The 144,179-nt window shown below is 50.9% G+C and overlaps 1 protein-coding gene across 2 annotated transcripts; it reads right to left on the bottom strand.

Annotated features, from left to right (window-relative positions):
- Positions 1–23,843: 23,843 nt before the first annotated feature.
- Positions 23,844–143,768, bottom strand: LOC142303903 (disintegrin and metalloproteinase domain-containing protein 33-like). 2 transcript variants are annotated; one of them, XM_075345770.1, is made up of 23 exons: positions 143,606–143,768; positions 103,665–103,744; positions 75,622–75,695; positions 52,239–52,317; positions 50,509–50,585; positions 50,232–50,421; positions 49,650–49,715; positions 47,919–47,990; positions 47,437–47,603; positions 45,591–45,675; positions 45,321–45,463; positions 40,745–40,922; positions 39,991–40,080; positions 39,712–39,907; positions 34,291–34,399; positions 33,587–33,791; positions 28,817–28,894; positions 28,567–28,675; positions 28,330–28,468; positions 27,885–27,987; positions 27,416–27,661; positions 27,206–27,324; positions 23,844–27,051 (listed from the first exon to the last, which is right to left on the bottom strand). In XM_075345770.1, exons 1-23 carry the CDS (start codon positions 143,715–143,717, stop codon positions 26,994–26,996), a joined length of 2,775 nt encoding a protein of 924 aa, XP_075201885.1. In that variant the 5' UTR covers positions 143,718–143,768; the 3' UTR covers positions 23,844–26,993. The 2 variants fall into 2 exon arrangements, with proteins under 2 accessions (XP_075201885.1, XP_075201892.1); XM_075345777.1 differs by having other exon boundaries at positions 103,665–103,741.
- Positions 143,769–144,179: the final 411 nt, after the last annotated feature.

Genomic DNA, 144,179 nt, shown 5'->3' with positions numbered 1-144,179 from the left:
CACACAAGCCTTTGCGATGTGATTGTGGACTAGACCGATGGCATCAACAAGTGGCAACTGTTCAGAGAACTACCGACCCGCGTTGCATTGTTGGACCTCTTTCTTCACTTGGCAAAATCGTCAGGATCTAATTCTGCCAGAGGAAGATCCAAAACATGCGGGGAAGGCACATGCTACAAGGAAGACTGCGAGCGGTGCACGGGCGAAGATGGGGCCAAGCACAGGCAGCAAGATGGTAGATGATGGCACAGAAAACCCTGCCTGTCGTGTGCGGCAACGGAATAAAAGCGGACAAAGATCTGTCCAGACTCTGGTACGCTACACCTATCGGAGGGGAGCCACGCCTGGAACTGCTGTCCCATAGGGAAGAAAATCCGCCCCCATTGGCTGAAATGCAAGGAGAAGCCCCCTCATTGGTGAATGACAACCTGGAGGAATCGGGAGGGCCAGCCCAAGAAAGCCCCACCCTGAGGTGGAGCCGTACACCCCGCGCTATTTGAGGTGAAGCCATACACCCCACCCTATCTGAAGTGGAGCCATACACCCCACCCTATGTGAGGTGCAGCCGTACACCCCACCCTATCTGAGGTGGAGCAGTACACCCCACCCTATCTAAGGTGGAGCCGTGTATCCCACCCTATGTGAGGTGGAGCCGTACACCCCGCCCTATGTAAGGTGGAGCCGTACACCCCAGCCTACCTGAAGTGGAGCCATACACCCCACCCTATCTGAGGTGGAACTGTACACCCCACCCTATCTGAGGTGGAGCCGTACACCCCACCCTACCTGAAGTGCAGCCGTACACCCCACCCTATGTGAGGTGGAGCCATACACCCCGCCCTATCTAAGGTGGAGCCGTACACCCCGCCCTATCTGAGATGGAGCCGTGTACCCCACCCTATCTTAAGTGGAGCCGTACACCCCACCCTATCTAAGGTGGAGTCGTGCATCCCGCCCTATCTGAGGTGGAGCTGGGACTCCAGCGCAAGAGCCGCCATTACAACCTGGTGATCGCCTGCTGGTGGGGGCCAGACGGCCTAGAAACAAGCTGGACCATCAATGGGAGGCAATTCCCCACCGAGTGACGAAGAGCGTTCATCCTGACAACCGGTGTACAAAGTGCAACCCGAAGGAGAAGAGGAAGTCCATGGTCGAGTATTACATGGGGACATGCGTCATCTCTGCGTGCCTGAGACAGAAGGACCAAGGACTGGGAGCTCACCGCAACAGCCAACTTCTGTGGCACGGGGGACTACAGAGGATGAAAGGTGGGATATTGACCAAACAAGGCCCGAGGAGGTAGTCCCTCTGTCCCCAACAGCCAAGGAAAGGGGGCCTTCAAACATGCCAGCATACACCCATTACTTAAAAAACCATCCCTGGAGCAAAATGGTGTCGCTAACTACAGACCTGTCTCTAATCTCCCATTCATCTCCAAACTCCTGGAAAATCGCCAGAGTATATAAACCTGGAGATTACATGGTGGCATGAGCCCCCTATGGTAGTTTTTAATGCTTTATGTTGCTCAGGTTTGTTAAAATTGTAGTAGGTGGTTGGTTACTAATTTTAGCGGAACCCTGAAGGGTTAATTTTTGTAGTTACAGCTGGTAACGCGAACAGGCTGGAACTGGTTTTGTTCAGCCTGTTGAGCGCCCACATTTGAAATTTTTGATTGGTTAGTGGTGGTTTTGAGTGGGAGTATTTTTGTATAAATAACAGCTGTTCTGGTCAGCTGTGTCAGAGTCACCTGTGAAGCAAGAAGAATCAGATGGACTCCCTGTTCCAGCAGCTGCTCCGGAGGGTCGGCGAGGAAGGCGGAGAAGAGTGGCTTCGGTCCTGCCTGAGGTCTGGGGTGTCGGCCCGGGGACGGTTTCAGCGGCGGTGGCGGCAGCGGAGGCGATGGCGGCGGATGAAGTGTTCCAGGCGGAGAACGTCGGCGAGAATCGGCTGATCCTTAGGAAGAAGAGGAGAAGGGATGAAGCTGACTTACCGCCGGCGGCTTCAAGGATGTCGGATGGGAGATCAAGGAAGGCGTCTGCATCGCATGAAGGCCGGGTCCGGAGTCGGAAAGCAGCGGAAGTATCGCGAGAAGGCGGAGTCGCAAGAACGGAGACGGGGCCGGCGTGATCGAGCCGGCTCATCAGCACGCGACTCCCAGCATCCTCGGCCGCTTGCGTCATCAGGTGGCGCGGTGACAGCGTCATCGGCAGCGGCTGCTGCAATCCCCTCTGCGATGTTGGCGGAGGCGGGTCAGCGCGCTTTACCGCTCCCCTTGCAAAAGAGCTCAGTTGGGGAGGCGGTGGAGTTGCTGGCCTGGGGCGCTTCAGAGGGATCCGAAGATGAGAGGGAACCTGCCGGACAGTCGTTTGGAGAAGATACCGCTGGAAGAGGGTCGGTCTCGAGGTCTGATCGTTCTGGTGAGAATTTTAATTTGTTTAATTGTGATAGGGACACAGTGAAAGACGTTGTCATGCAGACAATGTCTGAGTTTTTTGCTCATAGTGGACGGCTACCTGGGGGTCCTGTGCCTGGGTTGTCTCGGGATGGGGTCCCTGGAGTGGCCGAGTCGCACTTAAAGGAGGCACTGGTGTGTGAGGTCTCGCCTTTGGGATTTCATCTCAGTGCGTCCGTTAAGGAAAAAATATGGAAATTAGAATATGTGGATGTCTTTACTCTCCTCCCTGTTGCTAGAGAGCCGCAGCATAAACTCGAGAAGGCTGATGCTAAACAGGAAGCAGAGAGTGAGAGGAGGAAAAACATTTTTAGATCCTTTCATTCCTGGCTTCAAGCCTTCGGTATTTATGCTGCGATTCTTGGCGAAAAATTTCCTCACATGTGTAGTGGGTTATTTCAGCACCAAGACAGTATATTGGAAGCATATCGTAATTTTGGCGGGCTCGTCTGGCTCAATTACGATAAATCCTTTAGACAAAAACTGTCTGTGCATTCTTCTTTGAAGTGGGGTATTAAAGATGTAGGCCTTTGGCTGAATTTAATGCTGCCTCAGAGGAGCACCTTTTCTAGACAGCCAGCAAATCAAACGGTTAAACGGGGGGTGTGCTTTGCTTTTAATGAGTCCTTGTGCAAATGGCAGAACAATTGCCGTTTTCGACACGAGGGTTCATTTTGTGGCGGGGTGCACCCCTTGTTTAAGTGCTTCAGAAAGCATGGTCAGCCCAGTCTACCGGCGTCTGGAGGCAGGGAGCATTTTCTCAAGGGCCCCGACGCCGGTGAACCTGGAAAGAATGCTTCCATGGCTAGGACGCTTCCCAGACCGACGGAAAGCGGAAATCATTTGTAATGGCTTTAAGGATGGTTTTTATGTTCCTTCATTTTCAGGTGTAGGTTGTACGGTCACTAGAAACCTTTATCTATCAATGTGCATCTGGACGCTGTTAGGTTGCACATTGATAAAGACAAAGGGTTAGGTAGGGTAGCAGGCCCATTTCAGTCCCCCCTTTTATTAATTTTAGAATTTCACCATTGGGGATTGTCCCTAAGAAGGAACCAAATTCTTTTAGGGTAATTCATCATTTATCCTATCCCAAGGGTGGTTCTTTGAATGATGACATTGATTCTAGTGCAGCCTCAGTCAGCTGCATAATTTGATTTAGCCGTGGATTTGTTAAGGAAGTTTGGAAATGGTGCTTTGCTGGCTAAAGCTGACATAAAATCTGCCTTCCGGTTACTTCCCATTTGTCCTTCTGCTTTTAATTCTTTGGGATTTTACTTTGATTCGGGTTTTTATTTTGACAAATGCTTACCTATGGGATTTTCACTTTCTTGTTTTTATTTTGAAGCTTTTTCCACTTTCTTACATTGGGTAGTTCAGGATTCAGTTGGGGAGGGGGGGCTTTTGCACTATCTAGACGATTTTTTGTTTGTTGGGGATCGGCTGTCTGAGAGTTGTTCCAAATTATTGTTTAATTTCATTCGCATTATGGAATTTTTTGGGGTGCCTTTGGCGGATGATAAAACGGTTTTTGCTTGTACCAGGTTAGAGTTTTTGGGCATTGTGTTAGATTCGGAAAAAATGGAGCTGAGTCTTGCACAAGAAAAAATTGTCAAATTAAAGGGATTGATTGTGGTCTTGTTGGGCAGGGAGAAGGCTACTTTACGAGAGTTTCAATCTCTGTTGGGTAGTTTGAATTTCGCCTTGAAGATCATGCCAATGGGTAGGGTTTTTTCTAGGAGGCTATATGATGCTACAAAAGGGGTGACGACGGCGCAGGCACATATCAGAGTTTCTAAGGAAGTGAAGGCGGACTTGCGAGTTTGGTTGGAGTTTTTGGATTCTTTGAACGGGTTTTATTGTGTTCAGAGTGAGTTTGTTTCTTCTAGGGATTTAGACTTGTTCTTTAGTGTAGTGAGTGGTTTTGGTTACGGTATTGTTTTTCGTTCTCACTGGTGTGGTGGGAGCTGGCCTGTAGAATGGAAGGCAAAAGGGATGTTAGGCAGGAAAGTGGTGCTGGACCTATTTTTGGTTCTTGTAGCGGTCTTTTTATGGGGTGAATTGCTAGCCAACAGGCGCATTTTGTTGCTTTCTGATAGTCAAGGTTTGGTTTTTACAATAAATTGCTTTTCTTCGAAGTGTCCAATGTTGTGTACTTTGTTAAGGAAACTGGTTTTCCTTTGTCTGAAGTATAACATTTTTCTTAAGGCGTCTTTTGCTTTGTCAAACTCTAACCTTGCTGTCGATCATCTGTCATTTCAGAGATTGGAGGAATTTCGGGTATGTCTACCAGGGGCAGATTTACAGGCCACGCTTTGCCCCTCCCAGCTATGGGGGGCAATTTGGAGTTAATTCCATTTTATATAAAAAATTCTTTAGCGGAATCTACGTGGAAATCTTATTCTGCTGCTTGGTTGAAGTGGGTGCAATTTTGTAGTGACAAGGGTTTTGAGACCTTTTCTCTTGATGTTCAGCGGCTCTTGGTTTTTATTAATTCATATGTTTCTTGTGGGTATGGATATTCTTCTATTCACAAAATTTTATCGGGTGTTTCTTTCTTTTTTAAGTTGAACGGAAGGGAATCTTTGTTAAAGAATTTTGCAGTGTGTCAATGTTTAAAGGGTTTGAGGAAGCTATCGTTTGCGCCGGATAAGAGGCGGCCTATTTCATTTGATTTGTTAAGAAGATTATGGGGAATACTTAGTGAGGTATGTTTTGATGGTTTTGAGTTTATTTTGTTTAGGGCTATTTTTATTGTTTCCTTTTTTGCGGCACTAAGAGTGGGTGAAGTGGTATCTAACAATAAAAATAGCACATCGGGTTTATTACGGGAGGATATAGTCATAAAAGGAGCGTTTGTTTTTCTTTTTATTAAAAAATCAAAAACAGATCAACTCGGAAAAGGTGTGTCTTTGAAGTTGAAAGCCATACCGGGTTGTTCTGTTTGTCCAGTCAAAAATTTATCTGATTGGATTGCCATTCGCCCGGACATTGCAGGGGTTTTATTTTTACATAGGGATAGTTCTTCAGTTTCCCGGTTTCAGTTTTCTTCAGTCTTAAAGAAATGTTTGGAGAAACTGAAATTGGATGGTAAAGGTTATTCGTCCCATTCATTTAGAATTGGGGCTGCAACTGAGGCTGCGGGCGCGGGGTTAGGGGTAAAAAAGATTCGCAGCATTGGAAGACGGACTTCCAATAGGTACAGACTCTATATTCGTCCTAACCTATTGTAATACATGTATTCTTTCTCCAACTATCTTAGGCCCTTTAGTCATCTGGCTGTTCGGGCATTCGTTCATCCATTGGGCCCAGATCAGAGCTTCGAGTAGAAATTATTCGGAGAACCTTTCATTTAATCTGGACTCTGTAAATGTTTTTTGGTTCGGTATTAGAGGTTTAAGAATTGAAAGTTCGGTTTCTAATGTAAAAAACTTCATAGGTCGTTATCCTAATCCTGATTTATTGGTTTTTCACATAGGGGGGAATGATCTGGGTAGAGTAAAAACGTTATAATTGTTAGGGCAATTGAAGAGGGATTTTTCACTAATACAATCGCTTTTTCCGGGTTCTTCGTTGATTTTTTCAGAAATTGTTCCTCGACTTATTTAGAACAGTAGCAAGTTAGTTTTTATGGAAAAAATACGTAAAAGGGTTAATCGGTCAATGAGCAGGTGTTTCCAGCAAATGGGTGGTTTTTCCTGTAGGCATATAGATTTGGAGGGCTATATTCAGGGTTTGTATAGGAAAGATGGGATACATTTGTCGGAGGTGGGTCTGGACATTTATAATGTGGGAATTCAGAATGCAATTGAGCAGTGGCTGTGTTGTTTTCGGGGGCCTGCGTATCTTTGATGCTCAGGCCAGTTGGGAAAAAATCACCCAATTTTTATTGGGTGGATTTTTGGTATGTTATGTATATGTGGATTTTGGAGTAATTTTGGTATTTGGTATATTTATTTATTTGATGGAAAATTATCTTATTTATTCTAAGTTATGTATTTTAACACAACCATTAATAAAACAACACGGCCATTTGCCAATCTATTCTGCAGTCATGCGTATTTATTTATTGTTGTGAATGTTCATGAATGTGGGCTTTGTGCTACCATGGAACGCCTGGTCCACGCCCGTCTAATCCGCTATCTGTCAGATAACTCTCTCCTCGACCCTCTACAATCCGGTTTCCACTCCTTACATCATTCTACTGAAAGTGCTCTTACTAAAGTCTCTAATGATCTACTTACAGCTAAATCTAATGGTCACTGCTCCCTGCTGATCCTCCTGGATCTCTCTGCTGCATTCGATACTGTGGATCACCAGCACCTCCTCACTATGCTCCACTCACCAGCTCCTCCTCACTATGCTCCGCTCACCAGCTCCTCCTCACTATGCTCCACTAACCAGCTCCTCCTCACTATGCTCCACTCACCAGCTCCTCCTCACTATGCTCCACTCACCAGCTCCTCCTCACTATGCTCCACTAACCAGCTCCTCCTCACTATGCTCCACTCACCAGCTCCTCCTCACTATGCTCCACTCACCAGCTCCTCCTCACTATGCTCCGCTCACCAGCTCCTCCTCACTATGCTCCACTCACCAGCTCCTCCTCACTATGCTCCACTCACCAGCTCCTCCTCACTATGCTCCACTCACCAGCTCCTCCTCACTATGCTCCACTAACCAGCTCCTCCTCACTATGCTAAACTCACCAGCTCCTCCTCACTATGCTCCACTCACCAGCTCCTCCTCACTATGCTCCACTCACCAGCTCCTCCTCACTATGCTCCACTCACCAGCTCCTCCTCACTATGCTCCACTAACCAGCTCCTCCTCACTATGCTCCACTAACCAGCTCCTCCTCACTATGCTAAACTCACCAGCTCCTCCTCACTATGCTCCACTCACCAGCTCCTCCTCACTATGCTCCACTGACCAGCTCCTCCTCACTATGCTCCACTCACCAGCTCCTCCTCACTATGCTCCACTCACCAGCTCCTCCTCACTATGCTCCACTAACCAGCTCCTCCTCACTATGCTAAACTCACCAGCTCCTCCTCACTATGCTCCACTCACCAGCTCCTCCTCACTATGCTCCACTCACCAGCTCCTCCTCACTATGCTCCACTCACCAGCTCCTCCTCACTATGCTCCACTAACCAGCTCCTCCTCACTATGCTCCACTCACCAGCTCCTCCTCACTATGCTCCACTCACCAGCTCCTCCTCACTATGCTCCACTCACTAGCTCCTCCTCACTATGCTCCACTCACCAGCTCCTCCTCACTATGCTCCACTCACCAGCTCCTCCTCACTATGCTCCACTCACCAGCTCCTCCTCACTATGGTCCACTCACCAGCTCCTCCTCACTATGCTCTGCTCTATCGGGCTCAAGGACACCGTTCTTTCCTGGTTCTCCTCTTACCTATCTGACCGCTCATTCACTGTATCCTTTGCTGGCTCCTCTTCCTCTCCTCTTCCCCTTACGGTCGGGGTTCCTCAGGGTTCAGTCCTCGGCCCCCTCCTTTTCTCTCTATACACAGCCCCTATTGGACAAACAATCAGCAAATTTGGTTTCCAGTACCATCTCTATGCTGATGACACCCAACTGTACACATCTTCTCCTGACATCACCCCTGCACTATTACACAATACTACCGATTGTCTGTCCGCTGTCTCCAGCATCATGTCCTCCCTCAATCTAAAACTGAACTTCTCCTGTTTCCTCCCTCTCCTAACCTTCCGAAACCCAATATTACCATTTTTGTGTGTGGCTCTACCATTACGCCCCAGCAGCCGCCCGCTGTCTTGGGGTTATATGTGACTCCGATCTTTCCTTCACTCCCCACATTCGTTCACTTGCTCGTTCTTGTCACTTCCACCTCAAAAACATTTCGAGAATTCGACCTTTTCTTACCGTTGACTCTGCAAAATCTCTTACTGTTGCTCACATTCATTCTCGCCTGGATTATTGTAACTCTTTACTAATTGGTCTCCCTGTTACTAAACTCTCCTCTCTCCAATCCATTCTGAATTCCGCAGCCAGGATCATTTTCCTCTGCAACCGCTTCACTGATGCCTCTGCTGTGTGCCAGTCATTGCACTGGTTGCCTATCCGTTACAGAATCCAACATAAACTTATCACTCTCACTCACAAAGCTCTCCACAGTTCTGCACCACCTACATCTCCTCCTCATCTCTATCTATCACCCCACCCGTCCTCTCCACAGTTCTGCACCACCCTACATCTCCTCCCTCATCTCTATCTATCACCACACCCGTCCTCTCCACAGTGCTGCACCCCCTACATCTCCTCTCTCATCTCTATCTATCACCCCACCCGTGCCCTCCGCTCTGCTAATGACTTAAGACTGACATCCTCAACAATTCGAACCTCCCACTCCCGTCTTCAAGATTTCTCACGAGCTGCGCCTATGCTCTGGAACACACTACCAAGAGAAATCCGATTAATTCCCAACACACCTTTAAGCGGGCCCTAAAAACGAATTTCTTTAGACTAGCCTATCACCTCACCGCCCTGATCTAATCTAGTCCCTTTCTTCCCTTCATAACAAGAAATTTACTTCCAGTTCTCGTCCCCTGTACCTGTATAAATTCTGGCTGGCGACCGGTTCATCCAGCTGGTTTTGAATCCCCTATTAAATCGATGGCTGGACCATATATGACAAGCTTTTCTCCCCCCCCCCCCATTCACCTTTTGTGTCTCCCCTATTTCCTCATAGACTGTAGCTTACGAGCAGGACCCCCACTCCTCCTGGTATCTTAATGTTGTTATTTTGTATTGTCTCATATCGTCTGTACATGTCTCCTCTGAATTGTAAAGCGCTGCGGAATATGTTGGCGCTATAGAAATAAAACGTATTATTATTATAAGGAAGAGACCGAGCAAAAATGTCTCTCATGGCCGAGCTCCAAGATGAAAACCCCTGCTGAGCAAAAACAACATAAGAGCTCATCTCAGTTTTGCCAGAAAACATCTTGACGATCCTCAAGACGTTTGGGAGAATACTCTGTGGACTGACGAGACAAAAGTTTTTCTTTTTGGAAGGTGAATGTCCCATTAAATCTGGTGTAGAAGTAACAGAATTTCAGAGAAGTAACATCATACCCACAGTAAGATATGGTGGTGGCAGTGTGATGGTCAGGGGCTGTTTTGCTTCCTCAGGATCTGGAAGAATTGCTGTGGTTAATGGAGCCATGAATTCTGCTGTCTACCAAAAAGGATAATGTCAGGCCGTCTGTCCGTGACCTCAAGCAAAGAGCACATGGGTTATGCAGCAGGACAATGATCCAAATCACACCAGAAAGTCCTCCTCCGAATGGCTTAAAAAACACAAAATGAAGACTTTGGAGCGACCTAGTCACAGTCCTGACCTCAATCCGATTGAGATGTTGTGGCCGGACCTTGAGAAGGTGGTTGTTCAAGCTCGGAAACCCTCCAATGTGAACGAATTACAACAATTTTGCAAAGATGAGCGGCCAAAATTCCTCCAGAGCTAAAAGCCTCATTGCCAGTTATCGCTAACACTTGATTGCAGTTGTTGATGCTAAGGATAACCCAACCAGTTTTTAGGTTTAGGGGCAATCACTTTTTCACACAGCGCCCCCTGTAGGTTTGGATTTCTTATTCCCTTAAGAATAGAGACCTTCATTTATAATCTGCACTTTGTTTTTCTTTCTCTAATATTTACATTTGGTGTCGGAAACATTTAAATGTGAGAAGCAAAAGAATAAGAAATCAGGAAGGGCGCAGATACTTTTACACACCACTGTAATTGTAAGTCACCACTGAGCTGCCTCCTCTGTGCCTTACATTGCGTGGCCTCTTTCTTCACCTCCTCAGAAGCGACTGAATCTCTGTGTTCTGTCCTGAATCAAAAATACACCCGAGAATTTGGGTCTTTCTGGATTTTTAACATTAGGACCGAGAACGGTGAGAACTTGTTGAGACTTGTTAGGACACGTCCTTGTTCCACAGAATCTTCTACATTTATCCACTGGCGACTCCTAGAGGACGGAGATGGTGCTGCATGTTACATGCACTGAAATCTACATGCATAACAGTGAGCAGGCTCCAGAGCAGCAATCACACTACAGCGCCCTCCACTGGTACATGGGCAGGAACAATATATGCAGCCCAGGAGATCATAAAATGCAAAAATCCACCTGCTTTGGAGGTAGATGTGGCCTCTAAGCTCTTGGGCTCCTGGTTGCACCAGTGATATGTCCGCTCGACTAAAGCCCCTTATCTGCAAATGGGGAAGATATAGTGGTGCATGAAAGTTTGTGAACCCTTCATCGTCTGCATTTAGCTTGGAGCTAAGTGATTTGCCTGAAGAACGTTTAGCTAAAATAAGCAGCAAAAGGTAAGGGAAGGGGACTCTGTCTCTAGGGAAGGGGGAGGTGGTGACCCCTGATCAAACCTACTGCTGGTCCCTGGGGTCCCTCACTACCCTATGCGCTGAGCCGGATACCTGACCCTAGGTATCCCTAGAGCTGGACCATAAAATAGGCAATGGATGGGATGAGCTCACTGTCAACTCCACGAAACAATATAGAAGATACAAGGAGGACACACGGGGGAAAATGCATGAACTACTTATCCACAGATGACTCAGGTAGACGTTCAGCAAAGCTTCAACAACAATACCACACAGGAGTACAAGCCACCTGCTTGCACCCAGAGCTAGAATGAACTGAATAATATCACCAGCACCAGTCCAGGGAAGAAGAAAGTATTTAAGCACCACGGGAATACTGATAATCAGCAGCTGGGTGGGAGGTGAGCTCCTGCTGGGTCCAAAAGGGAGATAAAAATCCATCAGGAAAGCAGCTACCTATACCAATGAATACTGGAAGCAGGAACAATGGAATGTCAGGGAGCATTCTGCACAGCCAGATTCTGGGACCCTCTATGGCCAGATACCACATGACTGTATCACACGTGACACACTCGTGACAGTACCCCCATTCTACGAGTGGTCTTAGGACACTCAGGACCAGACCTATCTGGATGAGCAGCATGAAAGGAGTGAACCAATTTTGTGGCACTCATAACCATTACCGGGCCCACATCCTCTCCTCTGGTCCAAAAATTATGAGTGAGGGCTGGCTGCTGCCTCTCCAAATATGAGTGACGGCCGGCTGCTGCCTCTCCAAATATGAGTGACGGCCAGCTGCTGCCTCTCCAAATATGAGTGACGGCCAGCTGCTGCATCTCCAAATATGAGTGACGGCCAGCTGCTGCATCTCCAAATATGAGTGACGTCCATCGGCTGCCTCTCCAAATATGAGTGAGGGTCGGCTGCTGCCTCTCCAAATATGAGGGCCGGCTCCTGCCTCTCCAAATATGAGTGACGGCCAGCTGCTGCCTCTCCAAATATGAGTGACGGCCAGCTGCTGCCTCTCCAAATATGAGTGACGGCCAGCTGCTGCATCTCCAAATATGAGTGACGGCCAGCTGCTGCATCTCCAAATATGAGTGACGTCCATCGGCTGCCTCTCCAAATATGAGTGAGGGTCGGCTGCTGCCTCTCCAAATATGAGGGCCGGCTCCTGCCTCTCCAAATATGAGTGACGGCCAGCTGCTGCCTCTCCAAATATGAGTGACGGCCAGCTGCTGCCTCTCCAAATATGAGTGACGGCCAGCTGCTGCATCTCCAAATATGAATGACGGCCAGCTGCTGCCTCTCCAAATATGAGTGACGGCCAGCTGCTGCCTCTCCAAATATGAGTGAGGGTTGGCTGCTGCCTCTCCAAATATGAGTGACGGCCAGCTGCTGCCTCTCCAAATATGAGTGACGGCCAGCTGCTGCCTCTCCAAATATGAGTGACGGCCGGCTGCTGCCTCTCCAAATATGAGTGATGGCCAGCTGCTGCCTCTCCAAATATGAGTGACGGCCAGCTGCTGCCTCTCCAAATATGAGTGACGGCCGGCTGCTGCCTCTCCAAATATGAGTGACGGCCAGCTGCTGCCTCTCCAAATATGAGTGACGGCCATCGGCTGCCTCTCCAAATATGAGTGAGGGTCGGCTACTGCCTCTCCAAATATGAGTGAGGGCCGGCTCCTGCCTCTCCAAATATGAGTGACGGCCGGCTGCTGCCTCTCCAAATATGAGTGAGGGCCAGCTCCTGCCTCTCCAAATATGAGTGAGGGCCAGCTGCTGCCTCTCCAAATATGAGTGACGGCCGGCTGCTGCCTCTCCAAATATGAGTGAGGGCTGGCTGCTGCCTCTCCAAATATGAGTGACGGCCGGCTGCTTCCTCTCCAAATATGAGTATGGGCCAGCTTCTGCCTCTCCAAATATGAGTATGGGCCGGCTGCTGCTTCTCCTAAAATTGAGTGAGGGCCAGCTGCTGCCTCTCCAAATATGAGTGACGGCTGGCTGTTGCCTCTCTAAATATGAGTGACGGCTGCTGCTTCTCCAAAAATTATGAGTGAGGGCTGGCTGAGGGCTGTCCATATATGAGTGAGGGCCAGCTGCTGCTTCTCCATATATGAGTGATGGCCAGCTGCTGCCTCTCCAAATATGAGTGACGGCCGGCTGCTGCCTCTCCAAATATGAGTGACGGCCGGCTGCTGCTTCTCCAAAAATTATGAGTGAGGGCTGGCTGGTGGCTGTCCATATATGAGTGAGGGGTTGCAATATGACCCTGTGGATATGGGGGAGTAGGAGGACAAGTAAACTAATAAACCATGAACCGTATACCTTTTTGAGGTGTGAAGGGGTATATGGAAAACAAAACAGAAAAAAATAAAACTTGAACTGGCTTTATGTTCCGCTGCTGTCTTCCGCTGGGGTTGAGAAGTCTGGGCCACATCTAGGCCTTGTACATTGTGAGAACAGTCATCCTGCCAGAGTTGTCAGCTGACAGGCAGATGCCCCCGGCGGCACTAAAAATCCACGAAACCATGTAAATAAATGGACAAAAAACTAGTGGAGTTCTTGAATTTTCATTGGGAAAAGTCTTCACTCTCCAATGAGATAACAAAAAATGTGGAAACCCCTGAAGCTTCGGGGCTGCTTGATGCCTGAGCCGGCACAGGAGGATTTGACACCCACCTAAGCTGGAGAAAAATGGGAATTGGATGCCTGAAGGTCCTTGTTGTGCCAGTTGTACCCTGAGTAATGGCCTAAAATCTGGGACTTCTTATTGTTGGCCACAGACATCCCACTCCTTCTAAATGTGTGTCATGGTTCTGATCTGTGGTGTTCTGGTTTGTATTTTGCTATGGTGGACGGGTGGTTTCCCATCCTCGGTTCCTGCGCTGGTGTTGGGAGAGGCCTCTCTCTGGGTGCCTAGTTCCGGGTGATTGCTCTGCTTCATTAGAAAGCAACCTCACCCAGAATGCCACCAGTCATAGTTCCTGCCTGCAGTAAGTGCTCTTGCTCCCATTCGTGCTTTGATCTTGTTCTCCTAGCCCGGACCTGTTGTTACCCCTCTCCTTCCATGTCCCTGACTCTGACGTTGTTCTCCAGCTCCTGACCTTCGGCTTGTACCCTGACCTCGGCTCTGCTTTTCCCCAGCGTACCATACGTGACTTCCTGGCTTCTGACCCCGGCTTGTACCCTGACCTCGGCTCTGCTCCCCCCAGTGTACCTTACATGACTTTCTGGCTTCTGACCTTTGCCTTGTGCTCTGACCCTCATCTTTGCTTCATCACTGTGTTCCATATGTGACCTCCTGGCTCCTGACCTCCGGTTTGTTTGACTTCCCCATCACTAGTTACATCTGGTGACACCTAGTGGTAGTTTGTCACATTTTGAATGTTTTTTGAGGCCTTGCTCTTTGTGTATTCCTGGGTGTATTGCAATCCCTCCTTTCCATTTTTGGTAGGCTTTGCTGCATATTGCAGAGGCTTCACTAGTCCTATTCCTTCCAAATGAGAAAAAATGGGAGAAATTTCCCGCACACAACTCCTTTTTTTTTTCCTAAAATGGAAAACTGCTACATTTTTTAAGAAGGCGCGTGTCAATGATTTCAGCATTTTTGCAGCATTTTTTCACCAATAAAAGCAATGATAGTGCAAAACCGCTGCAAAAACATTTCACATTGTGACTCTCAGTCCAGACCTGCTGACATTGTTCTGCACCCCAGTTCACATGTTTTCGTGCATAGTTGAGTAATTTCTCCTTATTTTCATGTGGAAGTTATGGATTTTGGCTTCAATTCTTCCAAGAAGATGACATCTGGCCGGACTTCTCTGAGCAGTAGATGGTGCAGCCGGTCCCACTGGTCTGAGCTGGTGGCGCTGCTGGACATCTTCTGCTTTTGAGGTAAGGAAGACGTGACCTTCATCTGCTGCACTAAGTTTTTATGCACCGTCCGTATCCGCGCACGTAGATTACTTCTACGGTGTCGGACTCTGTTCACATTGCAGAGTCCGACCGACAACCTGGTCTCTCTTAAGTGCTCAGCTCGGCTGGGCGTCGGCTCAGTTGTTTCACTGCTCCGGGCCATGCAGGAGTTAATCCTTATGGAGCAGCGTGCTGAGACCCAAGTTGCCAATTTCCTTCCACAGCTGGTCTCCTCCTATTTAAGGCCCAGGTGTGTAGTAGGTGAACGCCGAAGATAGTCTCTGCTTGCAATGGTGAAATCCCAGCGTCCGTGGCATACGTCTGTTTGGTGACCAGCTAATTGTTGTCTGCCCGGTTTGAGAGTTCCCTGGTGTGAATTGCTCCTCCTCCGGTGTCGTTTTGTCTCTCCTCTGTGGTCATTTGCGGTGTGAGTGTTTCAGTTCTATCCTCTTGTCTGTGCCTTTGGGAGGTTGTCACCTGGGGTCCTGCCCATCCCGTGGTTGGTGTTATAAGGACAGGGCTGGACTTAGGAGACAGGACTTAGGTGGTGACCGGGACCTCCCTACCACCAAGTTGCACGGCCGGCGTAGCACCCCGACATAGGTTTCCTTGCTGACCTCTAGGTCTACAGTCCTGACCTGGAGTTGTCTGCTGCATGGCGGTTGTTTGTTGTTTTTAAATGTGAGAATCTTTTTTGTCCTTAAAGGGGTGGTTCACCCATTTTTTTTATTTTCTGTATGAGCTCTACTTACCTTTCTAGGCGCCTTCTCCATTGGCTTCTGTTTCCATTTCTGGCACTGAGCGGCGCTATCCTGCACGCTCAGTGCCTGTCACATGACCCCCTGGAGCTGTGGCCGCCGGCATCCTCTGACGTCCCGGCATTTCCGGGCTCTCAAACAAGACGGGTACGTCACAGGATGCCGGCGCCACTCAGATTGAGTGACAGGGCTGTGGGCGGTGACTACCGCACGTCACAGCCCAGCATCGAGGGGAGGAGCCGGAGGACGTCAGTGTGGAGACGGCGTCCTGCAGAGAGGCTGAGACACGGGGCGCCAGGGTGCAGTACAGGGGGGGTCTTCAGCTGAATCCCCCCCTGCACGTAAGTATGTGCTCACACTGTCCACCCGCCCGCTCTGCTGCGATGTCAGGAGAGCGGCCGGTGTCGGGCAGTGTGATCATCTGCTCCTCCCAGCAGCAAAACACTGGCAGGCATGTCACCGCTGTGCTCTGCCATCTGTCCTGCTGCATGGGACCAACTGTCTGCACTCTGTCACCTGCACCACAAGTCACAGAGTGGAGACAGTTGGTGACAGAGCACCTCTGCCCCCCCCCTGTTCTTTCCCCACTCTCTTCTCTCCCCCCACTCTTCTCCCCCTCCCCTCTTCCCCCCCTCCCCTCTTCCCCCTCTTCTCTGCCCCCCTCTTATCCCTCTCTCCCCTCTTATCCCTCTCTCCCCTCCCCTCTCTTTTCCCTCGCTCTCTTCCCCCCTGCGCTCTCTTTTCCTCCCCCCTCGCTCTTTTTTCCTCACCCCTCGCTCTTTTCCTCCCCCCTGCGCTCTCTTTTCCTCCCCCCTGCGCTCTCTTTTCCTCCCCCCTGCGCTCTCTTTTCCTCCCCCCTGCGCTCTCTTTTTTTCCTCCCGCGCTCTCTTTTTTTCCTCCCGCGCTCTCTTTTTTTCCTCCCCCCTCGCTCTCTTTCCCCCCCCCCTCGCTCTCTTTTCCCCCCCTCGCTCTCTTTTCCTCCCCCCTCGCTCTCTTTTCCTCCCCCCTCGCTCTCTTTTCCTCCCCCCTCGCTCTCTTTTCCTCCCCCCTCGCTCTCTTTTCCTCCCCCCTCGCTCTCTTTTCCTCCCCCCTCGCTCTCTCTCTTTTCCCCCCTCGCTCTCTCTCTTTCCCCCCCCCCGCTCGCTCTCTTTCCCCCTCCCCCGCTCGCTCTCTTCCCCCCCCCGCTCGCTTTCTTTTCCTCCCTCCCCCCTCGCTCGCTCTCTTTCCCCCTCCCCCGCTCGCTCTCTTCCCCCCCCGCTCGCTTTCTTTCCCCCCCCCCCCCGCTCGCTCTCTTTCCCCCTCCCCCGCTCGCTCTCTTCCCCCCCCCGCTCGCTTTCTTTTCCTCCCCCCCCTCGCTCCCTCTCTTTTCCCTCGCTCTCTCCTGGCATGGTCAGTACAGAAATCTCTCCATCGTGGAGGGGTGAGAGGGAGTAATAAACATGGAGTCCCTACTGTGTCTGTGTATTTATTTCTAATAAAGTATTTTTCTCTGTGTGGTCTTTTTTTTTTTTAACCCTTTATTGGAGATTCTTAATGGCCAGGTCAACCTTGGCCTGACATTTAGAATCTCGGGCTTTATACCAGCGGGTAAAACATAGCTGGTATTAACCCCTTATTACCCAGCGTGCCACCTGCCACCAGGGCCACTGGAAGAGTTGGATACAGCGCCAGAAGATGGCGCTTCTATAAAAGCGCCATTTTCTGGGGCGGCTGTGGACTGCAATTCGCAGCGGGGGGCCCAGAAAGTTTGGGCACCCTTCACTGCGGATTCCAATCCCCAGCTGCCTAGTTGTACCTGGCTGGACTCAAAAATTCGGCGAAGCCCATGTCATTTTTTTTTTTAATTATTTCATGAAATTCATGAAATAAAAAAAAAAAAAAAGGGCTTCTCTATATTTTTGGTTCCCAGCCGGGTACAACTAGGCAGCTGGGGGTTGGGGGCAGCCCGTAGCTGCCTGCTGTACCTGGCTAGCATACAAAAATATGGCGAAGCCCACGTCATTTTCTTAAAAACGTTTTCAGGGAAAAACCTTTATAAAAAAAAAAAAAAATGCTTCCCTGCATTTCTATTGCCAGTGAAAGTAACACCAAGCAGCGGGGGCTAGCAGCCAGTAGCTGCTTTGGTTACCCTTAGCAACAGAAAATGCAGCGGGAGCCCACAAACAATGTGATTTTTTTTTTTTTTATTTTTAATTAATTTTTTTTTAAAAAAAAACGGCATGGGCTTCGCCCATCGAGCACCAGAGCATTTTACTGCTCAATTCATCCCAAGTAATCAGATGACTCCAGTGTTGGCCGATTACTTGTTCTGTGTCCCCCTGCATCCATCGCAGCGTGTACGGGCTGTGAGGTCAGCGGAGTGGAGACAGTGACATGCTCTGCTCTGACACATAGTGTGCTGCATGTCACTATCTTTCTCCACTCTGGCACTTGTAGTGCAGATGACCGGATGCTGCATGTCACGTTTTTCCCGCGATTTGGTGCCTTTTTTGCTGCGTTTTTGCTCACTGCGTTTTTAATCAGTGCACAATGCCATTAAAGATTGTTGATGAAAAAAATAAAAAAGGTCTGATGTCATTTCCTTATTCAAAATGTTAATTGTATGCAGGAGAGCAGACAGCAGCTGCAGAACTACAAGGCTCAGCATCCTCCATCCAGGACTGTATGCAGTTTTTTACCCAAAAAGAAAAAAAAAAATGACGTGAGCTTCGCCATATTTTTGTATGCTAGCCGGGTACAGCAGGCAGGTACGGGCTGCCCCCAACCCCCAGCTGCCTAGTTGTACTCGGCTGGGAACCAAAAATATAGAGAAGCCCTTTTTTTTTTTTAATTATTTCATGAATTTCATGAAATAATTTAAAAAAAAAATGACGTGAGCTTCGCCTAATTTTGGTGTCCAGCCGGGTACAACTAGGCAGCTGGGGATTGGAATCCACAGTGAAGGGTGCCCATGCTTTCTGGGCACCCCCACTGCGAATTGCAGTCCGCAGCCACCCCAGAAAATGGCGCTTTCATAGAAGCGCCATCTTCTGGCGCTGTATCCAACTCTTCCAGCTGCCCTGATGCCGGGTGGCTAGCCGGGTAATAATGGAGTTAGGACTAGCTGTATATTATCAGCTAGCCCTAAGCCCGAAATTCATGGTGTCACGCCAATATTAGACATGGCCACCATGAATTTCTAGTAATGATAAGAAAAAAAAAAAAACACAACACAGAAAAATATTTTTATTAGAAATAAAACACAACACAATTAGTGACTCCATCTTTATTGAAATAAACCCCCCTCCGCAGTAATCCTGGGTCAGGGTCCCGCGCCGTCCAATCCGGATCCAATATCATCTGATCGGTTTGCTGGAAGGAAGGCAAAGCGATCAGATGATGTGTCAGGATAAAGGATGTGAATCACATCACACATCAGCTGATTGTATAAAAGCCGATTATACAATCAGCTGATGCATCAGTGCAAAAAAAAAAATAAATAAATAAATACTCACGTCTGTGCTGATGACCGGCAGCTCCTGGAGCGGAGTCTGATCCTGGCCCATCACTGCAGGAGCGGCCGGTAATCAGCTGATGAAGTCCCCTGACGGCAGGATCAGCTGATAGCCGGCCGGGCGCGAAAAAGCCGGCGAGAATTGATCATCTGATGCGTCAGGTGACTGCATCAGGTGATCCACGGCCAGGTCCTGCAAGCTTCGTGCATGCACCGAGGAGACTGCACACAGCCGAAGCGGCGGGACCGAGACAGGGGCTGGAAGCAGGCATGGCACCCGGACCCTGCAGACAGGTGAGTATGACATACACACTCACATACACACTCACTCACACACTGTATATACACACACACACTGTATATACACACACACACACACACTGTATATACGCACACACACACTGTATATACGCGCACACATACACTGTATATACGCGCACACATACACTGTATATACGCACACACACACTGTATATACGCACACACACACTGTATATACGCACATGTGACGCCCCTGGACTAGTCCAGGGTGTCACAGGGAACTGCACTATTCTCTATCCTTGGTGCACGGCCCACCCTCCTTGGTTCCGGGGTCCGCAACAGTGATTCTGTACTAACAGCACAAATCCTAGTCACCCAAACACTACACTTGTCAGGCACACCAGGGGCGTGGTTCCAGCTGGGAAAGGAACCGCCCACCTATGAGTCAGACAGGCTGGTGGGAGGAGTCAGTTAGACAGTTGGTAGTAACTGAAAAAGAGAGAGGACCTGGGGATTAAGAGCTCCCTGAGGAGAGCCTGGCTGGGTCGCAGACAGTGGCCTGTACTTGACGGCTCAGAGATTAGCGGCGTCAGCACAGCGGAGGGATAGGACTTCCCACACAGAGCAGTCACAGAAAATCCCACGTGCCAGCTGCTAAGAGCAGGTCCCAATTAAAAAGAGGGACGGGACCTGAAGGTTTCAAGCCAACGGGGCCAGGGACACACACAGTATACAGTGTATGGAGGAAGGCTCCAGTCCACCACAGAATCACTGAAAGGGACCACCGCACGTGCAGTCACCGAGTGCAGCAGTACCAAGAGACTTTGTTTACCTCAGAGTCTGTGTCCACTGAATGCGTCATCACACCTGAGTGAGTACCCTGGCTCCCCAGCGCCCTGCCGGCCCTATATCAATATAGGCTGTTCCTACCTATTCCCTACCCTGAGTCCCGGGGCCCCTACCTGCGGAGGGAATCACCACCAGGCTGCCCCAACACCATCAGCCCCGGCACTCCCATAAGGCAGCGGCGGTATTCCTTATTACCGCACACCGCAGGTGGCGTCACAAATATTCTCCCCCGTAAAAAACCTTTTTGTTTTTCATCAAAGTGTCTGCCGAGCAGTCCGACTGCTGCTAGGGCGTCACACATTCACACACTGTATATACGCGCACACACACTTTCTTCCCCTCGCTGTGCAGAGCTGCTGTATCTGTGATTTCTCTGAGTGCACATCCACTGGGAAGAGGCAGAGAGGAGGGTTTGGGTGGGAGCAGAGTGGGTGTATTAGACACAGTGGGTGTGTTAGATAAGCCAGACACCGCCCTAGAGCCACAAAGAATTCTGGGACTTGTAGGAACTGAACACAGGAAGTCAGAGGAGAGATTAACCCCATCAGAGCTGGAGCCAGCAATGACCGTGTGCTGCTAGTGCACAATAAAAGGTAATTTTGCTGAAAAAACATAATAGATGTGTTGAGGGGCACATATTAGCAAGATTTATCAGAAAAAAAAAAATCAGTTTTGGTAACTGGACAACTTCTTTAATAAACGTTTTTATTTTTGGATTTGTAATTTATCCTTTTTGTGTCTTCTAAGGTCAACAATGTCGCCCATTTCTTGGTGCTTGATCTTGAATAAGGCATTTTGAAACTTCGATTTGCTGTGAAATCTTTGCACTGGAGAGACCTTGTTGAGGCAGTAGAACTACCCTGTGTCTTATTATCGGGCTCAGTCTTTCCATGGTGTATGACCTGACACATGAAACCATCTTCTATAACCTCAGCTTTATAGCAGAGTTTGACTCCAGCCTCCTCCACCTCCCTGCATCCCTTCTGTGTCCTCCTTCAGACTCCTCCGCCTCCCTGCATCCCTTCTGTGTCCTCCTTCAGAATCCTCCACCTCCCTGCATGCCTTCTGTGTCCTCCTTCAGACTCCTCCACCTCCCTGCATCCCTTCTGTGTCCTCCTTCAGACTCCTCTGCCTCCCTGCATGCCTTCTGTGTCCTCCTTCAGATTCCTCCGCCTCCCTGCATGCCTTCTGTGTCCTCCTTCAGATTCCTCCGCCTCCCTGCATGCCTTCTGTGTCCTCCTTCAGATTCCTCCGCCTCCCTGCATCCCTTCTGTGTCCTCCTTCAGATTCCTCCGCCTCCCTGCATGCCTTCTGTGTCCTCCTTCAGATTCCTCCGCCTCCCTGCATGCCTTCTGTGTCCTCCTTCAGACTCCTCCGCCTCCCTGCATCCCTTCTGTGTCCTCCTTCAGACTCCTCTGCCTCCCTGCATGCCTTCTGTGTCCTCCTTCAGATTCCTCCGCCTCCCTGCATGCCTTCTGTGTCCTCCTTCAGATTCCTCCGCCTCCCTGCATGCCTTCTGTGTCCTCCTTCAGATTCCTCCGCCTCCCTGCATGCCTTCTGTGTCCTCCTTCAGACTCCTCCACCTCCCTGCATCCCTTCTGTGTCCTCCTTCAGACTCCTCTGCCTCCCTGCATGCCTTCTGTGTCCTCCTTCAGATTCCTCCGCCTCCCTGCATGCCTTCTGTGTCCTCCTTCAGATTCCTCCGCCTCCCTGCATCCCTTCTGTGTCCTCCTTCAGACTCCTCCACCTCCCTGCATCCCTTCTGTGTCCTCCTTCAGACTCCTCTGCCTCCCTGCATGCCTTCTGTGTCCTCCTTCAGATTCCTCCGCCTCCCTGCATGCCTTCTGTGTCCTCCTTCAGATTCCTCCGCCTCCCTGCATGCCTTCTGTGTCCTCCTTCAGACTCCTCCACCTCCCTGCATGCCTTCTGTGTCCTCCTTCAGACTCCTCCACCTCCCTGCATCCCTTCTGTGTCCTCCTTCAGACTCCTCTGCCTCCCTGCATGCCTTCTGTGTCCTCCTTCAGATTCCTCCGCCTCCCTGCATGCCTTCTGTGTCCTCCTTCAGATTCCTCCGCCTCCCTGCATGCCTTCTGTGTCCTCCTTCAGATTCCTCCGCCTCCCTGCATGCCTTCTGTGTCCTCCTTCAGACTCCTGCGCCTCCCAGCATGCCTTCTGTGTCCTCCTTCAGACTCCTCCGCCTCCCTGCATGCCTTCTGTGTCCTCCTTCAGACTCCTCCGCCTCCCTGCATGCCTTCTGTGTCCTCCTTCAGACTCCTCCGTCTCCCTCCATGCCTTCTATGTCCTCTTTCAGGCTCCTCCATCTCCCTCCATGCCTTCTGTGTCCTCCTTCAGACTCCTCCGTCTCCCTCCATGCCTTCTATGTCCTCTTTCAGGCTCCTCCATCTCCCTCCATGCCTTCTGTGTCCTCCTTCAGATTCCTCCGCCTCCCTGCATGCCTTCTGTGTCCTCCTTCAGATTCCTCCGCCTCCCTGCATGCCTTCTGTGTCCTCCTTCAGACTCCTCCGCCTCCCTGCATGCCTTCTGTGTCCTCCTTCAGACTCCTCCGTCTCCCTCCATGCCCTCTATGTCCTCTTTCAGGCTCCTCCATCTCCCTCCATGCCTTCTTTGTCCTCCTTCAGACTCCTCCATCTTCCTCCATGCCTTCTGTGTCCTCTTTCAGGCTCCTCCATCTCCCTCCATGCCTTCTGTGTCCTCTTTCAGGCTCCTCCATCTCCCTCCGTGCCTTCTTTGTCCTCCTTCAGACTCCTCCGTCTCCCTCCATGCCTTCTATGTCCTCTTTCAGGCTCCTCCATCTCCCTCCATGCCTTCTTTGTCCTCCTTCAGACTCCTCCATCTTCCTCCATGCCTTCTGTGTCCTCTTTCAGGCTCCTCCATCTCCCTCCATGCCTTCTGTGTCCTCTTTCAGGCTCCTCCATCTCCCTCCGTGCCTTCTTTGTCCTCCTTCAGACTCCTCCGTCTCCCTCCATGCCTTCTATGTCCTCTTTCAGGCTCCTCCATCTCCCTCCATGCCTTCTTTGTCCTCCTTCAGACTCCTCCGCCTCCCTGCATGCCTTCTGTGTCCTCCTTCAGACTCCTCCGTCTCCCTCCATGCCTTCTATGTCCTCTTTCAGGCTCCTCCATCTCCCTCCATGCCTTCTTTGTCCTCCTTCAGACTCCTCCATCTTCCTCCATGCCTTCTGTGTCCTCTTTCAGGCTCCTCCATCTCCCTCCATGCCTTCTGTGTCCTCTTTCAGGCTCCTCCATCTCCCTCCGTGCCTTCTTTGTCCTCCTTCAGACTCCTCCATCTCCCTCCATGCCTTCTTTGTCCTCCTTCAGACTCCTCCATATTCCTTCATGCCTTCTTTGTCCTCCTTCAGACTCCTCTGTCTTAGCAACAACCTTGTGAAGATGGTCGCGCTGGGCGGGTTCCAGGAAATGTCCTATTGTACAATATAAAGGTGAGTAGAGATTATACGTGTTACTTCATCACATACGCCGAGCTGTGAAAACCACACGAAATGCAACATACTGATCGTAATCTTGTCCGATTCTCACAAAATGGATTTTCCAGTAACCGACTTTAGGTAGCAAGATTTGTCTAGCCAGTGTTCGATGGCCACATTGCCAGCCGAGGTCTGTATCTGCCGGTATATACAAAGATATCTGGTGGGTTTCTAAAGAGTTATATGTTCATTAATCACAACGAAGGCAACTTACATGTAAAAAAAGTATTTTATTAAAATCAACTATTTTCTGTACCACAGAATTAAATACAATGATCAGCACATCCTAATAAGAGTTGGCTCGGGGGCAGAGAGCCTTGTAAACATTCAGCAGTATAGGGGGGCACCTGTCAGGCTGTCCTGGTGTGGAAGCCTGGGGTCAAGAGTGGGAGATACAGACACAAAATGTAGAAAAAAGCTATATGGTCAAGAAGAGGAAAATTAATCATTGTATAATCTGGCATCAGTGCGGACCCCATGGCCGTACCCCATACTTTAAGTGGTCATTAATCAAATTAAATAACTACCATATGGTGAATTAAGCTATTATATACTTTGCTTTTTAAATGTCTTCCATAATCCTGGTATTAAGGATCTGTATAATATATACTTTTCTTTCTATATGTATTCCATCAGCCTGGTATTAAGACACCGTATACTATATACTTTGCATTCTATATGTCTTCTATCAGCCTGGTATTAAGGCACTGTATACTATATACTTTGCTTACTATCTGTCTCCCATCAGCCTGGTATTAAGACACTATACTATTGCTTTCATTGTATAATCTGGCATCAGTGTGGACCCCATGGCTGTACCCCATACTTTTAAGTGGTAATTATTCACATGAAATAACCACCATATGGTGAACTAAGCTAGGATGATATACTTTGCTTTCTATATGTCTTCCATCAGCCTGGTATTAAGGCACCATATACTATATACCTTGCTTTCTATATGTCTTCCATCAGCCTGGTATTAAGGCACCGTATACTATATACTTTGCTTTCTATATGTCTTCCATCAGCCTGGTATTAAGGCACCATATACTATATACCTTGCTTTCTATATGTCTTCCATCAGCCTGGTATTAAGACACTGTATACTATCTCTTTCATTGTATAATCTGGCATCAGTGTGGACCCCATGGCTGTACACCATACTTTTAAGTGGTCATTATTCATATGAAATAACCACCATATGGTGAATTAAGCTAGGACAATATACTTTGCTTTCTATACGTCTTCCATCAGCCTGGTATTAAGGCACCGTATACTATATACCTTGCTTTCTATATGTCTTCAATCAGCCTGGTATTAAGGCACCGTATACTATATACCTTGCTTTCTATATGTCTTCCATCAGCCTGGTATTAAGGCACTGTATACTATATACCTTGCTTTCTATATGTCTTCCATCAGCCTGGTATTAAGGCACCGTATACTATATACTTTGCATTCTATAGGTCTTCTATTAGCCTGGTATTAAGGCACTGTATACTATATACTTTGCTGTCTATATGTCTCCCATCAGCCCGGTATTAAGACACTGTATACTATCTCTTTCATTGTATAATCTGGCATCAGTGTGGACCCCATGGCTGTACACCATACTTTTAAGTGGTAATTATTCATATGAAATAACCACCATATGGTGAATTAAGCTAGGACAATATACTTTGCTTTCTTTATGTCTTCCATCAGCCTGGTATTAAGGCACCATATGCTAAATACCTTGCTTTCTATATGTCTTCCATCAGCCTGGTATTAAGGCACCGTATACTATATACTTTGCATTCTATATGTCTTCTATCAGCCTGGTATTAAGGCACTGCATACTATATACTTTGCTTTCTATATGTCTTCCATCAGCCTGGTATTAAGACACTGTATACTATCTCTTTCATTGTATAATCTGGCATCAGTGTGGACCCCATGGCTGTTCCCCATACTTTTAAGTGGTCATTATTCATATGAAATAACCACCATATGGTGAATTAAGCTAGGACAATATACCTTGCTTTCTATATGTCTTCAATCAGCCTGGTATTAAGGCACCGTATGCCATGGAAATGACTTCATTCGTCAGTCTGCCTATAGACTGACACTAGTGGTTCCGATAGCAAATAAATAGATTAAAGGGACACTTTAAATTGTAAAAATATAGGAGTAAAAATGTCTTGTATATCATATAATAGGGAAGATCCTCACTCTGGAGAAATAAAAATGCAGCGGCGATCGGACATAACAGTACCAGTCCATCTAAATTGTAACAAAATAATTTCTAGAAAATCCACTGGAGGACGTCTACAGCAGTGATCAGCAATCTGTGCAAAAACTACAACTTCCAGCATTCCCATATAGCTGCAGTCTCATCTACTACCAGGGAACGTTACCAATCACCACTAGGACCATGTGCGTTTCCAGAATATCAGCACCAGCTAATACGTGTATATAGTATACTGTCCATATTGCACTATTCATATCTCCTATGGGAGCAGAGGACGATGTAAACGCGTACAGTATATAATATACAGCATATAAGCGAGTCCCTTGACTACTGATCACTGGTGTGAGGTCTGATCTGCACAGAGTACTGATACAATATATGAATGAGCCTCCCTGGGTATAAGTATAGGTATGGCGTCGTCCGCACTATGACACACCACCCATGAATGTACAGTCCTCAGGAGAAGTCCTTCATCATCCATCAGTGGGACGTCCAGTCGCTCATGGGTGGATTTCCAATCCTTGGAGAAAATTATAACACGGGCCATATTGAAGGGAATTATTTTTCTTCTCTTCCTTCTTCTTCTCATGGAATCAACACTCAATCCATGGACAGAAAATCTGGCATGGACGTCATCAAAAGTCCACGTGAGAGGACATGGCAAGTATTCACCATAGGAAGCATCGGATCAGATGAAAGGTGTCACTTTTCTCTGGCTCAACGTGGGTGAAAGATGAGATATTGTTATTTTTGGCTTTCTCTTTACATCCAATACTCCTGCATATCTTACTCCTATAAGGCACTGAAAAAAGGCTTAATATTGGTCCACAAAAAGGATGAAAGTCTTCTTCACGCTCAGACCAGGTCCAGTAGAACATCACCGGAGCGTACGTCTCATATGGGAATCATTACAAATACATTGGAGAAGACCATGGACGTTCCTCCATGAAGTACCTCAGTGCATTGAAGGCTCGCTTGGTATCCAGTATGATCGGAGACCTTGACATGTCTACAGTCTCAATATGGAAACCTCAGCCGCTTAGGATCTTTTCATCCTCATGGTGCAAATATCAGGATGGCTTGTCTCCTTGTTCCTGGCTTCGTTTCCCACGCTTGGATTACTGACTGCATCATTGTTTTTGGAGAAAGGCTGCAGCTGTCGCTTGAACTCTACTTCCAGGCTTTGGCCTTCAATAAGAAAGAAATATAATTCAGGTTTTGGATATTTATATGTATCTGTAACTTTCAATGTTAAAAAGGTCAAAAAAGGAATATGGTGGAGGAAAATTAGAGTACGATTAGGAGATTCTGAAGGCCCTCAATAGTAACACGAGTCACCTACCAGTGGGAGGCTTTCTTCTGCAAGGCTGAGTTGGTCAGAGGAGGTTTCAATGGTGTCTTCACCAGGAGACTTTCCTTCTGGACAGGGTTCCCGGGAAGAGGCTTTCGGGGAGGATTAAGCTTCGAAACCAAAGAAAAAAAGCCACATTATTGTGTAATTCGTCCGGAATACAGCAGAATATCTGCACTAGAAAGTTTTGTGCAGCAGTACCTGTGGGGTCCGGAGAGGACATGAAGGGAGGGGCTTCTTAGGCGGCAGGAGTTTTATGTGCTGGCTGTCCTGCTTGGCTGGGATGATTGGGGAGGACTTGACTGGTGGAGGAGGTCTGGTTGGTTTCAGCTGTATGCTGGTCTTGTGTGTCTGGATGCTTGGTGGTACCAATGGACGCACAATGTTGACCGGCTGGGAGTTGACCTGCGAGGGCGCACTCTTCCCTTGGAAAGCAGGCCAAGAGCTCTGTGTAGAGAAAGCAAAAGATCAAGTACGCCGAAAAGTGCACAGGAAACGATGTGACGTGAAGAGGAAAATGGATTCACAGTATTGAGATTCACTTGATGCATATTTATGTATGAGGTTCGAAAATCACAAGACAGGCCTGGTTCTCCGCTTACCCCAAGCCCGGACTTACTTAGATCGATGCATGGACTTCTCTCTAAGCATTGGAGCATTTCAACCTTACCTTTTGTGTTGCTGGAGATGCGGCCGGTGGTGGGAAACTGCGCTGGGTGAAGATGGTGTTTGAGTGTCCTCTACCTGGCTGCTGGCGATGAACCGTCCCCATTCTGGAAAATGGCAACAAAACCATGGAAAAACTCATAGTAAATATGCAAAAAGATTATTTTTTTACCATGGACATGTGTCGGATGTCAGAGCTCCTGGTGCAGAAATGTGAAATGAGGACCCTACTGAGAACTGTCCTATGCAAAAAAGGTCCTCTAGGACCACTCAGTCACCAACACAAGGAGCTATGGTCACATCGACGACTAAGTACTATATTCTAGCACAGCTGGGCACCAGTCCTCCATGTGCCACGTTACCATTGGTTCTGAAACCTAAATGTGATGAGGATATGGCTCCTGAACCTAGAGAGGCTCCTCCAAATGACGAAATCGAGGTCCACTCACCTGCACTTTGCTTTGCTCTTGTTCACCCATTTCTTCAGTTGAGAATCTGGTTTTCTGTACCAATAGTACATCCCAAATCCGGCAAGTGGGAAGATGACCAGGAAGAGGAGGAGCAGGAAGACGATAAGGCCTTCTTGGACTGTGGAGGGAAACATATGATGTCAGAGGGTGGACGTCAGTGTGGTGGAACATGGTCTCCGCCTAGATGGTGACAACACGTATAACCACATAACTCACAGTCATCTGGCACTGGCCCACTGTCGATGCTTCCTCCATCACCAGATGTGTCGCAATACGGAGGGTCCCAGCCGGCGTTACAATGGCAGTTTCCTTTACTGTTGCATACCTAGACAAGGGTAAATATCTGCTCAGTAACAAACCTTCAGCTGAGAGAAGAATGAGGTCCAGAGTAGCTCTGAGCTTTTGATGCTGGTTGTTGTTTCACTGCAATTGTTACTTTTTATGTTTGTATTTTCTGAGGACTCACCCCGTGCCCATTGCATCGCGCTATACATTTATCCCATTCGAAGAAGGAAGCGTTCTGGCACTGGCGATCTTTACACACCTAAAAGGAGAGGCAAGAGCAACGTCACACTGGGGTCTACTGTAATGAGGTCACCCAGAAAGAAAGTGTGGTCCAAAATATACTAACAGGAATATGAAACCTTCACATCATCAGGAAAGAAGAGACAAAACACCAGAGAACAGAAAGAAAGACATGGAGACCAATGAGAGTGGTCATATGGAGTGTCTGCGAGACCCCAAAGGTGAGGAATGGGGAAAAATGCTCAGGTGTTCTGGGTTTCAGCTTCCCAATACCTAATTCCCATGGGAATTAATCCAATGACAGATGGAACGGATCAGACTTGTTTCCCAGCAGATCCCACAGATGAGATCAGGAATCTGGAGACAAGTCATCACCTGGATCCTCAGACCAATCCTGACCGACTATTGTGCTGCTGAACATGGCTCTGCCCTTCGTAAACCCTGGCACTATGAATGGGATCTGTAAAGTGTCACATCCACATGCTGTCCGCAGAACATCACCATTGCACTGCCACCACCAACTCGTCTTCTTGCATCATGGTGCCAGACAATGTGAAGTGCCCATGTTGCGGGCGGGGAGGGCGCGCTGCGCTCACCATGCTCGGGTTCGGCGCTGCTGCTGCTCGGTGGCTCGAGCGGTGGGCCGGATCCGGGGACTCGAGCGGCGCTCCTCGCCCGTGAGTGAAAAGGGGGGTTGTGTGGTTTGGGGATTTGGTCCGTGACGCCACCCACGGTTTGTGGTGAGCTTGGGGCACCACCGCTGCTGGTGACGGGGATCCTGGGAGCGATGGCAGGGAGCAGCTAAGATGTTGTTTCCCCCTCCGTGGGTAGGGGTTGGTTGTCCCGGGGCCCGGTAGGGTGTCACGGGGAGGTACGGTTGGTGAGGTGCAGGGTCGCAGGGGCAGCGCGGTGCCGGATGGCACGGTGGTACTCACTCTGCCAAGAACAGATGCAGAGTCTCCGGTAAAACAAATGGCTGGATGGACGGGTCCCGCAGCCGGCTGCTGTGGTTTCTCCGGGACGGTTGATAGTGGCTGCATTTCCCTGCACCTTTTGTGTAACTTCGGTCCTGATGGCTTCCCACCGGTAACCCGCTCCCCAGCGTGGATATAAGCCAGAGGAGCCCTTTTGCCCGCAGTCTCTGGCCCTGGGAATTCTAGCTGTGGCGGTAGCTGTATTTCTCTGTTGCTGTTTGGACGGTTGCCTTCAGTTGGGTCTTGGCTGTTTGGAAACCCCTGGGGTTCCGGTCACTAACGGATTTGACCTGTTTAACGGCGAAGCCCTGCCAGTTTGTGCTGGCTTCTCTTCGCTCCCTGGTTCGGTACCGGCGGGCCACAGCCCGTCCCCGGTCCTACGGTTCCGCGTCGATCTGCCTCTCCTGCAGACGGCAACCAACGTCTGCCAACCTTGCTCTTGGTGCCCGGGCCACGTACCCGGACACGGTCAGTTTGCTCCTCTACTACCACTTTTACTCCTCTCTCTTTCACCTCTCTAACTGTTCTGACTTCCTTTCCCGCCTCCAGGACTGTGAACTCCTCAGTGGGTGGGGCCAACCGCCTGGCTCCACCCCACCTGGTGCGGACATCAGCCCCTGGAGGGAGGCAACAAGGATTTGGTGTCTCGCTGATGTGCCTATCTCGGGGTGTGGGGTGTGTTGTTGCAGTACCTGTGACGACCTGGCTAGTCCAGGACGCCACATTCCCCCTTGGTTAAATGCAGACCGTCCGCGGGCTGCCCGTCCATCACCGGTTTTGTTTTCACAACTGAAAAAGGTAAAACATATAAAAACATTGAACAAGCATTTTTCATGAATCTTCCCTTAACGAGAGGCACGGTACTTTAACGTTACAAACGGTGGTCAATTTTTTTTATTAAACAGATGGCTTCCGCTCTCCCACCCAAACAACCTGGCCCTGATGCTGCCCCTAAGAAGTTGGCAGCACCCCTTGACCCCAGTCCAGATCCAGGCTGCCCGAGCGGGAACTGGTACGGTGTTTCGCACCCTATGGTCACTTCAGGGGACCCCACGTCCATGGGGGACCCCTGACCCCCGGAGGATCGCCACCGGTTACGGTAGTGGCGGGCCTGGGCTGGTGCTTGGGCCTCCTGGCCTACTCTCAATTTGGCGTCCAGGGCAAACCACCCCTCTCTCCACAATACCGCGTGTATGTAACTAAGTCGCCCGAGAGCAGGTTGCGGCCCGGGTAGTCCTCTGGCAGATGGGCATTAACGTCCCGACGGGCCACAAACACCTCGGCCTCCAGGCCCGGCTCGAAGATAAATCCGTATCCCCGACGGACATCGAACCTTCTCACTTGCCCCTCGTTGATCGGGCCCCGTACCTGGAAGGTGGCTCTGCGGAGGTTCTCTTTTTCTTGGATGGTGCGGGCTATCAGTTCAGCCTTCCGTTTCTCCCTCTCCGCAATTTCTCGGCCCAGCGGGGTCGGTTCCCTGTCCCAGTAAGGGGCTACTGCTTGCCCCTGCGCGCGGGTCGGGCCCCGCGGGCCTTCCACTACACTGCCCACAACTGGCGCCCTCTGTGGAAGGTCCCGCGGTGACACGGCTTGGGGCGCTGCCTTGCAGCAACGACCCGGCGCAGCCTCAGCCGAGGCATGGTGGATGGGTACAGGGGTCCTCTCCCGCTTTACCTCCGCCTCCTCCTGCACGGGACAGATCACCGGAGCCGGAACGGGAGTAGGCACGGTCACTTCTGGTTCCGTCGGCACGTCTTCGCTGCCAGGTGACGCTTTCGGGAGCTTCCAGGGAAGCGGCTCGGGGCAGCTACGGGCTTCGGCTGCAGGTGGGTCCGCTTGGGCGGACAGACAGGGTTCCGCTACCGGTTGCGGTGGTAGTGGGCCTAGTGGCGGGGCAGCGGCACCCAACACGGGTAGTGGTGGAGGCAGCAGGGCGAGCGGGCGCAGACCGGGCCCCTCAGCCGCAATGACCGATCCCGTAGGAACACAGGGGCGTGGGTCGCTTAGCCGCTCTTCCAATTCTTCCTCCACCTCGCGTCTTCGTATCGCCGCCACCACGTCCGCCATGTCAGCCTCCCACTCGTCCAGGAGGAGCTGCATTCGGACCTGCAGGCGGCTGCTCAGCTGGACGGTCCGGACCTCCACCCACGCTGCGGTTCCAGGCGAGGGCGCGGGGACTGTGGTATTACCGGACGGACGGTGCATACTGGCAGCGGTATCTTCCAGGAACCAAATATGGCCGCAGAGTCCTGGTGTCCCTGCTTTTATAGCCGCGGTTCACATGCGGCCGGACGCCATCCGTCCCCCCTTGGCTCTTTCTCAGCACCTCCTCTTCAGGGGCGGAGCTTCGGCCTTCGCGCCTCCACTGCTCGAGAAGACGCTCGAGCGGGAAAGTCTTCGCACCCAAGATGGCGGCTTCTGAGATTTTTAGGCCGGACGCCGCCGGCGGGACACAAGGCGCACTTCTACCAGCCGGCAGAACGGTAAGATCCTGTTCGTGACGCCAAGTTGTCGCGGGCGGGGAGGGCGCGCTGCGCTCACCACGCTCGGGTGCGGCGCTGCTGCTGCTCGGTGGCTCGAGCGGTGGGCCGGATCCGAGGACTCGAGCGGCGCTCCTTGCCCGTGAGTGAAAAGGGGGGTTGTGTGGTTTGGGGATTTGGTCCGTGACGCCACCCACGGTTTGTGGTGAGGTTGGGGCACCACCGCTGCTGGTGACGGGGATCCCGGGAGCGATGGCAGGGAGCAGCTGGGATGTTGTTTCCCTCTCCGTGGGTAGGGGTTGGTTGTCCCGGGGCCCGGTAGGGTGTGACGGGGAGGTACGGTTGGTGAGGTGCAGGGTCGCGGGGGCAGCGCGGTGCCGGATGGCACGGTGGTACTCACTCAGCCAAGAACAGATGCAGAGTCTCCGGTAAAACAAGCGGCTGGATGGACGGGTCCCGCAGCTGGCTGCTGTGGTTTCTCCCGGACGGTTGGTGGTGGCTGCCTTTCCCTGCACCTTTTGTGTAACTTCGGTCCCGATGGCTTTCCACCGGTAACCCGCTCCCCAGCGTGGATATAAGCCGGAGGAGCCCTTTTGCTCTGGCCCTGGGAATTCTAGCTGTGGCGGTAGCTGTATTTCCCTGTTGCTGTTTGGACGGTTGCCTTCAGTCGGGTCTTGGCTGTTTGGAAATCCCTGGGATTCCGGTCACTAACGGATTTGACCTGTTTAACGGCGACTCCAAGCCTGGTCGGGGTCTGCAGGCCCTGCCGGTTTGTACTGGCTTCTCTTCGCTCCCCGGTTCGGTACCGGCGGGCCACCGCCCGTCCCCGGTCCTACGGTTCCGCGTCGATCTGCCTCTCCTGCAGACGGCCACCAACGTCTGCCAACCTTGCTCTTGGTGCCCAGGCCACGTACCCGGACACGGTCAGTTTGCTCCTCTACTACCACTTTTACTCCTCTCTCTTTCACCTCTCTAACTGTTCTGAATTCCTTTCCCGCCTCCAAGACTGTGAACCCCTCAGTGGGTGGGGCCAACCGCCTGGCTCCACCCCACCTGGTGTGGACATCAGCCCCTGGAGGGAGGCAACAAGGATTTGGTGTCTGGCTGATGTGCCTATCTCGGGGTGTGGGGTGTGTTGTTGCAGTACCTGTGATGACCTGGCTAGTCCAGGGCGCCACACCCACCTGACCACCGCCAGGACCCAGGTGTCCCCACAGATCAGCCATGTACAGAGTGTGGACACGACCCAGGACTCACCATGCCATCGCCACACTTGGTACCCGTCATGACCAGCCCAGGGTCGGAGGAGTCTCCCTCTTCCTCCTGCACAGAGTAGGAGTGCGTCCCCCGACACTTCACCTCGTGCCCGTTAATCTGGATGGTGGTGTCCATGGACACGGTGTTCTCTTGTTTTGGGCGCTGAGCGCTGCTCTCACACTGGATTTTTCCACACTTCGCATCTCTGAAACAAAAAAACATCCAGAATAATTTATATATTTTGGAAAACCCTTAAATGATTGACAAAAAGTCCTATCACTAAGTCAACACCAACAAATGTAATGCATTTCTGATCCTGCCTGACAACCATGACCTGACCCTCAGGGTATCTGACAACCCTCATGTCGTCTCCTCATTAGTATATGTGCAATTCCTCCACCACCAAGCTGGTGACTTCTTTACAGTCTCATCGCTTTCCTCTCCTTTGTATATGTGATGCTTCTTATCCTACCGTCTCCCCCCATGATGACCTTTGAGTGATCCTGTGAAGGCGTCTCCCACTCCAGTGTCCAGGGAATCATTCACCCGACGCTTTCGGGCACCAGGGGCTGGTGGAGCGCCACATACCCGGAGTGGTGGGATGAGTGGGCTCTGAAGCATTGTGTCTCCTGGGAGCACTGCTCTTAGTCAGAGACACAATGATTCCCATCAGTCATTATTACCTCATCCTTCGTGTCACTCACTTAGATTTACACTTCAGGAATTTTCCCTGGGCGTCTTTCCCGCAGTTTCCGTATTTATCCCCGGCCTTGTTCACATCAATGAAGCAGATGTCCTGAGCAGGCCGCGCTCCTAGGGGAGGAAATGGAACAACATCAAGATGGAGAATTCAAGGGGAGAACTCTGAGCCGGCCACACTCCTGGGGGAAAAAATGGGACAACATCAAGACAGAGAACTCAAGGTGAGATGTCTGAGCAAGCCCCGCTCCTAAGGGAAGAAACGAGAGAATATCAAGATGCAGAACTGAAGGTGAATACTCTGAGCCAGCCGCGTTCTTGGAGGAAGAAACGAGACAACATAAAGATGGAGAATTCAAGGTGAGAGCTTTGAGCCGTTTTTGCTCCTGAGGGAAGTAAGGAGACAACATAAAGATGGAGAATTCAAGGTGAGATGTCTGAGCCGGCCCCGCTCCTGACGGAAGAAACGAGAGAATATCAAGATGGAGAAGTCAGGGTGAGAACTCTGAGCCGTTCTTGCTCCTGAGGGAAGAAACGATACAACATAAAGATGGAGAATTTAAGGTGAGATGTCTGAGCCGGCCCCGCTCCTGAGGGAAGAAACGAGAGAATATCAAGATGGAGAAGTCAGGGTGAGAACTCTGAGCCGTTTTTGCTCCTGAGGGAAGAAACGAGACAACATAAAGATGGAGAATTCAAGGTGAGATGTCTGAGCCGGCCCCGCTCCTGAGGGAAGAAACGAGAGAACATAAAGATGCAGAATTCAAGGTGAGAACTCTGAGCCAGCCGCACTCCTGAGATAAGAAACAAGAGAACATAAAGATAGAGAATTCAGGGTGAGAACTCTGAGTCAGTCGTGTTATTGAGAGAAGAAATGAGAAAACATCAAGACGGAAAATTCAAGGTGAGAACTCTGAGCTGGCTATGCTGCTGAGGGAAGAAATGAGAGAATATAGCACCCCTGCGGTACCAGGTGCCACAAATGTGAACGTGGAAACCCAAACCCTGGAATATCCGTGCCAGTCAACACACCAGCACCTTCAGGCCACATACACAACCCCAATACCAAACTGGGAGACTACCTAGTAACAGGTAAAAGGGATGGGCACTGACTGGATAGTCGCTACCCAATCTGTTGGGAGAGACCCAGCAAGGGAAGGGGCCAATGGTCAGTTAGAAAGTTGGCGGGAGGAAGTGGTGTCCAGTCAGAAAAGGAAGTGAAGGAGAGAGGAGTTGAGAGTAGTAGTTGGAGGAGTGGGAGAGTGAAAGTGCAGAAAGAAAGGAAAAGACCGGAAGTAACAACGGAGTGCTGTAACAGGAGTGAGGGACTGTGGAGTAAGGAACCAGGACTCCAGGGACCGTAGGTTACCTGTGGAAGTGGAAAGTTCCAGGGACCGCGGGGCACCTGTGGAAGTCTGAAACCTAGGCTCACAGGACTCAGCATGAGGCGGGGTGCAGACCCTAGGACAGCGGGACACTTTATGGTCAGTTGTTAAATCTGCCAGGTGGAAAGATCTCCAGGGTCTATCGCCAACCAAAGAGTCTAAAGCATCAGCAGCAATGAGGGGATCGGGGATTGACCCCCTTAAATAGTCCAGACTGCCTGCAATAGGACCAAGACAGAAACGGAGGGGTTTCCAAGAAGATCTAGGCCACAGGAACCCAATACAAAAGAGTGTACACGGAGGACAGCCAACCCAGGTCACAGCTGGCATGGAGAACAAGGGGAGCGGGAACACCTGGAACCAGCACCAGCGGGTCCAAACACTGAAACAAAGTATAGACAAGGCAAGTTAAAACTGTAATACTGGTGTGGACTGTTTCCCCATCGCCTCCGTACACATAGGCTATGTGCGCACAGTGCATTTTTCGCGGCATTTTTGCGCGTTTTTCGGGTGCGTTTTTGGCCTCAAAACTGCATGACTTTGCTTCCCTAGCAAAGTCTATGAGTTTTCAGTTTTGCTGTCCGCACACAACTGTTTTTTTAAGCTGCGTTTTTGAGCTTGAAAAAAAAAATGGACATGTCAATTCTTTCCTGCGTTTTTCTGCGTTTTCCGCCCATGCAATGCATTGGAAAAACGCAGCGAAACGCAGAGATCAAAAACACAGCAAAACGCAGCCAAAAACGCACAAAATCGCGGTAAAAACGCATGCGTTTTTTTATGCGTTTTTCGATGCAGATGCATTTTTGTGCGTTTTTAGCGGCCAAAAACGCACAAAAACGCAGCGTCAAAAAAACGCAGCGTGCGCACATAGCCATACACTGACTGTTCCCTACTACAATCCCAAACATCCACTGCTGGGGTCTAGCCCTGCTTGCGGAGGGCCCAAAACACCTAAGCTGCACTACTCCATCAGCCCCAGTAGAACCCTGCAGCGGCGGCTTTAATAATCTGGCTGCACACCGCAAGTGGCATAGTCAAAAAACTCTTTATTTTTATTTCTCCCTTTTCTTTTATTTTTACCCCATTTTATTCGGACCGACCCCCAGGGTCACGGAACTGGGCATCGGCTGCGACCATGACTTCCCTGAGTGTCACACACACCCGGGACCGAGTACTCCACAGCCCTGGGGCGTCACAAGAACATCAGGACGGAGAACTCAAGGTGACATCTCTGAGCCGGCCGTGCCACTGAGTGAAGACACGAGAGAACATCAAGACTGAGAACTCTGAGCTTGTCCCGATCCATAGGGGAGAAACTAGAGAACATCAAGATGCAGAATTCAAGGTGACATATCTGAGCCGGCCGTGCCACTGAGGGAAGACACGAGTGAACATCAAGACTGAGAACTCTGAGCTGGCCCCGCTCCTGAGGGCAGAAACTAGAGAACATTAAGATTCAGAATTCAAGGTGAGAACTCTGAGCCGGCCGTGCCACTGAGAGAAGAAACGAGAGAACATCAAAATGGAGAATGGAAGGAGAGAACTGTGAGGTAGTCATGCTCCTGGGGGAAGAAAATAGAGAACATCAAGATGGAGAATTCAAGGTGAGATCTCTGAGCCAGCCGTGCTCCTGAGGGATGAAACGAGAGATCATCAAGACGGAGAACTCAAGGTGAGAACTCTGAGCTGGCGGCCATGCTCCGGGGGAGACACCCAGAGAACATCAAGATGGAGAATTGTAGGTGAGAACTGTGAGGTGGTCATGCCACTGAGAGAAGAAACGAGAGAACATCAAGATGGAGAATTCAAGGTGAGATCTCTGAGCCGGCCATGCCACTGAGAGAAGAAACGAGAAAACATCAAGTCTGATGATCAACATGCAGAATTCTAGGTGACATGTCTGAGCCTGCCGTGTCACTGAGAAAAGAAATGAGGGAACATCAAGATGGAGAATTCAAGGTGAGACCTCTGAGCCAGCCTCACTCATGAAGTAAGAAACAAGAGAACATGAAGAAAGAGAATTCAGGGTGAGAACTCTAAGCCAGTCGCGCTCCTGAGAGAAGAAGAGAACTTTGAGCTGGCCGTGCTCCTGGGGAAAGAAACAGAGGAACATCAAGATGCAGAATTGAAGGTGAGAACTGTGAGGTGGTCATTCTCCTGGGGGAGGAAACAAGAGAATATCAAGATGGAGAATTCAAGGTGAATACTCTGAGCCGGCCGCACTCCTGAGGAAAGAAACGAGAGAAAATGAATTTGGAGAATTCAAGGTGAGAACTCTGAACTAGCCGTGCCACTGAGGAAAGAAACAAGAGAACATCAAGACTGAGAAATCAAGGTGAGAACTGTGAGGCGGCCGCACTCCTGAGGGACGAAACGAGAGAACATCAAGACTGAGAAATCAAGGTGAGAACTGTGAGGCGGCCGCACTCCTGAGGGACGAAACGAGAGAACATCAAGACTGAGAAATCAAGGTGAGAACTGTGAGGCGGCCGCACTCCTGAGGGACGAAACGAGAGAACATCAAGACTGAGAAATCAAGGTGAGAACTGTGAGGCGGCCGCACTCCTGAGGGACGAAACGAGAGAACATCAAGATGGAGAATTCAAGGTGAGAATTGTGAGGCGGCTGCAACATTGGCTGCTGAACGTGACATCAGATTCCCCGTCATCGCTGCTCTGAGGGATCAGCTGATACTTTACTTCAGCCAAATCCTGAACAAAACTGATCCAATGGAATCCAATGTACCAAAGCCAAATACAGGAATCTACAAGTGTCCAATCACAGGAATACAACAAAGAGGTATCCCGGGGTCAGTGCAGGATCAGCATAAAATGTATGTACAGTGACTGCACCAGCAGAATAGTGAGTGCAGCTCTGGAGTATAATACAGGAGGTAACTCAGGATCAGTAATGTAATGTATGTACACAGTGACTGCACTAGCAGAATAGTGAGTGCAGCTCTGGAGTATAATACAGGAGGTAACTCAGGATTCTCAAATTCTTGTATTTAGTGTTGGCATCAACATAAAAGCCCAATCTAATATATAAAGCTGAAAGTATGTGTGTGTGTGTGTGTGTGTATTTATATACAGTATGTATGTGTGTATGTATGTTTATATGTATGTACTGTATGTGTGTGTATTTGTGTGTCCGCTAAAAATATCTGCACCGTCGCATGTACAGTCACAAAATTTTGTACAGACACCCCATGTGACACAGGGAACGTCATAGACTATGTTTTGATGGGAAAATGTAACCCCGTGCTTTACAGTTATTCACCCAAAAACCTGCCTCCATTAAAGTGAATGGAGCTGCGAGCTACAGGTTATTAATAGGAGCTGTGATTGGTTGCTATAGGAAACGCAGGAAACATCGTATAAGAAGCATATGTGTGACGTAATATGATATTGGTGGAGAGAGAAATAGAGAGTGAGACAGAAAGAGACACAGAGAGAGAGAGACACACACAGACAAAAATAGAGAGACAGACAGGGAAAGAGACAGACGGAGACACAGAGAGAGACACACACAGACAAAAATAGAGAGACAGACAGGGAAAGAGACAGACGGAGACACACAGAGAGAGAGACACAGACAAAAATAGAGAGACAGATAGGGAAAGAGACAGACGGAGACACAGAGAGAGAGAGACACAGACAAAAATAGAGAGACAGACAGGGAAAGAGACAGACAGAGACACAGAGAGAGAGACAGACAGACAAAAATAGAGAGACAGACGGGGAAAGAGACAGACGGGGAAAGAGACAGACGGGGAAAGAGATAGACAGAGACAGATAGAGACAGATAGAGAGACAGACAGAAATGGAGAGAGACAGAGAGAGAGAGGGAGAGTGGGAGAAAGACAGAGAAACTTAGTTACTATCCCGAGTACTACAGCTAATATATATATATATATATATATATATATATATATATATATATATATATATATATATACTGTATATATATATATTTAAGTTAGTTGATAAGTTCCTGGGTGTGAATGTTTTTGTAAACATTGTACGTTACGCCTCTATGTACCTGCTCCCCAGAGGTGCAGACACTGCTGTCCGTGTGTCAGGCACATGCCGTTCATACAGTAGGCCTCGCCCATGGCGCAGGGAGAGCCGTCCAGCATGTAGACATTGGCCGGGCAGAAGGCGTTGTCTCCTCGGCAGAACTCCGGCAGGTCACAAGCCCCCGACTTCTCACGACAGAGGATCCCCGCAGATTTCAGCTATTGATAAAAAGAGAATAATGGTTTAGTATATGTTACGTTTTATAGAATCTCTGATGTGTAGTGTCAGTGCGCTCCCTCACCTGGCAGTTCTGGCAGCAGTCTCCATGCGCACACTGGGCGCCTTCCTTTAAGGTACAGTCTTTGGCATTGCAGCATGGATTGGTGCATTCCTGCAGGAGACATACTCTATGAGCAAGAGCTAAGACGAGACTACCATCTTGTTTGGTGAGACCACCTACTAGATGGTGAGACCATCTACAGGATACCAAGACCTCCTACAGGATGCTGAGACCACCTACAGGATACTAAGGCCACCTAAAGGATGGTGAGACCACCTACAGAAAGACGAGACTATCTACAAGATACTGAGACCACCTAAATAATGGTGAGACCACCTACAGGATACCAAGACCACCTACAGGATACCGAGACCACCTACAGGATACCAACACCACCTACAGAATACAGAAACCACCTACAGAAAGGTGAGACCACCTACAGGATACCGAGACCACCTACAGGATACCAACACCACCTACAGAATACAGAAACCACCTACAGAAAGGTGAGACCACCTACAGGATACCGAGACCACCTACAGGATACCAACACCACCTACAGAATACAGAAACCACCTACAGAAGGGTGAGACCACCTACAGGATACAGAGACCACCTACAAAATACCGAGACCTCCTACAGCATACCGAGACCTCCTACAGGATGGTGAAACCACCACAAGGATACTAAGGCCACCACCAAGATACTGAGACCACCTACAGAATGGTGAAACCACCACCAGGGTACCGAGACCACCTACATGGTGCAGACTTACCTCAGGCTCTCCACAATCGCACTGCTCTCCGTCCTCCAGGAAGCCGTTCCCGCACTTCTTGGCCATCACCAGGTCCTTGGTGTCCGGCATATTGAACAGGCACATCCCGCCGCCCTTCTGGAAGTATCCGCGCAGCTGCTGCTGACTGCAAGAGCTGAACTTCCGAGGGAAGGGATGTCTGGAAAAGTACAATGGGAATCAAGCCATGAGGCTATGAGAAAGAAACCATTCTCTCACAGACAACAATGCAGCCTGTGGATTAAGGATAGTATCTCTGCCTGTGGATTGCTGTTAGTGTACAAGGGACTATCCACAGCTGAGCAATATGGAGTTAAGTGAGGTGGCCAGAGGTCTGTGTAGACCTTATGGCGTACTCACTTATTGAGAAGGAGGGAGAGGTTGTGATGGTGTGATATTGTGGGTTGTGTATCATTTTCTGTAGGTTCGTATTTTAGGTGTGTTGCTCTGTCTATTCTATGTATTATTTGTCCTGTCTGCAGGTTAATCACCCCCTGCAGTGCTTCTGATCCTAGGAGAGGGGGAGAGGGACCTGGAAGCCACCCAAACTCTCTGCTTACCTAGGGGATTAGTCATTCTGTCTGAGAAAGACAAGAGAGAAGGAGTAAGATTGAACCTCTGAGGGAGAAGCTGACACCCCAGGGGGATTGAGACACCCTGATTTCACTGCATAAGGACTGCTGGAGGATTGTGACTAACCTCCTGGAACATTTATGTCATTACTGGACTACTTTACCCTCTGTATGGTGAATTATGTTATGGATCTTCTGATTTGCATGGAATAAAGGATCTTTGGATTGTTCCCCTATCTCCCTCTCTGCTGATTGTGTGATATCGGAGATTGACCCCGTGACAGTCTCTGCCTGTGGATCGCTGTTAGTGTCTCTGCCTGTGGATCGCTGTTAGTGTCTCTGCCTGTGGATTGCTGTTAGTGTCTCTGCCTGTGGATCAAGGATAGTGTCTCTGCCTGTGGGTCACTGCTAATATTTCTGCCTGTGGATCGCTGTTAGTGTCTCTGCCTGTGGATCGCTGTTAGTGTCTCTGCCTGTGGATCGCTGTTAGTGTCTCTGCCTGTGGATCGCTGTTAGTGTCTCTGCCTGTGGATCGCTGTTAGTGTCTCTGCCTGTGGATCGCTGTTAGTGTCTCAGCCTGTGGATCGCTGTTAGTGTCTCCACCTGTGGATAGCTGTTAGTGTCTCTGCCTGTGGATCGCTGTGTCTCCGCCTGTGGATCGCTGTGTCTCCACCTGTGGATCGCTGTCAGTGTCTCTGCCTGTGGATCGCTGTTAGTGTCTCCGCCTGTGGATCGCTGTTAGTGTCTCTGCCTGTGGATCGCTGTTAGTGTCTCCTCCTGTGGATCGCTGTTAGTGTCTCTGCCTGTGGATCGCTGTTAGTGTCTATGCCTGTGGATCGCTGTTAGTGTCTCCGCCTGTGGATCTCTGTTAGTGTCTCTGCCTGTGGATCGCTGTTAGTGTCTCCGCCTGTGGATCGGTGTTAGTGTCTCTGCCTGTGGATCGCTGTTAGTGTCTCTGCCTGTGGATCGCTGTTAGTGTCTCCGTCTGTGGATCGCTGTTAGTGTCTCCGCCTGTGGATCGCTGTTGGTGTCTCTGACTGTGGATCGCTGTTAGTGTCTCCACCTGTGGATCTCTGTTAGTGTCTCCGCCTATGGATAGCTGTGTCTCCACCTGTGGATCTCTGTTAGTGTCTCTGCCTTTGGATCGCTGTTAGTGTCTCCGCCTGTGGATCGCTGTTAGTGTCTCTGCCTGTGGATTGCTGTTAGTGTCTCCGCCTGTAGATCGCTGTTAGTGTCTCTGCCTGTAGATCGCTGTTAGTGTCTCTGCCTGTGGATCGCTGTTAGTGTCTCTGCCTGTGGATCGCTGTTAGTGTCTCTGCCTGTGGATCGCTGTTAGTGTCTCTGCCTGTGGATCGCTGTTAGTGTCTCTGCCTGTGGATCTCTGTTAGTGTCTCTGCCTGTGGATCTCTGTTAGTGTCTCTGCCTGTGGATCGCTGTTAATGTCTCCGCCTGTGGATCGCTGTTAATGTCTCCGCCTGTGGATCGCTGTGTCTCCACCTGTGAATCGCTGTCAATGTCTCTGCCTGTGGATCACTGTTAGTGTCTCCGCCTGTGGATCGCTGTTAGTGTCTCCACCTGTGGATCGCTGTTAGTGTGTCCGCCTGTGGATCGCTGTGTCTCTGCCTGTGAATCGCTGGTAGTGTCTCCACCTGTGGATAGCTGTTAGTGTCTCAGCCTGTGGATCGCTGTTAGTGTCTCAGCCTGTGGATCGCTGTGTCTCCACCTGTGGATCGCTGTTAGTGTCTCCGCCTGTGGATCGCTGTTAGTGTCTCTGCCTGTGGATCGCTGTTAGTGTCTCAGCCTGTGGATCGCTGTTAGTGTCTCCACCTGTGGATAGCTGTTAGTGTCTCTGCCTGTGGATCGCTGTTGGTGTCTCCGCCTGTGGATCGCTGTTAGTGTCTCTGCCTGTGGATCGCTGTTAGTGTCTCAGCCTGTGGATCGCTGTTAGTGTCTCCACCTGTGGATAGCTGTTAGTGTCTCTGCCTGTGGATCGCTGTTGGTGTCTCCGCCTGTGGATCGCTGTTAGTGTCTCTGCCTGTGGATCGCTGTTAGTGTCTCCGCCTGTGGATCGCAGTTAGTGTCTCCGCCTGTGGATCGCTGTTGGTGTCTCCGCCTGTGGATCGCTGTTAGTGTCTCCACCTGTGGATCGCTGTTAGTGTCTCTGCCTGTGGATCGCTGTTAGTGTCTCCGCCTGTGGATCGGTGTTAGTGTCTCTGCCTGTGGATCGCTGTTAGTGTCTCTGCCTGTGGATCGCTGTTAGTGTCTCCGTCTGTGGATCGCTGTTAGTGTCTCCGCCTGTGGATCGCTGTTGGTGTCTCTGACTGTGGATCGCTGTTAGTGTCTCCACCTGTGGATCTCTGTTAGTGTCTCCGCCTATGGATAGCTGTGTCTCCACCTGTGGATCTCTGTTAGTGTCTCTGCCTTTGGATCGCTGTTAGTGTCTCCGCCTGTGGATCGCTGTTAGTGTCTCTGCCTGTGGATTGCTGTTAGTGTCTCCGCCTGTAGATCGCTGTTAGTGTCTCTGCCTGTAGATCGCTGTTAGTGTCTCTGCCTGTGGATCGCTGTTAGTGTCTCTGCCTGTGGATCGCTGTTAGTGTCTCTGCCTGTGGATCGCTGTTAGTGTCTCTGCCTGTGGATCTCTGTTAGTGTCTCTGCCTGTGGATCTCTGTTAGTGTCTCTGCCTGTGGATCGCTGTTAATGTCTCCGCCTGTGGATCGCTGTTAATGTCTCCGCCTGTGGATCGCTGTGTCTCCACCTGTGAATCGCTGTCAATGTCTCTGCCTGTGGATCACTGTTAGTGTCTCCGCCTGTGGATTGCTGTTAGTGTCTCTGCCTGTGGATCGCTGTTAGTGTGTCCGCCTGTGGATCGCTGTGTCTCTGCCTGTGAATCGCTGTTAGTGTCTCCACCTGTGGATAGCTGTTAGTGTCTCAGCCTGTGGATCGCTGTTAGTGTCTCAGCCTGTGGATCGCTGTGTCTCCACCTGTGGATCGCTGTTAGTGTCTCCGCCTGTGGATCGCTGTTAGTGTCTCTGCCTGTGGATCGCTGTTAGTGTCTCTGCCTGTGGATCGCTGTTAGTGTCTCCGCCTGTGGATAGCTGTTAGTGTCTCTGCCTGTGGATCGCTGTTGGTGTCTCCGCCTGTGGATCGCTGTTGGTGTCTCCGCCTGTGGATCGCTGTTAGTGTCTCCGCCTGTGGATCGCTGTTGGTGTCTCCGCCTGTGGATCGCTGTTGGTGTCTCCGCCTGTGGATCGCAGTTAGTGTCTCCGCCTGTGGATCGCTGTTGGTGTCTCCGCCTGTGGATCGCTGTTGGTGTCTCCGCCTGTGGATCGCTGTTGGTGTCTCCGCCTGTGGATCGCTGTTAGTGTCTCCGCCTGTGGATCGCTGTTAGTGTCTCCGCCTGTGGATCGCTGTTAGTGTCTCCGCCTGTGGATCGCTGTTAGTGTCTCCGCCTGTGGATCGCTGTTAGTGTCTCCGCCTGTGGATCGCTGTTAGTGTCTCCGCCTGTGGATCGCTGTTAGTGTCTCTGCCTGTGGATCGCTGTTAGTGTCTCTGCCTGTGGATCGCTGTTAGTGTCTCTGCCTGTGGATGGCCCTGAGCACTGGACCTGGAGAGGACCCCTTCCCTTGCGTCCTCTGTATGGTGTTAGTTCTTCTTTTTCTCGGTGTCAGGTTACAGGCTGCTGCGCTCTGTTCCTCGCTCTGTTCCTCGGCATGTGGTGACTTCGCTGGTGTGATTCTGGTCATCCCTGTCTCCCAGACGGTTCTGCTCAGGGTTTGTTCACACTACTACTTTGGGAAATCTATGTATCTGCAGACGTATATTACACATCACTGGTGACTTGGTCCGGCTTATAATATGTCTTGGTGTCACCGCAGCCTGCTGTGGTATCTGCCTGTGTGCCGGGCCGTTCCCTCTCTTTTGGTGAGGCTTTGTGGTTACCCCGACTCCTCACACATTGTTTATATGCACGCAGGCCTCACACTCACCCAGTGGCCGCCGCCATGATGCATCCTCCTTGTTCAGGGGTGGCCTCTACACAGCAGTGGTCCTTGTCATGACTCAACCCAAAGTTATGTCCTATCTCATGAGCCATGGTGGCCGCCGCGCCAATCGCCAGCTCCGAGTGGTCCTAGAATCCATCAGAATCAGACATGAATGTTACAGTGACGCTCCTCGGGGGAGGGGCCAAAGTATAAAGCATTTAATAAGGGAGATATAAATAAGGATAAATGAGTAACATAATGGCGGCTTCTTACCATACTGACTCCCCCTGAATTATCTGCAGTGCACATTCCCTCCAGGGGCGCCATCCCGATGGTCGTTCCTTTGAAGGTCACTCCCCTTAAAAGGGACAGACACAAATAATCAACATCATGTAACCCCCCATGTGCAGTACATTATTAGAGAAGAGGTTATAAAGGCTCCGAGTCAGTCTGATGACAGAGTTGTTTACTATTTCATTAACTTAAAAATCTCAGAATTGTTTTTAAAAAATAGCTTTTTATTTTTCGCCATTTTCCAAACCCTATGAATTATTGTTATTGTTATGGTGATGGAGCTGCAGGAGGCTGGATTGTGCCTGTCCTAATGTCCTGTGATTCCATTCATTTATATTGGGGGGGTTCTGAGTGGTGACAATTTGGCAGTTACATGTTTCCCCTACATTATGGATTTTCCTGTATAGGATATTGAAGTTTACATTTTGTTAGATCGGTGTTTTCTGATGCAGTGATACCAATTATGCTTCTTTTTTTACTTTAGCTTTAAGTAGAAAAAATAGAGGATGATTTATGTTTTTACAAACTTTTTTTTTTCTTCCCTTGGAGGACTAGAACCTGTGACCAGCTGATCACTTGTACTATGTGATACAATACAGTAATACATAGTACTACAAAACAGTACATAGTACTACAACAGAACATAGTACTACAACACAGCACTACAACAAAACATAGTACTACAATACAGTATTACATAGCACTACAACAGAACATAGTATTACATAGTACTACAATACAGTACATACTACTACAACACAGTACATAGCACTACAAAACAGTACATAGCACTACAACACCGTACATAGCACTACAACACCGTACATAGTACTACTACATAGTACATGGTACTACAACATAGTACATGGTACTATAACACAGTACATAGTACTACAACACTACATAGTACTACAACACTACAACACAGTACATAGTACTACAACAGAACCTAGTATTACAATATAGTATTACATAGTACTACAAGACAGTACATAGTACTACAACGCAGTACATGGTACTACAACAGTACATAGTACTACAACAGGACATAGTACTACAATACAGTACATGGTACTACAACACAGTACATGCTACTACAACACAATACATGGTACTACAACACAGTACATGACACTACAACACAATACATGGTACTACAACACAGTACATGACACTACAACACAGTACATAGTACTACAACACAGCACATAGTACTACAACTATACTTAGTACTACAACACAGTACATGGTACTACAACAGTACATAGTATTTCAACAGTACATAGTACTACAACACAATACAGAGTACTACAACAGAACATAGTACTACAATACAGTACATACTACTACAACACTGTACATGGTACTACAACAGTACAGTACAATACATAGTACTACAACAATACATAGTACTACAACAATACATAGTACTACAATAGAACATAGTATTACAAAACAGTACATAGTACTACAACACAGTACATGGTAATACAACAATACATAGTACTAGAACAGGACATAGTACTACAACAGAACATAGCACTACAGCACAGCACATAGTACTACAACACAGTACATAGTACTACAGCAGAACATAGTACTACAACATTCTACATAGTACTATAGCAGAACATAGTACTACAACACAGCTGCACTGAGGGCAGAATGATGCTGTTAGGGGAAGATGCTGGCTGTGTTACAAAGCTCCATATACACGCACCCACTCAGTGATGTTATATTATATCATGGGGTGGAAAGGGATAAGTAGTAGTAATAATGGAACACAGCGATATACAAATATACAAGGCGACGATCTTATACTGACGTGATTAGCTGGGCATTATCGTGTTTTTTCTTGCTTTTTAGTTTCTGCTTCCAGGTTAGGAAAGATCTCAGACTGTCATTGGCGTCAACATGGATGTCACACAGGTCTCTCTCTGTCCAGACCTCCAGCCCGATAAGAGCAACTTTGATGTTTACTGACATGTAAAACTGTTCAGGAGAAAGGAGAGGAAACTAGTTACTGCTACAACCTGGGAGTCAAGAAAATGTTTTAGAGGTATCTGATGCCAGACTTGTCTGGCATCTTCTTACCTCTCTATCGCTTTTAAGATGAACATGCATGCTCAGTCAATCCCATCATTCATTTTTATGGACAGTCTGGAGACCTATTTGGGTATGGTCAGTGAAAAGTCTGTATAATGACCTACAGAACTGTTCAGCTTTGCGTTTCCCAGATATACAGGCTAGCATATGATAGTTACCATTTCCCCTTAATGGGCCCATAAACTGTGGCTCCAGACTCACCTTATCAACAAAGTTGGCTATCTCCTTGATGCGTTGCTTTGTTTGCCCCAGATCCTTGTTTTGTTTTAAGTACTGTAAGCCAAAGATTATTTATATTATTAGGTTTATCACCACTGAAATATTGTATTTCATTTAATAACACAAAGTATTTCAGAGGAATTTTACACAAAGGTGTAAGGTAAAAATAAAATAAAAAAATCCATGATCAGAAGCACTTTAATAAAAACTAAAGAAAAAGGGACCGCAATGGGGTCTTAAACCATCCAAAAACTAGAGAAAGGATAATATAAGCAAGAAAAGAATTAGTGAAAAGGAAAAGGACCAGAACTACAGGAACCAAACAGAGATTTTTGTTTAAAATGGCAAGTTTTAAACAAAACTTAAAAAAAGGACAGCAATGGGGTCTTGTTATTATCCAAGATCCAATTATGATGTGAAACACACACGTTTTCGAAGAGAGAAACTCAAAATATAAATAAAGAAATGAAATCCTCTAATATCTCTTGTTTAATATTTGCCCTCAGCTTACTCGACTGTTGAGCAGATACTTTACAGACAGAACTTTATGGCTTTTTCAATGAAGAGGGTGAAAACAAAAGTGTGAAAACAAGGGAGCACCCAGACTCTGCTACACAGGTGGCTAGCACTGAGCCTGACCTGCCAGATGTAAGCTGAACAATTGTTATAAACCTTAAGGCCCCGTCACACTAAGCAACATCGCTAGCAACATCGCTGCTGAGGCACGACTTTTGTGACGTTGCTAGCGATGTTGCTGTGTGTGACATCCAGCAACAACCCGGCCCCTGCTGTGAGGTCGTTGGTTGTTGCTGAATGTCCTGGGCCATTTTTTAGTTGTTGCTCTCCCGCTGTGAAGCACAGATCGCTGTGTGTGACAGCGAGACAGCAACAACTAAATGTGCAGGCAGCAGGAGCCGGCTTCTGCGGAGGCTGGTAACCACGGTAAACATCGGGTAACCAAGAAGCCCTGTCCTTGGTTACCCGATATTTACCTTTGTTACCAGCCTCCACCGCTCTCACTGTCAGTGCCGGCTCCTGCTCTGTGCACATGTAGCTGCAGCACACATCGGGTTAATTAACCCGATGTGTGCTGTAGCTAGGAGAGCAGGGAGCCAGCGCTCAGTGTGCGCTGCTCCCTGCTCTGTGCACGTGTAGCTGCGTGCGCTGGTAACCAAGGTAAATATCGGGTTGGTTACCCGATATTTACTTTAGTTACCAAGCGCAGCATCTTCCACGCGGCGCTGGGGGCTGGGACACTGGTTGCTGGTGAGCTCACCAGCAACTCGTGTAGCCACGCTCCAGCGATCCCTGCCAGGTCAGGTTGCTGGTGGGATCGCTGGAGCGTCGCAGTGTGACATCTCACCAGCAACCTCCTAGCAACTTACCAGCGATCCCTATCGTTGTTGGGATCGCTGGTAAGTTGTTTAGTGTGACTGGACCTTTAAGGAGGGAAAAAGGGAATTTGTATAAATTAGGCACGGTTTAGTAAAAAAAAAAAAAGGGACAGCGATGGGGTGCACGACTACCCCAGAACAAATCAATGAAATGTAGAAGGAGTTAAGATATAAAGAAAAAGTAAGAGAGGCTATAAATAAAGGGTGGAAGAATGAACTGAAGTCTGAATGTTATGGCATTATCAGGATCAGATTCTGGGACCAGAGAAAGGGAAGTGATTGACAGAAATATGGGGCCTACATAAGTGTATAAACTCACCAGTGAGTGGTCAGCGACAATATACAGCTCCATGTACTTCTGAGCTCCCCAGACGTTCCTCTTCATCTACAAGGGGTGCAAGAGCAGTGAGGATCATATTATAAGAGTTATACACCAAGATGTGTCATTAAATATAACAGTATGGTAGCTTTTTTCATCATTTTGATAGTTTTAGTTTCTCCTGTGATAACAACCATAAGTTTTAGCAATAACCCATGTAAATGTGCAGATGATACATAATGCTGGAGAACAGCAGTATGAAGACGAGTCTGTCAGTCTTTACAGTGGGAGACACTTCAGCACTCAGCCAGAAGATGGCGATAAAGCATTGTGATCCTGAATCTATTCCATATAATGACCACTAGGTGGCACTCTGACCTTTACCGGAGCAACGCCTCCCAGTCCTATAGACTATATGTCCAGCACTCCAGCTGCACGGCTCATACTCCGCTGATAAAGGGGGCAGGTATGGGACCCTCCCATCTGAATCTGCCCTTAATGGGAATCCTGCCAGTCAGCTTCAGCTACACTGGGCCCATAGACTCGGGAGATACATCCATATCTAGCACTGCTCGGCGTTACCCTGCGATGTCCAGGCTGGGAGGTGAAGTCGTCTAGGTGTGGAGCGGCGGGATTGGGGTGTCCTTCATGCCCGCAGCCCCCTCCGGTAATGGGCAGGTGCTGGGTCTGATACAGCATGTGGCTTCGGGAGCCTGGTCCAGTCTGAGGATGGAGGTAGAAGCTGTTGTTGGCGCTCAGGACGATGAGGCCACTGAAAATAAGAGGGAAAAATGTAATAATCTACGAGTCAGGCCATTATAATGGACGGTTCATCTGACAGAGACCCCATCAGTCTCACCTGATCCCTGAGCAGGTGCTGAGAGCCACCGAGGACGAGTCGTGGCCCTTCACCCGACCGTGGTAGTAACAGTGTTCCTGTGGAGAGGAGAAGAAGAGGCGTGAGGTGGTGGACTAAAAACCTCCAGGGAGGAGTACGACCCCTATCATATGAGAAACCTCTCCAACCTCCATCCTGACCCCGAACCTACCCCTGACCTCCATCCTGACCTAGAACCTACCCCCGACCTCCATCCTGAAACTCAATCTACCCCCCGACATCTGACCTGACTCTGAACCTACCTCCCGACCTCCATCCTGACCCCGAACCTATCCCCGACATTTATCCTGACCCAGAACCTACCCCCAACCTCCATCCTGACCCCGAACCTACCCCCAACCTCCATCCTAACCCCGAACCTACCCCCAACCTCCATCCTAACCCCGAACCTACCCCCAACCTCCATCCTGACCCCGAACCTACCGCCAACCTCCATCCTGACCCTGAACCTACCCCCCCAACCTCCATCTTGACCCCGAACCTACCCTCGACCTCCATCCTGACCGTGAATCTACCACAACTTCCATCATGACCCATAACCTACCCCTGACCTCCATTCTGACCCCGAACCTACCCCTGACATCCATCCTGACCCCGAACCTACCCCTGACCTCCATCCTGACCCGACCCTACCTCCGACCTCCATGCTGACCCAGAACCTACCCCCGACCTCCATCCTGACCCTGAATTTACTCCCCCGACATCCGTCCTGACTCTGAACCTACCTCACGACCTCCAACTTGACCCAGAACCTACCCCGGACCTCCATCCTGACCCTGAATCTACCACGACTTCCATCCTGACCCCGAACCTACCCTCAACCTCCATCCTGACCCCGAACCTACCCCTGACCTCCATCCTGACCCGAACTCACCCCGACGTCCATCCTGACCACGAACCTACCCCCGACCTCCATTCTGACCCCGAACCTACCCCAGACCTCCATCCTAACCCCGAACCTACCCCCAACCTCCATCCTGACCCAAACCCACCTTCGACATCCATCCTGACCCCGAACCTACCCTGACCTCCATTCTGACCCCGAACCCACCCCCGAACTCCATCCTGACCTGAATCCACCCTCGACCTCCATCCTGACCCCAAACCTACCCCCGACCTCCATCGTGACACAGAACCTACCCCCGACCTCCATCCTGACCCAGAACCTACCCCCGACATCCATCCTGACCCAGAACCTACCCCCAACCTCCATCCTCACCCAGAACCTACCCCCGACTTCTATCCTGACCCCAAACCTACCCCTGACCTCCATCCTGACCATCAATCTACCCCGACCTCCATCCTGACCACGAACCTACCCCTGACCTCTGTCCTGACCCTGAACCTACCTCCTACCTCCATCCTGACCCTGAGTCTAACCCCCAACCTCAGTGCACTGTATGAATAGAGGGTGATATCGGATCCTCTGCTCCTGTAATGAGGGTCTTACAGGTGGATGGGCTGCGGATATGCCATAAATGCCAAATATGGCAATACACCTTTAAGAGTTGTCTGCACAGCGTCAGTCTGCAGCTGTACAGGAAGGAAGCGCAGACATGTCCTGTGATGTCCTCCTGAATCATCTCATCAGAGATAATGTGTACATCATACAGGATGTGACCCTGATCCCGGCAGAGATAAGCGGCGCCTCCTGCCCCTCATTACCAGGAAACACATCTGCAACTTCTTACCGTGTGATTAGGGGTCAGAGTCACCATCGCTCCATCCTCGGTGTAATGCGTCTCAGTGAACCCCGGAGAAAGCAGGAGGCTGAGGGGAAAGGAGATGTTGTTACTCCATATACACTGTATCCACATGGGCAACTAATGTAACACCTGGATACAATGTATCACACAACATACAATGTATCACACACAACATACAATGTATCAGTGCATCTAATGTAACACCTGGATACAATGTATCACACACCATACAATGTATCAGTGCATCTATGTAACACCTGGATACAATGTATCACACACAAATACAGAATACCAATGATATAGGAGACGCACGATCACCGAATACTGAGGACGGAGGAGACGGGCGATCACCGAATACTGAGGATGGAGGAGACGGGCGGTCACTGAATACTGAGGATGGAGGAGACGGGCGATCACTGAATACTGAGGATGGAGGAGACAGGCGGTCACTGAATACTGAGGATGGAGGAGACAGGCGGTCACTGAATACTGAGGATGGAGAAGACAGGCGGTCACTGAATACTGAGGATGGAGGAGACAGGCGGTCACTGAATACTGAGGATGGAGAAGACGGGCGATCACTGAATACTGAGGATGGAGGAGACGGGCGATCACTGAATACTGAGGATGGAGGAGACGGGCGATCACTGAATACTGAGGATGGAGGAGACGGGCGATCACTGAATACTGAGGATGGAGGAGACGGGCGATCACTGAATACTGAGGATGGAGGAGACGGACGATCACTGAATACTGAGGATGGAGGAGACGGGCGGTCACTGAATACTGAGGATGGAGGAGACGGGCGATCACTGAATACTGAGGATGGAGGAGACGGACGATCACTGAATACTGAGGATGGAGGAGACGGGCGGTCACTGAATACTGAGGATGGAGGAGACGGGCGATCACTGAATACTGAGGATGGAGGAGACGGGCGATCACTGAATACTGAGGATGGAGGAGACGGACGATCACTGAATACTGAGGATGGAGGAGACGGGCGGTCACTGAATACTGAGGATGGAGGAGACGGACGATCACTGAATACTGAGGATGGAGGAGACGGGCGGTCACTGAATACTGAGGATGGAGGAGACGGGCGATCACTGAATACTGAGGATGGAGGAGACGGGCGGTCACTGAATACTGAGGATGGAGGAGACGGGCGGTCACTGAATACTGAGGACGGAGGAGACGGGCGGTCACTGAATACTGAGGACGGAGGAGACGGGCGATCACTGAATACTGAAGACGGAGGAGACGGGGGGGTCACTGAATACTAAGGACGGAGGAGACGGGCGATCGCTGAATACTGAGGATGGAGGAGACGGGCGGTCACTGAATACTGAGGACGGAGGAGACGGGCGGTCACTGAATACTGAGGATGGAGGAGACGGGCGGTCACTGAATACTGAGGACGGAGGAGACGGGCGATCACTGAATACTGAGGATGGAGGAGACGGGCGGTCACTGAATACTGAGGATGGAGGAGACGCGCGGTCACTGAATACTGAGGACGGAGGAGACGGGCGGTCACTGAATACTGAGGACGGAGGAGACGGGCGATCACTGAATACTGAGGACGGAGGAGACGGGGGGGTCACTGAATACTGAGGACGGAGGAGACGGGCGATCGCTGAATACTGAGGATGGAGGAGACGGGCGGTCACTGAATACTGAGGACGGAGGAGAAGGGCGGTCACTGAATACTGAGGATGGAGGAGACGGGTGGTCACTGAATACTGAGGATAGAGGAGACGGGCGATCACTGAATACTGAGGACGGAGGAGACGGGCGGTCACTGAATACTGAGGACGGAGGAGATGGGCGATCACTGAATACTGAGGACGGAGGAGACGGGGGGTCACTGAATACTGAGGACGGAGGAGACAGGCGGTTACTGAATACTGAGGACTGAGGAGACGGGCGATCACTGAATACTGAGGATGGAGGAGACGGGCGATCACCGAATACTGAGGACGGAGGAGACGGGCGATCACTGAATACTGAGGACGGAGGAGACGGGCGGTCACTGAATACTGAGGACGGAGGAGACGGGCGGTCACTGAATACTGAGGACGGAGGTCACTGAATACTGAGGATGGAGGAGACGGGCGGTCACTGAATACTGAGGACGGAGGTCACTGAATACTGAGGACGGAGGAGACGGGCGGTCACTGAATACTGAGGATGGAGGAGACGGGCGATCACTGAATACTGAGGATGGAGGAGACGGGCGGTCACTGAATACTGAGGATGGAGGAGACGGGCGGTCACTGAATACTGAAGATGGAGGAGACGGGCGGTCACTTCAGGTGTCGGATGTATATTCTGTGCGTTACAGAAGCTGATCCTCTGGATAACATCACAGCAGTCACCTCCGGAGCACAGGAGACATCTCACTGATTTCCTACATCCAGTCACATTTCAATAGAGAAATCCGTAAAAGCCAAATAATCAGATATTCCAGACTACGAGATGCCGGATTACAGGACGCTTTATGTATCATGGAGGAGAGGGGCTTTTCTTGTGCTGTGTAGGAGCGGTGGGAGCAGAGTGCGGCCCCTCTGCTGACGAGTCCTGGAGAACTCCTCCGGGAACCACAAGAGCAGGCGAAAAACAGCAGAATCCAGACACTCCCAGTATAAGACACGACGTAACAGCAGAATAGTGACTGCAGCTCTGGAGGTGACTGGAGGATAAGACACGACGTAACAGCAGAATAGTGACTGCAGCTCTGGAGGTGACTGGAGGATAAGACACAATGTAACAGCAGAATAGTGACTGCAGCTCTAGAGGTGACTGGAGGATAAGACACAATGTAACAGCAGAATAGTGACTGTAGCTCTGGAGGAGACTGGAGGATAAGACACGATGTAACAGCAGAATAGTGACTGCAGCTCTGAAGGTGACTGGAGGATAAGACACAATGTAACAGGAGAATAGTGACTGCAGCTCTGGAGTGACTGGAGGATAAGACACAATGTAACAGCAGAATAGTGACTGTAGCTCTGGAGGAGACTGGAGGATAAGACACGATGTAACAGCAGAATAGTGAGTGCAGCTCTGGAGGTGACTGGAGGATAAGACACAATGTAACAGCAGAATAGTGACTGCAGCTCTAGAGGTGACTGGAGGATAAGACATGATGTAACAGCAGAATAGTGAGTGCAGCTCTAGAGGTGACTGGGAGGATAAGACACGATGTAACAGCAGAATAGTGAGTGCAGCTCTGGAGGTGACTGAAGATAAGACACAATGTAACAGCAGAATAGTGACTGCAGCTCTGGAGGTGACTGGAGGATAAGACACGATGTAACAGCAGAATAGTGACTGCAGCTCTATAGGTGACTGGAGGATAAGACACAATGTAACAGCAGAATAGTGACTGCAGCTCTGGAGGTGACTGGAGGATAAGACACAATGTAACAGCAGAATAGTGACTGCAGCTCTGGAGGTGACTGGAGGATAAGACACAATGTAACAGCAGAATAGTGACTGCAGCTCTGGAGGTGACTGGAGGATAAGACACAATGTAACAGCAGAATAGTGACTGCAGCTCTGGAGGTGACTGGAGCATAGCCTGTGATTACACCGTGTGCAGAATTATTAGGCAAGTTGTATTTTAGCGGATTTTTTTTTATTATTGATCAACAACTATGTTCTCAATCACCCAAAAGACTCAAATATCAGAGCTTAATATTTTGGCAGTTGGAGGGGTTTTTAGATTTGGCTTCTTAGGAGGATCTGTTTGTGCAGGTGACTATTACTGTGCAGAATTATTAGGCAACTTAAAAAAAAAAAAAGCAAATCTATTCCCATCACTTGTTTATTGTCACCAGGTAACCAATATAACTGCACAAAATATAGAAATCAACATTTCTGACATGCAAAAACAAAACCCAAAAAATGAGTGCCCAATATCGCCCCCTTTCTTTCTGATGACACTCAGCAGCGACCATCCATAGATTCTGTCATTGCTTGATCTGTTTACGATCAACATTGCATGCAGCAGCCACCACAGCCTCCAGCCACCGCAGCCTCCAGCCACCGCAGCCTCCAGCCACCGCAGCCTCCAGACACCGCAGCCTCCAGACACCGCAGCCTCCAGACACCGCAGCCTCCAGCCACCGCAGCCTCCAGACACCGCAGCCTCCAGACACCGCAGCCTCCAGACACCGCAGCCTCCAGACACCGCAGCCTCCAGACACCGCAGCCTCCAGACACCGCAGCCTCCAGACACCGCAGCCTCCAGACACCGCAGCCTCCAAACACTGCTCCCAGAGGTGACTGTTTTCCCTCCCAGTAGATCTCACATTTTATGAGGGACCACAGGTTCTCTATGGGGTTCAGATCAGGTGAACAAGGGGGCCATGTCATTATTTTTTCATCTTTTAGACCTTTACTGGCCAGCCACGCTGTGCAGTAGTTGGATGCATGTGATGGAGCATTGTCCTACATGAAATCATGTGTTTCTTGAACGATAGCGACTTCTTCCTGTACCACTGCTTGAAGAAGTTGTCTTCCAGAAACTGGCAGTAGGTCTGGGAGTTGAGCTTCACTCCATGCTCAATCCTCAACCGGAAAAGGTCCCACAAGTTGATCTTTGATGATCCCAGCCCATACCAGTGCCCACCTCCACCTTGCTGGGGTCTGAGTCGGAGTAGAGCTCTGCCCTTTACTGATCCAGCCTCTGGCCCATCCATCTGCCCATCAAGAGTCACTCTCATTTCATCAGTCCATAAAACCTGTGAAAAATCAGTCCTAAGATATTTCTTGGCCCAGTCTTGAGGTTTTATCTCTTGTTTCTTGGTCAGAGGTGGTGGTTTTCAGCCTTCCTTACCTTGGCCATGTCCCTGAGTATGGCACACCTTGTGCTTTTTATACTCCAGTAACGTTGTAGCTCTGAAATATGGCCAAACTGGTGGCAAATGGCATCTTGGCAGCTTCATGCTTGATTTTCCTCAATTCATGGGCAGTTATTTTACGCCTTTTTTGCCCAGCGCGCTTCTTGCGACCCTGTTGGTATTTGCCATGAAACGCTTGATTATTCGGTGATTACACTTCAAAAGTTTGGCAATTTCCAGACGGCTGCGTCCCTCTGCAAGACATCGCACAATATGGACTTTTCAGAGCCAGTCAAATCTCTCTTCTGACCCATTTTGCCGAAGGAAAGGAAGTTGCCTAATAATGAAGCCCCCCTTATATAGGGTGTTGTGTCATTACACCGCACCCCTCCTCATTACAGAGAGGCACATCACCGGAGTTACTTCATTGGTAGTTGGCTCTCAGTCTATACAGCGCGGAGTAGGACGACATGTATAAAAAGCATCATGTGATCACAATACTCATCTGCCTAATAATTCTGCACACAGTGTAGTGTGAGGATCAGTACATGATATCTGCGGTGCATGGTCGCACATTTTTGGTTCCGGCCTCCGCACCGCTCTGTTTTTTGTCAGTGTCGGGGGAAGTGTTGGATAAAACATAAATTTGTAACTTTTCAAAAAGAAAAAAAAAACTGGTAAAGAAGAAAAGGGAGATTTAGACTGTGATAAAGTGGCTGATAACAGCGAGTCAGCAGAACAATCTACAACAAATCTTAATTATTTATTGAAACTTCTGGAACTTTCTAACAGACCTCAGGAATGTCCAGAGACGTCTGCGCTTATTACATGTGAGGATGAAGGAATGTATCAGACACGAGCAATGTATCCCCCCATTGCAGAAATCACCCATAATGAGCCCCCCACAGCAGAATCCCCCATAATGAGCCCCCCACAGCAGAATCCCCCCACTGCAGAATCCCCCCACTGCAGAATCCCCCCATGATGAATCTCAACACTGCAGAATCCCCTCATGATGAATCTCAACACTGCAGAATCCCCCCATGATGAATCTCAACACTGCAGAATCCCCCCATGATGAATCCACTCACAGACATGATCTCAACAGCAGAGAATGTGAGAGGGCGAGCGCTGCGGGGAGAGGTGTATCAGGACTGTATGTGACTGCTGACTCCAGAGAACAATAGCTGTGGTCACTGTGAGGACCGGCCGTCCCTTGGGGACTCAGAGACCATGAAACAATCGTTCCATTATCTTTCCGGGCAGCACAGATGGTTCTGCTTAAGTCCTGACTCTTCCAGGAGAAGAAACCTGATCAGCCCCAAAGTCCGAGCCCCGTATTCAGCGCCACACAGCAGAGCGGAGGAAAACGGGCAGCGACGTGTCAGACAACGCGGAGATAATCCGGAGCCGTCAGCCACTCAGACTAACCAGAGGATCCATAAATATCTCACAAATATGTCTATAGTGTGAGTGCTCTTACAGTAGAGAATCCGCAGTGTGACCGCTCTACAGTACAGAGCTCTATAGTGTGACCGCTCTTACAGTAGAGAATCCGCAGTGTGACCGCTCTACAGTACAGAGCTCTATAGTGTGACCGCTCTTACAGTAGAGAATCCGCAGTGTGACCGCTCTTACAGTACAGAGCTCTATAGTGTGAGTGCTCTTACAGTAGAGAATCCGCAGTGTAACCGCTCTTACAGTACAGAGCTCTATAGTGTGACCTCTCTACAGTACAGAGCTCTATAGTGTGACCTCTCTACAGTACAGAGCTCTATAGTGTGACCGCTCTTACAGTAGAGAATCCGCAGTGTGACCGCTCTACAGTACAGAGCTCTATAGTGTGACCGCTCTTACAGTAGAGAATCCGCAGTGTGACCGCTCTTACAGTACAGAGCTCTATAGTGTGAGTGCTCTTACAGTAGAGAATCCGCAGTGTAACCGCTCTTACAGTACAGAGCTCTATAGTGTGACCTCTCTACAGTACAGAGCTCTATAGTGTGACCTCTCTACAGTACAGAGCTCTATAGTGTGACCGCTCTTACAGTACAGAGCTCTATAGTGTGACCGCTGTACAGTACAGAGCTCTATAGTGTGACCGCTCTACAGTACAGGGCTCTATAGTGTGACCTCTCTACAGTACAGAGCTCTATAGTGTGACCTCTCTACAGTACAGGGCTCTATAGTGTGACCTCTCTACAGTACAGACCTCTATAGTGTGACCACTCTACAGTACAGAGCTCTATAGTGTGACCTCTCTACAGTACAGGGCTCTATAGTGTGACCTCTCTACAGTACAGAGCTCTATAGTGTGACCTCTCTACAGTACAGAGCTCTATAGTGTGACCTCCCTACAGTACAGAGCTCTATAGTGTGACCTCTCTACAGTACAGAGCTCTATAGTGTGACCTCTCTACAGTACAGAGCTCTATAGTGTGACCTCTCTACAGTACAGAGCTCTATAGTGTGACCGCTCTACAGTACAGAGCTCTATAGTGTGACCTCTCTACAGTACAGAGCTCTATAGTGTGACCGCTCTACAGTACAGAGCTCTATAGTGTGACCTCTCTACAGTACAGGGCTCTATAGTGTGACCTCTCTACAGTGCAGAGCTCTATAGTGTGACCACTCTACAGTACAGAGCTCTATAGTGTGACCGCTCTACAGTACAGGGCTCTATAGTGTGACCGCTCTACAGTACAGAGCTCTATAGTGTGACCGCTCTACAGTACAGAGCTCTATAGTGTGACCGCTCTACAGTACAGGGCTCTATAGTGTGACCTCTCTACAGTACAGGGCTCTATAGTGTGACCTCTCTACAGTACAGGGCTCTATAGTGTGACCTCTCTACAGTACAGGGCTCTATAGTGTGACCTCTCTACAGTACAGAGCTCTATAGTGTGACCGCTCTACAGTACAGAGCTCTATAGTGTGACCTCTCTACAGTACAGGGCTCTATAGTGTGACCGCTCTTACAGTAGAGAATCCGCAGTGTGACCGCTCTTACAGTACAGAGCTCTATAGTGTGACCTCTCTACAGTACAGAGCTCTATAGTGTGACCGCTCTTACAGTACAGAGCTCTATAGTGTGACCGCTCTACAGTACAGAGCTCTATAGTGTGACCTCTCTACAGTACAGAGCTCTATAGTGTGACCTCTCTACAGTACAGGGCTCTATAGTGTGACCTCTCTACAGTACAGAGCTCTATAGTGTGACCGCTCTACAGTACAGAGCTCTATAGTGTGACCTCTCTACAGTACAGGGCTCTATAGTGTGACCTCTCTACAGTACAGGGCTCTATAGTGTGACCTCTCTACAGTACAGAGCTCTATAGTGTGACCTCTCTACAGTACAGGGCTCTATAGTGTGACCTCTCTACAGTACAGGGCTCTATAGTGTGACCTCTCTACAGTACAGAGCTCTATAGTGTGACCTCTCTACAGTACAGGGCTCTATAGTGTGACCTCTCTACAGTACAGGGCTCTATAGTGTGACCTCTCTACAGTACAGAGCTCTATAGTGTGACCTCTCTACAGTACAGAGCTCTATAGTGTGACCTCTCTACAGTACAGAGCTCTATAGTGTGACCTCTCTACAGTACAGAGCTCTATAGTGTGACCGCTCTACAGTACAGGGCTCTATAGTGTGACCTCTCTACAGTACAGGGCTCTATAGTGTGACCTCTCTACAGTACAGAGCTCTATAGTGTGACCGCTCTACAGTACAGAGCTCTATAGTGTGACCGCTCTACAGTACAGAGCTCTATAGTGTGACCTCTCTACAGTACAGAGCTCTATAGTGTGACCTCTCTACAGTACAGAGCTCTATAGTGTGACCTCTCTACAGTACAGAGCTCTATAGTGTGATCTCTCTACAGTACAGAGCTCTATAGTGTGACCTCTCTACAGTACAGGGCTCTATAGTGTGACCTCTCTACAGTACAGGGCTCTATAGTGTGACCACTCTACAGTACAGAGCTCTATAGTGTGACCTCTCTACAGTACAGGGCTCTATAGTGTGACCTCTCTACAGTACAGAGCTCTATAGTGTGACCTCTCTACAGTACAGAGCTCTATAGTGTGACCTCTCTACAGTACAGAGCTCTATAGTGTGACCGCTCTACAGTACAGAGCTCTATAGTGTGACCTCTCTACAGTACAGAGCTCTATAGTGTGACCTCTCTACAGTACAGAGCTCTATAGTGTGACCTCTCTACAGTACAGAGCTCTATAGTGTGACCTCTCTACAGTACAGGGCTCTATAGTGTGACCTCTCTACAGTACAGGGCTCTATAGTGTGACCTCTCTACAGTACAGAGCTCTATAGTGTGACCGCTCTACAGTACAGGGCTCTATAGTGTGACCTCTCTACAGTACAGAGCTCTATAGTGTGACCGCTCTTACAGTACAGAGCTCTATAGTGTGACCTCTCTACAGTACAGAGCTCTATAGTGTGACCTCTCTACAGTACAGGGCTCTATAGTGTGACCTCTCTACAGTACAGAGCTCTATAGTGTGACCTCTCTACAGTACAGGGCTCTATAGTGTGACCTCTCTACAGTACAGAGCTCTATAGTGTGACCTCTCTACAGTGCAGAGCTCTATAGTGTGACCTCTCTACAGTACAGAGCTCTATAGTGTGACCTCTCTACAGTACAGAGCTCTATAGTGTGACCGCTCTACAGTACAAAGCTCTATAGTGTGACCGCTCTACAGTACAGAGCTCTATAGTGTGACCGCTCTACAGTACAGAGCTCTATAGTGTGACCTCTCTACAGTACAGAGCTCTATAGTGTGACCTCTCTACAGTACAGGGCTCTATAGTGTGACCACTCTACAGTACAGGGCTCTATAGTGTGACCTCTCTACAGTACAGGGCTCTATAGTGTGACCTCTCTACAGTACAGAGCTCTATAGTGTGACCTCTCTACAGTACAGAGCTCTATAGTGTGACCGCTCTACAGTACAGAGCTCTATAGTGTGACCTCTCTACAGTACAGAGCTCTATAGTGTGACCTCTCTACAGTACAGAGCTCTATAGTGTGACCTCTCTACAGTACAGAGCTCTATAGTGTGACCTCTCTACAGTACAGAGCTCTATAGTGTGACCTCTCTACAGTACAGAGCTCTATAGTGTGACCTCTCTACAGTACAGGGCTCTATAGTGTGACCTCTCTACAGTACAGAGCTCTATAGTGTGACCTCTCTACAGTACAGATCTCTATAGTGTGACCGCTCTACAGTACAGATCTCTATAGTGTGACCTCTCTACAGTACAGGGCTCTATAGTGTGACCTCTCTACAGTACAGAGCTCTATAGTGTGACCTCTCTACAGTACAGAGCTCTATAGTGTGACCGCTCTACAGTACAGAGCTCTATAGTGTGACCGCTCTACAGTACAGAGCTCTATAGTGTGACCTCTCTACAGTACAGAGCTCTATAGTGTGACCTCTCTACAGTACAGAGCTCTATAGTGTGACCTCTCTACAGTACAGGGCTCTATAGTGTGACCTCTCTACAGTACAGAGCTCTATAGTGTGACCTCTCTACAGTACAGGGCTCTATAGTGTGACCTCTCTACAGTACAGGGCTCTATAGTGTGACCGCTCTACAGTACAGAGCTCTATAGTGTGACCTCTCTACAGTACAGGGCTCTATAGTGTGACCTCTCTACAGTGCATAGCTCTATAGTGTGACCGCTCTACAGTACAGAGCTCTATAGTGTGACCGCTCTACAGTACAGAGCTCTATAGTGTGACCTCTCTACAGTACAGGGCTCTATAGTGTGACCTCTCTACAGTGCATAGCTCTATAGTGTGACCGCTCTACAGTACAGAGCTCTATAGTGTGACCTCTCTACAGTACAGGGCTCTATAGTGTGACCTCTCTACAGTACAGAGCTCTATAGTGTGACCTCTCTACAGTACAGAGCTCTATAGTGTGACCGCTCTACAGTACAGAGCTCTATAGTGTGACCTCTCTACAGTACAGAGCTCTATAGTGTGACCTCTCTACAGTACAGGGCTCTATAGTGTGACCTCTACAGTACAGAGCTCTATAGTGTGACCTCTCTACAGTACAGAGCTCTATAGTGTGACCTCTCTACAGTACAGAGCTCTATAGTGTGACCTCTCTACAGTACAGGGCTCTATAGTGTGACCTCTCTACAGTACAGAGCTCTATAGTGTGACCGCTCTACAGTACAGAGCTCTATAGTGTGACCTCTCTACAGTACAGGGCTCTATAGTGTGACCTCTCTACAGTACAGAGCTCTATAGTGTGACCTCTCTACAGTACAGAGCTCTATAGTGTGACCTCTCTACAGTACAGAGCTCTATAGTGTGACCTCTCTACAGTACAGAGCTCTATAGTGTGACCTCTCTACAGTACAGAGCTCTATAGTGTGACCGCTCTACAGTACAGAGCTCTATAGTGTGACCTCTCTACAGTACAGGGCTCTATAGTGTGACCGCTCTACAGTACAGAGCTCTATAGTGTGACCTCTCTACAGTACAGAGCTCTATAGTGTGACCGCTCTACAGTACAGAGCTCTATAGTGTGACCTCTCTACAGTACAGAGCTCTATAGTGTGACCGCTCTACAGTACAGAGCTCTATAGTGTGACCTCTCTACAGTACAGAGCTCTATAGTGTGACCTCTCTACAGTACAGAGCTCTATAGTGTGACCTCTCTACAGTACAGAGCTCTATAGTGTGACCTCTCTACAGTACAGAGCTCTATAGTGTGACCTCTCTACAGTACAGGGCTCTATAGTGTGACCTCTCTACAGTACAGGGCTCTATAGTGTGACCTCTCTACAGTACAGAGCTCTATAGTGTGACCTCTCTACAGTACAGGGCTCTATAGTGTGACCTCTCTACAGTACAGAGCTCTATAGTGTGACCTCTCTACAGTACAGGGCTCTATAGTGTGACCTCTCTACAGTACAGAGCTCTATAGTGTGACCTCTCTACAGTACAGAGCTCTATAGTGTGACCGCTCTACAGTACAGAGCTCTATAGTGTGACCTCTCTACAGTACAGAGCTCTATAGTGTGACCTCTCTACAGTACAGAGCTCTATAGTGTGACCTCTCTACAGTACAGAGCTCTATAGTGTGACCTCTCTACAGTACAGAGCTCTATAGTGTGACCGCTCTACAGTACAGAGCTCTATAGTGTGACCTCTCTACAGTACAGAGCTCTATAGTGTGACCTCTCTACAGTACAGAGCTCTATAGTGTGACCTCTCTACAGTACAGAGCTCTATAGTGTGACCTCTCTACAGTACAGAGCTCTATAGTGTGACCGCTCTACAGTACAGGGCTCTATAGTGTGACCTCTCTACAGTACAGAGCTCTATAGTGTGACCGCTCTACAGTACAGAGCTCTATAGTGTGACCTCTCTACAGTACAGAGCTCTATAGTGTGACCTCTCTACAGTACAGAGCTCTATAGTGTGACCGCTCTACAGTACAGAGCTCTATAGTGTGACCTCTCTACAGTACAGAGCTCTATAGTGTGACCGCTCTACAGTACAGGGCTCTATAGTGTGACCTCTCTACAGTACAGGGCTCTATAGTGTGACCTCTCTACAGTACAGAGCTCTATAGTGTGACCGCTCTACAGTACAGAGCTCTATAGTGTGACCGCTCGCCCTTCTCTCGCACCTATCTCTCGCCCTCCTCTCTCCCTCCTCTCACCCTCCTTTCGCCCTTCTCTCACCTATCTCTCGCCTATCTCTCGTTCTCTTCTCACCCTCCTCTTGCACCTATCTCTCACCCTCCTTTCACCTCCTCTCACCCTCCTCTCGCCCTCCTCTCGCACCTATCTCTCACCCTCCTCTCTTGCCCTCCTCTCGCCCATCTCTCGTCCTCTTCTCGCCCTTCTTTTGCCCTCCTCTCGCACCTATCTCTCGCCCTCGTCTTGTCCTCCTCTCGCACCTATCTCTCGCTCTCCTTTTGCCCTCCTCTCGCACCTATCTCTCGCCCTCGTCTCGCCCTCCTCTCGCCCTCCTCTGGCACCTATCTCTTGTCCATCTCACCTATCTCTCGCCCTCGTCTCGCCCTCCTCTCATCCTCCTTTCGCCCTCCTCTCGCACCTATCTCTTGTTCATCTCACCTACCTCTCGCCCTCATCTCGCCCATCTCTCACCTATCTCTCACCTATCTCTCACCCTCCTCTCGCCCTCCTTTCTTGCCCTCCTCTCGCACCTATCTCTTGCTCATCTCTCACCTATCTCTCGCCCTCCTCTCGTCCTTCTCTTGCCCTCCTCTCACACCTATCTCTTGCCCATTTCTCACCTATCTCTCGCCCTCCTCTCGCACCTATCTCTCGCCCACCTCTCGCCCTCCCCTCTTGCCCTCCTCTCGCACCTATCTTTTGCCCTCCTCTCGCCCATCTCTCAGCTATCTCTCGCCCATCTCTCAGCTATCTCTCGCCGTCTTTCACCTTCCTCTCATCCTCCTCTCACCCTCCTCTCGCACCTATCTCTTGCCCTCCTCCTGCCCTTTTCTCGCCCTCCTCTTGCTCTCCTCTCGTCCTCTTCTCACCCTCCTCTCGCCCTCCTCTAGCCTGTCTCTCACCCGTCTCTGAGCCTCCTCTCGGCCTCCTCTCTTGCATTCCTCTCTCACCTATCTCTCACCCTCCTCTCGTCTTCCTCTCGGCCTCCTCTCGGCCTCCTCTCGGCCTCCTCTCTTGCATTCCTCTCGCACCTATCTCTCGCTCTCCTTTTGCCCTCCTCTTGCACCTATCTCTCGCCCTCGTCTCGCCCTCTTTTTGTCCTCCTCTCTTGCATTCCTCTCGCACCTATCTCTCGCTCTCCTTTTGCCCTCCTCTTGCACCTATCTCTCGCCCTCGTCTCGCCCTCTTTTTGTCCTCCTCTTGCACCTATCTCTTGCCCATCTCACCTATCTCTCGCCCATCTCTCACCTGTCTCTCGTCCTCCTCTCGCCCTCCTTTCTTGCCCTCCTCTTGCACCTATCTCTTGCCCTCCTCTTGCCCTTTTCTTGCTCTCCTCTTGCTCTCCTCTCGTCCTCTCCTCGTCCTCTTCTCGCTCCCCTCTCGCCCTCCTCTAGCCTCTCACCCGTCTCTCGCCCTCCTCTCGCCCGTCTCTCACCCGTCTCTCGCCCTCCTCTCGCTCGTCTCTTGCCTGTTTCTCACCCTCCTCTCGCCCGTCTCTCACCCGTCTCTCGCCCTCCTCTCGCTCGTCTCTTGCCCGTTTCTCGCCCTCTGTTACTTCCTCTCCCCGCTCTGTCTGGATCTCAGGCCAAGAGCAGACCTGATACTGATGAGTAAGTCGGATCCATTACAGTCGGCTCAGGACAGAGGTCTTAATTCTTTCCAGCTGTGGCGGGGGCAGGGAGCGGGTGCGGGGGTCGGCGCTGTACTCTGGCTTTCAGGGTATGTTTCTTTGATTGTTTACATCAGTGATGTGTGTTTCTATCGTCACCGTGTATCAGTGCACGTTATACTGTCCACGGCATTTTGTATATAACAATGAACCTTAATAGACAGTTCAGAGATTGGTCATTGCATTTGGCGGCGCGGTCATGCCCTCTACAGGTAGCTGGCATTAAAAAATGGTAGGAACCAGGAAGATCATGATACTATGTGCAACGATGCCATGAAGAGCCTGAGAGTGTGCGCTGTGGAGCCATGAAGAGCCTGAGAGTGTGTGCTGTGGAGCCATGAAGAGCCTGAGAGTGTGTGCTGTGGAGCCAGGAAGAGCCTGAGAGTGTGCGCTGTGGAGCCAGGAAGAGCCTGAGAGTGTGCGCTGTGGAGCCAGGAAGAGCCTGAGAGTGTGCGCTGTGGAGCCATTGTGGCGCCCCTGACTTGGTCAGGCACCACAGAGTATTGCACCCATGCGGGAGCAATGCTTCCAGGTAATCTCCAAAGGCCAGGATGAGGTGCACACACAAACATATAGTGACCAGGCCTCCCACATTACCAGAGGGGACCCTTGGGTAGCCAGAAGGGGTTAACTTTCAATTCCCAGCTGGGGGTGTGTTCAGGGGCTGGTTGCTAGGAAGCAGGGCAGAGAGAGAGAGGAAGAGGGGAGTCTGGAGGAAGAAGTTGAAGTGTGAGGAAGCAGGGCAGAGGAGCTCTCGTGTCAGACAGGTCCTGAGGAGTGCAGTAGCTGAAAGCGGGGGAGAAAGGGCACCGTGGGTCGGCCTGAAAATCATCCAGAGAGAAGGGTGGCTGAGTACGGAGATCCCGGTATCCGAGCACACAAGGGGAACTAGGTCCCCAGCACAGGCAGCAGATCATCCAGAGCTGCTTAACCTACAGGTGGGGGGGGAGTACTTCATGCCCTCACCACGACTACACAGAGCTTGAGCCAAGCAGCAATCACCAGGCCCATAAGGGGACAGGGCCAGAAGCCATCCCACCAAGGCCACGCTGCCGGCAGACGAGCCAGAGAGAGGGGAGCAGGGTGGTAACAGCTTCCCTGGAGGGGTCCTACCACGCTTCAAGCAAAGGATCCTCCTAAAACAGAGTGCAAGGAAGGCGAGTGGACAGCTACCCTCAGAACGGCCTCCTGGAATTCCTGGTTCAACCTGGTTATCACAGTGTCGCCCGGGCATCTCACCGTGACCTCCAAACAGTGAGTAAACACGTTGAAAGACTTCTTGGACTGTGTTTGAGTCATTCTGCGACCTGTGGTCCCACACACATACACCGGGGCCTGGGGCTTGCCTCACTCTCAGGGGGCTAATATACTGACTGCACCCACCATCAGCCCCAGGCATCCCTTAATCTGCAGTGGCGGTCCCCGCTGACCGCAATACTGAGAGTGGCGTCACGACAATCCTAAAAGAAGGTTCCCTACCTGTGACCAGACTGTTCCATCCACGTGGAGTCCCTGAAGGTACTGCACCGACACATACTAGCGGGGCTTCACAACTTCTGGCGTCACGAACAGGATAAGGACTAGACCTGTTCAGACAGGTGACCGTGTGCCTCAGAGGTCCGACCGCAAAAATTGAACCGCCGCCATATTGCCATCTTCAAAAGCGCGCGCTGCAGCCCGCGCGAGGGAGAAGAGCACCGCCCACGAAGAGGTGTGGCCGCCCCAGAACCCCCACAATTCGGAGAGCGTTCTGACCCAGGAAGTGGAAAGGGAGCGAGCAGATTTTTGAAGAAAAATGGACGCTGCAGGAGGTAATGCCCCTGGTCAGGGCGACGCAGCCCAAGCGATGCCAGCCCCCGTCGCGCTGGACGCAGCAGCGCCCGGTGCCGGTGCCGCGGTCGCAGCCGCGCCGGCCGAAGTCTCCCCCATAATGCCAGTTTCCTTACTGTATGTCCCAGGAGCGCAATGGCTGCCCCAATACGCCGGTAAAATAGACACGCTGACCGGGTTTAAGAAGAAGATCAACACCCTGCTAGACATGCACGCGATGACTGGTAAGCAGAGGGCCGCTGTGGTGCTGGGACAATTGACTGAAGCAGCAGAATTGGAAGCTGAGTCCTGGACCAATGATGACCGGAGCTCTGTTGAGACCATCTTTGCCAAACTAGCAGCTGCTTTTGAACACCGCACAGAGGGAGAGCTGAGGACGGACTTCTATAACTGCCGTCAGAAGCCCCAAGATAGTATAAGAGACTATGCCCTCAGGCTGCAGGCTGCACTACGGGCTCTCAAGCTGGTGGACCCTGTCAGTGATCAGGAAGGAAACCGGATGATGAAGGAACAATTCTTGCGGGGCCTGCGCTCTCCTGAGGATGGGAAGCAGAATTGGAAGCTGAGTCCTGGACCAATGATGACCGGGGCTCTGTTGAGACCATCTTTGCCAAACTAGCAGCTGCTTTTGAACACCGCACAGAGGGAGAGCTGAGGACGGACTTCTATAACTGCCGTCAGAAGCCCCAAGATAGTATAAGAGACTATGCCCTCAGGCTGCAGGCTGCACTACGGGCTCTCAAGCTGGTGGACCCTGTCAGTGATCAGGAAGGAAACCGGATGATGAAGGAACAATTCTTGCGGGGCCTGCGCTCTCCTGAGGATGGGAAGCAGATGAAGCTGTGGTCCCTGGAACACCCTGACGTGGACTTTGCCATTCTGAAAGACAGGGCAGTGAAAGCACTCCAACCTCCTGTGGACGCAGACCCCGTCACACCAGCATGGCCTGCCAGTTCCACGGCTGCAGGAGCGGAATCCTCCTCGCAGGCCCTGATAACTGCAAAAGGACTCAACACGCCAGCAGAGACCATAAATACACTATCCTCCCAGGTGCAACAGCTCACTAAGGACGTCGCACAAATCCTGAAAGCAATGCAGTTGCCCTCAGACACCAAAGTCCCTCATCGGATCCTGCTAGCTGACAGCCCAGAGGACGTCCCGTGGATGCGGAGGAGAAGAGGTCCTACAACCCGAGGCAGGAACAGTGATCGCTATGACTCATCTGGACAACCCATCTGTCGTCGTTGCCAGGAGGCAGGTCACTATGCAAGGGCTTGCCCTTTAAACGAGCCAAACCTGGGGCCGAGGGCCAGTCCTCAGGATTAAGAAGATCAGGCCCAGGTCGCTGCCGTGGTCAGTACGTGGGTGGACGTCCTGTCCTGTCCATCGCCCTGGATGGGATCCCTACCCCGGCATTATTGGACACCGGCTCTCAGGTAACCACGATCCCGTATGTCCTGTATCGTAGGTTTTGGTCGGACGACGATCTCCGACCACCGGACCCCTCCCTCACCATCTATGCTGCCAACGGACAACCTATAGACCAGATTGGGGTCAAGGAGGTAACCATAAAGGTGGGAAGGCAGGAAATGAAGGGACAAGGACTGATTGTTGTGGACACTGATATTAGAGAAAGGAACCCGCAAATGATTTTAGGCACTAATGTCATAGAAAATTGCCTAGGGGAAGTGTTGTTGTTGCTTCACCAGATTGTTGAAGGTGCTGAGGGCAGGTCGCAAAGAGCCTTGCAAAAGGAGATCCGAATCATTCTGAGGAAGCAACAGGTAAAACAGACTGGCGGTGAGATTGGTAGTGTACGGGTGATGGATGCAAACCCCATTGTGATACCCCCACGGAGTGAAATGATGATGTGGTGTAGAGCAGCGGTAGGTCTCAAAGGACAGGATTACCAGGCTGTACTAGAGCCCACTCATTCAGACCACTGGCCCACGATTCTGACAGCCAGGGGGGTAGTTGATGTACACAAGGGACGAGTGCCTGTACGAGTGTTGAACTGTGGGGAGGAGGAAGCCAGACTACCAAGGTACGCTACCATAGCCAAACTGTTTACATGCTCAAATGACGCCATAACACCTGTAGGTCCCCTGACACAAGCTGACTCAAAAGAGGACGAGACCTCCCAAAAGCAGTTAGAGGACTGGTGGCAGAAACTCCACGTGGGGACTGACTCTACACCCGTCTACCAGAAACATGGGGTTTACAGGGTCGTGCAGGAATACGAGCAGGTCTTTAGTAAGAACCCACTAGACTTTGGTAGGATCAAAGGGGTGCAACATCACATACCCACAGGCAGTCATCCTCCCATTAAGGAAAGACATAGGCCTATTCCACCAGCCCATTACCAGCGCACAAAGGACATGCTGAAGGACATGAAGGAGGCAGGAGTCATAAGGGACAGTTGCAGCCCCTGGGCAGCTCCCCTAGTCCTGGTGAGGAAGAAGGATGGCACGATGAGGATGTGTGTGGATTACAGACGGATAAATCAGATAACACACAAGGATGCCTACCCTTTGCCAAGGATAGAGGAATCCCTCGCTGCCTTAAAAACCTCCAACTACTTTTCTACCCTAGATCTTACTAGTGGCTACTGGCAAGTATCTGTAGCAGAGGAAGATCGGGAGAAGACGGCCTTCACCACCCCAATGGGCCTCTGTGAGTTCAACAGCATGCCATTTGGACTCTGCAATGCCCCCGGGACCTTCCAGAGGCTTATGGAATGCTGCCTAGGGCACCTCAACTTTGAGACCGTCCTGCTCTACCTGGATGATGTCATCGTGTACTCCAAGACCTACGAGGACCACCTGAAACACCTGGCTGAAGTCTTTGAAGCGCTATCCCGATATGGAATGAAGCTGAAACCATCCAAGTGCCATCTACTGAAGCCAAAGGTCCAGTACCTAGGTCACGTGGTCAGTGCAGAAGGAGTAGCACCGGACCCAGAGAAGGTCACAGTCATCCAGGAATGGCCCACACCTACTACCGTTCGGGAGGTACGTCAGTTCCTTGGCTTGGTAGGCTACTACAGAAGGTTCATCAAGGGCTACACGAAAATGGCAGCGCCTTTGCAAGAGCTCCTGGTAGGCCACCCAAAGAAGAAAGGAAAGATCTCCGGCCCGCCATTTCACTGGGGAGAAGCAGAAGAACACTCCTTCAGACAAATGAAAGGGGCCTTGACGGGTGAAGAGATCCTAGCCTACCCTGACTACGGTCTGCCATTCGTACTGTACACAGATGCCAGTAATGTGGGACTGGGAGCAGTGCTTTCACAGGTGCAGGGAGGCAAAGAGCGTGTGATTGCTTACGCCAGCAGGAAGCTCAGGCCTACTGAAAGAAACCCAGAAAATTATAGCTCATTTAAGCTAGAGTTCCTGGCCATGGTATGGGCTATCACAGAGCGGTTCAAACACTACCTGGCAGCCACCAAATTCACTGTCTTCACGGACAACAACCCCCTGACCCACTTGGATACTGCTAAATTGGGTGCCATGGAGCAGCGTTGGGTAGCCCGACTGGCGAATTATGACTTTACTGTCAAGTATCGAGCTGGCCGCAAGAACGGCAACGCAGATGCTCTGTCCAGGATGCCTCACCTAGCAGACGAGGGTGAAGATGTAGATGATCTTGAAGAGATTGAGCTGCCAGCGTTCCATCGCCATGGAGCAAAACAGTGCCGGCAGTTGCGTGCCAACCGCCAAGAGGTGACCCTGAACCCACTACCTCACTACAACTGGAAGGAGACCCAGGAAAATGATCCAGCGGTAGGCTTGGTAAAGAAACTGATCAACCAGCCTGGCGCCAGCCTTGACAAAGGAGCCCCACCTGAGGCACAGTACCTATGGAAGGAGAGGGGTCGATTATTCATCTATCAAGACAAACTTTACAGGAGCATCATTGACCCGAGGACGCATGAGAAGGTGTGGCAAGTGATTGTACCACAGAAGGATACGAGGATGGTGCTAGAAGCCTATCACAATGGTGCAGGCCACTTTGGTTGGAAGAAACTGGAGGCCCTACTTAAAGTAAGATTCTACTGGGTGGGCATGAGATCTGCCCTAGAGAAGTGGTGTCGAAACTGCGGGCCCTGCAATCTTAGAAGAAAAGACCAGCACAGCCAGAGAGCACCACTCCAGCCAATCCAAACTAAACGGCCCCTGGAGATCGTGGCCCTGGACCATGTAAAGTTGGCACCCAGCAGACAAGGCTACAACTACGCTCTCACTATGGTTGACCACTACTCCAGATTCCTGGTGGTAGTACCAGTCAAGGACTTGACCGGTCAGACTGCAGCCAAAGCGTTCCAGACACATTTCTGTCGACCACATGGCTATCCAGACCAAGTGCTCACTGACCAAGGACCAGCCTTTGAAGCTGAAGTGTTTAAGGAGTTTTGTAACCTATACGGCTGCCAGAAGATCCGTACTACGCCTTACCATCCTCAGACCAATGGCATGTGTGAGAAGATGAACCACATCATTCTCGACCTTCTGAAGACGCTCCCACTAGAAGAACGAAGTCAGTGGCCGGAAAAACTGCCCGATCTAGTGGACATGTATAACAACATCCCTGTGAGTTCCACGAACTGCACACCGGCATACCTGATGAGGGCCAGACCAGGGAGATTGCCAGTAGATCTGGAAATGGGAGTTGAGACCCCTGAAGACCACCTACAAGGTGCTGATTGGGATTCCAACCGCCAAGCCCAATACAAGAAAGTACAAGAGTGTGTGGAGCGAAGCCTGACTCAGCAGCGTGAGAAACAAGAAAAGGCCTACAATCGAAAAGCACCTGCTGTTCCTTTGATGCCAGGAGATATAGTTCTCAAAAGAAAGAGAAGACGTCATAAACTTGACAATCACTGGGAAGAAGAACCCTATACTGTGTTACCATCGACGCTTAGCAATGAAAAGACATGCCTTATCAGCAAAGATAGAGGAAAAACAACAGCTGTCGTTTCTAGAGATCGCTTAAAGAAATGTCCTGAACAACTAAGAACCCCTGAAGAAAGTCCCAACCCTTTGCCAGTTCAAGAACCAAAAGAAAAGATGATCCATACTGTACTTGGAGATTTTCCAGCAAGTTGGCCTCAATACAATGGAGCAGTAGTTATTCCGGTTATTACATTCCCTCAATCTGGAGAAGTAAGAGACCCAGAAGAACCTGTTCAGAACCTGGAAGAGCCAAATGTAGCTGAAGCAGAAGACCATGCACTGGCATCAATACATAGTACACCTATTATTCACATTGAGACACATACATCGGGTGGGAGGACACAACCTCAGACAGATGACAGTATAGTACTGCGTAGGTCAACCCGCAGCAACTTTGGTCAGCTCCCATTACGCTATAGAGAAAGTACAGTTTAGTTCAAAGTGACTGTATGAAATGTAATGTTTAACCTGTTTACAGTTAGGTAACGTTTAAGCGAAATGTGCCCACAAGGACTATTGTGAGACCTCCTTAAAATGTTAGACCACTGGTTATGAACTGGCTTTAACCACAAACTTTGCATTGTAAAAAGTTGCCTTCTTGGTATCAACCACAGAGTCTGCCTGTTGAGGGGCATGGCTCTGCACCAACAAGGGGGCACGCCTGTTTATGGGGCCTGCCCTCCAACACTCGGAAGCGGGTACGCCTGTTTATGGGGCCTACCTTACACCACTCTCCTCAGGAGAGGAAGATTGGAGGAAAGGTCTGGGGAATGTGATGGCCCAGCCCTGGTCACCAAAAGGACCGGCGACCTACCTCCTGGAGGTTTTTGGGTGGGGTTCGGACATGTGGGTGGTTGGTGGTGGAATGGTACCTGGCATGTTTAAATGTAAATAATTGCCCCTGTGTGGGAAAAGTTTGTATTTACCTTTATCTTTCTCTTGTCTTTGCAGCCCGAGGACGTGCTGATGATAACTAAGGGGGAATGTGGCGCCCCTGACTTGGTCAGGCACCACAGAGTATTGCACCCATGCGGGAGCAATGCTTCCAGGTAATCTCCAAAGGCCAGGATGAGGTGCACACACAAACATATAGTGACCAGGCCTCCCACATTACCAGAGGGGACCCTTGGGTAGCCAGAAGGGGTTAACTTTCAATTCCCAGCTGGGGGTGTGTTCAGGGGCTGGTTGCTAGGAAGCAGGGCAGAGAGAGAGAGGAAGAGGGGAGTCTGGAGGAAGAAGTTGAAGTGTGAGGAAGCAGGGCAGAGGAGCTCTAGAGTGTGAGACAGGTCCTGAGGAGTGCAGTAGCTGAAAGCGGGGGAGAAAGGGCACCGTGGGTCGGCCTGAAAATCATCCAGAGAGAAGGGTGGCTGAGTACGGAGATCCCGGTATCCGAGCACACAAGGGGAACTAGGTCCCCAGCACAGGCAGCAGATCATCCAGAGCTGCTTAACCTACAGGTGGGGGGGGGGTACTTCATGCCCTCACCACGACTACACAGAGCTTGAGCCAAGCAGCAATCACCAGGCCCATAAGGGGACAGGGCCAGAAGCCATCCCACCAAGGCCACGCTGCCGGCAGACGAGCCAGAGAGAGGGGAGCAGGGTGGTAACAGCTTCCCTGGAGGGGTCCTACCACGCTTCAAGCAAAGGATCCTCCTAAAACAGAGTGCAAGGAAGGCGAGTGGACAGCTACCCTCAGAACGGCCTCCTGGAATTCCTGGTTCAACCTGGTTATCACAGTGTCGCCCGGGCATCTCACCGTGACCTCCAAACAGTGAGTAAACACGTTGAAAGACTTCTTGGACTGTGTTTAAGTCATTCTGCGACCTGTGGTCCCACACACATACACCGGGGCCTGGGGCTGGCCTCACTCTCAGGGGGCTAATATACTGACTGCACCCACCATCAGCCCCAGGCATCCCTTAATCTGCAGTGGCGGTCCCCGCTGACCGCAATACTGAGAGTGGCGTCACGACAATCCTAAAAGAAGGTTCCCTACCTGTGACCAGACTGTTCCATCCACGTGGAGTCCCTGAAGGTACTGCACCGACACATACTAGCGGGGCTTCACACCATGAAGAGCGCAAGAGTGTGCGCCGTGGTGTCAGGAAGAGCCTGAGAGTGTGCGCTGTGGAGCCAGGAAGAGCCTGAGAGTGTGCGCTGTGGAGCCAGGAAGAGCCTGAGAGTGTGCGCTGTGGAGCCAGGAAGAGCCTGAGAGTGTGCGCTGTGGAGCCAGGAAGAGCCTGAGAGTGTGCGCTGTGGTGCCAGGAAGAGCCTGAGAGTGTGCGCTGTGGAGCCAGGAAGAGCCTGAGAGTGTGCGCTGTGGTGGCAGGAAGAACGCAAGAGTGTGCATCATGGTGTGAAGCCCTATTCTATAGCAATCACTTACTGGTTCCTCTCCACCTCCAGGATGAGATGTTTTCCTTCTGACATCACCTGGATCTCCCCGTGAGCCGGATCCACCTGATGAAGACAAAATCATTAATATCAGTGGATCAGAAGCAGAAAGATCGAGACACAAATCACCATTCCTGCAGCAGTGGTACTATGACGTCCTGACCACAGGGGGCGCTAGGTGGGATCTAAACTCTATCTCCTGTGTAGTGAGAGTCTGTGCAGTGCCTCCGCCTCACAGCAGTGCCTCCTTCCGAAAGCGCTACCTCCATCCTATAGCACTGCCTCCTTCCGACAGCAGTACCTCCCTCTTATAGCAGTGCCTCCCTCTTATAGCAGTGCCTCCCTCTTATAGCAGTGCCTCCCTCTTATAGCAGTGCCTCCCTCTTATAGCAGTGCCTCCCTCTTATAGCAGTGCCTCCCTCTTATAGCAGTGCCTCCCTCTTATAGCAGTGCCTCCTTTTCACAGCAGTGCCTTGTCCCTGCAACAGCCCCAGCCCTTCCTTTCCCGCATTAGTCACAGCAAGTCTGCTCGCTCGGGGTCAGGGCCTGGTCTCTCGGGGTCAGGGCCTGGTCTCTCGGGGTCAGGGCCTCGTCTCTCGGGGTCAGGGCCTGGTCTCTCGGGGTCAGGGCCTGGTCTCTCGGGGTCAGGGCCTGGTCTCTCGGGGTCAGGGCCTGGTCTCTCGGGATCAGGGCCTGGTCTCTCGGGATCAGGGCCTGGTCTCTCGGGATCAGGGCCTGGTCTCTCGGGATCAGGGCCTGGTCTCTCGGGATCAGGGCCTGGTCTCTCGGGATCAGGGCCTGGTCTCTCGGGATCAGGGCCTGGTCTCTCGGGATCAGGGCCTGGTCTCTCGGGATCAGGGCCTGGTCTCTCGGGATCAGGGCCTGGTCTCTCGGGATCAGGGCCTGGTCTCTCGGGATCAGGGCCTGGTCTCTCGGGATCAGGGCCTGGTCTCTCGGGATCAGGGCCTGGTCTCTCGGGATCAGGGCCTGGTCTCTCGGGATCAGGGCCTGGTCTCTCGGGATCAGGGCCTGGTCTCTCGGGATCAGGGCCTGGTCTCTCGGGGTCAGGGCCTGGTCTCTCGGGGTCAGGGCCTGGTCTCTCGGGGTCAGGGCCTGGTCTCTCGGGGTCAGGGCCTGGTCTCTCGGGGTCAGGGCCTGGTCTCTCGGGGTCAGGGCCTGGTCTCTCGGGGTCAGGGCCTGGTCTCTCGGGGTCAGGGCCTGGTCTCTCGGGGTCAGGGCCTGGTCTCTCGGGGTCAGGGCCTGGTCTCTCGGGGTCAGGGCCTGGTCTCTCGGGGTCAGGGCCTGGTCTCTCGGGGTCAGGGCCTGGTCTCTCGGGGTCAGGGCCTGGTCTCTCGGGGTCAGGGCCTGGTCTCTCGGGGTCAGGGCCTGGTCTCTCGGGGTCAGGGCCTGGTCTCTCGGGGTCAGGGCCTGGTCTCTCGGGGTCAGGGCCTGGTCTCTCGGGGTCAGGGCCTGGTCTCTCGGGGTCAGGGCCTGGTCTCTCGGGGTCAGGGCCTGGTCTCTCGGGGTCAGGGCCTGGTCTCTCGGGGTCAGGGCCTGGTCTCTCGGGGTCAGGGCCTGGTCTCTCGGGGTCAGGGCCTGGTCTCTCGGGGTCAGGGCCTGGTCTCTCGGGGTCAGGGCCTGGTCTCTCGGGGTCAGGGCCTGGTCTCTCGGGGTCAGGGCCTGGTCTCTCGGGATCAGGGCCTGGTCTCTCGGGATCAGGGCCTGGTCTCTCGGGATCAGGGCCTGGTCTCTCGGGATCAGGGCCTGGTCTCTCGGGATCAGGGCCTGGTCTCTCGGGGTCAGGGCCTGGTCTCTCGGGGTCAGGGCCTGGTCTCTCGGGGTCAGGGCCTGGTCTCTCGGGGTCAGGGCCTGGTCTCTCGGGATCAGGGCCTGGTCTCTCGGGATCAGGGCCTGGTCTCTCGGGATCAGGGCCTGGTCTCTCGGGGTCAGGGCCTGGTCTCTCGGGATTAGGGTCTGGTCTCTCGGGATCAGGGTCTGGTCTTTCGGGATCAGGGTCTGGTCCCTCGGGATCAGTGTGTGGACTCTCGGGATCAGTGTGTGGACTCTCGGGATCAGGGTCTGGTCTCTCGGGATCAGGGTCTGGTCCCTCAGGGACTCTCGGGATCAGTTTCTGGTCTCTGGATCAGTGTCTTGCAGCTGCAGCACACAATGTCTGCCCTCCGGCGCTTGTCCTGTGTCATACATGAGGTCTGTGCCTCACCAGGTGAGTTCAGGCCCCGGGGCAGACACAGATTTTTCACGTACACCGGGTTGATCACGTGTCTCGTTCTCTGCTCTACAACCTCACTGCAGAAAAAAACCAAATTCCCATCTTTGCCCTCGTCAGCCATTTTACCGCCCACGGAGCAGCTTTCTGTCACCAAAGTCTCCTGCTCCGTCCACTCTCCCTGATTTTTTTGGGACACTTATCGTCTTAGCCTCTGTTAAGGGGGAAAGCACCATCCAAACCTAAATGCTGGGAATTGTAGTCCCCGGTAACATCAGTGAGCAGGGAAGTAGCTAACTTCTCCTCCTACATGAGCTACATCCTGAGAGACAACTGCAGGAAAGTGCAGACCTCCGAGTCCTAGTCAGGAGGCAGAAGGACAGGAGGAGGTGGACATTCACCCCCGGAGGTCCTCAGCGCAGAATCCCCCCTCTGCTCAGAAAATGGAAAGTCTATTATTGCTTCTGGACTTTAACTACAGGGTGGTTGAAGCCTTAATTACCAGTTACTCTTTATGTCACGGTGGCAGACGACCACTACTGGCTGGGGTAGACGGTCCTGATGCCTTAACCCCAGCTTGTCTGCAAAGCGAAAATAGTAGAAAACAAAGAGTATTCCCACCCCACCGAAAATCCAAGATGGAGGATGGAGACCGCTACCAGGCAGGAGTGACAGGAGGAGTCATGTGGGAACCTCTAGGTGTCTCCTGATCCTTCACTGTCGCTCTTGATGATCCATGTTCTACAAGCGATAGGGCGGTGTATTAATAACCCTCTCATATCTGAGGAATGTCAGACTCCGCAGAGGTCTGGGGTGATTAATGCCCCCATCACGGGGCTTCATGCCAAATCTGGATTGTTTCCTGGAAGGATTTGGGTGGTTAACACTTCATCGCCCAAACACCATTCATAAAAACAGAGGCAAAGGCTAAAGACTGTCAGGGCTGTCATTGGGGCTGATATGGGGCACATCAGGTGGTATGTGCCAGAGGGGAGTGCTGGCAGAAGAGAGCCCTGATGTAAGAACACTATGGGGGGGAGGCACCAGCAGAAAAGAGCCTCGGTATCAGAATACTATGGGGGGCACCAGCAGAAAAGGGCCCCGGTGTAAGAATGCTACAGGTGGCACCGGAAGAAAAGGGCCCCGGTGTAAGAATGCTACAGGTGGCACCGGAAGAAAAGGGACCCGTTGCAAGAACACTATGGGGGGGGGGCACCAGCAGAAAAGGGACCCAGTGTGAGAATACTATGGGGGGCAGCAGCAGAAAAGGGCCCTGGTGTAAGAACACTATGAGGGGGGACCGTCAGAAAAGGACCTTGGTGCAAGAACACTACAGAGGGCACCAGAAGAAAAGGGCCTTGGTGTAAGAACACTATGGGGATGGGCACCAGTAGAAAAGGGCCTTGGTGTAAGAACACTATGGGGAGGGGCACCAGTAGAAAAGGGCCCCGGTGTAAGAAATCTACTGAGGGCACCAGTAGAAAAGGGCCACGGTGTAAGAACACTACAGAGGGCACCGGAAGAAAAGGGCCTTGGTGTAAGAACACTATGTGGATGGGCACCAGTAGAAAAGGGCCCCGGTGTAAGAAATCTACTGAGGGCACCAGTAGAAAAGGGCCCCGGTGTAAGAACACTACAGAGGGCACCGGAAGAAAAGAGCCTTGGTGTAAGAACACTATGGGGATGGGCACCAGTAGAAAAGGGCCTTGGTGTAAGAACACTATGGGGAGGGGCACCAGTAGAAAAGGGCCCCGGTGTAAGAAATCTACTGAGGGCACCAGTAGAAAAGGGCCCCGGTGTAAGAACACTACAGAGGGCACCTGAAGAAAAGGGCCTCATTGTAAGAACACTACTGAGGGCACCAGAAGAAAAGGGCCTCATTGTCAGAACACTACAGGGTGCACCAGAAGAAAAGGGCCCTGGTGTAAGAACACTACTGAGGGCACCGGAAGAAAAGGGCCTCGGTGTAAGAACACTACTGAGGGCACTGGAAGAAAAGGGCCTCGGTGTAAGAACACTACAGAGGGCATTGGAAGAAAAGGGCCTCGGTGTAAGAACACTACTGAGGGCACTGGAAGAAAAGGGCCTCGGTGTAAGAACACTTCAGAGGGCACCAGAAAAAAAGGGCCGCGGTGTAAGAACACTACAGAGGGCACCAGAAAAAAAGGGCCGCGGTGTAAGAACACTACAGAGGGCACCAGAAAAAAAGGGCCGCGGTGTAAGAACACTACAGAGGGCACCAGAAAAAAAGGGCCGCGGTGTAAGAACACTTCAGAGGGCACCAGAAAAAAAGGGCCGCGGTGTAAGAACACTACAGAGGGCACCAGAAAAAAAGGGCCGCGGTGTAAGAACACTACAGAGGGCACCGGAAGAAAAGGGCCTCGGTGTAAGAACACTACAGGGGGCACCGGAAGAAAAGGGCCTCGGTGTAAGAACACTACTACAGAGGGCACCAAAAGAAAAGAGCCTTGGTGTAAGAACACTACAGAGGGCACCAGAAGAAAAGGGCCTCGGTGTAAGAACACTATGGGGAGGGGGCACCAGAAGAAAAGGACCTCAGTGTAAGAACACTACAGAGGGCACCGGAAGAAAAGGGCCTCGGTGTAAGAACACTACAGAGGGCACCGGAAGAAAAGGGCCCAGCGTAAGAACACTACAGGAAGCACTGGCAGAAAAGAGCCCCGGTGTAAGAACACTACAGAGGGCACCGGCAGAAAAAGGCCCTGGTGCAAGAACACTACTGAGGGCACCAGAAGAAAAGGACCTCAGTGTAAGAACACTACAGGGGGCACCAGAAGAAAAGGGCCCTGGTGTAAGATCACTGCAGAGGACACCGGAAGAAAGGGGCCCCGGTGTAAGAACTCTATGGGGGGGCACCGGCAAACAAAGGCCCTGGAGTAAGAAGATGACATGGGCCCTTTACAGTCTAATAGACCTATTACAGGAGCAAGTAGATGTGGCCTCTGACCTCTTGGACCCCTGAATGGAAACATATATGGGTGCCTCCGGTCTACGACGACTCCTGGTGACCAGAGTTTCTCCAGAGTGTCCCACCCTGCTGGGTCTCCTCCGTGACGGTGGACACACATTTCAATTTTTGTGGTAAAATATTACGGGTCAGTAAAGTGGTCACCGCTCAGAAGTGTTTCCTGGGGGCTGCAGGTCTCCTCCATATATGTACCGTGGGGGCTGCGATCTGTACCAGCTCGGCACTGGCTGTATAATACAGCAGACCACTGCCGGTTACAACTGTGATTGGAGCTTGCTCAGATTGCAGTTCATCCCCTCAGAAGCCACATTGAGCTGGGACCTTACCGGTGGTCACATAGATGCTGGAACTCAGTCATCTCTATTGGTCCCCTTGGGACATGATCCAGGGAGCCCAGCTGGGGTTCTGCGGTGGCTTCTCGGAGAGTGGTGGACATTGATGGGTCCGTGCTCCGCTGCTCGAGCCCCGGGTATGAACTGCTATGTCTGTGTTATGTGGAGACCACCGATCTCCATCAGGCAGGATCATGTTAACGTCGAATGTTACCGTCTTCCCTCAGTGTGACCCCAGCGTCTGGTGCCGGCAGGAGTTAAGCCGCTGAGCTCGGAGCCGCCCGCTGACAATGTTGGGCACTTTCCAGCATTTTTCCTCATATCACTGTAATTTTTATAGCATTTGTAAACTATTAGTGGAGGCAAACGGCTCACAAGAGTCACCAAACGTCTCCAAATAAGGAGAGCTGAAAACTCAGATAACGACCGTCACACTCCATGTTCCCAGAGACAAGCGCCTGCCAGGAAGATACCAGGAACGTGACGTCACCCCGGAGCCGCCTGTATAGAAACACATGGACCAAAAGGTGGGAAATCCACCAGAGCTGCCTGTATACAAATGTATGGGACCAAGAGGCCGGAAATCCACCGGGCCGCCTGAATAGAAACGTAGGGGACCAAGAGGCCAGAAATCCACTTGGCGGCCTGAATAAAAACGTAGGGTACCAAGAGGCCAGAAATCCACTGGGGTCACCCGTATAGAAACGTATGAGACCAAGAGGTGGAAAATCCACTAGGGCCGCCTATATAGAAACGCATGGGACCAAAAGGCAGGAAATCCACCAGAGCCGCCTGTATAGAAACCTTGTGGGCAGTATTATAGTAGTTATATTCTTTTACATAGGGGCAGTATTATAATAGTTATATTCTTGTACATAGGGGCAGTATTATAGTAGTTATATTCTTGTATATAGGTAGCAGTGTCACAAGGTCCTTCTCCCATATCACACAATCAACAGAGTGAGAGATGATTGAACAATCCAAAGAACTTTAATTCCAAGCAAATCAGAATGTCCATAAAATAATCCACCACACAGAGGGTAAAATAGTCCAGAAACATGGATATAGTCCAGTAAGCGATAAATGTCCAGGTTTCTCTAAGGAGCTTCAGCTTCTCCCACAGAGGATGATTTACTTAATCGTATGAACGTATACCTTACCATCATATAAAGATAAACACTGGACAATAAACAACGATAGAAAGTATCAAAAAGGATAAAAATCAAAGTCGGATATCCAGGTTTTCTATGTATGCAATAGCATAATCATTTACAATATAGAAAACATTCTTGTCACCATGGTAGGAGCTAAGGGTGAGTCCTCATTAGATCTTACCATGGTGACAAGAATGATTTTTATATTGTAAATGATAATGTTATTGCATACATAGAAAACCTGGATATCCGACTTTCATTTTTATCCTTTTTGATAGAGGATGAATCTTCCTGCTTCTCTCTTGAAGCTATCAGACAGACAGAATAATCTCCCAGGTAAGAAGAGAGTTTGGTGGATCCCAGGCCCCCCTCCCCCAGACTAAGGGACAAAAGTCCGGCAGGGGGTGATTAACCTGCAAACAGGACATTGTACACAGAATGGACAGAGCACCATACCTAAAATACGAACCCACACAACATGATACACAACCCCCCATATTCTACATCACATCCTCTTTCTTGATAAGTGAGTGCGCCATGAGGTCTACACAGACCTCTGACCACCTCACTTAAGTCCATGTTGCTCAGCTGTGGATAGTCTATGGTTCTTCTTGTCGGGACAGTCCATCAGCGCTCTGGTGTTGGCTTCTACGCTTTTATTGGATGGAGAAGCTGTAGGTAGCCCCTTGTACAGCGATAGGGTTGAAAGGACAAGCATCCCTTTGTGTCCTCCTTCACTCAAACTGTGTTTCCTGCACTCACAAATCAGCATTGTAGATCTCCCACATCATTTCCTAGGAGAATATCTGCAGGCAGCCGCTCATCACCCCAACCACACATTGTTTGACCCCAAAGCCAAAGTCCAGATCTACAGTCGCCTTTAGAATTTTCCTCCTTTGTCCTCCAGCCAATTCAATAACGATCCCTGGTCCATGATGTATCACCTCTGGCTGAACCACCCGGGGATCAGCTATTGTGAGAAACGCCCCCGAGTCACAAAATCCAATGACTCTCTGTCCATCCAGCACAACCTCCTGTAAGTGCTTACTTTGATGATGAGAGGAACTCGGGGCTGTGGCTCTCACCCCATAAACCCTTAGTGGTCGACGAGGAGTGTCTGAGCATTAGGCAAGTCAACTTGAAGGGGTGAGAACTCTTTCCCCTTGAATTTGGGAATGAACAGGTCAATTTGGTACAAAGTCATTCCTCATCCACCAGCAGGGAAGTGTTTTGCAGATGCCCAGGCTGCCCACCTCGATAACATCTCCTCTGCGTTGTGCTCCTTCCAATGTGCATTCTAGAGAAGGCAGTAGGAGAACCTGGTGACAAAGGCGGAGACCATACACTGCAACAGGGGCATCTATGGAGCAGGAGTCAGCAGTACACTCAGTGGAGGTGGTGGTAACTCTTCCTCAGGCGGGATGGAGTGCACAAAATGCACTGGACGAAATGGAGGTGCGTGGGGGGTCCTTCCGAATCCTTGCGGGACAACTGGATTGCAGGTGCCAGGTTGTCCGCACCCATAACATCTCCTATCTGTGATTCCCCCAGGGCGTGGTTGGTACTGTTGGGGCCTAGAATTGTGAGCCATGGTTGTCATCGTCTGCAGCTGGGTGGAGGGGCAGATATAACTGGAGAGGGCGGGGAGCAGGAGCAGGCTGTGTCTTATTGTCCAGAAGCCCCCTCCATTGCGGTCGGATAGTAAGGGCCTCATCAGCCAGGGCTGCAGCTCTATACAAGGTGCACGGTGTGCGCTCTCTGACCCACTCTCGTATTTCTGAGGGACATTTGTAAAGAAATTGTTCTATAAGAAATACCTGTATAACGTCTTCCACAGTGAAGGCGTCTTCCGCTTCCAGCCATCTCCGACATGCCTGGGACATCTTATGGGCATACATCCTAAACGATCCCCCCGTGGTGCATGGGAGGTCTCGGAACTGTGCCCTAGTCTGTAATGATGACATGGTAATCCAAGATAGTCCACTTTACAATGTTGTAATCCCGGTTCTGCTGTGAGTCAATGGTGCGATAAGCCTCTGCCAGGCTTCCGTTCAGGAGTCCCACTAACAAACGCACCCAGCCAGAGTGGGGAACCTCCATCACCACACACCGCTGATCAAAGTCCTTGAAGAACCCCTCCACATCTCCAGAAGCCTCATCAAATGGCTTGAAGTCCGCCCGGGTGATCTGTACAGGCTCCCGGATCACTGGGTTTACACTCCAACTCACATTACTCCCTCTGCCGGACTCCATTGCTTCTTGTCTCCTCTGTGCTCGGCGAGCAGCCTGCTCCTTATACTCCTGAGAATCACCTGGGCCCAGAACCGCCATCTCTTCTTCATACCACAACAACCACTGGCTTTTTGGGGCAGGGATCCCGTCCCCAGTGTTTGTCCGTTAGACATCTGGGAGGAGGTGGACTGGCTCTCATCCACAAGTAGATCAAGTAAGGTCTCGTTAGTCAGTCCCTGGTAGCTCAGGCCCAGATCTCTGGCTCTTTCCTGTAGACTGGATGCAGTCCAGTTTCTGTACTCACTCTGTAGGTGGATCTCCACTGGGTTGTGCTCTGTTGATCCACCGCTGCCACCAGTTGTCATGGGGTCCTTCTTTGATATCACACAATCAACAGAGCGAGAGATGAGGTGAACAATCCAAAGAACATTTATTCCAAGAAAGTCAGAAGGACCATCAAATAATCCACCACACGAAGGGTAAAGTAGTCCAGAAACACGGATACAGTCCAGTAAGTGATAAATGTCCAGGGTCTCTCTGGGGAGCCGCAGCTTCTACCATAGAGGATGAATCTTACTGCTCTCTCTGGAAGTTTTCAGCCTGACTGAATAATCTCCCAGGCCCCCTCCCCCAGACTTATGGACAAAGCCTGGCAGGGGGTGATTAACCTGCAAACAGGACAATGTACACACAAGGAATACACAGAATGGACAGCTCACCACGCCTAAAATACGAACCTACACAAAATTATACACAACTCCCCATATTCCATCATCACAACCGGAGCTGTATTATAGTAGTTATATTCCTGTACATAGGAGCAGTATTATAGTAGTTATATTCTTGTACATAGGGGGCAGTATTATAGTAGTTATATTCTTGTACATAGGGGGCAGTATTATAGTAGTTATATTCTTGTACATAGGGGCAGTATTATAGTAGTTATATTCTTGTATTTAGGGGCAGTATTATAGTAGTTATATTCTTGTACATAGGGGGCAGTATTATAGTAATTATATTCTTGTACATAGGGGGCAGTATTATAGTAGTTATATTCTTGTACATAGGGGCAGTATTATAGTAGTTATATTCTTGTATTTAGGGCAGTATTATAGTAGTTATATTCTTGTACATAGGGGGCAGTATTATAGTAGTTATATTCTTGTACATAGGGGCAGTATTATAGTAGTTATATTCTTGTACATAGGGGCAGTATTATAGTAGTTATATTCTTGTACATAGGGGGCAGTATTATAGTAGTTATATTCTTGTATTTAGGGGCAGTATTATAGTAGTTATATTCTTGTATATAGGGGCAGTATTATAGTAGTTATATTCTTGTACATAGGAGCAGTATTATAGTAGTTATATTCTTGTACATAAGGGCAGTATTATAGTAGTTATATTCTTGTACATAAGGGCAGTATTATAGTAGTTATATTCTTGTACATAGAGGCAGTATTATAGTAGTTATATTCTTGTACATAGGGGGCAGTATTATAGTAGTTATATTCCTGTACATAGGAGCAGTATTATAGTAGTTATATTCTTGTACATAGGGGGCAGTATTATAGTAGTTATATTCTTGTACATAAGGGGCAGTATTATAGTAGTTATATTCTGCTACATAGGGGGCAGTATTATAGTAGTTATATTTTTGTACATAGAGGCAGTGTTATAGCAGTTATATTCTTGTATATAGGAGCAGTATTATACCGGTAGTAGTTATATTCTTGTACATAGGGGCAGTATTATAGTAGTTATATTCTTGTACATAGGGGCAGTATTATAGTAGTTATATTCTTGTACATAGGAGCAGTATTATAGTAGTTATATTCTTGTACATAAGGGCAGTATTATAGTAGTTATATTCTTGTACATAGAGGCAGTATTATAGTAATTATATTCTTGTACATAGGAGCAGTATTATAGTAGTTATATTCTTGTATATAGGGGGCAGTATTATAGTAGTTATATTCTTGTATATAGGGGGCAGTATTATAGTAGTTATATTCTTGTACATAAGGGCAGTATTATAGTAGTTATATTCTTGTACATAGAGGCAGTATTATAGTAGTTATATTCTTGTACATAGGGGCAGTATTATAGTAGTTATATTCTTGTACATAGAGGCAGTATTATAGTAGTTATATTCTTGTACATAGAGGCAGTATTATAGTAGTTATAATCTTGTATATAGGGGCAGTTTTATAGTAGTTATATTCTTGTACATAGAGGCAGTATTATAGTCGTTATATTCTTGTACATAGGAGCAGTATTATAGTAGTTATATTCTTGTATATAGGGGGCAGTATTATAGTAGTTATATTCTTGTACATAAGAGCAGTATTATAGTAGTTATATTCTTGTATATAGGGGGCAGTATTATAGTAGTTATATTCTTGTACATAGGGGGCAGTATTATAGTAGTTATATTCTTGTACATAGGAGCAGTATTATAGTAGTTATATTCTTGTACATAGGGGCAGTATTATAGTAGTTATATTTTTGTACATAGGGGGCAGTATTATAGTAGTTATATTCTTGTACATAGGGGCAGTATTATAGTAGTTATATTCTTGTACATAGAGGCAGTATTATAGTAGTTATATTCTTGTACATAGAGGCAGTATTATAGTAGTTATAATCTTGTATATAGGGGCAGTTTTATAGTAGTTATATTCTTGTACATAGAGGCAGTATTATAGTCGTTATATTCTTGTACATAGGGGCAGTATTATAGTAGTTATATTCTTGTACATAGAGGCTGTATTATAGTAGTTATATTCTTGTACATAAGGGCAGTATTATAGTAGTTATATTCTTGTACATAGGGGGCAGTATTATAGTAGTTATATTCTTGTACATAAGGGCAGTATTATAGTAGTTATATTCTTGTACATAGAGGGCAGTATTATAGTAGTTATATTCTTGTACATAGCGGCAGTATTATAGTAGTTATATCCTTGTACATAGGGGCAGTATTATAGTAGTTATATTCTTGTATATAGGAGCAGTATTATAGTAGTTATATTCTTGTACATAAGGGCAGTATTATAGTAGTTATATTCTTGTACATAGGGGGAAGTATTATAGTAGTTATATTCTTGTACATAGGGGCAGTATTATAGTAGTTATATTCTTGTACATAGGGGCAGTATTATAGTAGTTATATTCTTGTACATATGACCAGTATTATAGTAGTTATATTCTTGTACATAGGGGCAGTATTATAGTAGTTATATTCTTGTACATAGGGGCAGTATTATAGTAGTTATATTCTTGTATATAGGGGCAGTATTATAGTAGTTATATTCTTGTACATAGAGGCAGTATTATAGTAGTTATATTCTTGTATATAGGGGCAGTATTATAGTAGTTATATTCTTGTATATAGGGGCAGTATTATAGTAGTTATATTCTTGTACATAGAGGCAGTATTATAGTAGTTATATTCTTGTATATAGGGGCAGTATTATAGTAGTTATATTCTTGTACATAGGGGCAGTTTTATAGTAGTTATATTCTTGTACATAGAGGCAGTATTATAGTCGTTATATTCTTGTACATAGGGGCAGTATTATAGTAGTTATATTCTTGTACATAGAGGCAGTATTATAGTAGTTATATTCTTGTACATAAGGGCAGTATTATAGTAGTTATATTCTTGTACATAGGGGGCAGTATTATAGTAGTTATATTCTTGTACATAAGGGCAGTATTATAGTAGTTATATTCTTGTACATAGAGGGCAGTATTATAGTAGTTATATTCTTGTACATAGCGGCAGTATTATAGTAGTTATATCCTTGTACATAGGGGAGTATTATAGTAGTTATATTCTTGTATATAGGAGCAGTATTATAGTAGTTATATTCTTGTACATAAGGGCAGTATTATAGTAGTTATATTCTTGTACATAGGGGGAAGTATTATAGTAGTTATATTCTTGTACATAGGGACAGTATTATAGTAGTTATATTCTTGTACATAGGGGCAGTATTATAGTAGTTATATTCTTGTACATATGACCAGTATTATAGTAGTTATATTCTTGTACATAGGGGCAGTATTATAGTAGTTATATTCTTGTATATAGGGGCAGTATTATAGTAGTTATATTCTTGTACATAGAGGCAGTATTATAGTAGTTATATTCTTGTATATAGGGGCAGTATTATAGTAGTTATATTCTTGTATATAGGGGCAGTATTATAGTAGTTATATTCTTGTACATAGAGGCAGTATTATAGTAGTTATATTCTTGTATATAGGGGCAGTATTATAGTAGTTATATTCTTGTACATAGGGGCAGTATTATAGTAGTTATATTCTTGTACATAGAGGCAGTATTATAGTAGTTATATTCTTGTATATAGGAGCAGTATTATAGTAGTTATATTCTTGTATATAGGGGCAGTATTATAGTAGTTATATCCTTGTACATAGGGGCAGTATTATAGTAGTTATATTCTTGTATATAGGAGCAGTATTATAGTAGTTATATTCTTGTACATAAGGGCAGTATTATAGTAGTTATATTCTTGTACATAGGGGGAAGTATTATAGTAGTTATATTCTTGTACATAGGGGCAGTATTATAGTAGTTATATTCTTGTACATAGGGGCAGTATTATAGTAGTTATATTCTTGTACATATGACCAGTATTATAGTAGTTATATTCTTGTACATAGGGGCAGTATTATAGTAGTTATATTCTTGTACATAGGGGCAGTATTATAGTAGTTATATTCTTGTATATAGGGGCAGTATTATAGTAGTTATATTCTTGTACATAGAGGCAGTATTATAGTAGTTATATTCTTGTATATAGGGGCAGTATTATAGTAGTTATATTCTTGTATATAGGGGCAGTATTATAGTAGTTATATTCTTGTACATAGAGGCAGTATTATAGTAGTTATATTCTTGTACATAGAGGCAGTATTATAGTAGTTATAATCTTGTATATAGGGGCAGTTTTATAGTAGTTATATTCTTGTACATAGAGGCAGTATTATAGTCGTTATATTCTTGTACATAGGGGCAGTATTATAGTAGTTATATTCTTGTACATAGAGGCAGTATTATAGTAGTTATATTCTTGTACATAAGGGCAGTATTATAGTAGTTATATTCTTGTACATAGGGGGCAGTATTATAGTAGTTATATTCTTGTACATAAGGGCAGTATTATAGTAGTTATATTCTTGTACATAGAGGGCAGTATTATAGTAGTTATATTCTTGTACATAGCGGCAGTATTATAGTAGTTATATCCTTGTACATAGGGGCAGTATTATAGTAGTTATATTCTTGTATATAGGAGCAGTATTATAGTAGTTATATTCTTGTACATAAGGGCAGTATTATAGTAGTTATATTCTTGTACATAGGGGGAAGTATTATAGTAGTTATATTCTTGTACATAGGGGCAGTATTATAGTAGTTATATTCTTGTACATAGGGGCAGTATTATAGTAGTTATATTCTTGTACATATGACCAGTATTATAGTAGTTATATTCTTGTACATAGGGGCAGTATTATAGTAGTTATATTCTTGTACATAGGGGCAGTATTATAGTAGTTATATTCTTGTATATAGGGGCAGTATTATAGTAGTTATATTCTTGTACATAGAGGCAGTATTATAGTAGTTATATTCTTGTATATAGGGGCAGTATTATAGTAGTTATATTCTTGTATATAGGGGCAGTATTATAGTAGTTATATTCTTGTACATAGAGGCAGTATTATAGTAGTTATATTCTTGTATATAGGGGCAGTATTATAGTAGTTATATTCTTGTACATAGGGGCAGTTTTATAGTAGTTATATTCTTGTACATAGAGGCAGTATTATAGTCGTTATATTCTTGTACATAGGGGCAGTATTATAGTAGTTATATTCTTGTACATAGAGGCAGTATTATAGTAGTTATATTCTTGTACATAAGGGCAGTATTATAGTAGTTATATTCTTGTACATAGGGGGCAGTATTATAGTAGTTATATTCTTGTACATAAGGGCAGTATTATAGTAGTTATATTCTTGTACATAGGGGGCAGTATTATAGTAGTTATATTCTTGTACATAAGGGCAGTATTATAGTAGTTATATTCTTGTACATAGAGGGCAGTATTATAGTAGTTATATTCTTGTACATAGCGGCAGTATTATAGTAGTTATATCCTTGTACATAGGGGAGTATTATAGTAGTTATATTCTTGTATATAGGAGCAGTATTATAGTAGTTATATTCTTGTACATAAGGGCAGTATTATAGTAGTTATATTCTTGTACATAGGGGGAAGTATTATAGTAGTTATATTCTTGTACATAGGGACAGTATTATAGTAGTTATATTCTTGTACATAGGGGCAGTATTATAGTAGTTATATTCTTGTACATATGACCAGTATTATAGTAGTTATATTCTTGTACATAGGGGCAGTATTATAGTAGTTATATTCTTGTATATAGGGGCAGTATTATAGTAGTTATATTCTTGTACATAGAGGCAGTATTATAGTAGTTATATTCTTGTATATAGGGGCAGTATTATAGTAGTTATATTCTTGTATATAGGGGCAGTATTATAGTAGTTATATTCTTGTACATAGAGGCAGTATTATAGTAGTTATATTCTTGTATATAGGGGCAGTATTATAGTAGTTATATTCTTGTACATAGGGGCAGTATTATAGTAGTTATATTCTTGTACATAGAGGCAGTATTATAGTAGTTATATTCTTGTATATAGGAGCAGTATTATAGTAGTTATATTCTTGTATATAGGGGCAGTATTATAGTAGTTATATTTTTGTACATAGGGGGCAGTATTATAGTCGTTATATTCTTGTACATAGGGGCAGTATTATAGTTATATTCTTGTATATAGGGGCAGTATTATTGCAGTTATGTTCTTGTATATAGGGGGCAGTATTGTAGTAGATATAGTCTAGTATATTTGGGCAGTATTATAGTAGTTATATTCCTGTACACAGGGGCGGTATTATATATGGTGTTTTCCTGTGATTGATGATCTGGCAGCGGTTTCCTCTGCAGGTGCGTGTTTTATTCTGAGTAATCAGAGCAGAAGTTGCTTGTGGCAGGATGGGTGTTGGCGGTGTCAGATATTGGGAGGATGATGGCGGTGTCAGGTATACGGAGGGTTTCGGTAGTATTCATATTTATGTGATTTGGCAGCAGATATAGAGGATGGTGCATTATTACAGGAAATTTAATTGTGGGAATCCGCTGCTTTATCTGTGACTTTCCTCTGTGTCTAAGGTCATGTAGGACCATTAATGGTGATGAGCCGGGGACCGCTGAGTTTATCTCATACTCTGGGATCTGGGGTGCACATGTGACGCCCCCCAAAAAAAACAGGTAGTCACAAATAGGCCCCTGCATAACACCTTCCCTCACTAGGAAACACACAGCCAACCATTAAACCCTAGTCACCCCCCTTAGGGAAAGATAGACACACCAGTGGGCGTGACCAGGCGGTTGGGACATGGCCACCCAGGGGTCCAGACAGCCCGGGGCGGGAAAAACAGTTGAGTGTTAGGGGCACTTTGCACACAACGACATCGCAAGCCGATGCTTGCAATGCCGAGCACGATAGGCCCCGCCCCCGTCGCAGCAGCGATATCTTGTGATTCCTGGCGTAGAGAACATTATCGCTACGGCAGCTTCACATGGACTCACCTGCCCTGCGACGTCGATCTGGCCGGCGACCCACCTCCTTATTAAGGGGGCAGGTCGTGCGGCGTCATAGCGACGTCACACGGCAGCCGGCCAATAGAAGCGGAGGGGCGGAGATGAGCGGGACGTAAACATCCCGCACATCTCCTTCCTTCCGCATAGCCGGCGTGAGCTGCAGGACGCAGGTAGGAGATGTTCCTCGCTCCTGCGGCTTCACACACAGCGATGTGTGCTGCCGCAGGAACAAGGAACAACATCGTACCTGTCGCAGTCGTGTAATTATGGAATTCCCCGACGCTGCACCGATGATACGATTACGACGATTTTGCGCTCGTTAATCGTATCATCTAGGATTTACACACTACAATGTAGAGTGTGACGCCGGAAGTGCCTCACTTTCAACATGACTCCTCCGACATCGCACCTGCGATGTCGTAGTGTGCAAAGTGCCCCTTAGAGTTCAGTTTGGAGAGGAGTGTGGGCTGGAGCTAAGTGTAGCTCCAGCAGTCAAGTCCAAGTTGAGCGGTGCCAGGGTAGGAGCCTGGTACCTTGGTTAGGAGGCAGACGGTGATCTCCGTCAGCAGGAGACGGGAAGATGGCTCGGTGGTACCGAGGTGGAGCGGGCCAGGGTTGTAGCCCGCCGGTACCGACACGGGGAACCGATCCGGAAACCTTAGCACAAAGGGGGGTACTCGGACCCTGAAGCCAGGAGCGAGAAACAAGAGGAACTGGTTAATTAACCGATTGAGGCCAGGACTAGAGGTCCTGTCCCACCCAAAGTCCCTCATAGAAGACAACAGCCCACAGATTAGGGATAAGAGGTCACTGTGGAGACACGGGGCTCAGTGGGTGCTCTCGTCCGCTAAAACCGGCCGCCTTTAGAAAGACAGTGTAGCTCAGGGCTCATCCCAACTGAACGCCGGCCTCCTTAACCGTGGGCGTAACACTACTTAGACAACACAGGGTGAGGGAACCACAATAATTAGACTTTATTGGATCCCCAAACAATTAACGGCACATAACACATAACCAGCAAAACACACAAATGTAACAGGCAACAGAGTCTCACCCTTCCGCTGGCTCAGCAGGGATTAGAATGTCCATGCCTCAGAGGTTCCAGGGCTATTTACTCCAATCCAGCAGCACCCCGCTTTTGGCGGGAACCCAACGAGAATGGAATAACGCCAGATTTAGGAAGCTGGCTGAGGACTGCAAAGTCTGTAGCCAGGTGACTGGATTGTCCCAACCTGGATTTCCTCCTTAAGTAGTCTCTGGTATGATGATATAATCCTGGTAGCTGGAGTCGAAATCCCTAGACTGTGGATATGGTCTCCAATCGGAACCGGAGTCCCTAGATTGAAGCCATGTAGCCAAGTGATCCTCTAGTCGGAGCCAAAGTCCCTAGACCGAGTCCACAAGGTATCCTGGTTATAATCCTCTAGCCAGCTCCTAAGAGCTTAGACTGGATCATGCACATCCATCCACCGGTGACTTAAGGAAGTCCCCTTTTTATAGCCATAGCCTTTCCTTAGGATATACTGTGCCCTCAGCGGATTGGTTGTACAAGGTTGCTTCTCCCATTGGACGAATTTCAAGCTACATGGACAATGCTCATTCAAATGATATGGATAGAAAGACTGAGGATATCTACATGAAGTTTGCAAGTCACCGACTAGACAATGGCTACTAAGGTAATTACATTAGCAATACACAACTACATTACAATGATTACTGGAAGGGTCTGGAGAAATAATAGCTAAGCAAACATGAGGTAATACACAAAAGAACAATACGTCTGGCTGAATGTTAAGAAACTTTAACCCATGAGAGTCCATGTCGTCACATTCCTCCCCCTTCTTAATATTAGTCAGACATGATAGGCTTCCGATCATCCTTCTCCTCTTGACGGCATTGTCCTTTTTAATGGTGAGGTCAGCAACAGAGGCTTGCATCTATACACCTCCCCCTGATTACCTCCCCCAAGTTGAGCAGCCATATTGCGGACAAGCACTAAGGTGGGGTCCATGAGTTGGGCTTGCATACATTTCTTACTATCAATCTTCCCCCAGTCAATAGCCACAGTCTGGTTAGGCTTACTCACGGTTCTTGGCTCAGAAGTGGATGCTGGAGACAGGGAATGTGAATTATCCTTGGACAAGATGTTAGAAAGATCCACATCAGGGTCCTGCTTGGCTTGGAAGTGGGTGATGGCTGCTTCAAACTGACTGGATAGTCCTTGTCCTAGGTCATACTCAAAAATAACTGGTGTGAGCAGGTAATCCACACGCCCCACTTCCACTCCCCTCTGGGTGGTATCCAAAACAACAGGCTTGGTGGGGCCATCCATGAACCCGACTTCAATTTTCTCCTGGTTAGTCCCCGAAATAACAGAAGTGAGGAGACCATGCATGAGCCCTACATCAACTTCCTCCTGGTTAGTCCCCGAAACAACAGGTGTGGGGAGGCTGTCCATAAACTCCACATGGACCACTTCCTGGTCAGACCCCAAAATAACAGGTGTGGGGATGCTGTGCATTAGCTCCACATCAGCCTTGCTCTGGTTAGTCTCCACAATGACAGGTATGGGGAGGCTGTTCACAAGTCCCACATCAACCTCTCCCTGGTCATTTCCTAAAATATCTGGTGTGGGGATGGTGTCCATAAGCTCCACATCAGCCTTGCTCTAGTCAGTCTCCACAATGACCGGTATGGGGAGGCTGTTCACAAGCCCCACATCGATCACTTCCTGGTTGGTCCCCAAAATACCAGGTGTTGGGAGGCTGTCCACAAGCTCCACCTCGACCGCTCCCTGGTTGGTCCTTAGGTCCAACTGCACACATGCCAGAGGGATGTCTGAGCGCTGGCCCTCAGCCAGGGAGATGGATAATTGGGAATCTGGTAAAGGGTCTTCTGGAGAAACAATAACTGGGCTTACCAGGGTAATGGAGGAACCAGTGTCTCGTAGTCCCTGGCTCTTGACCGGCTGAGCTGGCAGATGGGCTCTAAGCATGCGGCCTCGGTTTTGGAGACAATCTTTATCTATATGTCCATGGCGCCCACATGTATAACAGCGCCATAGATTGGGTGAGTCACAGGCCCTGTTTGTAGTCCTTTTTTTTGGGCGCAGCTTCTGCTGGGTAGCGGGACCATCCTTCTCGAGCAGCTGGTGTTAGCAGTATGGCAGCTGGAATCACATAAACATATTCCAGAACATAAGCCCTCTCTTCTCTTGAGGATTTAGGCCCCAATGCATCCAACAATGCTGTGGCTTGGGCTATTTTGGACCAAGTTGATTCCCGATTGTCACTAGATCCATGATGTGGCACATAGTTTAAATCCTCTGGGTCAATATCGGCGGGATCCTCATCGTCCTCTGCATCATTCTGGGCATCCCAACGGACTAATTTCCAGATCAAGTCTGACCGAGTCTCAGCGTTTCAGTAGATAATCTTTCGCCTCTGGCACAGATCCTGTAGCATCCAGTTACTGCTGTGGTCGTATCTCCTCTCTTGTCCTTGTCCCATGGCTGAGCTGGTGGGGTTGGACATGGCAGCGTCTGAAACTTGAATGCCTCCCTTATGGCCCGCTAGGTATGCTTATGTGCCTCCCTGGTTGTTGAGCCCTGGACGGTGTCTGAAAACACCAGTCCACTGCAGCTCTCCTGGGTAAACCAGGCTGAGTAGTATCCCACTGCTGCCACCAATTGTGGAGACACGGGGCTCAGTGGGTGCTCTCGTCCACTAAAACCCGCCGCCTTTAGAAAGACAGCGTGGCTGAGGGCTCATCCCAACTGAACGCCGACCTCCTTAACCGTGGGCGGAACACTACTCAGACAACACAGGATGAGGGAACCACAATAATTACACTTTATTGGATCCCCAAACAATTAATGGCGCATAACACATAACCAGCAAAACACACAAATGTAACAGGCAACAGAGTCTCACCCCTCCGCTGGCTCACCAGGGATTTAGAATGTCCATGCCTCAGAGGTTCCAGGGCTAATTAGTCCAATCCAGCAGCACCCCGCTTTCGTCAGACACCCACCGAGACTGGAATAACGCCAGATTTAGGAAGCTGTCTGAGGTCTGCAAAGTCTGTAACAGGTGACCGAATTGTCCCACCCTGGGTTTTCTCCTTAAGTAGTCTCTGGTATGATGATATAATCCTGGCAGCCGGAGTCGAAATCCCTAGACTGTGGATATGGTCTCCAATCGGAACCGAAGTCCCTAGATTGAAGCCACAAGGTATCCTGATCCTCTAGCCAGCTCCTAAGAGCTTAGACTGGATCATGCACATCCATCAACAACAACCTGGTGACTTAAAAAAATCCCTTTTATAGCCATAACCTTCCCTTAGGATATACTGTGCCCTCAGCGGATTGGTTGTACAAGGTTGCTTCTCCCATTGGACGAATTTCAAGCTACATGGACAATGCTCATTCAAATGATATGGATAGAAAGACTGAGGATATCTACATGAAGTTTGCAAGTCACCGACTAGACAATGGCTACTAAGGTAATCACATTAGCAATACACAACTACAATACAATGATTACTGGAAGGGTCTGGAGAAACAATAGCTAAGCAAACATGAGTTGATACACAACAGAACAATAGTCTGGCTGAAGGTTAAGAAACTTTAACCCATGAGAGTCCATGTCGTCACAGTCACCGCCAAGGCCCATAGATCCCACGGGCCAGCGTCTGCGGGCACGGCTCCTTAGGCCACATCCAGCCGGGAGCGGACTCCTACGTTTCACACTGGGAAGTCTTTTCTACTTAAACAGTGCAGGAAAACAATAGAGACCACCAGCCGGGTGGGGGATCCCGAACGCAACCGGCCACGGCATCAGCCACCACCAACTTGGTTTACCAGAGACTTGTGTGTTTTACTGAAAGTGAGTACACCAACACTCCCTGCGGTCATCATTCCCCCTGCACCAGAGCCATCAGGTCCCGGGGCCACCATCCCTGCCCACAGAGGGGTTAACATCTTGCGGGCCAACATTCTCCCCGGGTGCCTCGTAACAGCAGCAGTGGTGTCCCACCTCACCACACACCGTGGGTGGCGTCACAAACCTATTACGGCCTAGCCCGTACATCTATGTCCCCCATTTTATTCGGCAAGTTCGTGAGACCCCCGGGTCCGGAGACCCTCGAGCCACCACCCCTGAAGGTCCGGATCCGAGCACCGTCGGCTGCTGGTACGGGGACGGCACACACATACTTTCCCTCCTGCTGCTGGGTAACATTGGGGGAGCGGCTTTCCATGAGCGGGTGGTGGGGGGCTCATCAGGACCCTGCCAGGATCTAGGTGTACATTGGCCCCAGAGCCCCCACTGAGCACCCCTCCCCCATGTACAGACTTTCCATGTGTCTGTGGAGGGGGCTGATGCCGCGTCTCTCTCTCGTTGTAAGAGCTCTGCTTGCAGTCAGTGCACAGCTGTATACAATGGTATGTTATGTGGAATCATACAGACTGATACAGTGTAACAAACCCTCAGCTGTGTGGCCTCATGTGAGAATTCGGAGGACTATGAAGAGAATGAGACAGGATGTATTGGGGCTGACGGCCAGAGATGTGACACCGGACAGTGATGGCTGCCGCACCCGCCTGTGAGAACGACACTTCCCTGAGTCAGGACATAATGGTTTCCATCCGACCTGAGGAAGCCGGAGATTTTATTACTGTCAAGTGCAGCTCCCCCGGCACTGACAGGAGGAATGACAGATGTGGGAGACCGGAGGGAAAAACATGTTCTGTGTTATCCGGGACACGAGGGGTTACAGGAGACCCCCGACCGAATTGGGAAACTCAGCTGATCTCCTGGGGTCTGTACGGAGAATATCCCCCGTCCAAGCGTCATTACCCCGAGTGTCGACGTCACTATCCCGCGCCCCCAGTGTCAGTATCACAATCCCGCGCCCCCAGTGTCAGTATCACAATCCCGCGCCCCCAGTGTCGACGTCACTATCCTGCGCCCCCAGTGTCGACATCACTATCCCGTGCCCCCAGTGTCGAAGTCACTATCCTGCGCCCCCAGTGTCGACGTCACTATCCCGCGCCCCCAGTGTCAGTATCACAATCCCGCGCCCCCAGTGTCGGTATCACAATACCGCGGCCCCAGTGTCGACGTCACTATCCCGCACCCCGAGTGTCGACGTCACTATCTCGCGCCCCCAGTGTCGACGTCACTATCCTGCGCCCCCAGTGTCGACGTCACTATCCCGCGCCCCCAGTGTCAGTATCACAATCCCGCGCCCCCAGTGTCGGTATCACAATACCGCGCCCCCAGTGTCGACGTCACTATCCTGCGCCCCCAGTGTCGACATCACTATCCCGCGCCCCCAGTGTCGAAGTCACTATCCTGCGCCCCCAGTGTCGACGTCACTATCCCGCGCCCCCAGTGTCAGTATCACAATCCCGCGCCCCCAGTGTCGACATCACTATCCTGCGCCCCCAGTGTTGGCATCACTATCCTGCGCCCCCAGTGTCGACATCACTATCCCGCGCCCCCAGTGTTGACGTCACTATCCTGCGCCCCCAGTGTCGACATCACTATCCTGCGCCCCCAGTGTTGACGTCACTATCCTGCGCCCCCAGTGTTGGCGTCACTATCCCGCGCCCCCAGTGTCGACATCACTATCCCGCGCCCCCAGTGTCGACATCACTATCCCGCGCCCCCAGTGTTGACGTCACTATCCTGCGCCCCCAGTGTTGGCGTCACTATCCCGTGCCCCCAGTGTTATCATCACTATCCGACTCCCCCAGTATCGACGTCACTATCCTGCGCCCCCAGTGTTGTCATCACTATCCGACTCCCCCAGTGTCGTCATCACTATCCGGACTCCCCCAGTGTCAACGTCACTGTCCCGCACCCCCAATGCCGGCGTCACTATCCTGTGCCCCCAGTGTCGATGTCACTATCACGCGCCCCCAATGTCAACATCACTATCCCGCACCCCCAGTGCCGGCGTCACTATCCCGCGCCCCCAGTGTCGACATCACTATCCGACTCCCCCAGTGTCAACGTCACTATCCCACACCCCCAGTGCCGGCATCACTATCCTGCGACCCCAGTGTTGGCATCACTATCCTGCGCCCCCAGTGTCGACATCACTATCCCGCGCCCCCAGTGTTGACGTCACTATCCTGCGCCCCCAGTGTCGACATCACTATCCCGCGCCCCCAGTGTTGACGTCACTATCCTGCGCCCCCAGTGTTGGCGTCACTATCCCGCGCCCCCAGTGTCGACATCACTATCCCGCGCCCCCAGTGTCGACATCACTATCCCGCGCCCCCAGTGTTGACGTCACTATCCTGCGCCCCCAGTGTTGGCGTCACTATCCCGTGCCCCCAGTGTTATCATCACTATCCGACTCCCCCAGTATCGACGTCACTATCCTGCGCCCCCAGTGTTGTCATCACTATCCGACTCCCCCAGTGTCGTCATCACTATCCGGACTCCCCCAGTGTCAACGTCACTGTCCCGCACCCCCAATGCCGGCGTCACTATCCTGTGCCCCCAGTGTCGATGTCACTATCACGCGCCCCCAATGTCAACATCACTATCCCGCACCCCCAGTGCCGGCGTCACTATCCCGCGCCCCCAGTGTCGACATCACTATCCGACTCCCCCAGTGTCAACGTCACTATCCCACACCCCCAGTGCCGGCATCACTATCCTGCGCCCCCAGTGTCGACGTCACTATCCCATGCCCCTAGTGTCGACTGTCGCGGGCGGAGGAGGGGACGCCGCGCTCTCCCACTGCTGCTCGGGTCCGGCTGCCGCGGCTGCTGCGGCCTGCTGCTGCTCGGTGGCTCGAGCGATGGGCCGGATCCCGGGGACTCTAGCGGCGCTCCTCGCCCGTGAGTGAAAGGGGGATTTGGGTATAGGGATTGGTTATTGTCCGTGACGCCACCCACGGTTGTGGTGATTTGTTGGCACCACCGCTGCTCTGTATGAGGCTCCCGGGGATGATGGTGGGGAGCAGCTAGTCGTTGTGTTGCCCCTCCGTGGGTAGGGGTTGGTGATCCCGGGGCCCAGTGAAGAGGTGGGTGATGCAGGGCCTGGTGGGTGCAGGGACGCGGGGGCAGCGCTGTGCCTTGTGGCACTGTGGTACTCACTCAGCCTGAGACGTTGACACAGTTTTTCGGTAAACCACACGGCTGGAAAGACGGTTCCCACGGACGGCTGCACTTGCTCTCCCAGTAGGTGACGATGATTTCCCTTTGTCCTGCACCTAATGTTTCTGTGTTGGTAGCGATGGGTTCCCACCGGTAACCCGCTCCCCGGCTTGGATATGGGCCGGAGGAGCCCTACTTTGCCCGCAGGCGCTGGCCCTGAGAAACTGGTGCCCTGGCGGTGGCGGTGTCTCTCTGTAACGGTCGGACTGTTGCCTTCAATCGGGACTTGGTTGTTTGGAGACAGACGTCCCCTTCACTGACGGATTTGGCAAATTTACGGCGACTCCTAGCCTTGCCGGGGTCAGAGAGGCCCCTGCCCTGGTGCTGACTATTCCTTGTATACTGCTCCAGACCGCCGGGTCACCACCCGTCCGCGGTCCTTCCAGCAACCTCCGAGCAGTCCCCCTCCAGACTGTCACCGCCGTCTGCTGACCTTGCTGACTCTGTCCTGCACACAGCCGGACTAACTTCAGGCTTTTCCCCTCTCACTTTTAGTCTTTTCTTCTTTGCTCCACTACTACTTCACTTTCACTTCACTTAGCTCCTCTACCACTTCACTGTTTACTCCTTCACCTCCCTGACTTCACTCCCCTCAACCGCAACTGCCTGGTTCTTCCCGCCTCCAGGGCTGTGAACTCCTCGGTGGGCGGAGCCAACCGCCTGGCCCACCCCCTGGTGTGAACATCAGCCCCTGGAGGAAGGCAACAAGGATTTTAGTAGCTTAGGTGTTCCTAACTGGGGTGTAGGGTGTGGTGGTGTGATGACCTGTGACCCCTGGCTTGCCCAGGGCGTCACACGACGTCAAATCCCGCGCCCCCAGTGTCGTCATCACCATCCGACTCCCCCAGTGTCAACGTCACTGTCCCACGCCCCCAGTGTCTGTCACTATCCTGCGCCCCCGAGTGTCGTCACTATCCTGCACCCTTTTCTATCCTCAGAGTCCAGTGGTGTCTGTGGCCCTCCATGGGCCGGATCTCCTGTGCTCTTCTATCTGCGGGGTCCGGTGGTGTCTGTGGCCCTCCACGGGCTGGATCTCCTGTGCTCTTCTATCTGCGGGGTCCGGTGGTGTCTGTGGCCCTCCATGGGCCGGATCTCCTGTGCTCTTCTATCTGCGGGGTCCGGTGGTGTCTGTGGCCCTCCACGGGCTGGATCTCCTGTGCTCTTCTATCTGCGGGGTCCGGTGGTGTGTGTAGCCCTCCACGGGCCGGATCTCCTGTGCTCTTCAATCTGCGGGGTCCGGTGGTGTCTGTGGCCCTCCACGGGCCGGATCTCCTGTGCTCTTCAATCTGCAGGGTCCGGTGGTGTGTGTAGCCCTCCACGGGCCGGATCTCCTGTGCTCTTCAATCTGCAGGGTCCGGTGGTGTCTGTGGCCCTCCACGGGCTGGATCTCCTGTGCTCTTCTATCTGCGGGGTCCGGTGGTGTGTGTAGCCCTCCACGGGCCGGATCTCCTGTGCTCTTCTATCCGCGGGGTCCGGTGCTGTCTGTGGCCCTCCACGGGCTGGATCTCCTGTGCTCCAGTGGTCACACCAGGAAACATAATGATCCGGTGACTGGCCAGGATTTCTATAGCGCTCACATACGACACAGCGCTATTAACAATTCGCCGTCTGGAGCCTCTGGGGCTGGTGACCTGCAGTGTGGTGATGGGAGCGGCCGGCCTCGTGCTCCGGCCTCCGGGAGGCAGAAAAGATGAAGCCTCAGCTCATTCCACAGGACTTGTGTTTTTTGGACATTGTCTGACGATCAGAGATAAACAGCCGCACGCTGGGGCCATCGCCCCGAAGGAGAGGAACACCCAAAATCTGCAGACAATGCCCAGCAGGCTGGAGCCAGCGAGGATCCGACTGACACTACACCTGCCCTACCACCCCATACAAGACCCCGCGCCACCAGGACCACCCCATACAAGACCCCCAGCCACCAGGACCACCCCATACAAAACCCCGCGCCACCAGACCCACTCCATACAAGACCCCGCGCCACCAGAACCACCCCATACAAGACCCCGCGGCACCAGAACCACCCCATACAAGACCCCCTGCCACCAGGACCACCCCATACAAGACCCCCTGCCACCAGGACCACCCCATACAAGACCCCGCGCCACCATGGCTCTCCCCCTGCCACCAGGACAACCCCATACAAGACCCCCTGCCACCAGGACCACCCCATACAAGACCCCGCGCCACCAGAACCACCCCATACAAGACCCCCTGCCACCAGGACCACCCCATACAAGACCCCGCGCCGCCATGACTCTCCCCCCCTGCCATCAGGACCACCCCATACAAGACCCCGCGCCACCAGGACGACCCCATACAAGACCTCGCGCCACCAGGACCACCCCATACAAGACCCCGCGACACCATGGCTCTCCCCCTGCCACCAGGACCACCCCATACCATACAAGACCCCATGCCACCAGGACCACCCCATATAAGACCCCGCGCCACCAGGACCACCCCATACAAGACCCCCTGCCACCAGGACCACCCCATACAAGACCCTGCGCCGCCATGACTCTCCCCCCCGCCATCAGGACCACCCCATACAAGACCCTGCGCCACCAGGACCACCCCATACAAGACCCTGCGCCACCAGGACCACCCCATACAAGACCTCGCACCGCCATGACTCTCCCCCCCGCCATCAGGACCACCCCATACAAGACCTCGCGCCACCAGGACCACCCCATACAAGACCCCACGCCACCATGGCTCTCCCCCCGCCAACAGGGCCACTTTCACTAATAGAACCCACTCACTAGCAGGATCCCCTCACCAGCAGGACCCCTGTCTGCTGACCAGTCACACACGCTCCCAGTATAGGACCAGTTCACACATGGTGGGTGTCTGCCGCATCCTTTATACCACGGAGCACAATAAGGGTTAATCACACGAGGCCGCTCTTCCCTATTTGCGGTGAGGCGACTTCTGGAGAAAACCGCAACAAAGTCCGGACGCCGCGTACCGGAACAGCAGGTTCCTCTAATGTAACCTCCAGTATCCCCGGCCTCCTCCGTGGACCCCCGAGTGTCCCCAGCATCCTCCCTGCACCCCGACTGTCCCCGGCCTCCTCCCTGCACCCCCGAGTGTCCCCGGCCTCCTCCCTGCACCCCCGAGTGTCCCCGGCCTCCTCCCTGCACCCCCGAGTGTCCCCGGCCTCCTCCCTGCACCCCATGTTTTTAACACCTTACCTTGTTCTGAGAATGCAGTGACCTCCGCAGCCGTCCGTTCCGCAGCCATCGCACAGACACTTCCTCCCCCGGAGTCTCTGCTAAGAAAAAAATACAAATTATAATGCACACAGTGATGTCACAGTACAGGGGTAATACACACAGCGATGTCACAGTACAGGGATAATACACACAGCGATGTCACAGTACAGGGATAATACACACAGCGATGTCACAGTACAGGGGTAATGCACACAGTGATGTCACAGTACAGGGATAATGCACACAGTGATGTCACAGTACAGGGATAATACACACAGTGATGTCACAGTACTGGGATAATGCACACAGTGATGTCACAGTACAGGGATAATACACACAGTGATGTCACAGCACAGGGATAATACACAGCAATGTCACAGCACAGGGATAATACACACAGCGATGTCACAGTACAGGGATAATACACACAGCGATGTCACAGTACAGGGGTAATACACACAGCGATGTCACAGTACAGGGATAATACACACAGCGATGTCACAGTACAGGGATAATACACACAGTGATGTCACAGTACAGGGATAATACACACAGCGATGTCACAGTACAGGGATAATACACACAGCGATGTCACAGTACAGGGATAATACACACAGCGATGTCACAGTACAGGGGTAATACACACAGCGATGTCACAGTACAGGGATAATACACACAGCGATGTCACAGTACAGGGATAATACACACAGCGATGTCACAGTACAGGGATAATACACAGTGATGTCACAGTACAGGGATAATACACAGTGATGTCACAGTACAGGGATAATACACACAGTGATGTCACAGTACAGGGATAACACACACACAGTGATGTCACAGTACAGGGGTAATACACACAGTGATGTCACAGTACTGGGATAATACACACAGTGATGTCACAGTACAGGGATAATACACAGCAATGTCACAGCACAGGGATAATACACACAGCGATGTCACAGTACAGGGATAATACACAGCAATGTCACAGCACAGGGATAATACACACAGCGATGTCACAGTACAGGGATAATACACACAGCGATGTCACAGTACAGGGGTAATACACACAGCGATGTCACAGTACAGGGATAATACACACAGCGATGTCACAGTACAGGGATAATACACACAGTGATGTCACAGTACAGGGATAATACACACAGCGATGTCACAGTACAGGGATAATGCACACAGTGATGTCACAGTACAGGGATAATACACACAGTGATGTCACAGTACAGGGATAATACACACAGTGATGTCACAGTACAGGGATAATACACACAGTGATGTCACAGTACAGGGATAATGCACACAGTGATGTCACAGTACAGGGATAATACACACAGTGATGTCACAGTACAGGGATAATACACACAGTGATGTCACAGTACAGGGGTAATACACACAGTGATGTCACAGTACAGGGATAATACACACAGTGATGTCACAGTACAGGGATAATACACACAGCGATGTCACAGTACAGGGATAATACACACAGTGATGTCACAGTACAGGGATAATACACACAGCGATGTCACAGTACAGGGATAATACACACAGTGATGTCACAGTACAGGGATAATGCACACAGTGATGTCACAGTACAGGGGTAATACACACAGTGATGTCACAGTACAGGGATAATACACACAGCGATGTCACAGTACAGGGATAATACACACAGCGATGTCACAGTACAGGGATAATACACACAGCGATGTCACAGTACAGGGGTAATACACACAGTGATGTCACAGTACAGGGATAATACACACAGCGATGTCACAGTACAGGGATAATACACACAGCGATGTCACAGTACAGGGGTAATACACACAGCGATGTCACAGTACAGGGATAATACACACAGCGATGTCACAGTACAGGGGTAATACACACAGTGATGTCACAGTACAGGGATAATACTCACAGTGATGTCACAGTACAGGGATAATACACACAGCGATGTCACAGTACAGGGATAATACACACAGCGATGTCATAGTACAGGGATAATACACAGTGATGTCACAGTACAGGGGTAATACACACAGTGATGTCACAGTACAGGGGTAATACACACAGTGATGTCACAGTACAGGGATAATACACACAGTGATGTCACAGTACAGGGATAATACACACAGTGATGTCACAGTACAAGGATAATACACACAGTGATGTCACAGTACAGGGATAATACACACAGTGATGTCACAGTACAAGGATAATACACACAGTGATGTCACAGTACAAGGATAATACACACAGTGATGTCACAGTACAGGGATAATACACACAGTGATGTCACAGTACAGGGGTAATACACACAGTGATGTCACAGTACAGGGATAATACACACAGCGATGTCACAGTACAGGGGTAATACACACAGTGATGTCACAGTACAGGGATAATACACACAGTGATGTCACAGTACAGGGGTAATACACACAGTGATGTCACAGTACAGGGATAATGCACACAGTGATGTCACAGTACAGGGGTAATACACACAGTGATGTCACAGTACAGAGGTAATACACACAGTGATGTCACAGTACAGGGATAATACACACAGTGATGTCACAGTACAGGGATAATACACACAGTGATGTCACAGTACAGGGATAATGCACACAGTGATGTCACAGTACAGGGGTAATACACACAGTGATGTCACAGTACAGGGATAATACACACAGTGATGTCACAGTACAGGGATAATACACACAGTGATGTCACAGTACAGGGATAATACACACAGTGATGTCACAGTACAGGGATAATACACACAGTGATGTCACAGTACAGGGGTAATATACACAGTGATGTCACAGTACAGGGGTAATACACACAGTGATGTCACAGTACAGGGGTAATACACACAGTGATGTCACAGTACAGGGATAATACACACAGTGATGTCACAGTACAGGGATAATACACACAGTGATGTCACAGTACAGGGATAATACACACAGTGATGTCACAGTACAGGGATAATACACAGTGATGTCATAGTATAGGGATAATACACACAGTGATGTTACAGTACAGGGATAATACACACAGCGATGTTACAGTATAGGGTTAATACACACAGGGATGTCGCCTCCTTTCATCGTCCATTATTATCACCATTTATTAATAGCGTTTGAGGGGGGCGAGAGGGGGAAAGTGGGAAAAGGGGAGAAAGTGAGGGAAGAGGGGAGAAAGGGGGGAAAAGAGGGAAAGGGGGAGAAAGGGGAGGGGAAAGGGGGAGGGAAAAGATGGGTGAAAGAGGGGGTACAGGGGAGTGAAGAGAGAAAGGGTGGAAAGGGGGGAGAGGTGAAAGACGGGAGAAAAGGGGGGGGAAAGGGGCACTACAAAAACAGGAGCAAACAATCAGAGAGCTACCAAAAGATAAAAGAAATCCCCAAAAATTTCAAATCCACCAACCTGAAAAAACTAAGGCAACCTATTATATGGTGTCAGTGCGTGAGAAAACGATGTCTGCTCCGGAGCTCGTGAGAAAAGTCGTCAATAAAACGCTGCACAACGCCGCAACCAGAGAATAAGAAGCCACGAGCCGCAAAATACAAGAATATAATATATGTAAGAAAAGAACAAATGAAAACCGGCAGGAAGGGGTTAACAGAAGAGGCGAAAAACCTCTGCAGCATCACCCGGAACTAACACCGGAAAATACAAACTGAATAGTGAGTGCAGCTCTGGAGTATAATACAGGAGGTAACTCAGGATCAGTAATGTAATGTATGTACACAGTGACTGCACCAGCAGAATAGTGAGTGCAGCTCTGGAGGATAATACAGGAGGGAACTCCGGATCAGTAATGTAATGTATGTACACAGTGACTGCACCAGCAGAATAGTGAGTGCAGCTCTGGAGTATAATACAGGAGGTAACTCAGGATCAGTAATGTAATGTATGTACACAGTGACTGCACCAGCAGAATAGTGAGTGCAGCTCTGGAGGATAATACAGGAGGTAACTCCGGATCAGTAATGTGTGTACACAGTGACAGCCGCCCGTCATGTGTCTGCAGTGGTGATGGGGCAGGTGCGGGCAGGATGCAGCTGTGCAGTTTCGGGTAGGGGGATCATGTTGATTCCAGCACTGGCTGTGTCCGGTGATGACAGCTCTGTTTTCTACATTAGTGGATTAACCCCTTGCATACTGTACAGAGCTGTTCGGATCCTTTCCTATCACAGCTGCGATGCTCTGCGGCTCTCACCCCTTTCCGTCGTGGTTGCGATGCTCTGCGTGTTATGACACCTTTTTATCACTAACGGGAAGTGTCACAAATACAGGAAAAGCTTTGTGGGTGGTGGGTGATGGTCCGCGGGTGGTGGGTGATGGTCCGCGGGTGGTGGGTGGTGGTCCACAGGTGGCGGGCAGCGATACTCACCACCATGGAAGAACAAGTCATGACCCCAAAATCAGCCCTGTGCACCGGGGTCACTGCCTGTAATAATCATCATTTGGTGACACACAGCTCCAAAGCCTCAGCATAGCTACATAAGATAATGCGGCCTACCTGAAGCCACCACTAGAGGGAGCTCATCATCAGCCTCTGGGGAGCTCTGTATCATCTGTCTGCAGGGAGCGCCCTCTAGTGGTGGCGTCAGGAGTCATTATTATATCATGTGTCTCTACAATGGCAGATCAGAGAGAGAGGCACAGAGGCGGCACTCTCACCATAGAGAGGCACAGAGGCGGCACTCTCACCATAGAGAGGCACAGAGGAGACACTCTCACCATAGAGAGGCACAGAGGGGGCACTCTCACCATAGAGAGGCACAGAGGGGGCACTCTCACCATAGAGAGGCACAGAGGCGGCACTCTCACCATAGAGAGGCACAGAGGAGGCACTCTCACCATAGAGAGGCACAGAGGCGGCACTCTCACCATAGAGAGGCACAGAGGGGGCACTCTCACCATAGAGAGGCACAGAGGCGGCACTCTCACCATAGAGAGGCACAGAGGGGGCACTATCACCATAGAGAGGCACAGAGGCGGCACTCTCACCATAGAGAGGCACAGAGGAGGCACTCTCACCATAGAGAGGCACAGAGGAGGCACTCTCACCATAGAGAGGCACAGAGGAGGCACTCTCACCATAGAGAGGCACAGAGGGGGCACTCTCACCATAGAGAGGCACAGAGGCGACACTCTCACCATAGAGAGGCACAGAGGAGACACTCTCACCATAGAGTGGCACAGAGGCGACACTCTCACCATAGAGTGGCACAGAGGCGGCACTCTCACCATAGAGAGGCACAGAGGAGGCACTCTCACCATAGAGAGGCACAGAGGCGACACTCTCACCATAGAGAGGCACAGAGGAGACACTCTCACCATAGAGAGGCACAGAGGAGACACTCTCACCATAGAGAGGCACAGAGGGGGCACTATCACCATAGAGAGGCACAGAGGCGACACTCTCACCATAGAGAGGCACAGAGGAGACACTCTCACCATAGAGAGGCACAGAGGCGACACTCTCACCATAGAGAGGCACAGAGGCGACACTCTCACCATAGAGTGGCACAGAGGCGACACTCTCACCATAGAGTGGCACAGAGGCGGCACTCTCACCATAGAGAGGCACAGAGGAGGCACTCTCACCATAGAGAGGCACAGAGGCGACACTCTCACCATAGAGAGGCACAGAGGAGACACTCTCACCATAGAGAGGCACAGAGGAGGCACTCTCACCATAGAGAGGCACAGAGGCGACACTCTCACCATAGAGAGGCACAGAGGAGACACTCTCACCATAGAGAGGCACAGAGGGGGCACTCTCACCATAGAGAGGCACAGAGGGGGCACTCTCACCATAGAGAGGCACAGAGGAGACACTCTCACCATAGAGAGGCACAGAGGAGACACTCTCACCATAGAGAGGCACAGAGGAGACACTCTCACCATAGAGAGGCACAGAGGCGGCACTCTCACCATAGAGAGGCACAGAGGAGACACTCTCACCATAGAGAGGCACAGAGGAGACACTCTCACCATAGAGAGGCACAGAGGAGACACTCTCACCATAGAGAGGCACAGAGGAGACACTCTCACCATAGAGAGGCACAGAGGCGGCACTCTCACCATAGAGAGGCACAGAGGAGACACTCTCACCATAGAGAGGCACAGAGGAGGCACTCTCACCATAGAGAGGCACAGAGGGGGCACTCTCACCATAGAGAGGCACAGAGGAGACACTCTCACCATAGAGAGGCACAGAGGAGACACTCTCACCATAGAGAGGCACAGAGGAGACACTCTCACCATAGAGAGGCACAGAGGCGGCACTCTCACCATAGAGAGGCACAGAGGAGACACTCTCACCATAGAGAGGCACAGAGGCGGCACTCTCACCATAGAGAGGCACAGAGGAGGCACTCTCACCATAGAGAGGCACAGAGGAGGCACTCTCACCATAGAGAGGCACAGAGGAGGCACTCTCACCATAGAGAGGCACAGAGGAGGCACTCTCACCATAGAGAGGCACAGAGGGGGCACTCTCACCATAGAGAGGCACAGAGGGGACACTCTCACCATAGAGAGGCACAGAGGCGGCACTCTCACCATAGAGTGGAACAGAGCGGGCACTCTCACCATAGAGAGGCACAGAGGAGACACTCTCACCATAGAGAGGCACAGAGGCGACACTCTCACCATAGAGAGGCACAGAGGAGACACTCTCACCATAGAGAGGCACAGAGGCGGCACTCTCACCATAGAGAGGCACAGAGGAGACACTCTCACCATAGAGAGGCACAGAGGCGGCACTCTCACCATAGAGAGGCACAGAGGAGACACTCTCACCATAGAGAGGCACAGAGGCGACACTCTCACCATAGAGAGGCACAGAGGCGACACTCTCACCATAGAGAGGCACAGAGGGGGCACTCTCACCATAGAGAGGCACAGAGGAGGCACTCTCACCATAGAGAGGCACAGAGGCGACACTCTCACCATAGAGAGGCACAGAGGCGACACTCTCACCATAGAGAGGCACAGAGGCGACACTCTCACCATAGAGAGGCACAGAGGCGACACTCTCACCATAGAGAGGCACAGAGGCGACACTCTCACCATAGAGAGGCACAGAGGGGACACTCTCACCATAGAGAGGCACAGAGGGGGCACTCTCACCATAGAGAGGCACAGAGGAGACACTCTCACCATAGAGAGGCACAGAGGAGACACTCTCACCATAGACAGGCACAGAGGAGACACTCTCACCATAGAGTGGCACAGAGGCGACACTCTCACCATAGACAGGCACAGAGGCGGCACTCTCCCCATAGAGAGGCACAGAGGGGGCACACTCACCATAGAGAGGCACAGAGGGGGCACACTCACCATAGAGAGGCACAGAGGGGGCACTCTCACCATAGAGAGGCACAGAGGAGGCACACTCACCATAGAGAGGCACAGAGGAGACACTCTCACCATAGAGAGGCACAGAGGAGACACTCTCACCATAGAGAGACACAGAGGCGGCACTCTCACCATAGAGAAGCACAGAGGGGGCACTCTCACCATAGAGAGGCACAGAGGGGGCACTCTCACCATAGACAGGCACAGAGGGGGCACTCTCACCATAGAGAGGCACAGAGGGGGCACTCTCACCATAGAGAGGCACAGAGGCGGCACTCTCACCATAGAGAGGCACAGAGGCGGCACTCTCACCATAGAGAGGCACAGAGGAGGCACTCTCACCATAGAGAGGCACAGAGGGGGCACTATCACCATAGAGAGGCACAGAGGGGGCACTATCACCATAGAGAGGCACAGAGGGGGCACTCTCACCATAGAGAGGCACAGAGGCGGCACTCTCACCATAGAGAGGCACAGAGGAGGCACTCTCACCATAGAGAGGCACAGAGGCGACACTCTCACCATAGAGAGGCACAGAGGAGACACTCTCACCATAGAGAGGCACAGAGGAGACACTCTCACCATAGAGAGGCACAGAGGGGGCACTCTCACCATAGAGAGGCACAGAGGAGGCACTCTCACCATAGAGAGGCACAGAGGAGGCACTCTCACCATAGAGAGGCACAGAGGGGGCACTCTCACCATAGAGAGGCACAGAGGGGGCACTCTCACCATAGAGAGGCACAGAGGGGGCACTCTCACCATAGAGAGGCACAGAGGGGGCACTCTCACCATAGAGAGGCACAGAGGGGGCACTCTCACCATAGAGAGGCACAGAGGGGGCACTCTCACCATAGAGAGGCACAGAGGGGGCACTCTCACCATAGACAGGCACAGAGGGGGCACTCTCACCATAGACAGGCACAGAGGAGACACTCTCACCATAGACAGGCACAGAGGAGACACTCTCACCATAGAGAGGCACAGAGGGGACACTCTCACCATAGAGAGGCACAGAGGGGGCACTCTCACCATAGAGAGGCACAGAGGGGGCACTCTCACCATAGACAGGCACAGAGGAGACACTCTCACCATAGAGTGGCACAGAGGCGACACTCTCACCATAGAGTGGCACAGAGGCGACACTCTCACCATAGACAGGCACAGAGGCGGCACTCTCCCCATAGAGAGGCACAGAGGGGGCACACTCACCATAGAGAGGCACAGAGGGGGCACACTCACCATAGAGAGGCACAGAGGCGGCACTCTCACCATAGAGAGGCACAGAGGAGACACTCTCACCATAGAGAGGCACAGAGGAGACACTCTCACCATAGAGAGGCACAGAGGGGACACTCTCACCATAGAGAGGCACAGAGGCGGCACTCTCACCATAGAGAGGCACAGAGGGGGCACTCTCACCATAGACAGGCACAGAGGAGACACTCTCACCATAGAGTGGCACAGAGGCGACACTCTCACCATAGAGAGGCACAGAGGGGACACTCTCACCATAGAGAGGCACAGAGGGGGCACTCTCACCATAGACAGGCACAGAGGAGACACTCTCACCATAGAGAGGCACAGAGGGGACACTCTCACCATAGAGAGGCACAGAGGGGACACTCTCACCATAGAGAGGCACAGAGGGGGCACTCTCACCATAGACAGGCACAGAGGAGACACTCTCACCATAGAGTGGCACAGAGGCGACACTCTCACCATAGACAGGCACAGAGGCGGCACTCTCCCCATAGAGAGGCACAGAGGGGGCACACTCACCATAGAGAGGCACAGAGGAGGCACTCTCACCATAGAGAGGCACAGAGGGGGCACACTCACCATAGAGAGGCACAGAGGGGGCACACTCACCATAGAGAGGCACAGAGGGGGCACACTCACCATAGAGAGGCACAGAGGGGGCACACTCACCATAGAGAGGCACAGAGGAGACACTCTCACCATAGAGAGGCACAGAGGAGACACTCTCACCATAGAGAGGCACAGAGGAGACACTCTCACCATAGAGAGGCACAGAGGAGACACTCTCACCATAGAGAGACACAGAGGCGGCACTCTCACCATAGAGAAGCACAGAGGCGGCACTCTCACCATAGAGAGGCACAGAGGCGGCACTCTCACCATAGAGAGGCACAGAGGCGGCACTCTCACCATAGAGAGGCACAGAGGGGGCACTCTCACCATAGAGAGGCACAGAGGGGGCACTCTCACCATAGAGAGGCACAGAGGGGGCACTCTCACCATAGAGAGGCACAGAGGAGACACTCTCACCATAGAGAGGCACAGAGGAGACACTCTCACCATAGAGAGGCACAGAGGCGGCACTCTCACCATAGAGAGGCACAGAGGAGACACTCTCACCATAGAGAGGCACAGAGGCGGCACTCTCACCATAGAGAGGCACAGAGGAGGCACTCTCACCATAGAGAGGCACAGAGGAGGCACTCTCACCATAGAGAGGCACAGAGGAGGCACTCTCACCATAGAGAGGCACAGAGGGGGCACTATCACCATAGAGAGGCACAGAGGGGGCACTCTCACCATAGAGAGGCACAGAGGGGGCACTCTCACCATAGAGAGGCACAGAGGGGGCACTCTCACCATAGAGAGGCACAGAGGGGGCACTCTCACCATAGAGAGGCACAGAGGCGGCACTCTCACCATAGAGAGGCACAGAGGCGGCACTCTCACCATAGAGAGGCACAGAGGCGGCACTCTCACCATAGAGAGGCACAGAGGGGGCACTCTCACCATAGAGAGGCACAGAGGGGACACTCTCACCATAGAGAGGCACAGAGGGGGCACTCTCACCATAGAGTGGCACAGAGGGGGCACTCTCACCATAGAGTGGCACAGAGGGGGCACTCTCACCATAGAGAGGCACAGAGGAGACACTCTCACTATAGAGAGGCACAGAGGCGACACTCTCACCATAGAGAGGCACAGAGGAGACACTCTCACCATAGAGAGGCACAGAGGCGGCACTCTCACCATAGAGAGGCACAGAGGAGACACTCTCACCATAGAGAGGCACAGAGGCGGCACTCTCACCATAGAGAGGCACAGAGGAGACACTCTCACCATAGAGAGGCACAGAGGCGACACTCTCACCATAGAGAGGCACAGAGGCGGCACTCTCACCATAGAGAGGCACAGAGGGGGCACTCTCACCATAGAGAGGCACAGAGGAGGCACTCTCACCATAGAGAGGCACAGAGGCGGCACTCTCACCATAGAGAGGCACAGAGGCGACACTCTCACCATAGAGAGGCACAGAGGCGACACTCTCACCATAGAGAGGCACAGAGGGGACACTCTCACCATAGACAGGCACAGAGGAGACACTCTCACCATAGACAGGCACAGAGGAGACACTCTCACCATAGAGTGGCACAGAGGCGACACTATCACCATAGACAGGCACAGAGGCGGCACTCTCCCCATAGAGAGGCACAGAGGGGGCACTCTCACCATAGAGAGGCACAGAGGGGGCACTCTCACCATAGACAGGCACAGAGGAGACACTCTCACCATAGACAGGCACAGAGGAGACACTCTCACCATAGAGAGGCACAGAGGCGACACTCTCACCATAGAGAGGCACAGAGGCGACACTCTCACCATAGAGAGGCACAGAGGGGACACTCTCACCATAGACAGGCACAGAGGAGACACTCTCACCATAGACAGGCACAGAGGAGACACTCTCACCATAGAGTGGCACAGAGGCGACACTATCACCATAGACAGGCACAGAGGCGGCACTCTCCCCATAGAGAGGCACAGAGGGGGCACACTCACCATAGAGAGGCACAGAGGGGGCACACTCACCATAGAGAGGCACAGAGGGGGCACTCTCACCATAGAGAGGCACAGAGGAGGCACACTCACCATAGAGAGGCACAGAGGAGACACTCTCACCATAGAGAGACACAGAGGGGGCACTCTCACCATAGAGAAGCACAGAGGGGGCACTCTCACCATAGAGAGGCACAGAGGAGGCATTCTCACCATAGAGAAGCACAGAGGGGGCACTCTCACCATAGACAGGCACAGAGGGGGCACTCTCACCATAGAGAGGCACAGAGGGGGCACTCTCACCATAGAGAGGCACAGAGGGGGCACTCTCACCATAGAGAGGCACAGAGGCGGCACTCTCACCATAGAGAGGCACAGAGGCGGCACTCTCACCATAGAGAGGCACAGAGGCGGCACTCTCACCATAGAGAGGCACAGAGGAGGCACTCTCACCATAGAGAGGCACAGAGGGGGCACTATCACCATAGAGAGGCACAGAGGGGGCACTATCACCATAGAGAGGCACAGAGGGGGCACTCTCACCATAGAGAGGCACAGAGGAGGCACTCTCACCATAGAGAGGCACAGAGGGGGCACTCTCACCATAGAGAGGCACAGAGGAGGCACTCTCACCATAGAGAGGCACAGAGGAGGCACTCTCACCATAGAGAGGCACAGAGGGGGCACTCTCACCATAGAGAGGCACAGAGGGGGCACTCTCACCATAGAGAGGCACAGAGGGGGCACTCTCACCATAGAGAGGCACAGAGGGGGCACTCTCACCATAGAGAGGCACAGAGGGGACACTCTCACCATAGAGAGGCACAGAGGGGGCACTCTCACCATAGAGAGGCACAGAGGGGGCACTCTCACCATAGAGAGGCACAGAGGGGGCACTCTCACCATAGACAGGCACAGAGGAGACACTCTCACCATAGACAGGCACAGAGGAGACACTCTCACCATAGAGAGGCACAGAGGAGACACTCTCACCATAGAGAGGCACAGAGGAGACACTCTCACCATAGAGAGGCACAGAGGGGACACTCTCACCATAGAGAGGCACAGAGGGGGCACTCTCACCATAGACAGGCACAGAGGAGACACTCTCACCATAGACAGGCACAGAGGAGACACTCTCACCATAGACAGGCACAGAGGCGGCACTCTCCCCATAGAGAGGCACAGAGGGGGCACACTCACCATAGAGAGGCACAGAGGGGGCACACTCACCATAGAGAGGCACAGAGGGGGCACTCTCACCATAGAGAGGCACAGAGGAGACACTCTCACCATAGAGAGGCACAGAGGAGACACTCTCACCATAGAGAGGCACAGAGGGGACACTCTCACCATAGAGAGGCACAGAGGGGACACTCTCACCATAGAGAGGCACAGAGGGGGCACTCTCACCATAGACAGGCACAGAGGAGACACTCTCACCATAGAGTGGCACAGAGGCGACACTCTCACCATAGAGAGGCACAGAGGGGGCACACTCACCATAGAGAGGCACAGAGGAGACACTCTCACCATAGAGAGGCACAGAGGGGGCACACTCACCATAGAGAGGCACAGAGGGGGCACACTCACCATAGAGAGGCACAGAGGGGGCACACTCACCATAGAGAGGCACAGAGGGGGCACACTCACCATAGAGAGGCACAGAGGAGACACTCTCACCATAGAGAGGCACAGAGGAGACACTCTCACCATAGAGAGGCACAGAGGAGACACTCTCACCATAGAGAGACACAGAGGCAGCACTCTCACCATAGAGAAGCACAGAGGCGGCACTCTCACCATAGAGAGGCACAGAGGCGGCACTCTCACCATAGAGAGGCACAGAGGAGGCACTCTCACCATAGAGAGGCACAGAGGGGGCACTCTCACCATAGAGAGGCACAGAGGAGACACTCTCACCATAGAGAGGCACAGAGGAGACACTCTCACCATAGAGAGGCACAGAGGGGGCACTCTCACCATAGAGAGGCACAGAGGAGGCACTCTCACCATAGAGAGGCACAGAGGGGGCACTCTCACCATAGAGAGGCACAGAGGGGGCACTCTCACCATAGAGAGGCACAGAGGGGGCACTCTCACCATAGAGAGGCACAGAGGGGGCACTCTCACCATAGACAGGCACAGAGGGGGCACACTCACCATAGAGAGGCACAGAGGGGGCACACTCACCATAGAGAGGCACAGAGGGGGCACTCTCACCATAGAGAGGCACAGAGGAGGCACTCTCACCATAGAGAGGCACAGAGGAGGCACTCTCACCATAGAGAGGCACAGAGGAGGCACTCTCACCATAGAGAGGCACAGAGGAGGCACTCTCACCATAGAGAGGCACAGAGGAGGCACTCTCACCATAGAGAGGCACAGAGGAGACACTCTCACCATAGAGAGGCACAGAGGAGACACTCTCACCATAGAGAGGCACAGAGGAGACACTCTCACCATAGAGAGGCACAGAGGAGACACTCTCACCATAGAGAGGCACAGAGGAGACACTCTCACCATAGAGAGGCACAGAGGAGACACTCTCACCATAGAGAGGCACAGAGGGGGCACTCTCACCATAGAGAGGCACAGAGGGGGCACTCTCACCATAGAGAGGCACAGAGGGGGCACTCTCACCATAGACAGGCACAGAGGGGGCACTCTCACCATAGACAGGCACAGAGGGGGCACTCTCACCATAGACAGGCACAGAGGAGGCACTCTCACCATAGAGAGGCACAGAGGCGGCACTCTCACCATAGAGAGGCACAGAGGAGGCACTCTCACCATAGAGTGGCACAGAGGCGGCACTCTCACCATAGAGAGGCACAGAGGGGGCACTCTCACCATAGAGAGGCACAGAGGGGACACTCTCACCATAGAGAGGCACAGAGGGGACACTCTCACCATAGAGAGGCACAGAGGGGGCACTCTCACCATAGAGAGGCACAGAGGAGGCACTCTCACCATAGAGAGGCACAGAGGAGGCACTCTCACCATAGAGAGGCACAGAGGAGGCACTCTCACCATAGAGAGGCACAGAGGAGGCACTCTCACCATAGAGAGGCACAGAGGAGGCACTCTCACCATAGAGAGGCACAGAGGAGGCACTCTCACCATAGAGAGGCACAGAGGAGGCACTCTCACCATAGAGAGGCACAGAGGAGGCACTCTCACCATAGAGAGGCACAGAGGAGGCACTCTCACCATAGAGAGGCACAGAGGAGGCACTCTCACCATAGAGAGGCACAGAGGAGGCACTCTCACCATAGAGAGGCACAGAGGGGACACTCTCACCATAGAGAGGCACAGAGGAGGCACTCTCACCATAGAGAGGCACAGAGGGGGCACTCTCACCATAGAGAGGCACAGAGGGGACACTCTCACCATAGAGAGGCACAGAGGGGACACTCTCACCATAGAGAGGCACAGAGGAGACACTCACCATAGAGAGGCACAGAGGCGGCACTCTCACCATAGAGAGGCACAGAGGCGGCACTCTCACCATAGAGAGGCACAGAGGGGGCACTCTCACCATAGAGCGGCACAGAGGCGGCACTCTCACCATAGAGAGGCACAGAGGCGGCACTCTCACCATAGAGAGGCACAGAGGCGGCACTCTCACCATAGAGAGGCACAGAGGCGGCACTCTCACCATAGAGAGGCACAGAGGAGGCACTCTCACCATAGAGAGGCACAGAGGAGGCACTCTCACCATAGAGAGGCACAGAGGAGGCACTCTCACCATAGAGAGGCACAGAGGAGGCACTCTCACCATAGAGAGGCACAGAGGAGGCACTCTCACCATAGAGAGGCACAGAGGGGGCACTCTCACCATAGAGAGGCACAGAGGGGGCACTCTCACCATAGAGAAGCACAGAGGGGGCACTCTCACCATAGAGAGGCACAGAGGGGGCACTCTCACCATAGAGAGGCACAGAGGGGGCACTCTCACCATAGAGAGGCACAGAGGGGGCACTCTCACCATAGAGAGGCACAGAGGGGGCACTCTCACCATAGAGAGGCACAGAGGGGGGCACTCTCACCATAGAGAGGCACAGAGGGGGCACTCTCACCATAGAGAGGCACAGAGGGGGCACTCTCACCATAGAGAGGCACAGAGGGGGCACTCTCACCATAGAGAGGCACAGAGGGGGCACTCTCACCATAGAGAGGCACAGAGGGGGCACTCTCACCATAGAGAGGCACAGAGGGGGCACTCTCACCATAGAGAGGCACAGAGGGGGCACTCTCACCATAGAGAGGCACAGAGGGGGCACTCTCACCATAGAGAGGCACAGAGGGGGCACTCTCACCATAGAGAGGCACAGAGGAGGCACTCTCACCATAGAGAGGCACAGAGGAGGCACTCTCACCATAGAGAGGCACAGAGGCGGCACTCTCACCATAGAGAGGCACAGAGGCGACACTCTCACCATAGAGAGGCACAGAGGCGACACTCTCACCATAGAGAGGCACAGAGGCGACACTCTCACCATAGAGAGTCACAGAGGGGACACTCTCACCATAGACAGGCACAGAGGAGACACTCTCACCATAGACAGGCACAGAGGAGACACTCTCACCATAGACAGGCACAGAGGAGACACTCTCACCATAGACAGGCACAGAGGAGACACTCTCACCATAGAGTGGCACAGAGGCGACACTCTCACCATAGACAGGCACAGAGGCGGCACTCTCCCCATAGAGAGGCACAGAGGGGGCACACTCACCATAGAGAGGCACAGAGGGGGCACACTCACCATAGAGAGGCACAGAGGGGGCACTCTCACCATAGAGAGGCACAGAGGAGGCACACTCACCATAGAGAGGCACAGAGGAGACACTCTCACCATAGAGAGACACAGAGGCGGCACTCTCACCATAGAGAAGCACAGAGGGGGCACTCTCACCATAGAGAAGCACAGAGGGGGCACTCTCACCATAGAGAGGCACAGAGGGGGCACTCTCACCATAGAGAGGCACAGAGGGGGCACTCTCACCATAGAGAGGCACAGAGGGGGCACTCTCACCATAGAGAGGCACAGAGGGGGCACTCTCACCATAGAGAGGCACAGAGGCGGCACTCTCACCATAGAGAGGCACAGAGGCGGCACTCTCACCATAGAGAGGCACAGAGGAGGCACTCTCACCATAGAGAGGCACAGAGGAGGCACTCTCACCATAGAGAGGCACAGAGGGGGCACTATCACCATAGAGAGGCACAGAGGGGGCACTATCACCATAGAGAGGCACAGAGGAGACACTCTCACCATAGAGAGGCACAGAGGAGACACTCTCACCATAGAGAGGCACAGAGGGGGCACTATCACCATAGAGAGGCACAGAGGAGGCACTCTCACCATAGAGAGGCACAGAGGAGGCACTCTCACCATAGAGAGGCACAGAGGGGGCACTCTCACCATAGAGAGGCACAGAGGGGGCACTCTCACCATAGAGAGGCACAGAGGGGGCACTCTCACCATAGAGAGGCACAGAGGGGACACTCTCACCATAGAGAGGCACAGAGGGGACACTCTCACCATAGAGAGGCACAGAGGGGGCACTCTCACCATAGAGAGGCACAGAGGGGGCACTCTCACCATAGACAGGCACAGAGGAGACACTCTCACCATAGACAGGCACAGAGGAGACACTCTCACCATAGAGAGGCACAGAGGGGACACTCTCACCATAGAGAGGCACAGAGGGGACACTCTCACCATAGAGAGGCACAGAGGGGGCACTCTCACCATAGACAGGCACAGAGGAGACACTCTCACCATAGAGTGGCACAGAGGCGACACTCTCACCATAGACAGGCACAGAGGCGGCACTCTCCCCATAGAGAGGCACAGAGGGGGCACACTCACCATAGAGAGGCACAGAGGGGGCACACTCACCATAGAGAGGCACAGAGGGGGCACTCTCACCATAGAGAGGCACAGAGGAGACACTCTCACCATAGAGAGGCACAGAGGAGACACTCTCACCATAGAGAGGCACAGAGGGGACACTCTCACCATAGAGAGGCACAGAGGGGACACTCTCACCATAGAGAGGCACAGAGGGGGCACTCTCACCATAGACAGGCACAGAGGAGACACTCTCACCATAGAGTGGCACAGAGGCGACACTCTCACCATAGACAGGCACAGAGGGGGCACTCTCCCCATAGAGAGGCACAGAGGGGGCACACTCACCATAGAGAGGCACAGAGGAGACACTCTCACCATAGAGAGGCACAGAGGGGGCACACTCACCATAGAGAGGCACAGAGGGGGCACACTCACCATAGAGAGGCACAGAGGGGGCACACTCACCATAGAGAGGCACAGAGGGGGCACACTCACCATAGAGAGGCACAGAGGAGACACTCTCACCATAGAGAGGCACAGAGGAGACACTCTCACCATAGAGAGGCACAGAGGAGACACTCTCACCATAGAGAGGCACAGAGGAGGCACTCTCACCATAGAGAGGCACAGAGGAGGCACTCTCACCATAGAGAGGCACAGAGGGGGCACTCTCACCATAGAGAGGCACAGAGGGGACACTCTCACCATAGAGAGGCACAGAGGGGACACTCTCACCATAGAGAGGCACAGAGGGGACACTCTCACCATAGAGAGGCACAGAGGGGACACTCTCACCATAGAGAGGCACAGAGGAGACACTCACCATAGAGAGGCACAGAGGCGGCACTCTCACCATAGAGAGGCACAGAGGCGACACTCTCACCATAGAGAGGCACAGAGGGGGCACTCTCACCATAGAGAGGCACAGAGGCGGCACTCTCACCATAGAGAGGCACAGAGGCGGCACTCTCACCATAGAGAGGCACAGAGGCGGCACTCTCACCATAGAGAGGCACAGAGGCGGCACTCTCACCATAGATAGGCACAGAGGCGGCACTCTCACCATAGAGAGGCACAGAGGAGGCACTCTCACCATAGAGAGGCACAGAGGAGGCACTCTCACCATAGAGAGGCACAGATGAGGCACTCTCACCATAGAGAGGCACAGAGGGGGCACTCTCACCATAGAGAGGCACAGAGGGGGCACTCTCACCATAGAGAGGCACAGAGGGGACACTCTCACCATAGAGAGGCACAGAGGAGACACTCTCACCATAGAGAGGCACAGAGGGGGCACTCTCACCATAGAGAGGCACAGAGGGGGCACTCTCACCATAGAGAGGCACAGAGGAGGCACTCTCACCATAGACAGGCACAGAGGCGGCACTGTCATACAGTTTCTGATTGAACTCTTTGTTGGGGGTCTGACCAGAGACCACTGTATACCTGGCCATGTAGACCCCTGGGGTCTCCTCCTGCCCCTCTCCCCATAGTCAGTGACTGGATACAATATAACAAACCCTCAGAGAACATTTCCTCCAGTCTCCAGGGAAGAGCGAGAGCTGCGTGCTCAGCGGCCGGATGTAAATGGTTAATGTTTCCAGTCGCTGACAGCAAGCAGAGGTGTGGACTTCATCCTTCCAGGCCTTGGGGGCCCCGGCTGTGACCACCACCCTCCTTTCCCAGGAATATGGAGCCACATTTTGCTCCCATTAACCCTTTCCTGCTCCGTTCTCATGGCCTGAAATTAGAGGGTCCCTATAAATAGCTGTAGGGGGATGGGACGGTGTTGTGTCATATGAGGGGGTCACGCCAGGGCTCCAGGGAGCATCAGATAATAGCTACTTTATGGGAAAGAATGCAGGACCAATGGCTGTATGGATCAGGGGGTCTGGTGTACCTGAGACCACCCAAGACCCTCAGTCCTGGGATATACCCCGGGACCCTAGTCTACACAGCTCTATATAAGGACCCCCGGATCTCCATTATTTCATCATCGGCTCACTCTATGATTTTGGCTCTTTAAGGCATTCCCCAGGACTTTGATACCAATGGCCTATCCCGAGATCAGACCACCCCGATCAGCCCCCCATTATTTACCAGGCACAGCACCATACTTTGTGTACAGTCCCTGACAGAAGTTCTGTCACTTTTCCATGTTATATAAATAAAAGCTTATAACCTGAATTTAAATTCATCCATTGGTTTCATAAATTACTCTTTTGAAAGCTGAAACCCTCCCAAATATGGTTTAGGTTCTGAAAATAAAGTTGCTGCAAAGCTGAAATATTGATCATTTAATGAACACAGAAAGGTCAGATTTTGGCAAGACAAAAGTTTTGCCGCCCACAGAAAGTAATGTGAAATTCACACAAATAATTAACTTCTAATACAAAGATATGTGGCATAACATTGGTGAATGAAGTTGTGGTGCTATTAGAGCCATATTTAATATTTTGTGTGACTTACATGAGCTTGAAGGACGGCATCCATGCGGCTCAACAATGATTCATACAATTTATTGATGCAGTCATCAGGAATAGCAGAGAATGCATCTTACATGCCTCCCAGAGGTCATCTAGATTCTTTGGTTTTGTCTTCCAAGCTTCCTCTTTCATCCTACCCCAAACATGCTCAATGATGTCCATGTCTGGTGACTGGGCTGGCCAGTCCTTGAGCACCTCGATCTTTTTTGCCAGGAGGACCCTTGTTGTAGAGATGGATGTATGAGATGGAGACTGTGAGGCAAATCCCGGGATATGAAGATGAATTATGACTCCAGTCATAATCCCTCATCACTCCCTGGCAGTGCCCCCTCCCTTCTTGTTCTCAGTGTTCCACTTACACCTCCATGGCCATGTCCTGTGATATGGAGATGAGGTGGTGTGGGAACAATGGACACAGGATGACTCCCTGCCGTCACCCTGTAGTAGGAGCTGCTAGCTAGTTAGCAAGGCTATGGAAATAGCCAGACAGAACGACTCCAGTAAAAAATGGTTCATATCTCGCAAGCCATATTTCCGATAAATATGGCAACCATAAAAATGGTGTCTCCGCATGCGGACGATGCTGGCACACCCTTTTTATGGGAGCAGGACATTGGGAAATGCCCCAGGCGTGATATCAGCCAATGGGGAACTGGCAGACAGGTCATGAGTCCCCTCGTTCTGTAGCTAAATTCATAACTGTCACAATGAGAGCATTGGCGTCCGCCTACGACGCTCCCAGGCAAAGTTATGGCCCATATTCCATGTTGTGGATTGTCCATAACTCAAGCCAGGGGTGGAGCAGTGCTTCCCTGTGAGGTCACTAAGGTAGGAGGGGACCTGGATCTGCCCAGGTTGATAACCCTACTTCGGCCATTTTCCAAGGTTCTTTTCGCTGGGGGCACGTGTAGGAAACATCTGTGGGAAGGATCCTAGAAACCTGGGTACAGCGCCCCCCTGTGGCCAGACGCACAAGGTAACTGATTGAATTGCATACCTGTTTGTAACCCATGCTTTGATTGTAACTGTACTCTGACATATGTATATTCTGTAGATTCCCTATTGTATATATTGTAGTTTCTAGTGTGGCTTTAGGCTGATTAAATTATATAATTAATCTTGGGCTGTTCTGTTATCTCGATCTTGAATCCCACGTCTGTGTGTTCGGCTAATAGTTACCGTGAAGCGGTTGGTGGCAGCGAGTTGTGCCAAGGATTATTGTGGGGAGGCCAGTGAGATTCGGGGAGATTTTATATATTCCGCCCGCGGAGGTCGGGGGAATATATACCCTACTCTCACCGGGGACCCTTCAATAATCGGCATAAGTAGTATAGCGGCCTCCTTGCTTATTGTCGGGCAATTCCATAATTGGCCTGACTATAAGAGGGGCGCTAGAGAGCGCGTCACGTGCTCTGTCTGTCGGTCGGGAGGTATAAAGGAGGGGTGACCCCCACTTGTTACCCCCCCGATTGTGACGTACTGGTAGCCAGCGCGGGGGATTTCTGAGTGACCCCCCCGGTGGTTTGTGACATATTGGTGGCATAGCGGTGGGATCGAGATAATAGTGTGTGTGAGTGTGAGACCCATACTCCCAGACACTAAAGACTGCCTGCAGCAGCTGTGGCTGCTGGGGTCTTCAGACTAGCTCAACACTAGAGTGTCAGAGTGCAGATACTGTAAGGTGTGTGGAGGCATCAGGTGTCAGTTCTGTGTCAGTGACCAAAAGTCTGCAAGAATGGCTGATGGCACCAGGAGCAGAGCTATGCAACTGGCCAATGCTAAGGCAGGAGCCGAAGAGAGGGAGGACGGTGCTGTGGACAGCAATGAGGAGGTTGCCCACGAGTCCTCCAGGAGCTCGACGCCAGAAAACCGTTCTGCCGAGGACATTGCGCAACCTGGCACTGCTGGACAAGATGAGGAGCAGCTCACCCAAGGGTCCTCAACGAGCCAGATGCCAGCCCTCCGCTCTGAAAGGGACAGTGAATCGCCTAGCTCTGCAGCGTGCCGCAGATCACCACGTGCCATTCCACCGAGCCTGGGAGGCTCGGATAGCCTTCTTCAAATGGCTATGGCCCTTCTCCAGGCTGGAGACCAGAAGGGCTACAAGGAACTCCTGGCAGAGCGCAGGGCAGAGCGGCAGGCAGCGCGTGACGCTGAGGCTGCGGAGCGGCACGCAGAGCGTGAGGCTGCGGAGCGAGAGCGGCAGGCAGCGCGTGAAGAGCGAGAGCGACAGGCAGACCGTGACTACCAGCTGCAGCTAGCTCAGCTCCGGCCCTCATCAGCCACATGTGACCTTCGAGACACCAAACTTCCAAAGGTCCGTGTTGAGGACTTCCCAGTGCTGGAGAAGGATGGAGACTTGGACTCTTTCTTGACTGCTTTTGAACGGACTTGCTTGCAGCACCATCTGGACAAGGAGCAGTGGGCCAAATACCTGACCCCCCGTTTAAGGGGTAAGGCCCTGGATATCCTTGGGGACTTGCCTGCTGAGGCAGATCAGGGCTACGACACCATCAAGCGGGCCCTGATCCAACAGTACAACCTCACCCCAGAGTCCTACCGCAAGAAGTTCCGGAGCCTACAGAAGGGACCAAAGGACTCCTGGGCTGACCACAGGCGGGCACTTGCCCAAGCTGCCGACCACTGGACCCAAGGCCTGCAGCTTTCCACCGGACCGGAGATCCTGGACTTGTTCATCACGGAGCAACTCTTGTGGAACTGCCCTGAGGATCTCCGCCAGTTCATCCGAGACCAGAAGCCAAAGGGGTCCACGGCTACAGCTGCCCTGGCCGATGACTACACCAACAACCGGGCCCCTGAGGCCAGGAGAGCGGCCACCAGCAGCACCTGGAGAGGGGGTAAGATGAATTCGGCGACTGCCCCACCTGCCCCTAGACTGCAGGGGGTGTCCCCCTCAACTCCCCTCTCCAGGCCCGTGGCGGAACCAAGACGGTGCCACCAGTGCAACCTACCTGGACACTTCAAGGCCATGTGCCCTCAGCGTCCCAAGGCCCCGGCTCCGTCCCCGTCCCAAGGGCCGCCCAAGGTGTATTGTGTGGGTGGGGGTGGTGGTAGGTCCCTGGACAGCTTCCAACCTGTCACCGTCGGCCGGTCTGTGACCATAGGACTGCGAGACAGCGCCTCGGAGGTGACTCTGGTGCGGCCTGAGATGGTGTCCCCCCAAGACTTGATCCCTGGAAAAACCCTCGCTGTCTCCGGGATTGGAGGCATTGACCCGGCGCTGCCTGTTGCTGACATTTATGTGGACTGGGGCGCAGGGCGAGGGGTGAGGGAGGTGGGGGTAACTGATCGGATCCCTGCAAACGTGCTACTTGGGACAGATTTGGGGCAGATAACCTCCCAGTTTGGGCCCCCCCCAAGGGCTGAACCTTCAGCCCGTACTGACATGACTCCTAACAATGTTAATGTGTTATCTATGAATGATGTAAGGGAGGAGGGAGTGAACTCTGATATTTCTGCTTGCATAGACACCATAGACACACACTCAGCTGCAGCTGTGACAGGGGAGGGGGTCAGAGAAAGGTGTGACAATGCCTCTACAAGTAACCAGCCTGTGAGCTGGGATCTGTTGCCCTCTGCAGGGATAAGCAGAGAGCAGGGTGCTGCAGGGGGAGGACCAGTGTGTGGGGTGAGGGCTACCACAGCAAATGTGGGGTCCCCAGAGATTTCACAGCGGGGTTCTGTTGCTGCAGGAGGGGAACAGGCAGGTGAGATTGGGGCCGGTCCAGGAGCGGAAGTGCTCCCAGGTAAGATCTCGGTGCATGGTTCCCCCACAACCGGGGTGTCAGGAAGCCAGGTAGGTCTGCCTGAACCGGCGACTTGGTCAGGAACGGAGGAGGAGCAGGCACGACCCACGGTCGCAGCGGCTGTGGCCGCTGTCACCCGCAGTGGGAGTGCTGGAAGCCAAGGGGCCTCCCGGAGGTCCGATAGCTCTTCCCCTTCTGACCAAGTGGCAGCCGAGTCAGGTGGAGGCCAGGACACAGGTCCCGGGGTACTGACTGAAGATGTGACAGTCTCGTCGATTCTGGCCACATCTAGTCAGGGGTTTCAGGCAGCGTTAGAAGCTGACGACAGCCTGAAAGCTCTTAAGGAGCAGGCGGCACAGCCTCCCTCGGACTCGGACCCGGAGCGAGTGGTCTGGGACCAAGGACGGCTGTACCGGGCCACGGTCCAGCAGGGTTCGCCGGAGGCGTGGCCCAGGGACCGACAGTTGGTGGTACCCTATCCGTTCCGGACGGAGTTGTTGCGGATCGCACATGAGATTCCGATGGCCGGACACCTAGGGATCGCTAAGACCAAGGCCAGGTTAAACCAGCATTTCTACTGGCCAAAAATGGGGGCCGATGTGGCTGCCTACTGCCGTTCGTGTGAAACCTGTCAGAGAGTGGGGAAGGCGGGGCCACGCCCCAAAGCCCCACTGGTATCTCTGCCAATCATCGATGAGCCTTTCAGGAGGGTGGCTGTGGATCTGGTCGGCCCGCTGGCCATCCCCAGCAGCTCCGGGAAACGCTTCATACTGACGGTAGTGGACTATGCCACCCGGTACCCAGAAGCAGTGGCCTTGTCGTCCATTCGGGCTGACAAGGTGGCCACCGCATTGCTGGAGATTTTCTCCCGAGTGGGTTTTCCCCAGGAAATGCTCACTGACCGGGGGACCCAATTCATGTCCCAGCTGATGGAGGCCCTCTGTAAGCAAGTCCAGGTGCGACATCTGGTGGCCAGCCCGTACCATCAACAGACTAATGGCCTGTGCGAGCGGTTTAATGGCACCTTAAAGCAGATGCTTAAGATGTTGGTCGACTCCCATGGGCGTGACTGGGAGCGGTATCTCCCACACCTGTTATTTGCTTACCGGGAGGTTCCACAGGCCTCAACAGGATTCTCACCGTTTGAGCTCCTGTACGGGCGACGTGTGCGGGGCCCCCTGGCTCTGGTGAAAGAGGCTTGGGAAGGGGATTTGGCCACCCCTGGAGTGTCGGTTATCGAGTATGTCGTGCGCTTCCGGGACAAAATGCAGGCCTTGACGCAACTGGTACACGACAATATGGCTCAAGCCCAGGCCGATCAGAAGCGTTGGTACGACCAGAACGCTTGTGAGAGGACCTACCAAGTGGGTCAAAAGGTGTGGGTACTGGTCCCCGTACCACAGGACAAGCTTCAGGCAGCCTGGGAAGGCCCATACCTCGTGTACCAGCAGCTCAACCCTGTAACGTACCTGGTCACCCTGGACCCTGCCCGTGGAAGGCGGAAGCCCTTCCATGTGAACATGATGAAGGCACATCATGAGCGGGAGGCATGTGCGCTCCCCGTGTGCAACCTGCCCGAGGAGGGAGAAGCGGAAACCCTCTTGGATATGCTAGCCCAGGTTAGGGCAGGCGGATCCATTGAGGATGTGGAGGTTGGCCACCAGCTCTTGGAAGACCAACGGTCCCAGCTGTGGGCCACCCTCCTCCCCTTCCGGGGGTTGTTTACCAACCAGCCCGGAAGGACTGACTTGGCTGTCCATCACGTGGACACTGGGGATCATCCCCCGATCCGGCGTTCAGCATATCGGGTCTCCCTGGAGGTGCAGCAACACATGCGCCAGGAGATTGACGAGATGCTGAAGCTGGGGGTGATCCAGGCATCCAACAGCGCTTGGGCCTCGCCTGTAGTCCTCGTCCCTAAGAAGGACCGAACCACTCGGTTCTGCGTGGACTACAGGGGGCTCAATGCGGTCACGGTCGCCGATGCGTACCCAATGCCACGCATCGATGACCTGCTCGATCAGTTGGCCGGGGATATTGGCAGATCCCCCTGACTCGCAAGGCCAGGGAACGCTCTGCCTTTATTACCCCATTTGGACTGTACGAGTCCACGGTGATGCCATTCGGGATGAGGAATGCCCCTGCCACTTTCCAGCGGATGGTCAACACCCTGCTCAAGGGACTTGAAGGGTACGCGGCCGCGTACCTGGATGACATTGCCGTCTTCAGTCCCACCTGGGAGGACCACCTAGAGCATCTAGCACAGGTGCTCAGGCGGATCCACCGGGCAGGTTTGACCATCAAGCCGGGGAAGTGTCAGCTGGCCATGAGCGAGGTCCAGTACCTCGGTCACCGGGTAGGTGGGAGAACACTGAAGCCCGAGCCTGAGAAAGTGGAAGCCATCGCATCCTGGCCCACCCCCAGGACCAAGAAGCAGGTGATGTCCTTCTTGGGGACCGCTGGGTACTATAGGAGGTTTGTTCCATGCTATAGTAGCCTGGCAAAGCCCTTGACGGACCTCACCAAGAAGAAGCTGCCCTCTGCAGTCGATTGGACAATGGACTGCGAGACAGCCTTCCGGGCCCTAAAGGACGCCCTGTCCAGCCCGCCCGTGCTACAGGCAGCCGACTTCACGCGGCCGTTTGTAGTACAGACCGACGCCAGTGACTTCGGCCTCGGTGCGGTGCTCAGCCAGGTGGACTCTGCGAGCCAAGAGCACCCAGTCTTGTACCTGAGCAGGAAGCTGTTACCAAGGGAAGTTGCCTATTCCACGATGGAGAAGGAGTGCCTGGCCATAGTGTGGGCCCTGCAGCGTCTGCAACCCTATCTATACGGGCGCCACTTCATCGTGGAGACGGACCACAATCCCCTCAGCTGGTTGCACACCGTCTCTGGGACGAATGGGCGATTGTTGCGATGGAGCCTTGCGCTCCAGCAATACAACTTCACCATTCGCCACAAAAGGGGCCGTGACCACGGTAACGCAGACGGGCTGTCCCGACAAGGAGAGGTCGCGGACGGGCGCACGGGGGAACACTGGAGTGTGCTGCCCCCTAGCGCCCTCAAAAGGGGGGAGGTGTGAGGCAAATCCCGGGATATGAAGATGAATTATGACTCCAGTCATAATCCCTCATCACTCCCTGGCAGTGCCCCCTCCCTTCTTGTTCTCAGTGTTCCACTTACACCTCCATGGCCATGTCCTGTGATATGGAGATGAGGTGGTGTGGGAACAATGGACACAGGATGACTCCCTGCCGTCACCCTGTAGTAGGAGCTGCTAGCTAGTTAGCAAGGCTATGGAAATAGCCAGACAGAACGACTCCAGTAAAAAATGGTTCATATCTCGCAAGCCATATTTCCGATAAATATGGCAACCATAAAAATGGTGTCTCCGCATGCGGACGATGCTGGCACACCCTTTTTATGGGAGCAGGACATTGGGAAATGCCCCAGGCGTGATATCAGCCAATGGGGAACTGGCAGACAGGTCATGAGTCCCCTCGTTCTGTAGCTAAATTCATAACTGTCACAATGAGAGCATTGGCGTCCGCCTACGACGCTCCCAGGCAAAGTTATGGCCCATATTCCATGTTGTGGATTGTCCATAACTCAAGCCAGGGGTGGAGCAGTGCTTCCCTGTGAGGTCACTAAGGTAGGAGGGGACCTGGATGTGCCCAGGTTGATAACCCTACTTCGGCCATTTTCCAAGGTTCTTTTCGCTGGGGGCACGTGTAGGAAACATCTGTGGGAAGGATCCTAGAAACCTGGGTACAGCGCCCCCCTGTGGCCAGACGCAACAAGGTAACTGCTGGAACTGTGTATGCCTGTTTGTAAACCATGCTTTATCTGTAACTGTACTCTGACATAACTGTATATTCTGTAGATTCCCTATTGTATATATTGTAGTTCTAGTGTGCTTTAGGCTGATTAAATTATATAATTAATCTTGGGCTGTTCTGTTATCTCGATCTTGAATCCCACGTCTGTGTGTTCGGCTAATAGTTACCGTGAAGCGGTTGGTGGCAGCGAGTTGTGCCAAGGATTATTGTGGGGAGGCCAGTGAGATTCGGGGAGATTTTATATATTCCGCCCGCGGAGGTCGGGGGAATATATACCCTACTCTCACCGGGGACCCTTCAATAATCGGCATAAGTAGTATAGCGGCCTCCTTGCTTATTGTCGGGCAATTCCATAATTGGCCTGACTATAAGAGGGGCGCTAGAGAGCGCGTCACGTGCTCTGTCTGTCGGTCGGGAGGTATAAAGGAGGGGTGACCCCCACTTGTTACCCCCCCGATTGTGACGTACTGGTAGCCAGCGCGGGGGATTTCTGAGTGACCCCCCCGGTGGTTTGTGACAGAGACCATCCTGCTGCAGAATTTGACCCCTTTTATGATTGGGAATGTAAGAGGTAGCTAATATGTCTTGATATTTTTGGCTATTGATATTGCCTTCCACCTTGCAGATGTTTCGCACACCCCCATACTGAATGTAACCATGATCTTTCCATCACCAAACTTACCTGTTTTCTGGATCCATACGGGCTCCAGTAGGTCTCCTGCAGTATTTGTGGAGACTGTGGTGTAATTCAACTGAAGATTCACCAGGGAAATCCACCTTCTGACACTTTTCGAGCGTCCATCTGTTTAGCAGGCTGTGGGACTTGGCAAATGCCACATGTTTTTTTAATTGCCTTTCACCGGCTTCTGTGCACTGATTCAACCATGGAGGCCATTTCGAGACAGAATCCTCTAGTTGACACATGGACTTGAGGTGACCAGGCCTGTTGGAGCTCTGCTGCAGTGGAAGAGGGGCTGGCTTTGGATTTTCTAACCAACAAACGTTCCTCCTGAGCAGTTGTCTTGCGGGATCTGCCGGACCTGGGCTTGTCAAAAACATCTCCAGTCTCTTCAATTTTTTTTTAATTCTTTGTACTTGACGCTGAGACACATTAAAGGTGCAGCCACCTCTGCAGTGGATCTGGTCTTCAGCCTCTTGATAATCAAGGCTTTGGTCGCAGGGTGGATTTTTGGCATGTTGTCAGAGGTCAAGTTGCAGTTCAACTGAAGGTCTGGGATGCTGGGTTTCTTTTTATACACACCCAGTAATTAACTGATCATTTAGTAAGCACAGGTGAGGATGTAAACTAGGATTGGGTGCATTATATGACAAGGCGACAAAACTTTTGTCTTACCAAAATCTGACCTTTCTGTGTTAATTAAATGATCAATATTTCAGCTTTGCAGCAACTTTATTTTCATAACCTAAACCAAATTTGGGAGGGTTTCAGCTCTCAAAAGAGTAATTTATAAAACCAATGGATGAATTTAACGTCAGGTTATAAGCTTTTATTTACATAACATGGGAAAGTGACAGAACTTCTGTCAGGGAGTGTAGTGGTCATAACTGGTACTTCAGCTCAATCTCTAATGCAGGAGTGAGGATCCTCCTAGGACCCTTTCTCTTACTGTCGGCGTTTCTCAGGGTTCAGTCCTAGATCCTCTCTTCTTACTGTCGCAGTTCCTCAGTCCTAGGTCTCCTCCTGTTACTGTCAAGGTTTCTTAGGGATCAGTCCTAGGTCTCCTCCTGTTACTGTTGGTGTTCCTCAGGATTCAGTCTTAGGCTTCCTCCTCTTACTGTCTTACCTGTCTTCTCCACAGTTCTGCACTGTCCTACATCTCCTCTTCATCTCTATCACCCTACCTGTCCTTTCCACAGTTCTGCACCTCCCTACATCTCCTCCTCATCTCTGTCTATCATCCACCCATCCTCTCTACAGTTCTGCATCCCCCTACATCTCCTCCTCATCTCTGTCTATCATCCACCCATCCTCTCTACAGTTCTGCATCCCCCTACATCTCCTCCTCATCTCTGTCTATCACCTACCCATCCTATCCACAGTTCTGCACCTCCCTACATCTCCTCCTCATATCTGTCTATCACCCACCCATCCTCTCTACAGTTCTGAACCCCCCTACATCTCCTCCTCATCTCTGTCTATCACCTACCCATCCTTTCCACAGTTCTGCACCTCCCTACATCTCCTCCTCATATCTGTCTATCACCCACCCATCCTCTCTACAGTTCTGAACCCCCCTACATCTCCTCCTCATCTCTGTCTATCATACCTGTCCTCTCCATAGTTCTGCACCCTCCTACATCTCCTCTTCATCTCTATCACCTACCCGTCCTCTCCTCAGTTCTGCACCTCCCTACATCTCCTCCTCATCTCTGTCTATCATACCTGTCCTCTCCATAGTTCTGCACCCCCCTACATCTCCTCCTCATCTCTATCACCTACCCGTCCTCTCCTCAGTTCTGCACCCCCCTACATCTCCTCCTCATCTCTGTTTTATCATACCCGTCCTCTCCTCAGTTCTGCACCCCCCTACATCTCCTCCTCATCTCTGTTTTATCATACCCGTCCTCTCCTCAGTTCTGCACCCCCCTACATCTCCTCCTCATCTCTGTCTATCACCCACCCATCCTCTCTACAGTTCTGCACCCCCCTACATCTCCTCTTCATCTCTGTACATTATCCTACCCATTCTCTCTGTTCTGTAAGTGATGTAAGACTAACATCCTCAATAATTTGACCCTCCCACTTTCGGCTCCAGGACTTCTCTCATGCTGCGCCAGTTTTCTGGAATGCAGTACCCCAGACGATGACTTATCCCTGCGTTCTTAAGTCTGCTTTAAAAACATATCTCGACCGCTCACCTCCCCCACTAACCTAACTCTCCCCGTTGCCCCTTCCTCACTTTCCTGCTCCCTCCTCATCTGTCTCCACATCAAACCCCGGCTGATGATGGATCCTGCAGTTTTCTATGAAGACCCCTATTTATTACTCTGATGTCCGCACCGCACATGACGAGCGCGTTTCCCCCTATTGTGCCCCCCATTGTAGCCTGTGAGCAGGACCCTCACTGCTCCTGTAACTGCTGAACTCTGTTACTTTGTGCCATCTTCATATGTTCCCGCTCATTGTACACTGCTGCAGAATATGTTGGTGCTATAAAAAGAATTGTATACATTGTGTTGATGGCCCCCGTATATTCGCTCATCGTGTTGCCCCCAGATGATGTGCAGGGTCCCCCGAGGACTCGGGCTGGGGATGACGACTCCAGCAGCTGTCGGTGGTTAGGGCTGTGCCCCCTGCAGCAACAGACATAACATTGTTATAGAGCGGCCGGACCCCGGGGGGCAGCTGACATCCCACAGTCACAAGATGCCAACACTCCCGGTCACATGCAGGCCAGGGCGCCATGTGCTGCGAAAATCAATGTCCTCACTAAAAGAGGACAACTGCTATCAGAGCTGCAGGGGGAGACCGTCAGCATGCCTGTACTACCCTCACTAACAGGAGGAGACCGTCAGCATGCCTGTACTACCCTCACTAACAGGAGGAGACCGTCAGCATGCCTGTACTACCCTCACTAACAGGAGGAGACCGTCAGCATGCCTGTACTACCCTCACTAACAGGAGGAGACCGTCAGCATGCCTGTACTACCCTCACTAACAGGAGGAGACTGTCAGCATGCCTGTACTACCCTCACTAACAGGAGGAGACTGTCAGCATGCCTGTACTACCCTCACTAACAGGAGGAGACCGTCAGCATGCCTGTACTACCCTCACTAACAGGAGGAGACCGTCAGCATGCCTGTACTACCCTCACTAACAGGAGGAGACCGTCAGCATGCCTGTACTACCCTCACTAACAGGAGGAGACCGTCAGCATGCCTGTACTACCCTCAGTAACAGGAGGAGACCGTCAGCATGCCTGCACTACCCTCACTAACAGGAGGAGACCGTCAGCATGCCTGTACTACCCTCACTAACAGGAGGAGACCGTCAGCATGCCTGTACTACCCTCACTAACAGGAGGAGACCGTCAGCATGCCTGTACTACCCTCAGTAACAGGAGGAGACCGTCAGCATGCCTGTACTACCCTCACTAACAGGAGGAGACCGTCAGCATGCCTGTACTACCCTCACTAACAGGAGGAGACCGTCAGCATGCCTGTACTACCCTCACTAACAGGAGGAGACCGTCAGCATGCCTGTACTACCCTCACTGACAGGAGGAGACCGTCAGCATGCCTGTACTACCCTCACTAACAGGAGGAGACCGTCAGCATGCCTGTACTACCCTCACTAACAGGAGGAGACCGTCAGCATGCCTGTACTACCCTCACTGACAGGAGGAGACCGTCAGCATGCCTGTACTACCCTCACTGACAGGAGGAGACCGTCAGCATGCCTGTACTACCCTCACTAACAGGAGGAGACCGTCAGCATGCCTGTACTACCCTCACTAACAGGAGGAGACCGTCAGCATGCCTGTACTACCCTCACTAACAGGAGGAGACCGTCAGCATGCCTGTACTACCCTCACTAACAGGAGGAGACCGTCAGCATGCCTGTACTACCCTCACTGACAGGAGGAGACCGTCAGCATGCCTGTACTACCCTCACTGACAGGAGGAGACCGTCAGCATGCCTGTACTACCCTCACTAACAGGAGGAGACCGTCAGCATGCCTGTACTACCCTCACTAACAGGAGGAGACCGTCAGCATGCCTGTACTACCCTCACTAACAGGAGGAGACAGTCAGCATGCCTGTACTACCCTCACTGACAGGAGGAGACCGTCAGCATGCCTGTACTACCCTCACTAACAGGAGGAGACAGTCAGCATGCCTGTACTACCCTCACTAACAGGAGGAGACAGTCAGCATGCCTGTACTACCCTCACTAACAGGAGGAGACAGTCAGCATGCCTGTACTACCCTCACTGACAGGAGGAGACCGTCAGCATGCCTGTACTACCCTCACTAACAGGAGGAGACCGTCAGCATGCCTGTACTACCCTCACTAACAGGAGGAGACCGTCAGCATGCCTGTACTACCCTCACTAACAGGAGGAGACCGTCAGCATGCCTGTACTACCCTCACTAACAGGAGGAGACCGTCAGCATGCCTGTACTACCCTCACTAACAGGAGGAGACCGTCAGCATGCCTGTACTACCCTCACTAACAGGAGGAGACCGTCAGCATGCCTGTACTACCCTCACTAACAGGAGGAGACCGTCAGCATGCCTGTACTACCCTCACTAACAGGAGGAGACCGTCAGCATGCCTGTACTACCCTCACTAACAGGAGGAGACCGTCAGCATGCCTGTACTACCCTCACTAACAGGAGGAGAGCGTCAGCATGCCTGTACTACCCTCACTAACAGGAGGAGAGCGTCAGCATGCCTGTACTACCCTCACTAACAGGAAGAGACCGTCAGCATGCCTGTACTACCCTCACTGACAGGAGGAGACCGTCAGCATGCCTGTACTACCCTCACTAACAGGAGGAGACCGTCAGCATGCCTGTACTACCCTCACTGACAGGAGGAGACCGTCAGCATGCCTGTACTACCCTCACTAACAGGAGGAGACCGTCAGCATGCCTGTACTACCCTCACTAACAGGAGGAGACCGTCAGCATGCCTGTACTACCCTCACTAACAGGAGGAGACCGTCAGCATGCCTGTACTACCCTCACTAACAGGAGGAGACCGTCAGCATGCCTGTACTACCCTCACTAACAGGAGGAGACCGTCAGCATGCCTGTACTACCCTCACTAACAGGAGGAGACCGTCAGCATGCCTGTACTACCCTCACTAACAGGAGGAGACTGTCAGCATGCCTGTACTACCCTCACTAACAGGAGGAGACTGTCAGCATGCCTGTACTACCCTCACTAACAGGAGGAGACCGTCAGCATGCCTGTACTACCCTCACTAACAGGAGGAGACTGTCAGCATGCCTGTACTACCCTCACTAACAGGAGGAGACTGTCAGCATGCCTGTACTACCCTCACTAACAGGAGGAGACCGTCAGCATGCCTGTACTACCCTCACTAACAGGAGGAGACCGTCAGCATGCCTATACTACCCTCACTAACAGGAGGAGACCGTCAGCATGCCTGTACTACCCTCACTAACAGGAGGAGACCGTCAGCATGCCTGTACTACCCTCACTAACAGGAGGAGACCGTCAGCATGCCTGTACTACCCTCACTAACAGGAGGAGACCGTCAGCATGCCTGTACTACCCTCACTAACAGGAGGAGACCGTCAGCATGCCTGTACTACCCTCACTGACAGGAGGAGACCGTCAGCATGCCTGTACTACCCTCACTAACAGGAGGAGACCGTCAGCATGCCTGTACTACCCTCACTAACAGGAGGAGACTGTCAGCATGCCTGTACTACCCTCACTAACAGGAGGAGACCGTCAGCATGCCTGTACTACCCTCACTAACAGGAGGAGACCGTCAGCATGCCTGTACTACCCTCACTAACAGGAGGAGACTGTCAGCATGCCTGTACTACCCTCACTAACAGGAGGAGACCGTCAGCATGCCTGTACTACCCTCACTAACAGGAGGAGACCGTCAGCATGCCTGCCTAGCACTATAGATGATGGGATGCGTTCCATGTCACCAGATTTCACCATCTCCTGAGAAGAACCAAATCCATCCACATCCACAGCTGCGACCTCCGGATCAGGACACACAATGTTCACTACATCTTCCAGTGTAGGCCGGTATTGGAAACAGTCAGCAAGCAGGACCCCCCCCCCCCCCGCCCCCCCCCCCGCACAGTGTATAAAGGAGCAAATAACGAACACAAGCAACGAACACAAGCAACGTACATTCAGTCAACAGGACGGGGAAACTAGATCATTTAGCTATGAAGAAGGAGAATAGTGAGCGCAGCTCTGGAGTATAATACATGGTGTAACTCAGGATTAGTGATATACAGTGCCTTGCAAAAGTATTCGCCCCCCCTTGAATTTTTCAACCTTTTCCCACATTTCAGGCTTCAAACATAAAGATTAAATGTTAATGTTCTGGTGAAGAATCAACAACAAGTGACACAATTGTGAAGAGGAAGGACATTTATTCTTTTTTAAAAAAGTTTAAAATGTGCAATAAACTGAAAATTGGGGCGTGCAATATTATTCATCCCCTTTACTTTCAGTGCAGCAAATCCCTCCAGAAGTTGATTGAGGATCTGTGAATGATGCAATGTTGTCCTAAATGACTGATGATGATAAATATAAGCCCCTGTGTGTAATCAAGTCTCCGTATAATGCCCCTGCTCTGTGATAGTCTCAGGGTTCTGTGTAAAGCGCAGAGAGCATCATGAAGACCAAGGAACACAACAGGCAGGTCCACGATACTGTTGTGGAGAAGTTTAAAACTGGATTTAGTTACAAAAAGATTTCCACAACTTTAAACCTCCCAAGAAGCCCTGTGCAAGCGATCATATAGAAATGGAAGGAGAATCATACCACTGCAAATCTACCAAGACCCGGCCGTCCATCCAAACTATCATCTCACACAAGGAGAAGACTGATCAGAGATGCAGCCAAGAGGCCCATGATCCCTCTGGATGATCTGCAGAGATCTACAGCTGAGGTGGGAGAGCCTGTCCATAGCACAACAATCAGTCTACACTGCACAAATCTGGCTTTTATGGAAGAGTGGCAGAAAGAAAGCCATTTCTCAAAGATATCCAGAAAAAGTGTTGTTTAAAGTTTGCCACAAGCCACCTGCAGACACCAAACATGTGGAAGAAGGGGTTCTGCTCAGATGGAACCGAAATCACACTATTTGGGCACAATGCCAAATGATATGTTTGGTGTAAAAGCAACACAGCTCATCACCCTGAACACACCATCCCCACTGTCAAACATGGTGGTGGCAGCATCATGGTTTGGGCCTGCTTTACTTCAGCAGGCACAGGGAAGGTGGTTAAAATTGATGGGAAGATGATGGAGCCAAATACAGGACCATTCTTGAAGAAAACCTGTTGGAGTCTGCAAAAGACCTGAGACTGGGACAGAGATTTGTCTATCAACAAGACAATGATCCTAAACATAAAGCAAAATCTACAATGGAATGGTTCACAAATAACCGTATCCAGGTGTTAGAATGGCCAAGTCACAGTCCAGACCTGAACCCAATCGAGAACTTGTGTAAAAAGCTGAAAACTGCTGTTCACAAACGCCTCCATCCAACCTCACTCAGCTCCAGCTGTTTACAAAGGAAGAATGGGCGAGAATTTCACCTCTCCATGTGCAAAACTGATAGACACATATCCCAAGAGACTGCAGCTGTAATCGCAGCAAAAGGGGGCGCTACAAAGGATTCACTTACAGGGGATGAATAATATTGCACGCCCCAATTTTCAGTTATTTATTTTTTACAAAAGTTTAAAATAAGCAATAAATTTCCTTCATCTTCACAATTGTGTCACTTGTTGTTGATTCTTCTCCAGAACATTAACATTTTATCTTTATGTTTGAAGCCTGAAATGTGGGAAAAGGGTGAAAAATTCAAGGGGGCTGAATACTTTCGCAAGGCACTGTATATACACAGTGACTGCACCAGCAGAATAGTGAGTACAGCTCTGGAGTATAATACAGGAGGTAACTCAGGATAAGTAATGTATGTACACAGTGTCTGCACCAGCAGAATAGTGAGTGCAGCTCTGGAGTATAATACAGGAGGTAACTCAGGATCAGTAATGTAATGTATGTACACAGTGACTGCACCAGCAGAATAGTGAGTGCAGCTCTGGAGTATAATACAGGAGGTAACTCAGGATCAGTAATGTGTGTACACAGTGACTGCACCAGCAGAATAGTGAGTGCAGCTCTGGAGTATAATACAGGAGGTAATAAATCCTTTTCATAAAAACAAGATAAGGAAGATCTCCCCTTCCTCAGCTGCAGACCCTAGCACATACAGGATATCCTGCTGGTGATTAGATTGTCAGCTCCTGGGACGACTCTCACTTTTTAATCTACATAACATCTTGTTACTGGAGTAAAATAAAACAACCAGAAATGTAATGAATCTGCAGACGCCACAAACTGCAGCTGTGATCCGGGATTAGATTATTCTGGGGCTCCGGGTCAGCGAGTCATCCGCTCTGTTATATCATGTATCACCACAGACACCACAAGTCCCAGCAAGAAATGTAACAATGTGAGTAACGGGGAAATATACTACAGGGGACAGAGGACCGCACTGATCATAAGAGCTTACACTCTACAGGAGAGAGAGGACCCCACTGACCATAAGAGCTTACACCCTGCAGAAGAGAGAAGACCCCACTGACCATAAGAGCTTACACTCTACAGGAGAGAGATGACCCCGCTGACCATAAGAGCTTACACTCTACAGGAGAGAGAGAACCCCGCTGACCATAAGAGCTTACACCCTACAGGAGAGAGAGGACCCCGCTGACCATAAGAGCTTACACTCTACAGGAGAGAGAGACAGGAGAGAGAGGACCCCACTGACCATAAGAGCTTACACTCTACAGGAGAGAGAGGACCCCACTGACCATAAGAGCTTACACTCTACAGGAGAGAGGACCTCGCTGACCATAAGAGCTTACACTCTACAGGAGAGAGAGGACCCCACTGACCATAAGAGCTTACACTCTACAGGAGAGAAAGAACCCCGCTGACCATAAGAGCTTACACTCTACAGGAGAGAGAGACAGGAGAGAGAGGACCCCACTGACCATAAGAGCTTACACTCTACAGGAGAGAGAGGACCCCACTGACCATAAGAGCTTACACTCTACAGGAGAGAGAGGACCCCACTGACCATAAGAGCTTACACTCTACAGGAGAGAAAGAACCCCTCTGACCATAAGAGCTTACACTCTACAGGAGAGAGAGACAGGAGAGAGAGGACCCCACTGACCATAAGAGCTTACACTCTACAGGAGAGAGAGGACCCCACTGACCATAAGAGCTTACACTCTACAGGAGAGAGGACCTCGCTGACCATAAGAGCTTACACTCTACAGGAGAGAGAGGACCCCACTGACCATAAGAGCTTACACTCTACAGGGGAGAGAGGACCCCGCTGACCATAAGAGCTTACACTCTACAGGAGAGAGAGGACCCCACTGACCATAAGAGCTTACACTCTACAGGAGAGAGAGGACCTCGTTGACCATAAGAGCTTACACTCTACAGGAGAGAGAGGACCCCACTGACCATAAGAGCTTACACTCTACAGGAGAGAGAGAGGACCCCACTGACCATAAGAGCTTACACGCTACAGGAGAGAGAGAGGACCCCTATGACCATAAGAGCTTACACTCTACAGGAGAGAGAGAACCCCACTGACCATAAGAGCTTACACTCTACAGGAGAAAGGACCCCACTGACCATAAGAGCTTACACTCTACAGGAGAGAGAGGACCCCACTGACCATAAGAGCTTACACTCTACAGGAGAGAGAGGACCCCACTGACCATAAGAGCTTACACTCTACAGGAGAGAGAGGACCTCGTTGACCATAAGAGCTTACACTCTACAGGAGAGAGAGGACCCCACTGACCATAAGAGCTTACACTCTACAGGAGAGAGAGGACCCCGCTGACCATAAGAGCTTACACTCTACAGGAGAGAGAGGACCCCACTGACCATAAGAGCTTACACTCTACAGGAGAGAGAGGACCACCGCTGACCATAAGAGCTTACACTCTATTGGGGAGAGTGAACCCCACTGACCATAAGAGCTTACCCTCTACAGGAGAGAGAGGACACCATATAACATATGAGGTTTATTCGTTTTGTTACAATGTGTCAGTTCATTATATGTGCTCTCTTCCTTCTGCACTGTGTTCTGTTGCTCGGTGTGCAGTACACGGGCGGTGGATCAGGGAGGTTTACGCCTTTTGTTTGGCTTCCTCCAAAATTCTAATGTATAAAGATGTAACCTGGAGGCGCGATATCTCATAGCGAGCATTGGGGAGACGCTGAGGAGGCGCTGGGGAGGCGCTGGGGAGGCGCTGGGGAGAGGCTAGGGAGACGCTGGGGAGGCGCTGCAGAGACGCTGGGGAGGCGCTGGGGAGAGGCTAGGGAGGCACTGGGGAGGCGCTGGGGAGAGGCTAGGGAGGCACTGGGGAGGCGCTGGGGAGAGGCTAGGGAGACGCTGGGGAGGCGCTGGGGAGAGGCTAGGGAGACGCTGGGGAGACGCTGGGGAGGCGCTGGGGAGGTGAAGGGGAGGCGCTGGGGAGGCGCTGGGGAGAGGCTAGGGAGGCACTGGGGAGGCGCTGGGGAGAGGCTAGGGAGGCGCTGGGGAGAGGCTGGGGAGGCGCTGCGGAGACGCTGGGGAGATGCTGGGGAGGCGCTGGGGAGAGGCTGGGGAGGCACTGGGGAGGCGCTGGGGAGAGGCTAGGGAGACGCTGGGGAGGCGCTGGGGAGACGCTGGGGAGAGGCTGGGGAGGCGCTGCGGAGACGCTGGGGAGACGCTGGGGAGAGGCTGGGGAGGCGCTGGGGAGGCGCTGGGGAGAGGCTGGGGAGAGGCTAGGGAGAGGCTAGGGAGGCGCTGGGGAGAGGCTGGGGAGACGCTGGGGAGACGCTGGGGAGACGCTGGGGAGGCGCTGGGGAGACGCTGGGGAGATGCTGGGGAGGCGCTGGGGAGACGCTGGGGAGATGCTGGGGAGGCGCTGGGGAGACGCTGGGGAAAGGCTAGGGAGGCACTGGGGAGGCGCTGGGGAGAGGCTAGGGAGACACTGGGGAGACGCTGGGGAGAGGCTGGGGAGAGGCTGCGGAGACGCTGGGGAGACGCTGGGGAGAGGCTGGGGAGACGCTGGAGAGGCGCTGGGGAGGCACTAGTGCAGCTTCTTCCGTTCTGCGTCCAAATATTAGAAATATTCGTCCTCATATCTCGGTCCCTGCAGCTCCAGAGCGTTATATCAGCAGGTCCTATGTTATACTGTATTATAATTATTGGGGAATATAATGAAGTATTGGGGGATAAGACAATGTATCGGGGGATAAGACAATGTATCGGGGGATAAGACAATGTATCGGAGGATAAGACAATGTATCGGGGGATAAGACAATGTATCGGGGGATAAGACAATGTATCGGGGGATAGGACAATGTATCGGGGGTATGACGATGTATCGGGGGATAAGACAATGTATCGGGGGATAAGACAATGTATCGGGGGATAAGACAATGTATCGGGGGATAAGACAATGTATCGGGGGATAGGACAATGTATCGGGGGTATGACGATGTATCGGGGGATAGGACAATGTATCGGGGGATAGGACAATGTATCGGGGGTATGACGATGTATCGGGGGATATGACGATGTATCGGGGGATAGGACAATGTATCGGGGGATAGGACAATGTATCGGGGGATAGGACAATGTATCGGGGGATAGGACAATGTATCGGGGGATATGACGATGTATCGGGGGATATGACGATGTATCGGGGGTATGACGATGTATCGGGGGATATGACGATGTATCGGGGGATATGACGATGTATCGGGGGTATGACGATGTATCGGGGGATATGACGATGTATCGGGGGATATGACGATGTATCGGGGGTATGACGATGTATCGCTATCAGGTGACCGTTACCACTTTCCATCCTTCTCTATACTGATGCAGACTTTTCCTGACCCCCCTTCCCCGGCCCAGAAGATAAGAGGACAGCGCAGAATTTGGGGGTTACTCACCGAGAGTCTTTTCTGTGGAGATTAAAGGGGACATAAGAAGACAAATGTAGAATGTCCATATCCCAAGCCATGGACCTGCCGGCTGCGGTCTGCTCCCCCGGCGTGCTCTCATAGCCGATCGGTGACTCTTTCCCTCATCTTCCAGCTCAGCTCAGTGGCCTCTGCATATATATAAATATATATATACTCTGCCTTCTCCTCCCCCTCCGCCTGCCGGCCCCTCAGCTAATCACATCCAGCCCCATTCTGCGGCCAGGCCCCTCCTCGAAGCCTTGCAGCTGTAGGAATCCAGCTGTGGAGCGGACCCAGCCCTGCAGGGGTTAAATGATGAGCAGATTACAGGGCTCAGGGGTGGGTGCAGCCCCCATTATGGTCCCTCATTTCCTGAGAAGTTCAGCTGCATTTATCAGAGCAGAAATCTCCAGAAGAAAGTACAGACCCTGGGAAATGAGCCCCCGCCCCGTGCATGGGCATGTATATAAGGGTACACTGTATATACAGAGCCTTGAAAAAGTATTCATACCCCATAAACCTATACAGAAAATTAAATGTATTTTATTGGGATTTTATGTGC

This window comes from Anomaloglossus baeobatrachus, chromosome 1 (assembly GCF_048569485.1).
Source record: "Anomaloglossus baeobatrachus isolate aAnoBae1 chromosome 1, aAnoBae1.hap1, whole genome shotgun sequence".
NCBI lineage: Eukaryota > Metazoa > Chordata > Amphibia > Anura > Aromobatidae > Anomaloglossus > Anomaloglossus baeobatrachus.
The sequence above is the reverse complement of the archived record's forward strand: the minus strand, read 5'-3'. Positions and strand labels throughout refer to the sequence as shown.

What these genes read in the sequence shown, in the direction of transcription:
- LOC142303903 (XM_075345770.1), bottom strand. Translation starts at nt 143,717, where the DNA reads ATGAGAGCACGCCGGGGGAGCAGACCGCAGCCGGCAGGTCCATGGCTT. An exon ending in CTCTGACCCCTAATCACACG is followed by an intron (nt 50,586 to 52,238) that starts GTAAGAAGTTGC and finishes TCCTCTCCACAG; the next exon opens with GAACACTGTTACTACCACGG. An exon ending in AGCACCTGCTCAGGGATCAG is followed by an intron (nt 50,422 to 50,508) that starts GTGAGACTGATG and finishes TCTTATTTTCAG; the next exon opens with TGGCCTCATCGTCCTGAGCG.